This window comes from Sphaeramia orbicularis, chromosome 24 (assembly GCF_902148855.1).
Source record: "Sphaeramia orbicularis chromosome 24, fSphaOr1.1, whole genome shotgun sequence".
In the NCBI taxonomy this organism is placed as follows: Eukaryota; Metazoa; Chordata; class Actinopteri; order Kurtiformes; family Apogonidae; genus Sphaeramia; species Sphaeramia orbicularis.
In genome coordinates this window covers 44,537,864-44,682,042 of record NC_043979.1, presented here as the reverse complement: position 1 = coordinate 44,682,042, position 144,179 = coordinate 44,537,864, and the positions used below count along the sequence as shown (strand labels likewise).

The 144,179-nt window shown below is 36.0% G+C and overlaps 2 protein-coding genes across 2 annotated transcripts; one reads left to right on the top strand and one right to left on the bottom strand.

Moving 5' to 3' along the window:
* Window positions 1-36,626: 36,626 nt before the first annotated feature.
* xrn2 (5'-3' exoribonuclease 2) lies at window positions 36,627-120,890 on the top strand. Its single transcript, XM_030128853.1, has 31 exons — window positions 36,627-36,827; window positions 39,123-39,250; window positions 40,018-40,129; window positions 40,423-40,534; window positions 41,382-41,440; window positions 41,534-41,623; window positions 42,675-42,747; window positions 42,837-42,887; window positions 44,411-44,568; window positions 45,603-45,677; window positions 45,973-46,106; window positions 47,040-47,097; window positions 47,233-47,340; window positions 51,558-51,602; window positions 51,742-51,885; window positions 53,344-53,388; window positions 54,637-54,731; window positions 58,473-58,608; window positions 68,387-68,494; window positions 70,301-70,390; window positions 71,640-71,712; window positions 71,810-71,893; window positions 73,493-73,590; window positions 76,828-76,907; window positions 77,007-77,063; window positions 81,011-81,079; window positions 82,860-82,988; window positions 89,274-89,395; window positions 98,485-98,545; window positions 108,110-108,302; window positions 120,385-120,890. Exons 1-31 carry the CDS (start codon window positions 36,753-36,755, stop codon window positions 120,445-120,447), a joined length of 2,925 nt encoding a protein of 974 aa, XP_029984713.1. The 5' UTR covers window positions 36,627-36,752; the 3' UTR covers window positions 120,448-120,890.
* nkx2.4b (NK2 homeobox 4b) lies at window positions 120,522-124,689 on the bottom strand. The gene is made up of 2 exons (XM_030128854.1): window positions 123,423-124,689; window positions 120,522-122,076 (listed from the first exon to the last, which is right to left on the bottom strand). Exons 1-2 carry the CDS (start codon window positions 123,925-123,927, stop codon window positions 121,430-121,432), a joined length of 1,152 nt encoding a protein of 383 aa, XP_029984714.1. The 5' UTR covers window positions 123,928-124,689; the 3' UTR covers window positions 120,522-121,429.
* Between the last annotated feature and the right edge of the window lie 19,490 nt (window positions 124,690-144,179).

Genomic DNA, 144,179 nt, shown 5'->3' with positions numbered 1-144,179 from the left:
CATGTTATAGACCATCAAAAAAGAAAGTGATGTAAAAGAGACAGCAAAATGAAAATGAAAGATGCAAAAAGGGAAGATTACATAAGACGCGAGAGGATGAAAACAAAGTCAAAGATGCAAAAAGATGGAAAATTATGTAGAAGGCACAATAACAAGAAAACAACATAAAAGATGAAAACAATAGGAATGTTGCAACAAAACAAAAAAGATGAATATAAAAGAAAACGATACAACAGGACGAAAACAATGATGATGAAAAATGCAAATAACGCGTTGTGATGTGAGTAAAAAAGAGGTGTAAAATTAGATAAAGAACACAGGAAGAAGAAAATGACAAAAAAGACAAAATGAAAACAAGATACAAAAAGCTGATGATTATATGAGATGCAAGAAGATGAAAACAAAGTTAAAGATGCGAAAAGATGGAAAATTATGTAAAAGGCACAATAACAAGAAAACAACAATAAGATGAACACAACAAAAAAAAAGTTGCAACAAAAGAAAAAAAGATTCAACAGGATGAAAATTACGATGATGAAAAATGCAGGTAGATGGAAAAAAGGTTGAAAATTACACAAAGCATGCAAGAAGAAAGTGACATGAGAGACAAAATGAAAACAAAAGATTCAGAAAGGAAAAATATAAATAATGTAAAAGATACGAAAAGATGAAAATGATGTGAAAGATACAAAAAAATGAAATGATGCAACATAAAAGTGATGTAAAAGACACAGGAAAAGAACATAAAAGATGAAAATGAAAGAAAAGTTGTGACAAAACAAAAAAGAAAAAAGATGCAACAGATGAAAAAAGAGACAAAAACAAGTAAAAAAGAAAATTACATAAAGTACACAAGGAGGGGATAGTAACATAAGACAAAATGAAAACAAAAGATGCAAAAAATTGACAATTACATGTGACACAAGAAGAAAAATAATATAAAATATATGAAAATATGAAAATGATGTAAAAGATAAAAAAAAAAAAAAAACATGGGATATATGCAACAAGATGAAAATGATGTAAAGGATGTCAATTACATAAAAGACACAACAACAAGAAAACAACAAAAAAAGATGAAATAACAGAAAAGTTGCAACAAAACAAAAAGAAATAAAAGATCCAACAGGATGAAAACAGTGATGATGAAAAATGTAGGTGGATGAAAAGAGACAAAAACGAGTCAAAAAGGATGAAAATTACTTTAAATACGCAGAAGAAAGTGACATAAAAGAGATCAAATGAAAACAAAAGATGCAAAAAGGTGACGATTACATACGACACAAGAAGATGAAAACCAAATTAAAAATGCAAAAACATGAAAAGATATAAATGATACAAGAAAAAAGTATGTAAAAGACACAAGAAAACAACATAAAAGATAAAAATGACAGGAAAGTTGCAACAAAAGCAAAAAAGATGAATATAAAAGAAAAAGATACAACAGGACGAAAACGATGATGAAAAATGCAAATAACGCATTGTAATGTGAGTAAAAAAAGTGTAAAATTAGATGAACACAGGAAGAAGAAAATGACATAAAAAAGACAAAATGAAAACAAGATACAAAAAGGTGACGATTATATGAGATGTAAGAAGATGAAAATAAAGTTAAAGATGCAAAAACAAACAACACCCTGACATCACAGGGTTAAACCTTTTAAATCCTGTTTTTTGTTTTTTAATTTTTTCTCCAATTTCTGTCTTCATTTCATCTCTTTTAGTTGCTGTTGTGACGACTTTATTCTACAATATGTAAAATAAATAAATAAATAAATAAATATTAAATAGTAGGTGACCTGTGCTCTGATTGGCTGCTGTTTCCTTCGTTAGTCATTAAAGTCAGTCAGGTGCAGAAAATGGCGCCTTTTTATTTTGCGTCTGAAAACTTTCCTTTTCTTTAGTTTCCGTGAGTGAAACCGTTGTTATTTTTCTGTTTTTATTTTACCTCTGTTTCTGACAGACTGCAGACGTTCAAACTGTCTCCGGTTTGAGGGAAGTGAGCGTTAAACTGGGCCGTAGCGCCGCGGGATGCTAAAGGCCGTGTGATTTGCTGCTAATGGGATCTGAGCGTGCCCAGTACGGGTGGCTCCTCCCCCCGGTGCAGCGGGCCTTTGTGGGTCGGGGCGGTCGTCCACCCGGACACATTAAAGCCCGTCTACAAAGCGTCCCCACCGCAGCTTTGTGCTTCTGCTTTGTTGCACGGGCGCAGCGTGGCGGCGCGGCGGCGTTGGTGGTCTGGGCCGCCGACGCCCCCCCCCCCCCCCCCCCCCCAACACACACATACACACACACACACCCTCAGGACGCCCATCCCACACACCCATGGTAAAGCTGCTCAGCTCCACGTCCTCACAAATTAGGAGGAAAGCAGATGTTGTAGATTTTCAAGACGGCTTTTGATCTAAACCAGGGATGTCAAACATACGGTCTGTGGACCAAAACTGGACCGCAGAAGGGTCTGATCTGGGCCAGAGGGATGAATGTAGGAAGGACAAAAAGTAGAATAGAATAGAATAGAATAGAATACGTTACATTACATTAGAGTAGATTAGATCAGAATAGATTAGATTATAATAGCATAGAATACAATACAATACAATACAATACATTAAGTTACATTAGAATAGAATAGAATAGAATAGAATAGAATAGAATACGTTACGTTACATTAGAGTAGATTAGAATAGATTAGATTATAATAGAATAGAATAGAATACATTACGCTACATTAGAATAGATTAGATTATAATAGAATAGAATAGAATATATTACAATAGAGAAGATAATAATAGATTGGAATAGAAAAGATTAGAGTAGATTAGATTAGAGTAGAGTAGAAGAGAAGAGATTAGTTTACGTTAGTTTAGAGTAGATTACATTAGATTTTATTGATCCCGCAGTGGGGAAATTCAATGGTCAAGGCAGCCACAGAATAAAATGCAAGAGAAAAATGTGTATGCATACAGATAGTGCAAAAAACAATATAATAATAATAATAATAATAATAATAATAATAATAATAATAATAATAATAATAATATCCATCCATCCATTCTCTTCTGCTTCTTCCGGGGCCGGGTCGCGGGGGTAACAGTCTAACCAGGGATGCCCAGACTTCCCTCTCCCCAGACTCCTCCTCCAGCTCTTCCGGGGGGACCCCGAGGCGTTCCCAGGCCAGCCGAGAGACATAGTCTCTCCAAGGTGTCCTGGGTCTTCCCCGAGGTCTCCTCCCGGTGGGACATGCCCGGAACACCTTCCCAGGGAGGCGTCCAGGAGGCATCTGAAACAGATGTCTGATCCACCTCAGCTGGCCCCTCTGGATGTGGAGGAGCAGCGGCTCTACTCTGAGCTCCTCCCTGGTGACTGAGCTCCTCCCCCTATCCCTAAGGGTGCGCCCAGCCACCCTGCGGAGGAAACTCATTTCGACCGCTTGTATCCGGGATCTTGTTCTTTCGGTCATGACCCAAAGCTCATGACCATAGGTGAGGGTAGGAACGTAGACTGACTGGTAAATCCAGAGCTTCTCCTCTCAGCTCAGCTCCTTCTTCACCACGACAGACCAGTACAGCGACCGCATCACTGCAGACGCTGCACCGATCCGTCTGTCAATCTGACGCTCCATCCTTCCCTCACTCGTGAACAAGACCCCAAGATACTTAAACTCCTCCACTTGGGGCAAAGACTCCCCACCGACCCGGAGAGGGCAAACCACCTTTTTCCGGTTGAGAACCATGGCCTCGGATTTGGAGGTGCTGATCCTCATCCCGCTCGCTTCACACTCGGCTGCAAACCGCCCCAGGGCACGCTGGAGGTCCAGGTTCGATGAGGCCAACAGGACAACGTCATCTGCAGAAAGCAGAGATGAAATCCTGTGGTCCCCAAACCGGACCCCCTCCGGCCCCTGGCTGCGCCTAGAAATTCTGTCCATAAAAATTATGAACAGAACCGGTGACAAAGGGCATAATCATAATAATAATAATACAACTCTACAGTAGTAACAGTCAAGGGTGTTAAATTTCCTTTACTTCAGATTCCACATACAGACTATATACAGAAACATCAGCATAATAACCTATAAATAATGACAATTACACATCTGCTTCTCGGTTTAATGTGAAAAAAATATAGCATATAAACATAGACAGACATGGACAGATCAGTGTTGGATCAATGACAGTGGTGTAATGGTGCTAGTACAAACCCAGAATCCAAATGCAGAACTCAAACGCCAAAAATATAATTCAAAAGATTTATTTATCACACACAGGTGAAAAATAATGAACAGTGACAGAATCTTGAGGATAATGGTGGTTGATATCCTTCTCTGATTCGTTCTCTGGATCGGGGGCGACAGCCCGTCTCCCCGTACGGTGTTCGGGGTTTTTCTCCCGACTAGGGAGAAGCAAAGGGAGGTCAGGGACGGAAACAGGTCATACACAGGCAGGCAAATTCTCAGGCGACAGGACATAAGGACAAGACAAAACTCACGTACCGATAGTCAGGGCGAGAAGGTCAAAACCAGATCAGATGAGGCAGACAAAAACCGACAGGGATCAGGCAGAAGACGAGAAACCGAGGAATCCAAAACAGGTCAAAAACAGGCAGGCAAACGAACAAACGAGGTCAAAAACGCTGGTCTGAACTACAGGAGTTACAAACTGGCAATTGACCTATGGGAGAGACAGGGTTTAAATACACAAAAGGGAGGGAAGACAACTATACACAGGTGAAGCAAATCAGGGTGGAGACAGGTAATCAGGACAGAGGTCAGGATGGATGGGGAACAGGAAGTAAAGACGACAGACAAGACACATGAGGGCAAACTTAACAAAATAAAACAGGAAGTGACAAACAAAACATAAAAGACAGACAAGACCAGACTAGCGTCTGGCAGCAGGTATGACAGTACCCCCCCTCCTAGGGACGGCACCAGACGGACCAGGGACATCAGGATGGTTCCGATGGAACTGTTGGATAAGGTCCGGGTCCAGGATGCGGGATGCTGGCACCCAGGAGCGCTCCTCAGGTCCATAACCCTCCCAGTCCACAAGGTATTGGAACCCTCTCCCCCGGCGCCGAGCTGCCATCAAACGCCGGACCGTGTAGGCTGGATCCCCGTCAATCATCCGAGGAGGGGGAGGAGGTTGGGTGGGCGGGACCAGACGACTTTCCTTCACGGGTTTAATCTGGCTGACGTGAAAGGTGGGATGGATTCTCATGGACCTTGGTAACTTCAGGCGAACAGAAACAGGGTTAATAATTTTCGAGATAGGGAATGGACCAACAAACCTGGGTGCCAACTTGCGACTCTCTATCCGGAGAGGGAGGTGTTTAGCGGATAGCCAAACCCTCTGATCAGGATGGTAAACAGGAGCCTGGGTCCTATGGGCATCCGCCGAGGTCTTGTAACGGCCTGACGCCTTCAATAGGGCTTGTCTAGCTCGAGTCCAGGTCCTCTTGCAACGGTGGATGAGAGCCAGGGCCGAGGGCACGCCCACCTCCTTCTCCAGGGACGGAAACAAGGGCAGCTGATAACCATAAACCACATGAAAAGGTGAAAGCCCAGAGGAAGCACTGGGCAGTGAATTATGGGCGAATTCCACCCATAACAGATGTCGGCTCCAGGAGGCGGGATTCTGGGAGGCCAGCACACGGAGTCCCACTTCCAGGACCTGGTTCAGCCTCTCAGTTTGGCCATTGGACTGCGGATGAAAACCAGAAGACAGACTGACAGAAGCACCAACAAGAGAACAAAAGGCTTTCCAAAAACTGGCAATGAACTGAGGCCCCCTATCGGAGACCACGTCTCTGGGGAAACCATGCAGGTGGAAAACATGAGTCAATAGCGCCTCCGCTGTCTCTTTAGCCGAAGGCAGTTTAGGCAAGGGAATAAAATGCACCATCTTGGAAAACCTATCCACTACGGTGAGAACCACCGTGTTACCATTAGACGGGGGCAAACCAGTCACAAAATCCAGGGCGATGTCCGACCAGGGTCTCTTGGGGACAGGCAAAGGACACAGCTCCCCCATGGGAGCCCTATTAGAGGCCTTACAGGCAGCGCACACAGGACAGGCAGCCACATATTCTGCAACCTCCTTTTCCATTGCCGGCCACCAAAAGCGCTGTTTCATCACAAACAAGGTCCTCTTCACCCCGGGATGGCACGCCATCTTCGACGCATGGCCCCATTGGATCACCTGAGAACGAAGGTGCGGAGGAACAAACAGACGGTCTGGCGGGACGCCATCCGGAACTTCACAGTCATTAAGGGCCTCCATGACCAATTTCTCAACCCCCCACTGAAAAGCCCCTACCACACAGGAGCTAGGCAGAATAGTCTCAGGTTCAGACAGGGGAATGTCAGGAGAGAAGACCCTGGAGAGAGCATCCGGCTTCCCATTTTTAGAGCCAGGACGGTAGGAAAGGGTGAAGTTAAAACGGGTGAAGAAAAGAGCCCACCTGGCCTGACGAGAGTTGAGGCGTTTCGCCGAGCGTAGATACTCCAGGTTCTTGTGGTCCGTCCAGATAAGAAATGGCACGTCCGTCCCCTCCAACCAATGGCGCCACTCCTCCAGCGCCACCTTAATAGCCAGCAGTTCACGATTTCCAATATCATAATTCCTTTCGGCCGGTGACAATCTCTTAGAGAGAAAAGCGCAGGGGTGGAGTCTGTTATCAGTAGGAGAGCGTTGAGAAATAACCGCCCCAACGCCCAAATCGGAGGCGTCGACCTCCACCACAACCTGCAGAGCTGGGTCAGGAACGGACAGGATGGGTGCCGAGGAAAACGCCCTCTTCAGGTGGTTAAAAGCCTTTTCAGCCTCGGGACTCCACCTGAACACAGACTTGGAAGAGGTGAGAGAATGCAGGGGGGCAGCCACACTGCTGAACCCCCGAATAAACTTCCTATAGAAGTTAGCAAAACCCAAAAATCTTTGTACATCCTTTCTGGAAGCTGGAGTCGGCCACTCCCTGACCGCACTAACCTTTTCGGGATCCATCTGGACGCTACCTTCGGCGATGATGAAGCCCAAAAAGGACACCGAGGATTGGTGAAATTCACATTTCTCTGCCTTGACAAACAGTTGATTAGCCAGGAGTCTCTGAAGCACTTGTCGAACATGCTGAATGTGGGTTTCCTCATCTGAAGAAAAAATTAAAATATCGTCCAGGTACACAAATACAAAAACATTAAGCATGTCTCTGAGAACAACATTGACAAACGCCTGGAAGACCGCAGGGGCGTTGGTCAGACCAAAAGGCATCACTAAATACTCGTAATGGCCACTAGGGGTGTTGAACGCCGTCTTCCACTCATCTCCTTCCCTGATGCGAACTAAATGGTAGGCATTACGAAGATCTAGTTTGGTGAAGATTTTAGCGCCATGCAACAGTTCAAAGGCGGAAGACATTAGTGGCAAAGGGTACCTGTTGCCGACAGTAATATCGTTAAGCCCCCTGTAGTCAATACAAGGCCTGAGCGACTTATCCTTCTTGTCAACAAAGAAGAAGCCTGCTCCTGCAGGCGACGATGAGGGCCTAATTAGCCCAGCAGCCAAGGACTCATCAATGTATTTTTTCATAGCCAGATTCTCAGGGCCAGACAGAGAATATAATCTCCCTTTAGGGGGAGAAGTACCAGGGCGCAGATCTATGGCACAATCATAAGGGCGATGAGGTGGCAGGGCTGTAGCCTTAGATTTACTGAAAACCTCTTTTAAATCATGATAACACCGGGGAACCTTGTCAAAATCAGGAAAATCCTTATTTTCCTCCATAGGAACACTAACAGGAGCTACAGCAATAGGTGACATTTTAGGAGGATTATCAGGTAAATTAACAGACTTGCATCGAGTCTCACAATCTTTACACCATGAAAAAACCTCCCCAGTATCCCAATCAATATATGGTTTGTGGATTTGTAACCATGGGTACCCCAAAATGAGTGGCTGAGTATCAGAGTTGTATATGTGAAAGCTAATGCTTTCGGTGTGTCCATCAATAAACTGCACAGTCACTGGCTCGGTACAATGAGTGATGCGACAGATCACATGATCATCCAAAGCTCGGGCTTCCAACGGACGCTGAACCGAGGTCGAGATGAGTCCGAGCTTAGTTACTAGATTCTGGTCCATAAGGTTAGCGTCGGACCCGGAATCGATCAGGACGGGGTGCTGGAGAGACAGAGAATTAGAACACAACAGAACCACAGGAAACGGGCGAGAAACAGTAGACAAACACTGTTCTGCTCAACAGCGACCCCTCACCTGTCTTAGCATCGGGTCTAAGGGTACAGTTGCTGACTCTATGACCACTTTGTCCACAGTATAGGCAGAGCCCCTCCGTCATGCGTCGGCGGCGCTCCTCGGCCGAGATATGAGTCCTTCCCAACTGCATAGGTTCCTCTTTACTCCCTCCTGTCTCAGCTGTCGGAAGTCGAACCGTCTCTTGACTCGGTCCCCTGCTGGTCGAAGAAGTGACCTCTGGTTCCATGAACTGCCAAACTGATTCCTGATCAGCGACCCGGATGGCCTCGGTGATAACATCGTCTAGGGAGGTGAGCTGTTGGCGGAGCACCATCTCCCGGCCGACAGAGCGATTAAGGCCGGACAAAAAGGCAGTGATCAGGGCTTGGTTGTTCCACCCTGATTCCACTGCTAGTGAACGAAAGGCACTCACATATTGCCTGATGGTTCGCTCTCCCTGTCTGAGCCTCATGATCTGATGACCCGCAAACTGGGTCCGAACCGGGTGGTCATAAACCCGCTTAAGTTCGGAAACCAGGGCCGAAAAAGAATGAACAGCAGGAGAACCCTGTTCAAAAAGAGCATTAAAGTAACTGAGAGGAGGCCCTTCCAGCAGACTAGCCAAATAAGCAATCTTTACAGAGTCTTTAGCAAAACGAACAGGTTGGGACTCAAAAATTAACTGAATCTGAGTAAAAAAGTCTCGACAGGTGTCAGTATTACCAGAGTACTTGGAAGGTGCCGGAATGTTCGGCTCAGCCGAGTCTCGAACAGGCGGAGGGTTGGACCTATTCTCGCTTGACACAGCCGCGGCCGCGGCTTGGGTACTAGTGAGCATGGTGACCTGAGTAGTTAGCTGGTTCATCTTGTCGAGTAGGGTGTGGAGAGCCTGATCATGTCCCCCTAGTCTGTGCCCCTGGGACAGAATTGCCTCCTTGACCTGTGAGAGTTCTGCTGGATTCATGCTTTGGCCAGTTTGTACTGTAATGGTGCTAGTACAAACCCAGAATCCAAATGCAGAACTCAAACGCCAAAAATATAATTCAAAAGATTTATTCATCACACACAGGTGAAAAATAATGAACAGTGACAGAATCTTGAGGAATAATGGTTGTTGATATCCTTCTCTGATTCGTTCTCTGGATCGGGGGCGACAGCCCGTCTCCCCGTACGGTGTTCGGGGTTTTTCTCCCGACTAGGGAGAAGCAAAGGGAGGTCAGGGACGGAAACAGGTCATACACAGGCAGGCAAATTCTCAGGCGACAGGACATAAGGACAAGACAAAACTCACGTACCGATAGTCAGGGCGAGAAGGTCAAAACCAGATCAGATGAGGCAGACAAAAACCGACAGGGATCAGGCAGAAGACGAGAAACCGAGGAATCCAAAACAGGTCAAAAACAGGCAGGCAAACGAACAAACGAGGTCAAAAACGCTGGTCTGAACTACAAGAGTTACAAACTGGCAATTGACCTATGGGAGAGACAGGGTTTAAAAACACAAAAGGGAGGGAAGACAACTATACACAGGTGAAGCAAATCAGGGCGGAGACAGGTAATCAGGTCAGAGGTCAGGATGGATGGGGAACAGGAAGTAAAGACGACAGACAAGACACATGAGGGCAAACTTAACAAAATAAAACAGGAAGTGACAAACAAAACATAAAAGACAGACAAGACCAGACTAGCGTCTGGCAGCAGGTATGACAAGTGGATGGACACACTGGGTTTATGTTCAGTTAATGATAGATTTAACTGAAAAAGTCACTTTTTCGTCAGTTTTCTGTGCTTTTGATCTAATATTCCTCAACTTTAATCCAAACCTTTCTGAACATCTGTATGATCAATTGATTAAATATAGGAAAATACCTGATTGTCACTGGAAAAATGAAAAATACAGATTATAATATTTTAATAAATAGTGATAAATCACTTAAGAAAGATAAAAGAATATACAGAAAAAATCATTTGGGAGCTGCTATAAAAGTAGTACTGGGTGTTTATGGGTTAAAATTTCACTTATTTTTCTTATTTTTTTCCCCAAGTTATTCACATCATTTTTTGTACGTGTGAATATTTTCATAATTTAATGTTATTTATTGCACTAAAACACAGAAATAGTTGGAGTTGTCATTCTGTATAGGTTATTCTGTTATTATTTGTACTGGTTTGGTCTGTTTGGGGTCCCACTGGACTGGACCCCCCTGGTTTAACCCTTTCATGCATACTGGTCACCACAGTGGACAGCTGCTCTAGAGCTGTTCTCTTGTATATTCATGGGTTTTGTTGTTCTTTTTGGTTTTTGTGTGTGTGCTTTTTTTTTGTTTTTGTTTTTTTTTTACACATATCTTTATTAAAGTTTTTAGGCACTCCATATCTTTTCTGACATGAATTGATAACATTATGTAGATCTCTCCTGAGCATAAACCCCCAGAATCACAAACCCTCCCCATAGTTTTCACACAGTTTATCAGTAAATACTAATTCTGTTGGGTTTCTGTAAATTGACTTAGAGTCTGGTTTTGACCAACTCTATATATAAAATGTCAAGAGATAACTTTTTTGTGATCTGGCGCTATATAAATAAAATTTTGATTGATTGAGTGATTTCATTGGTTTTCCCCTGTAAGTCGCTTTGGAAAAAAGCGTATGCCAAATGCGTAAACATAAACATAAATACATGTTTCTGTGTCAAAAATGAAATGTGTGGTGTTCAACTGAATGGACATTTTTGCAACTTCATGAAAAATAGGTTCATAAGATTTTTTTATTTTTTTTCATTATTATTTTTTTTAATGTATTTTTTTAAATTTTAAAATTATTTTTATTTTATTTATTTATTTTTTTTTCCAGAAGAAAAAATTCAATCGCATTGTTTTTTTCATGCCGAAAGAGGAATAAAAACACTCAGGAAAAAATTTTGATTAAGGTTCTCATCATTTGTGCATGAAAGGGTTAAACAGCAGATCTGTCCTGGTTCTGCTGTGTGTTTTTTCCACAGAAGTCCTCTGCTGATCATTGTGAAAGCTCCGTGAATAACAACTTGACCAGTGGTGTTTGTTGTTTGTGATGTTTCTGCGGTGGCGGCGTCCTGCTGTGAGCGGCCAATTACATTTTACTGCCTCACTCTTGGTTTGGACAAAGAGTGACTTTAATCTCCGTTTCATCTCCGTCAACGCTCGACTCATTTTTTACACCGAAATCCTTCATTAAAAACATCTGTACCCTTTATCTCAACAGTCCTGAACCCCGTACCAACCACCTCAGAGCTCACAGTCCCCTTATATTTTCTCTCCAAAGTTACATTTTCTCAGTTTTTCGCTTGTTTTCCAGGGATTTCCACCAGTTTCTGCTCCAACTTTGTGTTAGTTTTTGAAAGTATTAACGATGGAACAGGCTGAGACGCTTTAAAGCTGCTTTTTCAGACTCCGTTCGGTCACACGTCGACTCTCGCTCATGAATATTTTCCGTAACAGTTTTCTCAGATTGGGGTTTTTGTTTGTTGTGGTCCATGATATGTTGTTTTTCACTCTGAACTGAAGATCAGCTGTGGGTTTAGAAACATGAATTCACTTTTATTTCATACCCAGATTGATCTTAATTAGGGATGTAATGATTAGCGGTATAATGATAAACTGCGGTAAAATCGCAGATGGTTTGGCTGTCCAGAAGATTCCAACAGATATAGTTCTAACCAATTGGAGGTTATCGCTTTCACCTCATTATTGGCAAGACGCCACCTTCTCCTCCATTGGAAATCCACAGAGTCCTTCCAGTACTCAGTGGATTAAAAGATATTATGTCTTTCTTAAAAATGGAAAAGATTGGGTATTCTTTGAAAGCCATCCCTTCTAAGTTCTATAATAAATGGCAGCCCTTTCTTTGAATCACTTCCTTCCTTTTCTTGTAATTGATGGACCCCCCCCATCAATGTGGGTGTGTCTAGCTTTTTGTTTTTGTTTTTTGGTATTTATATATATGTATATATTCTTTGCATGGAGCCTATCCCAACTGCAGGTTCAGAAAATGAATAAATAAATAAACACATATCCGTTTTACTACAGAATTTTCTTTCCTGTACATATGTGATTTTACTTTTGGTTTTCAGGGTAATTTTTTTTTTTTTTTTTTATTTATTCTTTTTCCTATTTTCATTGTGGGTTTGGTTCTTGTACACCTTGTTAAAAAAAAAAAAGAAAAATGCTAAGTGTGGCTCTGAATTCAGGGTTTGTTTGTTTTTTGTTTTTTTTGACAGGACAGTGACTGTTATATTTTTCTGTCAGATTTGTACTGCCTGAATTGTTGAGTTTGTCTTTGTTGTGCCATACTTTTCAATAAAAATGTAAAAAAAAAAAAAAAAAAAAAAATCGCAAATGGTTAGTATTACCATTTAAATTGTAATTATCATGATGACTGTGTTTGATTACCGCACTTTTCCGGAGAAAACACCTATGTAAAGATATGCTTTTATGTCAAATATTTGAGTATAGTTTTAATTTATTACAATTTTAATTTTCTATACCTAATATTTGGAACCAATATTCACTTTTAAAGTATTTGAAAAGGTTCGTTAAGCATCTTTGTTTTATTTATGCAGTAAATTATATACATTTTTCAAATCGGATTTTATGTATTTTTTGTGTGTTTTCTGCCCTTTTATGTTGATATAGTAGGTTGAAGGGAAAAAAAAATAGGCAGATGATAATAAATGAAGTTGTGCTGAAAAAAAAGATCCCAAACATGGGTATAGTAAACATTTGTTTATATAGTATATAAAGGCAAAATGAAAAGTACTGAAAAAGGACAAAATAAGCTCAGACCACTAAGAGTCAATATTTGAATGTTTCTGCAACAGAAAGTACATTGTGCCAGTTATTGTATTTTATTTGTTTTGTTTTTCTTTTGTTTTGTTTTTTTTTGTTTTTTTAAAATACAACTTGGTTCAATTATTTCAGTACTGGTATTATTATTTTTATTTTATTTTTTATTTATCTATTTTATTTATTTTTATTTTATTATTTTTTTATTATTTCAGTATTAGTACTTTTTGAACATTTTGAGCACAATTTCAATAATACCGCGATAATAATGATAACCATGATAATTTTGGTCGCAATAACCGTGATATGAAATTTTCATATCGTTACATACCTAATCTTAATATTTTACTACAGCCACATTCACTATGTGGACAAAAGTATGTGGACACGTTGAATTCAGGTGTTTCTTTTCTAACAAGGGTCTGGGATACAAAACAATAATGATTAATGTCAGAATATAGATTTATATTGGGATAAATATCATTGCGTTGTTTTAATTGTTATATTTGTTTCCAAAATATCTCAGAAATGGTTTTTATGTAATTTCTCTCAACATTGTTTTTTTTAACCATGTCTGTGATTTTAAATGTTCTACCTCTACATTTCTAAAACATTTTTCATGTTCTGACTGTCAATAATAATTCTCTACCACATCTAACCATCTACTTTCTTCACATCTCACTAAGGAAGAAACATCTCCCATTAAACTTTAAGGAAATATTAATGTTTTTTTTTTATCTCAGATCATCATGAACAGGACATCTTACAGCTGTAGACATGATGTGTCCCAATATTTTTGTCTATATAGTTTAAAAACATTAATATTTCCTAAAGTTTAATGGGAGATTTTTCTTCCTCAGTGAGATATGAAGAAAGTAGATGGTTAGTTGTGGTGGAAAATTATTAATTTCAGAAATTTAGAGGCAGAACATTTAAAATCATAGTCATGGATTTAAAAAAAAAAAGAAAACCTACCGAGATTAATCTGCTGAAAATAAAGAATATAAGAATCTGTAGGATCGATCATGTCTGCATCACTCTCCATTAGGGATGTAACCATATGAAAATTTCATTTTAAGGTTATTGTGACCAAAATTATCACGGTTATCATTATTATCACGGTATTGTTGAAATGTGCTCAAAATGTTCAAAAAGTACTAATACACACACTGAAATAATATAACCAAGTTGTATTTTGAAAAAAACAAAAATCAAATCATATAATAGGCACAGTGTACTTTCTGTTGCAGAAACATTCAAATATTAACATGTAAACATCCATCATACACATGTGTTAAAGATGGCACCTCATGGCCACTGTTTGACCATTTTCCAGATGAAGTTGGAGATGTTTGAGGGTCTGTCTGTGGTTTGAGCCTTTAAAACCGATACGTTTAGTGAAGCCAAGGTTGTGCAGACTGAGTTTGGTCTGGAATCTGAGGAGGAAACGGTTTTTTAGTTCAATTTGAATCTTCATGTGTAGAGGACGTAGGAGAAAAACACACAAATATGATGAAGCAGGGAACAGGACCTGGACCCTGGTCTACGGAGCCCACAGCCCCCCTGTCCTCTAGGAGGAGTCTGCTCCACCCCTCCACCCTTCCACTCTGCTTCCCCACCCCTCCACTTTTGCAGTCTTCCACTCTTCCATTCCTCCACTCCTGCACTCCTCTCTCCACTCCTCCACCCCTCCATTCTTCCACTCCTCTACCCCTCCACTCCTCTGCTCCTCCACCCCTCCACTCCTCCACTTCTCCATTCTTCCACTCCTCTACCCCTCCACTCCTCTGCTCCTCCACCCCTCCACTCCTCCACTCCTCTACCCCCCATTCCTCCACTCCTTTACCCCTCCATTCTTCCACTCCTCCACCCCTCCATTCCTCCACTCCTCTACCCCTTCATTCCTCTACTCCTCCACCCCTCCACTCCTCTACCCCTCCTCTCCTCCCCCCCTCCATTCCTCCACTCCTCTACTCCTCCACCCCTCCACTCCTCTACCCCTCCATTCCTCCACTCCTCTACCCCTTCATTCCTCTACTCCTCCACCCCTCCACTCCTCTACCCCTCCATTCCTCCACTCCTCTACCCCTCCATTCCTCCACTCCTCTACCCCTCCACTCCTCTACTCCTCCACCCCTCCACTCCTCTACCCCTCCATTTCTCCACTCTTCTAATCTTCCAGTTTTCAGTATAATTGTTGCATTTCACAAATCCACCCCACAGGCCAGACTGGACCTTTTGCTGGCCCAGTTTTGGTCCCTGGGCCGTATGTTTGACACCTGTGGTTTAGGTCTGTATGGGTTAATAAAGGGGGGGGGCAGTGATCAGAGCCTCCTCCTGATGTCATGAAGGTGAGTGGGCGGGGCTTTGTGTGTCTGTTTTCAGGTGAGGAGGCTCATAATGTCCGTTTAGTATCTGCTCTGTCTCATTAGTGCTTTCTCCTCCCTGATGCTCCTCATCCTCCTCCCCCCCTCCTCCCCCCCCCTCCTCCTCCCCCTCCTCCTCCTCAGTATCATCAGTAATGAGCCCGGTGACATGTGAAGCCGCCCCCTCTCCGCCTCACTTCTAACGACACCAGCCAGTCATTTGTCGCGTTGTAGAGACAGAAGCAGCAGCGGCGGTGGCGATGTGACGGCGGTCTTGGGCCTCTACCCCGGGGGGCCCCCCCTCCACCTCCCCTTCCTCCGCCAGCGCCGCCGCCGTTTGGCTTTTATGTATGAGCCAAAGACTCGGAGGCTAATGACACAGAGCTGTGTTTGAATGTCTCAGCGTGAGGCGAGTAACACACTGATCAAAACATCACAGACGCTCTCACTGCTGAGCCCACATGACACGGGCTTTCACACCGACTCGGAGCCGGTTTGAGGGATTTTAATACGACACAAACCAACGGGACGCAGCGGTTCTGACCCGACTCTGCTGCTCATTCCTCCGGTTCAACACACGGACCATTAGATGATCACATCCACAGAGGAGTTTCTCCAACAGCAAGGAAAGTTTCAGGGTCACAAAGTGTTGAAGAGTCAGAAAAGATGGTGAGAGTTGGATAAAAAAAAAGAAGAAGAAAAAAGGAAACAAGTCCAGTACATGAAGATTATTATTATTATTATTATTATTATTATTATTATTATTATTATTATGAAGCACATTACAGTTTATTGTTGCACCTTAATGTTTAATTATCCAGATATTGTGTTTGCTCTATCTATCTATCTATCTATCTATCTATCTATCTATCTATCTATCTATCTATCTATCTATCTATCTATCTATCTATCTATCTATCTATCTATCTATCTATCGTTCTATCTATCGTTCTATCTATCGTTCTATCGTTCTATCGTTCTATCTATCGTTCTATCTATCGTTCTATCGTTCTATCTATCGTTCTATCGTTCTATCTATCGTTCTATCGTTCTATCATTCTATCGTTCTATCTATCTATCGTTCTATTGTTCTGTCTATCGTTCTATCTATCGTTCTATCGTTCTATCTATCTATCATTCTATCTATCTATCGTTCTATCGTTCTATCTATCATTCTATCGTTCTATCTATCGTTCTGTCTATCGTTCTATCGTTCTATCTATCGTTCTATCATTCTATCGTTCTATCGTTCTATCTATCGTTCTGTCTATCTATCTATCTATCTATCTATCTATCTATCTATCTATCTATCTATCTATCTATCTATCTATCTATCTATCTATCTATCTATCTATCGTTCTATCGTTCTATCTATCTATCTATCTATCTAACTATTGTTCGTTCGTTCGTTCGTTCGTTCTAGCTATCATTCTATTGTTCTATCGCTCTATCGTTCTATCTATCATTCTATCGTTCTATCTATCGTTCTAACATTCTATCTATCTATCTATCTATCTATCTATCTATCTATCTATCTATCTATCTATCTATCTATCTATCTATCTATCTATCTATCGTTCTATCTATCGTTCTATCTATCGTTCTATCTATCGTTCTATCGTTCTATCTATCATTCTATTTATCTATCGTTCTATCTATCATTCTATAATTCTATCTATCTATCTATCTATCTATCTATCTATCTATCTATCTATCTATCTATCTATCTATCTATCTATCTATCTATCTATCTATCTATCTATCTATCTATCGTTCTATCGTTCTATCGTTCTATCTATCGTTCTATCTATCGTTCTATCGTTCTATCGTTCTATCTATCGTTCTATCGTTCTATCTATCGTTCTATCGTTCTATCATTCTATCGTTCTATCTATCTATCGTTCTATTGTTCTGTCTATCGTTCTATCTATCGTTCTATCGTTCTATCTATCTATCATTCTATCTATCTATCGTTCTATCGTTCTATCTATCGTTCTATCGTTCTATCTATCGTTCTGTCTATCGTTCTATCGTTCTATCTATCGTTCTATCATTCTATCGTTCTATCGTTCTATCTATCGTTCTGTCTATCTATCTATCTATCTATCTATCTATCTATCTATCTATCTATCTATCTATCTATCTATCTATCTATCTATCTATCTATCTATCTATCGTTCTATCGTTCTATCTATCTATCTATCGTTCTATCTATCTATCTATCTATCTATCTATCTATCTATCTATCTATCTATCTATCTATCTATCTATCTAACTATTGTTCGTTCGTTCGTTCGTTCGTTCTAGCTATCATTCTATTGTTCTATCGCTCTATCGTTCTATCTATCATTCTATCGTTCTATCTATCGTTCTAACATTCTATCATTCTATCTATTGTTCTATCGCTCTATCTATTGTTCTATCCTATCTGTCTGTCTGTCTATTTATCATTTTCTTGCCTATTTTGTTCTTTTTTTATTAATTTTGTCTCATTTTGTTCATTTTTCACTCATTTTGCTGCTTATTTTCTTGTCTTTACTCATTTTGATGCTTTTGTTTGTCCATTTTTGGCCACTTTTTTCCTTATTTTGTTAACTTTTTTTTAACCAATCTGACATTTTTTTTCCATCACCTGTCTATTTATAACAACAAAGTGTTAATGTTATCAAGCTGCTGTTACACTGTTATTTCTGTAATCTATCCATCTCTCTCTTCTTTTTGTTCACTGTGGTACTTATTTTTGCACATTTTTGTCCATTTTCTTGCCAATTTTGTCCGGTTTTATCTATCGATCTGATATTTTTTGAGTCTTGTTACATTTTTCTATCATTTTCTTGCGTCTTTTACAATGTTTTCATTTTGTTCCATCTGTTATGACATTTTCGTCCTGTTACGTTTCATTCAACAGTTGCCTCTCATCACATCCTTAACATTTTTTTAAAATTTTATTTGGTCTTTTACAATATTTTCATCTTATCTTCTCATGGTATTTTTTATCTTGTTGCATCCTTTACCTTCTTTTCATCTCATTACTTTTCTATTTGTCTTGTTTTCAAGCCATGATGTTTTTTTTTACATTTTCATCTCATTTTATCCTATTTGTTGCATTTGTCTTATTACATTTCTTATTTCCTTATTTCTATTTCAGCCATATTTATTTCCATTATAATCATAATTGGGCTGTGTTCATCATATACAGTTTCTTGTTATGATCCTGTTACATACATCAGTTGCATACATACAGAACAAAGGTAAATGTGTCAAAATTAGATCATATTTCTGAATTATATTAAATTTTAATCATTTTACATTATAATCCTTAAGTATCTCAATAGAGGTACAGTTCCCTGTTAAATTATGATCATTTTCTGAATACAAACAGGATGGTTTTGGTTCTTTCCTCAAAAAACTATTTTTTTTGGTTGTAAATATACAATATGTATTAATTTCATGGTGCAGGATCCTAAAGAGATAACATTTCACTTTCATAATTTTTATGTATCATGATGCAGCTTCTAAGTGTCATGATGATCCTGATATAGAATAGAATAGAATAGAATAGAATAGAATAGAATAGAATAGAATAGAATAGAATAGCCTTTATTGTCATTATGTGTTCAATACAATTAGAAGTGGTACCTCAGTCAGTGCAATAATAATAATAAAAAACAAAGACATCAGAAAATAAGAATAGAGCAAATATAAAATTACAAAAACTAAAAATTTAAATAAGAAAATAGAAAATAAAATTGAACAAAAAGTAAAATAAGACTAGAACTAAAGTACAATGAAATAAAAACAGCCATAAAATATGAATACACAATATTAACAATATGTATATCTGTGAACGCATCTATGAAAATAATGCATTAATGTTTGGAAAATATTGAATAAATATTGCATTGTTTCCGAGGATTATTAATACACATAATTCACATTATACAGTGTTTTATGCTTTCTGTGCTTTTTTATTCTGCAGCTTTAAATAGTTCCAGTAAGAAAACACTGACACATCCTCTGCTCAGGATCTGGACCCTCTAGGACCCTCTCCACCAGGGGGCAGCATGAGTCCAGAAGTCCACAGTGTGGAAGCAGGCTCAGGTTCAGCTGTTGTCTGTTTCCATGGCCACGTGGTCCATCAGGAGGGGTCTTCAGAGGTTCGATGAAAACCTGATCAATAGGAAAATATCAATGACTAATAATGATCTGATCTCTATTCGTTATGTTCACATTTGGGACCAAGGAACAGGTTTATATTAAGTCTGGTTTTACGTCGTGTCACAAACGTTGATCCAGTTTATGGAAAATGTGCAAAAAAGTGAGAGGTGAGATTCAGATCAGGAGGTAATTTTGTTGATTTCTGTTCATTTTTAGCTTACCGGCCGAGAGGCTGGTAAGCTAAAAATGACACAAACAAATCAGTCTCATTAAACTTTATTTTATTTGGAGGAGAAAATACCACGACAAAATCTTCTAGTGTTTTCAATCAGTGACATTCCATTATAATATGTGTTTAACCCTTTCATGCACAGTGGTCACAACAGTGGACATCTATTCTCCAGCTGTTCTCTTGTACATTCATGGGTTTTGTTGTTTTAGTTCCATATCATTCAACACAGTGGACGCTGCATCATCCCATACACTGACATTCATACCATTACTGTAACTTTGCTGTTCTTGATAAACCTGATCTGCACTAATGTGTTTGACTTTAGATCAATTGCTAATTGTTAGACTGTAATTAACAGTTTTCTTATACAGGGTGGGGAAGCAAAATGTACAATGAACATTTAGTTGTTTTTTCTCAGCAGGCACTACGTCAATTGTTTTGAAACCAAACATATATTGATGTCATAATCATACCTAACACTATTATCCATACCTTTTCACAAACTTTTGCCCATATGAGTAATCAGGAAAGCAAACGTCAAAGAGTGTGTGATTTGCTGAATGTACTCGTCACACCAAAGGAGATTTCAAAAATAGTTGGAGTGTCCATAAAGACTGTTTATAATGGAAAGAAGAGAATGACTATGAGCAAAACTATTACCAGAAAGTCTGGAAGATACTATTAAAGAAGAATGGGAGAAGTTGTCACCCCAATATTTGAGGAACACTTGCACAAGTTTCAGGAAGCGTGTGAAGGCAGTTATTGAGAAAGAAGGAGGACACATAGAATAAAAACATTTTCTATTATGGACATTTTCTTGTGGCAAATAAATTCTCATGACTTTCAATAAACTAATTGGTCATACACTGTCTTTAAATCCCTGCCTCAAAATATTGTAAATTTTGCTTCCCCACCCTGTACAAAAAAAATTGTATATTACCTCTATGAACTGAGTAACAATTAGTATTAGAGTATGATGAAATGTGAGAAAACATTAGATTAGCTGCATTAAAAATGTTTTTATTTCATTGTTTTCACACAGTTTTTCACTTTCTGATATTGCGTATTAAATACATGTTTCTTTGCTTAAAAAACATTAAACACGTGGTGTCCAGCTGAGTGGACATTTTTGTAACTCCATAAAAAATAGGTTCATTAAAAAAACATTAAATCACATTGTTTTTTTTGTTTTTTTTTCATGTCTAAAGAGGAATAAAAACACTCAGGAAAAAAAATCTTTTCTATAGTTCTCCTAATTCATGCATGAAAGGGTTAATGTCTTGTTGCATCATTTACGTCCTTTTCACCTTCTTACATCTTTTACGTCGTCCACGTCTTTCATGTTTTCATCTTGTTTTGTGTCTTTTGCATCAATTTTGTCTCCTTACATTTTTGTCTCAGTATGTCTTTTACATGGTTTTTGTCATATTACACCATTTATGTACTTCCCACTTTTATGTCATTTTTGTCTCCTCACTTATTTGTCTTGATACATCTTTTACGTCATTTCATTACATTTGTTGTTTCATCATGTTCGCTGGTTCGTCTCTCACGTCTTATACGTTGTCTTTGTTTTGTGTCTTTTACATTGTTTTAGTCTCATTGCAGTTTTTTTTTGTTTTTTGTTTTTTTTTTAATGTCTGGTTCCATCTTTTATGTCTGTTTCGTCTTGATTAATCACAGCTGTGGCTAAGAAAGGAGATCAGTCATGACTTTTACATCTTTCTGATGTTTGTGGATATTGTCTAATATCTGGAAAGTAGATTCCAGTTAACCCTTTAAGCACCAAAGTTGCAATATTGTGACAAGCAACATAAGTGAATGAAACAGATTGCTCCAGATAGTTTCCAAATGTTGTTACCACCTCCCACCAACAGATGGCGGACATGTGCTCCTTCAGTCCTAACACCATTTCAGGGCATGTTTCTATTCAAAGTGAAGAAGAAAATCCAGTTTAAAGGCATGGTCCTGAGCTGGTTTGGTAAGAAAGTAAAGCTGATTTAGTTTTAGATTGGATAAATAAGGACAGATGTGGATAAAAAGATATAAAAACTTACTGCATTTTACTTTTTACTAATGTTTAATTACTTTATTTTAAGGATAAGATGAACAAAAAAAAAGAAAAAGAAAACTTCCATGTAAATATGTTCAAAGTTCAATTTTACTAAAATCCAATATGGCCACCCCACTGTGACTTCATAATATGCAAATTAGATGAGTACATTTACTCCAGTCATAAACTTTGGGTCATATCCAATATCTTTCTCAATTACAGTATGACTTTATCTCTAAACACTTCCAAGACACAGCTTTTTTGAAATCTTAACATCAAAATTGTATATTTTTGTGAGAAAAAAAAAAAAAACTCGTGGAATAAATAATCTGTTTTACTGATCGGTACCTTTTTGCTATTTTCCATATTTACCTCCGCCAAGCAGGTTATGTTTTTGCCAGGGTTTGTTTGTTTGTCTGTTTGTTTATTTGTTTGTTTGTTTGTCTGTCCGTTAGTGTGCAACATAACTCAAAAAGTTATGGACAGATTTTGATGAAATTTTCAGGGTTTGTTGGAAATGGGATAAGGAAGAAATGATTTAATTTTGGTGGTGATCGGGGGTGGGGGGGCCCACGGGTGGGGCCACTGATCAGCCTTGGCGGAGGTCTGCGCTCTCCGAGTGCTTCTAGTTTTGTACACTGTAAGCCCGGACTTTGTATTTACTAAAATGCTTTAATTACAATGTACTTAAATTATTTAAGTTTTATTCCATTACTATAAAATCTTAAGTATATTCTACTAATTTGTAGATATAGTCAAAAGTACAAAAAAGTTTAAGTTGAATGGATTTAAATCACTAAGTTTTAGTCATGACCACACCTCTTTATCTCTGCATTGCATTGTGGGTATTGTGCATGTTGTTGAAAATGTGTTCTTTTTCTGTGCAGGGGTTCAGCGGGGTTGTGGTGTTAGTGTTAATTTGGATTTAATGTGTGTATGTCAGTGTTTATTGGCCTTTTTGTGTTTGTTTTTGTATTTTTGTAGAGCTGCACCATGAGTCAGAGCCAGAGGAAGAACTATGGATTTACTGTTCATCTACAATAGAGCTTCTTTTTTACAAATCTTTATGCCATACCAAAATAATAGCACCTCCTGTAGTGATAAATTACACTGTGCTATCTTCCTGCTTAACTTCCATCCACGCTGCAATATATTAAGATGAATAATTTCATACAGCAATTTATACTGCAAAAGATTTTTATTTACATCAACTCAGAATGAGTCCAAAGCACTGATGATATTAACTTAATGATTATCCGAAACAATTGACATTCCAACAAATTTTGAGTTAAATTAACTTGGCATTTAGTATGTTGTACTTAAAATAGCAATTCCATTCAAATCAAGCATTTAAGTTTAATGCACTCAAGTTTTCATTACTTAAATTTTTTTAAGGTAACCGGTTTACTCTAATTTTTTAAGTAAACTCAACTTATCCGGTCTTACAGTGTAGGAGACAGTGGGCATTTTCTGGAGTATGATCATGTACTGGACTCCAAGCCCTCGAACAAGTGAAAAAAATCCACAAGAAAATTCTGCAAAAAGAACGATTCAAGGACATAAAACATGTTCATTCTGTGTTTTCTGTGCAGCAGAAATCAGCTTCTGTTACTGTGTGTTTACTGGTGTTATTTACCGGTTAAAACCATCTTTAATCCCTTTTCTTTGGTGTTCAGGCTGATGTTTTTCCGTCCGTAACTGGATCCATGATAATCCACCGACTGCAGCTAATTGAAAACTCTGAAACACTCAGCGACACTAAAGCGCTTTAATTGAGTTTAATTTGTCTCGATTAAGGCTTCACTTCAAAGTGAGAGACGGCGAGGGGTCCTTACCTGCACATTAGAGGAGGGGGAGGCGTTTTAACAGGGACACCCACCCCCTCTCTTCGGCCTCGCTCTGGAGTGGAACTCAATTATTGTTAATGGTGGTTCAGCCGCTGCAAACACTGCGACCACCTCGAAACGGCGACAAATCCACCAAAGATAAGTCACCTTTTATGCCTTTAGTTTGTCTTCATCATCGTTGTCTTCACCAGAGGGATACGTTAGTGTCAATAATTAAAATACAAACAAATTTTCACTAAACAACTTTTATTCTCAGTCTTTACAGTAACACAGTAGTACATAATACAAAACACCATTATCTAGTGGACATTATTGGTATTACACTTTAGTGTTCTGTGACGTCAGTGCTGATGCAGATTATTACCCCACCCCCCGAAAAGGAGGCAAGGGGTATTGTTTTTTTGTTTTGGTTTTTTTTTTTGGTTCGGTTTGTCTTTTTCTTTCTTTCTTTCTTTCTTTCTTTCTTTCTTTCTTTCTTTCTTTCTTAACACTTTAGCAGTAAAACTATTGTTTGAATTCATACCAAATTGGGTTTATAGATTGCCAGTGACCCAGAATATGTGATTATATTTTGGGAAAAGAGGGTTAATGTTAAAAAATTTTTTATGAATTTAAAAAAAAAAAAAAAATTCCCCCATTTACTTATAATGGGCAAAATTTCAAATGTCTGTAGAAGTAAAACTATTGGTTGAATTCATACCAAATTGGGTTTATAGATTGCCAGTGTCCCAGAATAGATCTGATTATATTTTGGGAAAAGTATGTTAAAGTTGACTTTTTTTTTAAAAAAAATCCTACATTTACTTATAATGAAATGTTTATAAAAACATCAATTTTGTTTCAATTTACTTCAAACCTGGCACATATATAGAGGCAGTTGATAGGCTGGGGGACCTAGTCCAACTTGTATGTGTTTTAACCTGTTTTTCATGGAGTTACAAAAATGTCCACTCAGCTACACCATGAATTTTATTCCTGAAGCAAGTATATAAAACCCAATATCATAAAGTGATATGAAAACAGTGAAATGAAACCATGTTTAATGCAGCTAATCTGATGTTTTCTCACATTTTAACATATTCTAATACTAGTTATTACTCACTTCATGGAGATAATATGCAAAAAATAAATATTAACAATTGATTTCCACTCAAGAACCAATCAAGAACAGCAAAGTTACAATAATGGTATGAATTGCAGTTTATGAGATGATGCATAAGTGTCCACTGTGTTGGTTGATGTGGAACTAAAACAACAAAACCCATGAATATACAAGAGAACAGCTGTAGAGTAACTGTCCGCTGGAGTGACCACTATGCATGAAAGGGTTAATATCAAGATTGAGATTTAAAGAAGTGATAGTTTGCCTTTTCTTAAATGGAATTCTTCATTTTCCCACATTTCCCTGTGGTCTCCATAAACTCTAAATGCTCTGTTTGGGTCTGAATTCTTCATTCATTCAACTCCACAGGTCCATCTTCAACCCTATTTCTGAGTAATGACACCAGAAAGGTGGTTTGGAGCGCTGGCCCTTTAAATGCACATGAGCCACTTCAGGCTCCGCCCCCTCCAGGTTATTGGCTGTGCTGCTCTGTCCTGTTCAACCAACAACTGAACATTTTAGGTAATTGTCTCGAAGTTTGGACATATTTTCAGTTTTATCTACAACCGCTGTTGCTGATAAACAATTATGTCGTACTCTGAGAAATATTCATCGGAATTCTGGAACTTAAATGTGCAAATGCTGTGATGTAACTAGTTATAAAATGTAACAAATTAAGCAGGAATTAAAACAGGTTGTAGAAATCCACTCGATTTTTGCCCAAATGAATATAATGATAGCTTTGCAGCAGCTGGAGGGTTCAAATTCAAACTGTATGAACTATTAGGGTCCAAATACACAAATAAATGAACCACAGACAAATAAACGTGGGTTTAGACAAATATGAGCCCTTTAAGACTTTCATGCATAGGTCACTCCAGTGGACAGTTCTTCTCCAGCTGTTCTCTTGTATATTCATGGGTTTTGTTGTTTTAGTTCCATATCAGCCAACACAGTGGACACTTATGCACCATCCCATACACTGACATTCAGACCATTACTGTAACTTTGCTGTTCTTTATAAACCTGATCTGCACTGACATGTTTAAGTGTAAATCAATTATTTGTTACACAAGAAGTTTTTTTTTTGTATATTATCTCTATGAAGTGAGTAATTACTAGCATTAGAATATGTTAAAATGTGAGAAGACGTCAGATTAGCGGCATTAAAATTGTTTTTATTTCATTGTTTTCATATCACTTTCTGATATTGGGTTTTAAACATATGTTTCTTTACTTCAAAAATTAAATGCATGGATATTTTTGTAACTCCATAGGAAAAAAAAAACTTGATCGCATTGTTTTTTTCATGCCTAAGGAGGAATAAAAACGCTGAAGAAAAAAATCTTGACTAAGGTTCTCACAATTCATGCACGAAAGGGTTAAAAAAAAAAAAAAAACTCCGGCACCTAAAGGGTTAATAAGGCATATGGATGGGTTATGGAATAAGTGATCATATACTGGACTCCAAACCCTTGACAAAGTAAAAAAAAAACAACAAACAAACAAGAAAAGTCTGTAAAAAGAAAGATTCAAAGACAAAAAACATGTTCATTTGTACTTTTGTGTCTAGGACTTGTTACACTTTTTTCACTTTTCTATTATTTCCATATTGTTGGCTGATATTATGTCCATGTGTTGTTTTAGTTAACGTACGTAACTCCAGTTTTCTGAGTTGGTTTCCCTCTAACAAGCTTCACTTTCTTTACGATCATGTGACCGAAGGCGAGTACATCTACAGCCCATGTAAATCTGTGCCTCGGCTAAAGGCTGAAAAGCAGACAAATGTGAAGTTTTCCTCGCTGATGTGTGGATTTGACCTGCTCTTTTGGTCATAAATGAGAATAAAACGGCGCCAATCACTCGGGCCACACATTTCCAAGAACCAGGGTGGCGTTTTTTGTTAAATTCAGCTGGAAAAAAAAAAAAAAAAAAGAACAAATGAGAAGTGTGTGTGTTTTACTGGAGGGATAAAGAGCTGAAACCTGGCGAGTTCTTTATTCCAGCTGCACAATGGGCAGAAAGCGACTCAAAGACGCTCTGGTGTGAAGACATTCTGCGAGCCGCCGAGGACACATCATAACCTTGGAGACACAAATTGCTGTATTACACCATGTGAACTCCCGCTGAGCTTTTCATGTGCAGGCCAAAGGGATCAGCTAATCAAAAGGCACATTTAGTCTTTGTTGAATTAGACTAACGCTGAGGAAAAACGGCCTCTTTTCCCTCCAATCGCTCTTTTATTGCTCTGGTTTTAATCAGATGATTGGTATATCTCAGGTGTGAAATTCTCCCTGGTGTGTGGAAATCAACTCCAGTGAAGGCTTGCGTTACACGTTTTTCAGAGCTTAAATGACGACTGCTGGAAAACATCAATCACATATTTATGATCTGACTACCAGACAGTGGGTTGTCGCAGCAAAGAGGAGGAGAAATACAGTAAAACATCCATTTAATGAAGAATTTAGGAGCGGATTTATGTTTTTATTCATGTAATGAAACCATTAGTTACTGGAAAAACTGTCAGTAAATGGAATGGATGCTGATTTCCAACAGTTAAGCACAAATCAGTTCTGTTTACTATGATTCTTTTATGATCTATTGATGAAAAGAAGCATTTTCTATCCAGTGTTGATGAGCAGTTTATGAGATTTAGTCACTAAACACAAAACCAGCCTTCCTCCATGTTCCATTCTGTTGTAAATATGTATATAATTTAGAGCCGTATTACTTATTATTGTTACCCTCAAGGGTTTGTTTCTTTGTTTGTTAACACTTTAGCAGCAAAACTATTGGTTGAATTCATACCAAATTGGGTTTATAGATTACCAGTGACCCAGAACAGATGTGATTATATTTTGGGAAAAGTAGGTCAAAGTTCACGTCTGTTATGAATTTTTTAAATCGTTTTTTTTCTCCTCCCATTTATTTACAATGGGTGTAATTTCAAATGTGTACAGAAGCCTCAGTTTTGTTTGAATTTACTTCAAATTCGGCACATCTATAGAGGCATTTGATATGCTGACATCAGCACACACATAGTCATGATGACATCAGCTGGATCGATGCCAAAATAAGCTACAATACATGTGAGGGGCGGGGCTTGTTGTGGCTGGAACCACTTGTTAATAATAACTTCAGCTTGTTCCTCATTGGCCGATCTACTCTAACTTATTATTATTATTATTATTATTATTATTATTATTATTATTATTAATAATAATAGATTGTCAATAAATGTAATGTATGCTGCTTTCCAACATTTAAGCACAAATCAGTTCTGTTTGCTGTGATTCTTTTATGATCTAAACATTTTCTATCCAGTGTTGATGAGCAGTTTATGAGATTTATTCACTAAACACAAAATCCGCCTTCCTCCATGTTCCATTCTGTTGTAAATATGTATATAATTTAGAGTTGTATTACTCAGGGCTGTGCACAGAGCTATAAAGGGGCAGGGGCTCAAACTTCCCAAAGGGCACATGAAAACGAATAACCTCCAATTACAAAGTTCACATTTAGCAACAAGCAACATTATTAATCCACAGCAAATCAAAGATTGACCAAATGGTCCAGATCCATGTCCTCAGTACTGGGTGTGTCCTCCTGAGCCCTAACACAGGCTGTGCACCTTCTGCACACACTCTGGATTCACCTCCTGATCCTATCTGGGGGATGCTGTCCCACTCTTCCTGAAGGGCCTGGATGAGCATCTGGCGGTTGCCAGGTGCTGGACGCCGAGCATACACGGATCTACAAGAATATCCCTCAGATGTTCAATGGGATTGAGATCTTTGACTTGCTGTGGATTAATAATGTTGCTTGTTGCTAAAAGTGAACTTTGTTGAACTCCCCTTTGTCATATTTTCCATTCTCCTCTGGATACTCATCCACTGTTTTGTTGTTTGTTGTATTTTGTTTGTTAATTAAATGTTTTTTTAAGAATAAGAAAGAATTTGTTTTCATATTTAATAAAATGGTGTGAAATGGCATCACATAGAATATGTGATAAGTTTCTTTTGATGTTCAGTTTTTATAGAAGTGGAAATAAAGATGTAATGTGGAGACGTTTTTGTGTGTTAATACACTGCAAAAATCTAAATCTTACCAAATGTATTTTTCTCATTTCTAGTCAAAATATCTCATCACACTTAAAATAAGACAAAATCACCTAAAGAGTAACTTTTCAGTGAGATATAAGAGCTTGGTTTTAGACAATAGATCTGGAAAATCTTAGTTCAAGAAATCTTAGTAAGATAATTTTCACTTGTTCCATTGGTAGATTTTTTTGCTTAATTCAAGATTTATTTATTTTTTTGCTCAATTCACCAAAAAAAATCTGCCAATGGAACAAGTGATAGAAATTTTTGTTAAATTTTTAAATCTTTTTTTCCCCCCATTTACTTATACTGGGTGAAATTTCAAATCTTTATAAAAACATCAATTTTGTTTCAAGTTACTTTAAATTTGACACATATATAATTTTTTATATTTAACAAATATTGAATACAGATGAAAGAGTTGATTGGTGTCAAAATAAGCTACAATACGTGCGAGGGGCGGGGTTTGTTGTGTCTGGTACCAGTTGTTTTAGTAGTTGTAGCTGCAAACAGAATATAAAAGCAAAGTTTATTGCACTGTACAATGGTATTTTGCAATGACAATAAAGCTTATTCTATTCTATTCTATTCTATTCTATTCTATTCTATTCTATTCTATTCTATTCTATTCTATTCTAAATCCCTCGGGTAAACACAAGCAAAAACAGACAGTTTTAGTTTTCTTTTCTTCCAACTTCCTTTACCTAAGTTTATTTTGGTGTATGATACTTTTACGTCTTCTTGTAAATGTCTTGTTTCGTATTCTTAGCCTGTATTTTCATGTTGTCTTATCTGTGGTGTTTCGTGTTCTTTGCGTTTTACTTTTGCAGCTGTAATGTGACACTATACTCCCTTGCTGGGACAGTAAAGCATCTATTGCATCTAAAAACGGTCCAGCTCTTTCTGGACTCACTTCACTGCAGACTTTCCTCAGACCAGGTTTAATGATGCTCATCCACCAGCTCAGGGCGCTGTCCCCCCATCAGTCACCAGCACTGAACGGAAATAAAGTCTGAAGATAAATCTGGTTTCTATAAAAATTTCAGAGCTGAATATGAGCAGGTACAGAGGGAAAAAAGAAATTTAATTATTCAAAATGAGCTTTGTAAAGACATTATTTAGAATCCTATTAATATATTATTCTATTCAGAGCCTTAATACATGATATATTATAGTATTGTTGCACATATCCTTAACCTCATAGCATAAGTCAGGGGTCGGCAACCTTTACAACCTAAAGAGCCATTTTTGTTTAGAAAAAAAGAAACAAATCTGACTAGAGCCATGAAAAAAATAATTAAATCCATTAACATTTTACCATGAGGCTGCTCTGCTGTAGCCTATTTGTGATTAGTTTGCTATTTAACTTTGTATTTCCATTACAACAATACAATGTCTGGTGCATTTATGAAATTATACAACTACAAGAAAGAAAACATTCAAGATTTGCGAATTTTTTTTTTTTTAATGATAGACACAATTTCCAAAATATAACTACGTTGTGTAATGCAGAAGAAGTGCAACTTTCACGTATTGTGGCTTACCTATACAAACTACAAACAAATGCAAATTGAGCATTTTGTATTGAATTTGGCAAGAAAATAATCCATTTTTGTTTTTCTGCTGTCAAAAAATTATTTTATTCTGTGTAAAACCTGCGCATTTTTGCAGATGGACAAAGTTAGAATAGATTTAGGCCTAAAACAATGTTAAAAAGGAATGAGTCTTTCAGGTCATTTCAAAATGTTCCTCATATTTTTTGACCAGAGGAGCCATCCACTATATGGACAAAAGTATGTGGACACGTTAAATTCAGGTGTTTATTATAATAATACAATAATGACTAATGCCAGAGTATAGTTTATATTGGGATAAATGTCATTGCATTGGTTTGTTTGGTTTAAATTGTTATCTTTGCTTCTAAAATGACTCAGAGATGATTTGTACTTAACCCATAAAGACCCAGTGCTACTTTTGTGGTTGTTCTCAAATGAATTTTCCTCTAGATTTAACCTTTCTTAAATGATTTATCACCATTTATGACAATATTATCCTCTGTATTTTATATTTTTCCAGTGAAAATCATGTACTGTCCTGTGTTTAATTTGCTCATCTTGTAGATGTTCATGGAAGCTCAGATTAAAGTTGAGGACTATGTTAAAAAAACAGAGAAAACTGAAAAAAAGTGACTTTTTAAGCAAAGATATCAATAAATGAATATTTTTTAAAAATCATCTCCATCCACTGTCACTGATCCAACTCCATGGGTTTTGCTGGTGAATCAATGTTGTAGAAGATGACGGTGTTTCCATGGTAACTACAGAGCCTCTGAACGTCCAAATGGGTCATATCTGATGACCATGAAAAGATGAAGAACTGTATTTTACACCAGTTATTTAGATGGATTGATAGAATTAGTGGATCAGAAGTTATTAAACATTTTAGACCAGTAGATGATTTTGGTCACAAATTGCTGTTTGGCTCTTTATGAGTTAATTTTTCTCTACATAATTTTTTTTTTTAAATCCATGACTATGATTTTAAAGGTTCTTTCTCTAAATTTCTAAAATATTTTTTTTTGCTCTGACTGTAAATTATAAGGGTTTATTTAGAATCCTATTAATATATTATTCTGTTCAGAGCCTTAATACATGCGTGATATATTCTAATATTGTTACACATGTAGTTGCCCTCATAGCATTAAGTCAACTAAAGTATGTGGACACGTTGAATTCAGGTGTTTTTTTTCTAACAGGGGTCTGGGATACAGAACAATAATGACTAATGTCAGAATATAGTTTATATTGGGATAAATGTCATTGCATTGGTTAGTTTGGTTTAAATTGTTATCTTTGCTTCTAAAATGCCTCAAAAATGGTTTCTACTTCATTTCTTAACATTGATTTTGGGTTTTTTTTTTGGTTTTTTATCCATGACTATGATTTTAGATGGTCTGCCTCTAAATTTCTAAAATATCTTTCTTGATGTGACTGTAAATTATAATTTTCAACCACAACTAACCATCTGCTTTCTTCACATCTCACTGAAGAAGAAAAACCTCCCATTAAACGTTAAGGAAATATTGATGTTTATAAATTATATGGACAAAAATATTGGGACACATCTTGTCTGCAGCTGCAAGATGTCCTGTTCATGATATTAACATCAATATTAATCACACTGGTCTACAATTTTTTAGAAATGATTTGCTTCAGAGATTAAATGTGCTAAATGTTACGTATTTTAATAAGATTAATTGGAAAATAAATGACAAAAGTGCCGGTTTGCTGATGTTTTCAAGGTATATGATTAAGTGTTATTACACATATATATTGGTTTATGTACATTTATATAATAGTTTTATAAATCTTCCACTAAATAGAACCTGTAAAGTGAATGTATTCTAATGTGCAGACAGTGTTTTGAAGTAGATCTTGTAGCTCTGAGACAAATATTCCTTTTGAGTCAAACCCATTCTCTCGTTAATTCTTGAATTTCACATTTTGACCCAAGGCTGTATCTTGGAAAGTTCAGCCAACCAGCATTTTTGACTGGATTTTTCTTTATCAGTGACTCTCATGTGGTAAAATTTCATTACTTTTATTCTGGAAGCATTTTCCTTGTAGACCAGTGTAATCAATATGACATTTATCCCAGTATAAAACCATAGTAAGACATTTGTCATAATTGTTTTGTATCCCAGATCCCTGTTAGAAAAGAAACACCTGAATTCAACTCAGCTGATCAATGACAGACCTGGAGCTGATTGAACTCACCTTTCCTTCTGTTCAGTCACAACAACAGCAGAACCTCATGTCCTGTGGTGTCGAGATGAAAAGGACTGTTTTTTTTTTTGTTTTTTTTTAACCCTTTCATGCACGAATTATGAGAACCTTAATCAAATTTTTTTTTTTTTCCTGAGTGTTTTTAATTCCTCTTTAGGCATGAAAAAAACAATGTGATAGAAAATTTTCTTCTGAAAAATAAAGAAAAAAATAAATAAAACTAGAAAAGCACTTGGAGAGCGCAGACCTCCGCCAAGGCTGATCAGTGGACCCCCCTGTGGGCCCCCCCACGCCAAGGAGGTTATGTTTTTGCCGGGGTTTGTTTGTTTGTTTGTCTGTCTGTTTGTTTGTCTGTCCGTTAGTGTGCAACATAACTCAAAAAGTTATGGACAGATTTGGATGAAATTTTCAGGGTTTGTTGGAAATGGGCCCCCCGTGGGCCCCCCCCACCCCCGATCACCACCAAAATTTAATCATTTCTTCCTTATCCCATTTCCAACAAACCCTGAAAATTTCATCAAAATCTGTCCATAACTTTTTGAGTTATGTTGCACACTAACGGACAGACAAACAGACAGACAAACAAACAAACCCTGGCAAAAACATAACCTCCTTGGCGAAGGTAATAAAATAAAAACAATTTAAAAAAAAAAAAAATTAAAAATACATTAAAAAAAAGTAACAATGACAAAAAAATTCTTATGAACCTATTTTTCATGAAGTTGCAAAAATATCCACTCAGCTGGACACCACACGTTTAATTTGTGATGCACAGAAACATGTATTTACTGATAAATTGTGTGAAAACTATGGGGAGGGCTTGTGATTCTGGGGGTTTATCCTCAGGAGAGATCTACATAATGTTACCAACTCATGTCAGAAAAGATATGGAGTGTCTTAAAACTTTAATAAAGATATGTGTAAAAAAAAACAAAACGAAAAGAACAACAAAATCCATGAATATACAAGAGAACAGCTGTAGAATAGCTGTCCACTGTAGTGACCACTATGCATGAAAGGGTTAATGGTCTGAGTTCTCGCTGACTGGAATAAACCTGTCAGTGATTTACTCTGGATGGAATAAAGTCATACAGCCCGGCACAACCTTAAATGTGTGTGCACTAGTTCATCTGAATGCATCCTGTGTCACTGTCAGAATGTGTTATCCTATCACATTTCCAGCTCATGATCACACATCTGTGATTTGCATCCCCCTCGTCTCGCCCGTTTCCCTCCACAAACAGCCAGATGATGGCTCGCTGCTATTACCTGCAGCTCCAGTGTAAATGTTTATGGAAATGGCCCGTTGGAGCAGGCCAAGTGTTTTCCATCAGCGGCTCTTTGCAGTAATAATACTGCAGTGTGGATGTCAGACCCGCCCTGACTGAAGAGGGGAAGCTAATGGTTCCCCCAAGCACCCCCCCCCCCCCCCCCCCCCCAAACATGAACCAGAGAGGAGAGGAAAGGAGACGAGAGCAGCAAAAAACACTAATTCAGCTTAAATGTGGAGCTGCAGAGGGCACATGTTCAGAGAGTCCCATTAAAGGAGCATTATGTCAGATCAGAACGTCCACCGTGGACAATTACAGTCCAGTGTGTAGAGCTGACACTGCACACGACACAAATACTATATGTCTGGAGATGCACAACATCATCTAAAAGGAGGCTTTACTGTTATCAGATCAACGCCAAGGTTGATCTGGTCGAGGACAGACACTATACTGACAGAGGAATATGTTAAATCTAAATATGTCATACAAAGGCAGGGTGACCAGGCCCAACAAACTATTATTTTGTTCATTTTGTTGACTTTTTCAGCATTTTTTGGGGCACATTTTTATGGTGTATGTTTTATTTTTGTACTTGTGCATAAATAACGCACTTCAGATTCATGCAATTTGTCCAAGTGTGTTCTGATCTACAGGGGCATCTATCTTTTTATTACTCTTATTCATGTAATATTTCATTGTTTTTTTTTTTTTTTTTTTTTACCTTGTTACTGTCTTCAATGTACCTTTAGGCTGAGCTCTTGCTATTCATTTCCAATGCAGTTTTTCTGCAAATGGCAAATAAATGGATTCTAATACTGATTCTGAGTCTGATTTTTTGGGGCAATTTTTTAGTTCATTTTGTGAACATTTTCTTTGTTTCTTCATTTTGTTCTCTAATGTGCTCATTTTTGGTAGTTTTGTGTACTAAATTATATATATATTTTTTTTCGATAATTTCTTGTTAATTTTGTTAGAATGAAGTACTTTGTTCATGTTTGGAATATCTGTTGCTTATTTTGTTTATTTTGCTGAAGATTTTGTTCATTTCCAATAATTTTGATGATTGTGTGTTTATTTTTCTTCATTTTGTCGAATGATTTGTTTTTTTGGATTTTTTTTTTGTACTTTAGTTAATTTTGACATTTATTTAATTGATTTTGTTGACCTTTTTTTTCATTTTAGTCGAGTTATTTATAATCGATGAGCAAATTATTCACATAAAAAATTTGATTTTTAATAGCACAAAGTATTCAAAACGAGTTAAAGGACAAAAGACATACGAAAAATGGAATGATAATAATAATCAGAAGTGACAGTTACATACTCTCATCTACAAACACAACTTTTCACCACATAACTACTTAATTTGGAACAACAAAGACATTTTATATAAGCACAAATCTCTCTTTATGGAATACTGTTTTCAAAATAACATCAAATGGGTAGATCAGTTGTTTAATGAAGAGGGACTCTTACTTACATATGAAGAATTTCTTGTAAAATATAACATCCCTGTGACTCCTGGAGACTATGCAAAGGTTTTTGGAGCCATCCCTTCTGGAGTGTGTATGCTTTTTAAAAGCCAACAGAGGCTCGTTATTAACAATATGACTCCTTTATCTCCACATGAAACACCAGCAGGAAAGATTTGTCTCTAGTTATCCTGTCAATAACAACAAATTTATACGAGCGTTTATTCCAAAAAGATAGCACAACATTGCCCTGTGTTATACCTCATTGGAATAGATTGGTAGATGATATACCATGGAAAAAGGTCTGGCTTCTCCATAACAAATATCTGATTACCAATAAAGTTAAAGAAATATCCTTTAAACTCATACATAAATTCTATCCAGCTAAATCTTATATTAAAAATAGATTTAAGAAAGATATTGATATAAAATGTAGCTTTTGTAATGTATGTCCTGAAACTGTTGTTCATTTATTTTGGCACTGCCCTACTGTCAAAACTTTTTGGCAAAAACTTTGTGATTTTATTCATAATAACGTTGAAAGACATTTAATGTTGTATTGGAGGAATGTATTGTTTGGTGTATTTGAAAATAGCTTGCTCAAAAGTGAACCATTATACCTGATAAATCTTTTAATTTTACTATCAAAATTCCATATTCACTGTTGTAAATACTCAGCAAAAAAAACATGCTTTACTGCATTTTATAATAACTTTAAACAATACATTCTCTCTATTAAGCACTCTGAAAAGCAAAAGGCAATAAGGATTGTTGAAGTCTGTGCTTCCCTTGGTGTATTCATCTGAACTTTGAACTTTAACACCCCTGGTATGAGTTGGCATGCTCTTTTCTTTTTTTTTTTCCCCTATCTTTCCTGTCCTCTTTTTCTTCTCTCCTTTCTTTCTATATATGATTATAAGTAAGCACTTATAAAATATTGTTTATTGCTAATATTTTTCATATGTACATCTGATATGTAGAGAATAAGCTATTTTTGTAACAAATGTGCAGTTCTAAATAAAATAAAATAATTAAAAAAAAAAAAAGACAGTTACAGACGGTATTTAGTAGATACTCCACATTGACCAGTGGTGTCGCTGTGGGAACTGTCCACTCCTCGGAAAATACCGGAAACTGTCGATGGTGACCCGGAAACAATATACGATCGCCAAGGCCAAGAGCATGTAACGGAGTTGCCGGATTGTGGACAATAGTGGTGTTTTTACTGCGCTGTTTTAAACCTTTCGTAACAGTTCTTTTTTTATTGTCACTTAAGAACAGACTCGTTGCCGGAGATGGGAGTCCCGGCGTTTTTCCGATGGCTGAGCCGCAAATATCCGTCAATTATTGTACACTGTGTGGAGGAGAAGGTAAGATTAGCATGTTAGCTAACAAACATGAACCAAATAGCGGGACGATTTAAACTCAGCTGGAAATGCGTTGTGTTTTAATGACTGTCCCTACGGAGTCTCCTTTGGCTGATGAAGAGTTTACGTGCTGGTTTCACCGTTTGTTTGGCAGTTTTTGATTACTGGGTCGTAAACAAACATCTCCAATATGAGCTCGTTGTGTAAATATTCCCTGAGATGATAAATACCGTCATGTAGTCATGCAAAAACACAGACAAGGTAACAGTTGCGCTAAATATGTGACCGATAGTGTTGTTGAATTCAAGAATACAAACGAGCATTTAAAAGTGTATCCCAAAAAATCAAAGCTAAAACTGAAAATTGTGAAGTTAACTTCTTATTCAAGACAATAGCCATATGAGACTCTTATGTTTCCACCTTTAAAGGGCGCGTTAAACTTTTTAGAGAAAGCCTTTGTGAAACCTACCGACACCTTTATTCTGTTTGTAAAATAAACAAAAGGCGATTCACAGTTTCTTCCACATTTAGACTAGGAGGAAGGTTTTAATAACCTCTCTGGGTTAAGTGGGACTAGCCATGAGTTTACTTTGCATCTACACATCTAAACCCAGCCTATGCCATGCTTTAGACTGGTCAGTGTTTCTCTGTTTTACCTCAAAGAGATTAAGGGTTGTTTAAAATGTGGCTTTAGATTTCAGAAACCTTACTCAATCCACAAAAAGGGGAAGTTTGAATAATTAATTGTTTTCCAGTGATGATTCCCTGAATCAGACTGAGAATGGGTCACAAAAACTGAAAACATCACCCAGATAACTTTTTTCATTCATGCATTCATTCATTCATTCATTCATATTCTGAACTGTTTAATCCTCAAGAGAGTTGCGGGGTGCTTGAGCCTATCCCAGCTACCTATGGGTGAAGGTGGCGTACTTAACTTATTGTCTATGGATGGTGGGAGAAAGCCAGAGTACTCAGAGTGTATCCATGTAAACACGGGTAGAACATGCAAATTCCACACAGAAAGCCCCCCCCCCCCCCATTAGCTGGTGTTGGAATCGAACCTAGGACCTTCTTGCTGCGAGGTGACAGTGCTATCCACTTTAATTTATTTCTATGAAACCTACTAAGCCTGTTTTGTTAATTCATACTGACAACTAGAAAAGGACTCAGAGAACGCAGACCTCCGCCAAGGCAGATCTGCCCCCCCCCCCCCCCCCCCCATCACCACCAAAATTTAATCATTTGTTCCTTGTGCTAGTATCAACATTTCCTGAAAATTTCCTGAAAATCTGTCCATAACTTTTTGAGTTATCTTGCAAACTAACCAACAAACAAACAAATCCCGATGAAAACATAACCTCTGCCGTTCCTTGGCAGAGGCAACAAACCCTGGCAAAAACTTAACCTCCTTGGCAGAGGTAATTACATATTTGTGATGTTCTGAACTGTTTTACTGCAGCTATGAGCAGTTTTTGAAGGTGAGAAATGTCTTAATGTAGCCAGACTTAGAAAAACAAAATAGTCTAAATGCATTTTGAGTCATTTTGAGATTCTTTCTTTTAATATTATCTATATTAGAAGCGGACTGATATCGAATTTTTAAAGCCTGATATAATATAGAAAATGTTGATATTAGTTCAAACAGCCATCGTCATCCTTTGTAGGTGTTGTAGAAATTTCTTATGGCACCAGTGGAGAGAAGAAATTAAATTGCTAAGACAAGAAGTTGTCTTTGTGTGAATTTTATTCTGTGCAGAAGGAAGCAATCTGACAGAGTACAGTGACAGTCTGATGGAGTGCTTCCCCGAAGAGAAGTTTTTGGATGTATTTATTCAGTCTTTGTAGCTTAGTTGAACAGTGTGCTCGTCCAATACAGAACAAAGGAACGCTTCAAAGTAGCTTCAAGGACATGCGGGAGTACAGCATTGATGGTTACCAGACAGGGAGGCCAGGTCAAACTGACCTAGTTTTGCAGGGCAAAAGTTTAAGTGGCCATATATGGGCACAAGGAATACATCAAATATAATAATGAGGGCAAGTGATTTTCCATTGCATAGGCCATAGTTATTTGAATAAACCTCAATAAATGATTATGTTGCTGAACATCAAACTCTGTGTTTTAGTGGGAGCGACTTTTTGAGCTCCAGTTTTTGCTCAGGTTACAGTGCAGTTACAATCCATGGCACGGTTTATAGTTTAAACGGCAGAAATGAGCTGATGCCAGTAGTGTGAATTGTCAATCTGTGTCTAGTTTTTTTTTGTTGTTAAACGAGGTGATGTGTTTTGTTTTCTCAGGGGAAAGAATGTAACGGTGTTCGTATCCCTGTCGACACAACCAAACCGAACCCCAATGAGGTGGAATTTGACAATTTATATCTGGACATGAATGGGATCATTCACCCCTGTACACATCCAGAAGACAAGTAAGACTCTTTTTCTATGACTGTTGTTTTCCCCTGTGTGTGTGTGTGTGTGTGTGTGTGTGTGTTTGTGTTGCCTTCATGCAAAGAGCATGATATGTTGTGTGGATGTTGGATGTGGAAGACACTGCTCACCTTTGTGCTCTTCTTGCCGGTTATGACTTTATATTAATAGTTATTACATTTAAAAGAATTTTAAACTTTTTTTAATGACACAGTTTCAACAAAGACATCCAGCACAAAGTTTTACAGACCAGACTTAACTCTTGAACTACAACTGTTTTTGCAGCAATTTCCAAATATTTTTTTTCTACATTTAACCTTTCTTTAATGATTTATCTCCATTTATTCTAATGTTTTCTTCTGCATTTTGCATTTTTTCAGTGAAAATCAGGTATTTTTCTGTGTTAAATTCTCTGATCATGTAGATGTTCATAAAAGCTTAGAGTAAATTCAAAGGTTATTAAATCAAAACTGAGAGAACTAATGAAAAGCATTTGCAACTGTGGGTTTTATAGGTGAATGAACATTTCAGAAGATGACAGTGTTTCTACATTCACTGCGGAGCCTCTGATCATCCAAATGGGTCATATCTGATAACTATGAGAAACTGTATTTTACCTGAATTATGTAATGTATTGGCAGGATAGTAGTTCAAAAGTTATTTTAAATTTGTAATTACTTGGCCTGTGCTCTTTGTGGATTAACGAGATTGAATTTATAATCCAGAGTGTTAATGCAGCCGATGAATGTAACTTGTGCTTCCACAGACCAGCCCCCAAAAATGAAGATGAGATGATGGTCGCCATCTTTGAGTACATCGACCGGCTGTTCAACATTGTACGGCCAAGGCGAGTCCTGTACATGGCCATTGATGGAGTGGTACGACGCTTTACTGTCCTTTCAGTCTGTTGAAGCATGAAGGAATAACGCAAATAAAGCTGAACTGAGAAGCTGCTCAATGAGGAAATCTTGTCATGTGTATATAGTCTATTACTCATCTTAGAAATAAAAATAAATATTTGTGTAAATAGATGAGACAAATTAAACCAGACTTTAACATATAAGTCTAGTTTTATCATTTTGTATAGGTTTAATGTCTGCTGTCTGTGTGTGGAACAGATTAATGACTGTGATGCTGAACATCTGATCTGATTTCCTAAAAATGTGTTCAGGCTCCACGGGCTAAAATGAATCAGCAGCGTTCTCGACGGTTTCGTGCTTCCAAAGAGGGAGTGGAACTGGCCGAGGAAAAGCACCGTATGAGGGAGGAGATCATCCAGAGAGGTGAGGTCTGGTTTAGGCGTTACACCAGAGAAGTAACATAAAAAAATATCTAAAATATCTATATGCTGACAAAAACATCATGATAATTAAGTTGGATATAAGTTTTATAATACTGTATCAATGTTTAATTAACGGTTTACATGGATAGATTTGTGTTTATTTTGTGTTCTGTTTATAAAACAAAAATTTATACCATGGTCAGGACTGTCTGATGTTTGGTTTTCAGTTTGGATTAAAACCTGGAGCTGCATGATTTGGTTAAAAAAGCATTATGACTATTTTATAATACATCCGGCATTTTACTTGCTTTATTATAAAGGAGAATATTTCTAAAGATGTGTCGATGTGTCTCAAGTGAAAACCTGCAAACTTCAACTAGCCTGAAAAATTCCTCAACTGAAAAAATGTACTGTGTCATTTTCAAAATAACTTCAAATTGAACAAATATCAACAACAAATGTGTTCTAAAAATGGAAACATTTCTTCACATTGGATTTTCTCAGTTGTATGTTAATAAAATAATGGATAAGATAAGCCACATAAAAAAAAAAATTAAACAAAAGAACATTTAAACAGGGTAGAACAGAAAAATAAAACATTAAAATATAGTTATTATTCAGTTTAGACTCAAATGTTGTATATCAGTTGTGTTTTTGTGATTAAAAATGAGCAAACTCGGATATGTTGGAAAACACCAAAGTATTAAATCTTCTGGTTTTAGAGAAAACTGAGCTGAATAAACCTGTTTGATTTATACTTGTAGATTTTTTATTAAATAAGACATTTTACTTATGTAGTTGCATTTGAAGACACTCACAGATTCATTTGTTTCTTGTCTCTTTTCCAGGTGGGTATCTTCCACCAGAGGAGATTAAGGAGAGGTTTGACAGTAACTGCATCACTCCAGTGAGTCAGATGGGGCACGTTTTCAATATGATATCTGTGTCGCTGTGTTTGTCCCTGAGTTTCATCCATCTGTGTTTGTGTAAATGTCCTCAGGGCACAGAGTTCATGGACAACCTGGCACATTGTCTCCGTTACTACATCGCAGACAGACTGAGCAACGACCCGGGATGGAAGAACGTCACAGTGAGTCCTGTTTCCTAATATATGACTAGTATAATGAATAATGGATCAATAATGTAAAGCGCTTTGGATGCCTTGAAAAGCCTTGTAGAAGTCCAATCTATTATTATCATTATTAGTAGTAGTAGATATTTCAAAGAGATGAATAAATGTAGCATAATGACTGATGGCAGTGACTGAAATTTAGGTTTTGTGTTATAATTGGGGTTGATTCATACAATTGTGGAAAAAATGATTAGACCATCCTTGTTTTCTTCAATTTCTTGTTCATTTTAATGCCTGGTACAGCAAAAATTAATCATAGTAGTTTAATTTCAGAGCTGAAATCTATTCATTTTCCATGTTTTCTTGATAATAACCAAAATCACTTCAGTTCTTCCATCAATATCTGTCATTGTACTGACAAAAACAGTGCTTTTAGACATTCCATGTTTTCTTTTCTCTCTGTTTTAGTCACGATACACACAGGAGTTAGTACTGGATTGTTGCCATTTTTTTTGGATGACTTTTGATGGTTTAATAATTTTTTCCGTGACTGTACATTGATGTGATCCAATTCAAAGACAGCGCGGAGAAAAACTACTAAAAAAGGATTTAATAGTTGTACAATTAGGATTTGTTTACCCCAGCACAAAATGGGACATAAATAACGACAAAACACGAAATCACATCAGCTCAGTTGTTCCTTTTTATTCCTCAGTGCTGGCCCAGAAAATGCAAAGTTCCTACAGTCATGACAAACCTGGAAAATCCATTTACGTATAACATCTCATATTCCAGGCCTGGAAAAGTCACAAAGTTTAGTTTATTTAAACGGAAACGTTTCAGTGCAATAAATTATGTCATATTCTGTTTTAAAATGTATATTACTGTAATTCCATGGTGGGTGTTTCTGTTTAACTAAAAAATGAGCAGAAAACCCCAATTTTAAAGCCTCTTGTTACTGCGTTGTCTCTTCATAAGTTAAAAAAGAAATCACAAATAATAACCTCTTAAAATTTATTGTTCATTTGTGTTTCCTCACTCTGTTCCATCTCGTCTGTGTTCGTTGCAGGTTTTCCTCTCAGACGCCAGCGTTCCAGGTGAAGGTGAACACAAGATCATGGACTTCATCAGGAGACAGAGAGGTACAGCTGGATTTTTTTAAAATTATAACACACACACACACACAGAGAACAGAATTTTTTTAACTGAATGTTGTCTCTGACTGCGACAGCTCAGCCGAACCACGACCCCAACACACACCACTGTCTGTGTGGAGCTGATGGTGAGTCTGAACACACACTGCACTGGTGTAGAGTCGCTCGTACTTGACAAAACATGTTTTCAGCATAACACTTCTGGTTCAGCTGGTCATGAAGAACCAGCAAAAGTTAAGGAAGTAAGTGAGATTGTCACTAAAGTTGTGAAGATTTGGAAAAGTTGTTGAAAGATTTTAGGCTAATGAATTGTTCTTATGAGCTGTTTTTTTTTTTTTTTTTTTTTTTTTTCATTTTCTGAAATTTAGGCCAGGGGTGTCAAACTCATTTTAGTTCAGGTTCCACATTCAGCAAAGTATAATCTCAAGTGGGCCGGACCAGAAAAATAATGACAATGAAAGATTAAAATTACACGCTGAAAATGTTTACATCTACAAACTATCCTTAAAAATGTGAATACATGAACAATTTGAAAGGGGAGGGGGAGCGATCTGTGCCTCTCTCTCTCTCTCTCTCTCTCTCTCTGTCGCTGTGTCTCTGTCGCTATGTGTCTCTGTCTCAGTCTCTCTCTTTGTCTCTCTGTTGCTATATCTCTCTGTCTCTCTCTCTCTCTGTCGCTATGTCTCTCTCTTTCTCTGTCGCTGTCTCTCTCTCTGTTGTTATGTCTCTCTGTCTCTCTCTCTCTGTCTCTCTCTCTCTCTGTCGCTGTCTCTCTGTTGTTATGTCTCTCTCTCTGTCGTTATGTCTCTCTGTCTGTCTCTCTCTCTCTCTCTCTCTCTGTCGCTATGTCTCTCTGTCTCTTTGTCTCTCTGTCTCTCTCTCTCTGTCGCTATGTCGCTCTGTCTTCACTAACTTACGAGTAACGGAAAATTAAAACTTGGCAAAAATAGCGATTTGATTTATATTGTGATACATATCGCTATCATCTGATAGGAAAAAAATGGTCATGATATAATTTTTATTCCACATTGCCGAGCCCTACTCTTAATCAAATGATACTTGTGCAGAAGAAACGCTGCCATTTCAGCCTCAAACTCAGTTCTTTACATTTACAGCTTTGTCCCGTGTTTTTATCACTTCTTTTCTTTGACTCTAAAAATTGTTTCATAGTGATTCTTATCTCATCTGGTCATTTTCTGATGCTTTGGTCAAAGGCTTCGTGGTGTTAGTTTTCCTCAGAGTGACTCACTACTCCCATTAGTGGTCGCATAAACCCTCCGGCCTGTCGCTATATAATAATAAATAAATTCCATTCTTATCTCTACAATCCGATACATTTGTATCTTTGGCACAACTTCACAGCTTTGTATTATAAACACTGATGATGATTTTAGGGGTTTTTTGATGTTTGAAAGTAGAGTTAGTAAATGCAGACTGTTTTAAAAACAGCAGATTCTAGAATTTTAGGAGCTTTAACAAGTGAATGTTAACTGGAAAAAGGTTGTTGTAATATTAGATTTACTAGCTATGTAAGAACACTGGTACAATCTCTTAAACTGCTTCCTTTGTCTTCCACTTAAAATCTGCCTCTAATGAAAACTGTTTATCACTGGACTTTACAATCTCTTCTTTCTTCCTGCTTGTTGATCAGCTGATCTCATCATGCTGGGTCTGGCCACCCATGAGCCAAACTTCACCATCATCCGAGAAGAGTTCAAACCCAACAAACCCCGACCCTGCGCTCTGTGTGGACAGATGGGCCATGAAATCAAAGAGTGCCAGGGGACGGCCCGAGAGAAGAAGGGGGAGGTGAGGACGGGGTTCAGGGGGGTTTCGGAGGTTACAGGAAGTGTTGTCTGGGGGACAGAGACCCCAGATACACTATATGGACAAAAGTATGTGGACACGTTGAATTCAGGTGTTTGTTTTCTAACGGGTCTGGGATACAAAACAATAATGATAAATGACATAATTTAGTTTTATATTGGGATAAACATCATTGCACAGGTTAGTAAGGTTTAAATTGTTATATTTGTTTCTAAAATGCCTCAGAGATGGTTTTTACTTAATTTCTCTCAACACTGATTTTTTTTTTTTTGTCCATGACTATCATTTAAAACATTCTACCTTTAAATTTCTAACATAATTTTCATGCTCTTACTGTAAATAATAATTTTCTACCACAACTAATCATCTACTTTCTTCACACTGAGGAAGAAAAATCTCCCATTAAACTTTAAGGAAATATTAATGTTTATATGTAAAATCCTCATGAACAGGACATCTTACAGCTGTAGACATGATGTGTCCCAATATTTTTGTCCATATAGTTTATAAACATCAACATTAAATTATTATTTGCAGTCAGAGCATGAAAAACATTTTAGAAATTTAGTGGCAGAACATTTAAAATCAATCATGGTTTATTAAAAAAAATCAGTATTGAGAGGAAATTAAGTTAAAAACCATCTCCGAGGCATTTTGGAAATAAAGATAATATAATAATAATAATAATAATAATAATAATAATAGCAATACATCAGTTTTATATAGCACTTTTCTAGGCACTCAAAGATGCTTAAGCGAACCATTTAAATCAAACTAACCAATGCAATATTTATCCCAATATAAAACTATATTCTGACATTTGTCATGATTGTTTTGTATCCCAGACCCCTGTTAGAAAAGAAACACCTGAATTCAACCTGTCCCAATACTTTTGTCCATATAGTGTAAAAGCACAGCATCTTGGCCAACAGTAGATTTTTTTGTTTTTGTCATATTTGCTGATGTTTTCTGTGTCTCACATGTGTCATGTGTCTGTTTAATCTGGTCTCTTTCAGCATGATGAGTTTGCCGAAACAATGCCAGTGTCTGAGCAGGAGTTCATCTTCATCAGGCTGTGTGTGCTGCGGGAGGTTCGTCATTTCATCTATTTTTACTGTCACTGAACAGCTGTCAAAACCAGCCTCCACTTGTGATAAAAGGGAAAGACTGACGCTTTCAAATCTCACATAGAACCAGGTTTATTCAGACAAGACAGTGGAGCAAATGTCTCATATCACATTCTCTATATTATCCTCCACACTGGTTATTTTCTTGATGTGAGGAAAGTAGCTGTAAAATAAATGGCCTATTACACATAAGTATCAGTGGGAGGAGGAACAGCCGTCTGTCGCCTCTGTTAACCCCCGGCTCATCTTCTGTTTTCAGTATCTGGCCAGAGAGCTGACCATGGCCAGTCTGCCGTTCCCCTTCGACTTCGAGAGGAGCGTCGACGACTGGGTCTTCATGTGCTTCTTTGTAGGAAATGACTTCCTGCCGCATCTGCCGTCACTAGAAATCAGGTTGGGTTTGGTCATTTCCACTATGTGCTTTTACTATTTGGTGAAAATGTGGCAAGTTTTTTTTTTTTTTTTTTTACTTTTTACTAACATGAAATGTGAAAATTCATATTAAATGTGTTCATGGAAATGCACCTGCCGAGTTTTTGCAAGACAAACGGGAAGAAAGTAGAACAGATATGCACGTTTTAGAGGCAAATTTTTGCTATTTTTACTGATGAAACACTTAGATTAGATTACATTAGATATTTTTAATGGAAAAATTAACACAGACTGAGACTGCAAGAACCACAATTGGATAAAAAGTGGAATAAATGGACTATATTTACACAAAATCACTAGACTGACTGTTGCTACCCGGGCTCGTTGTTTTCTTTTGTACTTATTTGTGCTCTCGTTTGTTCTTTTTTATTATTTTTTTTTAGTTGGGGTCTTTTTTATTTGTCTTTGTCTTTTTTTGGTTACTGTTACAATTCTACATGAAACTTAATAAAGATTTAAGTTACAAAAAAAGATAAGATTAGATTAGATATTTCTAATAGAAAAATTAACAGAGTGAGACTGGAAGAACCACAATTGGATAAAAAGTGGAACACATGGAATATATTTACACAGAATCAATAGACTGACTGTTGCTACCTGGGCTCATTATTTTCTTTTGTACTTATTTGTGCTCTCGTTTGTCTGTTCATTTTTTTTTTTGGGGGGGGGGGGGGGGGGGGGGCTTTTTTATTTTTTCTTTGTCTTTTTTTGGTTACTGTTAAAATTTTACATAAAACATACAGTTTGTAAACATAAAGTTACAAAAAAAGATTAGATTAGACTTCATTAATCCCACATGGGGAAATTCAGTTATCAGACAGCAACAGAATAAAGTGCAAGATAAAATGCACACGCATAAAGATAAGCCACTCATCACTCACTGGTTTCTTTCAGAGAGGGGGCCATAGATCGACTCGTCAACATCTACAAAACGGTTGTGCACAAAACTGGGGTGAGTATCATCACTCGTCAGAGCAGTAAAGTCACACTGGCATTCTGGGAAATGTCACTGACTAGAGCAGCTTCATTAAAGTCTTATATCTGTCATGGATGTTGATCGGTGTTATGACCTGGGTTTTGTTTTCAGGGTTACCTGACGCAGAACGGATACGTCAACCTGGAGCGAGTGGAGATGATCATGCAGGCGGTGGGCGTGGCAGAGGATAACATCTTCAAGAAGCGCAAAGAGGATGACGTAAGAGTTCCCACTGATCCCAACAAACCTCTAAAACAGTTCTTTTCCCCAAAGATAGATGTGTTTTCATGGAGTATGGAGCAGGTCTTACTGTTAAAATCTTACTCTTGTTTTACTGGAGATTAGACCATTTTCACAGCAGATGTTTTGTTTTGGAAAAGTAGAAAAAATGCCGGTTACAGGTTAAATATACCGTGAGAGGAAAGGTTTTTGAGAGTTATCAGGAATGAAACTCAAGCCTCGGAATGAAATCCAGCCAGTGTTTTGTGCTTTTTACCTCCGCCAAGGAGGTTATGTTTTTGCCAGGGTTTGTTTGTTTGTCTGTCTGTCTGTTTGTCTGTCCGTTAGTGTGCAACATAACTCAAAAAGTTATGGACAGATTTTGATGAAATTTTCAGGGTTTGTTGGAAATGGGATAAGGAAGAAATGATTAAATTTTGGTGGTGATCGGGGGTGGGGGGGCCCACGGGGGGGCCCATTTCTAACAAACCCTGAAAATTTCATCAAAATCTGTCCATAACTTTTTGAGTTATGTTGCACACTAACGGACAGACAAACAGACAGACAGACAAACAAACAAACCCTGGCAAAAACATAACCTCCTTGGCGTGGGGGGGCCCACAGGGGGGGGCCACTGATCAGCCTTGGCGGAGGTCCGCGCTCTCCGAGTGCTTCTAGTTTTTTTATTCTAATTTTTATTCAGAACAGTCTCATAACATAAAACGTAGGACATCCTTGGAACAAAGTAAACCTTTTCTTCTCCTTTTTTTTTTTTTGTAAAAGAAAAAAAAAGGTGTCAATATTGCTCACTGAAAGGAGACAAAAAAATATTTGTGAATCTTTGTTACATGAATAATGTCATATATACTTAGACTTTGCAGTGCAAAACATAACAGAAGAGTGATTTGTGAAGATCAGTGCTTTTCATGGTCATCCTACTTTGTGGAACAATAACATGAATAGTAATAATGATTATATGTGTAAACACACAAACATATTTACACTTACTTACACAGACTCACATTTATCTATATGTATAAATGATTGTGGACGTGTCCATGGAGCACACACGTAAAAAACAAAACAAAAAAAAAAAAAAAGGCGTACATCTAACCAACCACACTTCTAGGAAATAAGGCAAAGAAAATCATATATATGTATACATAAATAGTAGCGTTAATAATTTTGTGCTTTTTTTTTTTATACTTTTTTTTTTTTACAAGTCTGTTGTTGAAAAGAATTGATGTTATCAGTCTTTATGTCTGTTTAGTTTAACGTCCCCTTCTGTTTTCTGAACCAGAAATATGATCCAGTTTGACTCTTAACAAGGTTCATTGTGTAATGGTTTTCAGACTCAGTATTTCTCAGCAGCACAGTGAGATAAATCAGGTTACAGATAATATTATAGTTTAGTTGGTTTTTATCTCAAGGGACAGAAAATCAGTGGAATGAACCTCTAAGATCAGCTGAATTTTTTACGTTTTTGTCACAGATCCCCCACCCCACCCGCCACTCACTCATATCCGTGTTATTACTGGGATTTCCCATAATTTTTGGAGGTTCAGGTCCTGTTTGTTCCTGTAGAGTCCAGCAGCTTTTCACCAAATATATTTTGCTAGAGTGTTGATCTTTGGGGAACCACGGGTCATATTAATGCCGATATCTAGGTGCTGAAGTTTGTAAATGTGTGGTTCCTGTTTTTAACCTCATTTCCCATCATGCAGCGTGGTCCTGCGCCTCCCATCAACCGTCATCTACATAGCAATGTGATTGTAAGGCTATTGTTTTCCAAAATTACTAATATCTTCCAAAATATTGGTCCTATCAACTTGCCGAGGTATTTAATATAGAGATGGGACTGTTCCTCAACTGTAAGTACCAAATTGGCCAGTTAAAAACGTCTCAGTTTCTCAGAGCTGTGCAGATACACACACACACACACACACACACACACACACACACACACACTCTGAGACCTTCCAGTATTATGATATAGATGTTGTATGTAATTTAGCATCCTTCTGGGGCCATTTTTATCATTATATACAAGCACAGAAAATTGGAAAAATGTCCAAAACACTTAACTTGCTCAAGTCCACCGTGGACCAACTGAACCATTAGAAGTCATTTTGGTCTCCACACTGATGTTACATGTATTTTGGCAAAATGGCTTCGGTGCTGCACCCGAAGTGAGCTGTTCACCTGGTGACTTGTCAAGTGATCTCAGTATAACAATTTAATTTCTCTGTCAAAATTAAAGTTTGGATGGTGTTGATGCTCCGTCTGAGTGTTATAAACAACCTTGTAAATGGTCTAATCTGACAATTTTTTATTTTTATTTTTTATTTTTTTTAAATACTATCATGTTTTTAGTTATGTGAATTTTGTCTCCAACCAACTGCTGCCTCTCTCCAGCTCCAAACAGGAAGGAGCAAACATCAGGAATGAAAGCCCTGATCTATATTTGGTTTAATCATCATAAATCTACAACTGAATCCAGTTCAGTGTGTGTGTTTTGTCTGGGGAGAAGTGATGTTAGTGCAGACGATCATGAACAGTCAGATGAGTTTACCCGCCCCGTTTCTTTTCCTCCTAGTAATTTTAGCACCCCTACAGGCGGGACTGTTCATTGAAGTACCTCTAATATAATATCCCCAGGATGTTAGACTTTTCTGCTCTGGAGTCTAAAGCCCAAACCACACACGAATATGCTATAAACCAGAGGTGCCAAACATGCGGCTCGGGGGCCTAACTTAGCCCACCAACGGGTCCAATCCGGCCCGTGGGATGAATTTCTAAAATGCAAAAATTACTCTGAAGATATTAACTATTAAGGATGTTAAAATCATTTCAGTTCAGGTTCAACATACAGACCAGTACGATCTAAAGTGGATCAGACCAGTGAAATACTATCATAATAACCTATAAATAATGTCAACTCTAAATTTTCTCTTAGTTTTTAGTGTAAAAAAGAAAAATTACATGAAAATATTTACAAACCATTCATTCATTATCTGAACCCGCTTTATCCTCACTAGAGTCACTGGAGCCTATCCCAGTTACCCTGGACATGTCACCAGTTCATCGCAGGGCTGACATATAAACACAAACAATCACTCTCACATTCACACCTATGGGCAATTTAGATTAACCCGGAGAGAACCCACGCAGACACAGGGAGAACATGCAAACTCCACACAGAGAAGTCCCACCCCCATCGACTGGTGTGGCTCAAAAATCAGTTTTCTTTTACATATTTGAAAGCTTTTCAAAAAGTTTTAAGCAATAATTACTTTCCCTGGTAACGAATGACATTTATGAAAGGGAAGTTCTGTTACTAATTCAATTACTTTTTTGGGAAAGTAACTAGTAACCATCACTAATTACGTTTCAGAAGAAATTTGCCCAACACTGGAGACAAACAGTCACACTTATGGGCAATTTACATTAACCAATCAATGCATGTCTTTGGGAGGAAGCTGGAGAACCCACACAGAAAACATGCAAACTCCACACAGAAAGGTTCCACCCCCCATCGACTGGTGTTGGAATCGAACCCAGGACCTTCTTGCTGTGAGGCACGAGTGCTAACCACTGCACCACTGTGTCACCCACATTTATAAACTATTCTTTCACAAATATTGTGAATAACCTGAGCAAATATGAACAACCTGAAATTTCTTACAAAAAATAAGTGGAATTTTTAGTCTTTTGCCTGTAACAAAATGTTTTGTGTATTTGTAGATTCACTGTGATCTGTAAATTGTGATGTGCATGTGTAAATGATAAACTGAGGCAGAATATTGTCAAAATTCCACTTATAGTTCTTAATATTCACATTATTTTAAAGGATATTTTGTAGATGTACACATTTTCATAAGGTAATTTTACTTTTTTCACTTTAAAACAGAGAGAAAAGTCAGGAGTTGACATTTTTTATAGGTTATTATGTTATTATTTTGCTGGTCCGGCCCATTCAAGATCATATTGAACTGAATGTGGCCCCTGAACTAAAATGAGTTTGACACCCCCGCCGTAAACTCAAGAAACAGTCGTATCATTAGTGACCCTGTAAGATTCACAGTATGTACAAAATCAGTTGTGTGGTCATATAAGCCATACAGCAGCAGTGACATTTTAGTATTATCCATGTCATACTGAGACGCAGACAAAATAACTCGATTGTTACTGAATTCTGTTTGAAATTTGTTTTTCAGGAAAGCTTCAAAAGACGACAGAAAGAGAAAAAGAAGAGAATGAAGGTGAGTAAAGCAACAATTATTCAAGAAAAAAGGACTTTAAACTCAGCCTCGTAAACACATGTAAAGAAATCAAAATATATGCATGTTTAATCTTCTTTCAAACAAATTGGACTTAAATGCTGTGTTTTCCATCATTGAGTTGGAGCAGCAGGGCCCCGCCTACCTGACCACAGGCCAGTTCGCCCCCCACGCCCTGGGGAGGAGGGGCCAACCAGAACCCGTCCACAACGCCCGACACCAGGCCTTCAACATGCGAATGCAGAACATGGAGCAACACAACAGGGTACAAACACAGTGAATCAGTCTGACGTCTTTTTGTAGTGAAATCTGTTATGATCTGAACAGAATAGAAGAGAGTAGAGTAGAGTAGAGTAGAGTAGAATAGAATAGAATAGAATAGAGTTGAATAGAATAGTCTTTGTTGTCATTGTGTGTACCATGAAATTAGGTGTGCTACTCCAGTCAGTGCAACAATATTAATAAAAAATGAATACTTCAGAAAATAAGAATAGAGCAAATCTAAAATTACATAAACTAAAAATAAGATGAAGTAGAATATAAAATTTTCTCAGAAGTAAAATATCAATAGAGCTAAAGTTATGGAAGGAAATGTGTGCCATCAGATATTGAATAGTTGTATTTCACAAGAAATTTTTTTTAATAGATGTATTTTGTAATTTGAATATTTTATAGTTGAATATTTTTTTTTAATAGATGTATTTCATAATTTGAATTTCTTTTTTTATAGTTGAATGTTTTTTTTCATAGTTGTCTTTCACAGTTTGAATTTTTTATAGTTGAATTTTTTTTTTTGAATAGTTGAATTTTTACACGTAGTTTCATAATCTGAATTTAATTATTAAAAAAATAATAATTCAGTATTCTCAAATACAATAAGTTTCAAATTCAGTATAAAAAATTCAATACATCCCGGACATCTTGGCCAGGTAAAACCAGTGTAGTACCAAGCCACTTGATCCAACTTTCACCCAGTCATGTGTCACGCCAGATATCATGTGACAATAAAATAAAAAAGTACTCATAAAATATGAATAGATACAATATTAACAGTATTCATTTCCTATGAAAACAGTATGAAGCTCTATAAACTCAAGTCTACATAAAAACACGTGGCATGAGGCACAACAAACCCTGCCCCTCATACATATTTTGCCCATTATAAGTAAATGGGAAGAATTTTAAAATCCATAAAAATGTGAACGTTGACCTACTGTTCCTAAAATGTAATTAGATCCATTTAGGGTCACTAGCAATCTATGAAGTCAATTTTTTATGAATTTAACCAATAGTTTTGTTGCTACAGATATGTGAAATTTCACCCAATATAAGTACATGGGGAAAAAAAGATTTAAAAATGTTCTAAAAATGTCAAACTTTGACCTACTGTTCCCAAAATGTAATGGCATTTATTCTGGGTCACTTGCAATCCATACACCAAATTTGGTATGAATTCAACCAATAGTTTTGCAGCTGGAGTGTTAACAAACAAACAAACCGAACCAAAAACAATACCCCTTGCCTCCCCTTCAAGGAACAGGATTGTAAAAAATAGACATAAAATATGAATAAACACAATATTAACAGTATACATTACTTATGAAAACAGTATGTATATCTATAAACTCAAGTCTATATAAAGATAACTTGTGTTGGATGATGTCGAGATGTAACAAGGTGATCATTTCTGTTTTAATGCTGCTTGGTTTTTTTTTGCTTCCAGGATGCTGCTCAGTCTCTGAAGGCCATGATGAGGAACAGTGGAAATGTAAGTGTACTTCTTTATAAATATGACAATAAATGCTGACGGTTTTTCCTGTGCGGAATTGTTGTGTATGGCTTTTGTTACAGTGACATCAGAACTTAAGGTGAGATACAGAGCCACTGGTCCTGTTTTTCTTAATTAAATTTAATCTTAACAAAGTCTAATCACTGACACACCAATCATGGCCTGTCAGTCATTACACAGCCATTTTATGGGAATTATTTGAACTGCAATTATTTTGCATATTCCAGTGTAATCCCAGTAATCCCCCAAAACACCTCTCCTATATCCTGATGGGGCTGATATCATGAATCAGTCCTTATCCTCAGACTCTGTGCTGAATACGTCCACTTACTGATCTGTTACCTTGTACAGAACCTGCGTCAGAGCCACTTAGGTGTTCATTCTGCGTTACCATGGTGATTTCCCGCCACCATGATGCTGAAAATCCAGGGTTAAATCTGAAGTTACTGTAGTAACCCCCAGGCTGTCCTCATGATACCGGCCTCTGTAGCATTAATCATTCAGTCCAAGGATAAAGAGTTGGTGTGTCCTTGTAAATATCCATGTTTGTTTAAAATTCATGCTCTCCAACTGTCATTTCATGAAGAACTATAAAACAGCGTTCATGGTCACCTGTCTATTTAAGCTCTTAAATTTCATGCTGGTGTACAGCTTTAAACATACTGACCGACAACGGGTGGCCACGTATTAACATATGAATGAGACGAGTACAAAGAGTTTAGAGAAAAGAGAAGGATAAGTATCCAAGCGGACTGCAGACACTGAGAACTCCCCTGCTGTTGTACTGTACAATGCCGAAGTTTACTGTAGCAAATAATGTCATAAAAGGTCCAATTCTCTTAATAACACAACTCTATCAAACAGAATCTTTGATGAAATGTCACAAAGTTCAAGAAATGCAGTGTGACATATTCATGAAAGCATTGCAGCCAATCAAATTTAGCTTATTTATCGACTAATAGATAAGTAACAGAAACTGAAATGGAAAACTGTGGTATTTGTGCCATTGTTTTGTCTGTAAAGAAAAAAAGCCAAGGTTTTTTTAATTACTATTATTATTACAACCACATTTCAGGTTTTTTTTTTTTTTTTTATTAATCTGAGCTGTTTTTGCTCTTTTTGCACCAACAAACCTCTGAAAACAGTCATAAATGTCCCAATATTCTCTTAACTTGACTGTTATTTGTGTTTGTTTTGTTTTTTTTTTTTTTTTTTTTTGCCTTCCAGTCATCTGCAGGACCCAGTAACAGCTCAGAAAGCAGAGGGGTGAAAAGACCAGCAGATGACAGTGACAGCGAACCAGAACCTGAAGACAACGTCAGGTAAAAACATCCGACTCAGTTTTAAGGGGGTGGGGCTACTGTGTTTGGATGTCATAGGTGTCTAGACTTCTTAGTTAATGTTTATTTGATTATATGAGTGTGCTGGACCTTCCTGATGCCATGTTTAGTGGTTTTACAAGATGCCTCACTATAATCTAGATAACCACATCATAAATCATGCCATCAACACAAATGCTGCCTTGAATTGGAAATATGTCACCTGTTATGCATTAAATGGACAAAAGTATTTTGGAGGAGCCTATTTTTTCAGAAAAATCTCCCATTAAATGTTTAAAGGTTTTCTGCGGGTCATTAAAAAGCATTAAAAGTCATTCATTAGATTTTGTGAAAATTAAGGCCTTAAATGGCATTAAAAAGCATTAAATTTGATGTCCAGAGGCATTAAAAAATTAAATACACTTAATGGAAAAAAAAAGCATTGTTATTCACGATTTATTTTGATTAGGTAAACATTTAATAATTTTCATCGGAAGTATAGTGTGATGATTGACAGGCGGAACCCTTTCATTGGCTATTGTTTATGACCGATACACAAAGTCACAACACCAGATGCTTGGAATGCAACATGCTGTGAGCGTGCTCACGCTGTGGTGAAAGAACGGAGCGAATATTAACAAATGTCGGAAAAATGGGAAAATGCAAGTTTCAGTAAAAGTGATATGATGAGGAACTATTCAGAAGCTGGTTAAAGCCTGTCGATGATAAACTGTAAAAACTATGTATAAAATTGTATCTGGAGTTGGACATGGGCATTAAATTTTTTTAAAGTGGCATTAAAAAGGGCATTAAATTACATTTGCTGATACCTGTAGAAACCCTGTTAAAAGAAATATTGATGTTTATATCTCAGATCAGCATGAACAGGTGAAGACATGATGTGTCCCAATATTTTTGTCCATATAGGGTACTTTATAAACATCAATATTTCCTTAAAGTTTAATGGGAGATTTTTCGTCCTTAGTGAGATGTGAAGAAAGTAGATGGTTTGTTGTGGTAGAAAATTATTTTTTACAGTCAGAGCATGAAAAATATTTTAGAAATTTAGAGGTAGAACATTTAAAATCATAGTCATGAAAAAAAAACAAAACAAAATCAATGTTGACAGAAATTCAGTAAAAAACATCTCTGGGGCATTTTGAAAGCAAAGATAATAACTCAAACAGAACCAGCCAATGCAATGATGCTATATTCAACATGTCCCAATACTTTTGTTGTTGTTAGTTTACATTATATTAACTCTTAATCAGCCCTGAGTATTGTAAAGAGGAGTTGATAACATTGTTTATCTTGTTGTGTTTTTTTGGTTTGTTTTTGGGGGTTTTTTTTCTTCTTTTTTGGGGGGTTTAATAGGTTTGTAGGTTTGTTGTATAATTTGTTTGTATATATTGTGTCAGTGTGGTTCCTTATGTATAAGTACATGTTGATGTAAATGTATAATTTGAAATAATAATTAAAAAAAAAAGAAATTTAGAGATAGAACATTTAAAATCATAGTCATGGATAAAAAAAAAAACAAAATCAGTGTTGAGAGAAATTAAGTAAAAACCATCTTTGAGGCATTTTAGCAAAGATAAGTATATATGTAATTCGTATTCATCCACGTGGACCGAAGTGGAACCTTTGGCGGGCCGGTTTTGGCCCATGGGCCGCATGTTAGACACCCCTGGTCTATACCTGTTTGTTTCCATTGATGTGTTCATATTAGTGGTGGGTGCTGGTTGTCAAATATGTCTCCGCTGAATTCTTTGGAAGCTGCTCAGATTTGAATGAAGCGACAAAACTTGTCAGACTTGCAGCGGTTTTTGGTTAATTTTGTAGCCAGGTACATGTGTGGCTCTGGGTCTGTGGAGGCGCTTCAGAGCTGGAGGGGGACTTAACAAACACAACCAGAGACATGAGCTCATTAATGCCACAGTACGGCAGCACAAGCTGTTAAACTCTCTGACACACACATGCACACTTGAAACCCCCCGCCCCCCCCCCTCCGCACGTGATTAATATGGAAAGCAGGAATATTCGAGTAAATTCCTTGGTGACATGCTCGCCAAAGCTACTAAATCTGTGGGGCTAAATTGGTATTCATGGAAGCTTTCCTCTCAGGAGTCGGCGCTCCCCGCGGGCCGCTCTGAGAATCCAACACGCAGATGCTGGACGCCGTTCATTATGTGTGCAGAGCGCCATCGTTGCCCCAAACCTACCAAGGAGTCAAAGCCATTAAACTGTTCCAGCAGCAGCGAGGAAGTCGATGCAGTTTATTTCAGCATATAGATGAAGTGACAGTACCAATTCTAGAGACGAAAGGCAGGTTATTGTCAAAAGACACAAATAAATGTGCATATGCATCAGGGTCAGCAGCAGTAGTCAGACAGTAGTTAAAGACTAGCATCAGCAGGCTAAAAGTCAAAGTATCAGTGCAAGCGTTCATCAGGAGAAAAGCTCCTCATTGTCACATACACTATATGGACAAAAGTATTGGGACACGTTGAATCCAGGCGTTTCTTTTCTAACAGGGGTCTGGGATACAAAACAATAATGACATAAACATCTCCCATTAAACTATTGATGTTTATATCTCAGATCAGCATGAACAGGACATCTTACAGCTGTAGACATGATGTGTCCCTATATTTTTGTCCACATAGTTTATAAACATCAATATTTTCTTAAAGTTTAATGGAACGTTTTTCCTCCTAAAATGAGATGTGAAGAAAGTAGATGTTATTTGTTGTAGAAAATTGTTATTTACAGTCAGAGCCCGAAAAATATTGTAGAAATTTAGAGTTAGAACATTTAAAATGATAGTTATGGGTAAAAAAAAAAAAATCAATGCTGAGAGAAATGAAGTTAAAACCATCACTGAGGCAACAATTTAAACCAAACTAACCAATGCAATGATATTTATCTCAAAATAAAACTATATTATGACATTAACTTGTCATTATTGTTTTGTATCCCAGGCCCCTGTTAGAGAAGGAACTCCTGAATTCAACGTGTCCACATACTTTTGTCCATATAATGTATTCTGTGATGCATCACTCAGTCAAATCTCAGCAGTCATTTGACAGTGTGACACAGAATATGGAACAAATGTTCATTTTGATTTGACATTGAAAGTTGGGTGATGTGGGCAAATAATTTAATCAATCTATTACTTTTTTCCACAAATGTGATGGATGATTGTAATCCACAGTTTTTTTTGCTGACAAAACACAAAGACAAAACATGATGTGGCCTTTATTTAACCAGGTGAAATACTCCTTGTTTGTTGTTACACTATATGGACAAAAGTATTGGGACACATTGAATATAGTATCATTGCATTGGTTGGTTTTGTTTAAATTGTTATCTTTGCTTTCAAAAGGCCCCAGATATGGTTTTTACTAAATTTCTCTCAACATTGATTTTGTTTTTTTGTTTTTTTTATCCATGACTATGATTTTAAATGTTCTACTTGTAAATTTCAAAAATATTTTTTGTGCTCTGACTATAAATAATGATTTTCTACCACAACTAACCATCTACTTTCTTCACATCCCACTTCAGAAGAATAATCTTCCATTAAACTTTAAGGAAATATTGATGTTTTTATCTCATATCGTCATGAATAGGACACCTTACAGCTGTAGACGTGATGTGTCTCGATACTTTTGTCCATATAGTTTAGAAACATCCATTTATTTCTGTAAGAATGTCTGTCTAAGGTATGTACTTGTGCTGCAGGTTGTGGGAGGAGGGTTGGAAACAGAGATACTACAAGACCAAGTTTGATGTGGACGTGTCGGACGATGGCTTCAGGAAGAAGGTGGTCCAGTCGTATGTGGAGGGTCTCTGCTGGGTCCTGCGCTATTATTACCAGGTGACACAAACCCACCACACCGCTAACCGGTAGACCGGTCAGGGGGAATGCCAGAGAGAGGGTATTTTTGCATCTCTGGGTTGGTCCAGAGTGATCTGGGGCGTTTAATATAATATATTGATTCTCTTAAACCTAAGATGCATAAGTCGGTCAAAAAAGACCTGGTGAGGTTGTTGTTTTTTTTTGCAATACCTTTGCAATGAAAAGCTATTATTTAATATTCCAAGTATTAGTCAAAAAAACATGTTACTAACTTAAATTTTTAAATTACCTTTTTATAGATTTTATGCACTAATTCCATAAGGTGAGTCAAAATAACCCACACTCATCTTCAGTTGAATTTCTTCTGAACCTTTGATTCATTCAACAGCCAAACCAAAGGACTCACTCACTAAATGGATGTTGACATTGTTCTATTGCTGTCATATACTATAACAGGGGTTCTGCGGGTCATTAAAAAGCATTAAAAATCATTAAATAGATTTTGTGAAAATTAAGGCCTTAAATGGGATCAAAAAGCATTAAATTCCATGTCCAGAGGCATTAAACAATGTAATACACTTGATGGGGAAAAAAAGCATTATTGTTCACGATTTATTTTGATTATATAAACATTTAATAATTTTGTATATTATAGTAGTATAATGTGATGATTGAGAGGCGGAACATTTTAATCGGCTATTGTTTATGGCCGATAAATGAAGTCACAACACCGAATGCTTGGAATGCAGTGTGCTGCGAGTGTCCTCATGCTGTGGTGAAAGAGCAGAGGAAATATTAGCAAATGTCGGAAAAATGGGAAAATGCGAGTTTCAGTTGAAGTGACTGGAGGAGGAACTATTTCCAACATGAAATCATTCTTTTGTGGACCAAAATATAATACAAATGGTTAATTTTGACATGACAAAATAATAAAATCAGCATAAAAACTCATTGATTTTAACAGGGGTCATTTTGACCCATTTATGGAGGAGTGGAGGGTCCAGACACTGGTGCATCTGAGGGTTAAGGCTCATTTATGCTCGCTTCACGTATGTAAATAGGTATGTCAGTTTCTAACATTACCATACCATTTGGCTTAGAGTCTAGATTTGACCAACTCGATATGTAAAGTGTCATGAGGTTACTTTTGTTATGATTTGGTGCTATATAAATAAAATTTGATTGATTGATTGAATTTGATGGATCACTGCCTTCATATTCCGTCCATCCAGTGCGTTGGAATGAGTGTTTCTCAGTCAATCCACCAGAGGGTGCCGCTCTTAATTACCCATACTTTACAAATATCACAAAAAAGAGTAAAAAAAAGTTTTTTGAAGAAGAAAGTCGATACCAAACATGGCAACTACAGAGGTTTTACTAATGTGGATACTAATGTTGATATTCATGAGGGCAGTTGTCATAAATATGTCAATTAGGCCTGTAACGGCACACGAAATTTTCGGTTCGGTACGTTTTCGGTTTTCAAAGCCACGGTTCGTTTTTTTCGGTTCGGTACGGGAAGAAAGAAAACCCCTCAAAATGTCTTAATACATTTATGAATTTTTGAACATTTTTCCCCCAATTTTTGGACACAATAGAATATAGAAAAACAGGAATAATATAATTCTGCTGCTATAAATCAAATAGAAAATAAAATAAATTATTAATATTACTAAATGTATTTTAAACATTAGTATTGCACTTTTCCCTGACAGGTAGTTTTGAACAAACAACAAAAATCTAATCACAGTTCTGTCAGTTCACATTCTGCATAAAAATATCAACAAAAAAATTCTGCATGAAGTGCAACATTAACAGGAGGGTAAACTGGTATTCTGTTTTAACAAACTGAAGAGAAACATTAACAACAAAATTAACCTAATTATTTATTTTAGGACAGAGAACAAACTGTTTAGGCCACTTTGTGTACTTGTGTGTGTTTGTGTGTGCGTGCGCAAGGTGCGATTTGTCTGGGGGATGGTTTGTTTGTTGTTTTTTTTTGGTTGGAGCTGGGGGTGGGGGGGTTGCGGTCCGGTCCATAACTAACGTAACTAACGCTGGCGTGAAACGAAAGTGAAACTTTATTTTTATATACTTTCAACGTTCAACTCCGAGTTCTATTCCTCTGTTATACAGCGTGCATGAGAGAGAGACACAGACAGAACTAGTGTGTTTTAGAACTACCGTAGTTCCTAGGGGCCAAACAACGTCTGTCTTATCTCCGTCTCTTTCCTCGTTGTTGTCTTTCACCTGAACCTGAACTGATCCAAACTGGACTGGACTGATGGTGGAGGGTCTTCAGTCTCTTCCTTCCAGGTTCACATCATATTTGTTGTTTTTTTGTTTTTACCTTATATCAGCTGCTATTTCATATTTCGGGTCAATGTGTGCATCCTTCAATATGTCCGTGTGAAACTTGCGTGTATTTAAAGTTCCGCATCAAACAATGTCTTTCATTCCTTTTTCTTTTTCTCAACATACTGTGCCGTTTCGGTACAGCTGTGTACTGAACCGAACAGGTGTGTACCCAAACAGTTCGGTTCGGTACGTGTACCGTTACAGGCCTAACGTCAATAGTTTTTCACTCACTCACACAGTCGCACTTCGAAAAGTTCTGCCATTTATGGAAATAATTTTCTTCAAATCTCAACACTGCCTCCATGGTTCCTGGTGGTACTGCTCCATATTTTCCATCTGGGTACACATCTGCAAGCTCCTGGAAAATGGACAGAATTACGTATTTATTTATTTACCTTTATTTAACCAGGAAAACCTCATTGAGATTAAAAGTCTCTTTTACAAGTGTGTCCTGGCCAAGATGGGCAGCAATACATTAAATAGTTACAGACACAAACTTTCACACATAAAAACGAAAACAAGTACGTATGTACGCAGTATGTAATGTACGCCGAGGATGGACAGAATGCTCCGTCTGTATCCATCTGTGACTTTAATGTAGAGCATAAATGAGCCCTTAAGGTGTTTGAAGGATTGAAAGAAGAGCATCTGTGTCCACATGGTCCAACATGTGGAATATACCCTGGAGTTTTCCTTTTCATTAACCATATGAAGAGCTGCACAGGAACATTGTCTGTTTTTGTCATAAGGGAAGAAACATCAGTGTTAACACAACAAGGACTGTAAAGAGCTGCTGTGTATTTAGGTTGAGAACCTGTGTCCAGACTTTAATCATTTACATAATGTTCTCCAGTTAAAGAGAAAAAAACAGACTTTCTGCTACAAGTAATCATGTGCAACAACCGGTGACTTTTCTGTATAGATTTAACCTAACAGTTGTTCAGATGATTGAAAGCAAATGTGATGTGTTGAAACGGCCTTTTTTAAATGTATATTTAACCAGGACATAAATAAACGGGGTTATGAGCAAAGATGACAAAGAAAAGCATCATATCTTCCATCCTCTGAGGACCATTTAGTTTTTCAGACTGTAAAACAGACCTTTTCCTTCATGGACATTGAGTCTTTTACCACGAGTAGAAACAATACAAATTTTTAAAAGTGTTTTCCCCCATCCTGTGATTTGTTTAATCATTGCATAAGGTATTCACGTGTTCAGGGAAAACAGGGAGGTTATTATAAAGGATGCCGTAACTCTCCATTTTGCTCATGTCTATTATTGCTTTTAGTAAGGAAGCTGCACCTCAAACATCCAGGTGTATAAATCAGAAGTGATTTTTAACATTTTTTTATTGGTGTTACTTTATTAATTCACACGATAAAGGAGCGTTTTTTTTTTTTTTTTTTTGGGGGGGGGGGGGGGGGGGTAAAATTTTTGTTAAGACCAACAATGACAGTTTCCTAGGTGTTTATACTGATGTTAATAAAACTACTATTATGTCTTGATGAACCTGTTTTCAAGGACTTAAGGTTAAATAAGACTTTATTGATCCCACCATGGAGAAATTATACAGTTGACAGCAGCAAATACAAAAATAAAGTGCGGGGAAGACAGAAAAACAGAAAATATACACTTGTGAAACATAAAATTGCAAGAGAAAAAGAAATCTGCAAATTATATAAGTATTTAAATAGATTTATATAAGTATATACATATTTACAGTGTATTTGGACCTGATGTGATATGGGGTTACTGGGAACTGTTATAGAGAATAAACTATTGTCTTTAAAAGGACAAACAAAGACACTTGAAAAAGGAAGAGTTTTCATATTAAAGTGTCATGTTTTTCTCTTTAAAGTGGATGATTCAGTGGAGTATCATCTCTCGTCTCCGCTCTCTGTTTGCCATGTGTTGATTCACTAAATTATTCTTATTGTTGTGAAATATTGATCTTTATCTTGAAATGAAATAATCAGCCGCGGGCCCTCTCCAGAGCCGCCCGGGGGGATTTGTCCGGGCTGACGGTGGCTCGCCGCGGTCCGCCAATCCAAAGCGTGTCCCAGGGGGCCGTCCTGGATGAATTCATTACCGGGCCCCTGGCGAACGGAGACGTGTCTGCTCCGTCCCGCCTCACATTCACGCTTCCTCCGAGCTGTGATCACGCACACGTCGACGGGCGATCAGGGACCAGAGCAGGGCTTATCTGAAACACAAAAGAGCGGATTCAGGCCCACTTTTACACACTGACCAGCGTGAAGATGGCAATACCCACTTATTCTGCACGTTCAGCTGCATTTCATTAGCAAAAATAGGATCCACTGGTGATTTTAACCAGTGAAGCTCAAGTAGAAGCATATATGTTTAATTTAACCCTCCTTCTGCCAACAGTTTTAACTATTCCAAAGTACAAACAACCTTTTAAACGAAAAATAAACCGATATCTTCCCAAAACCTTATTGTTTAACGCCTGTAAAAATCTAAGCTGGTAAAAAATTTATTATTTTAGGAAACTCTCCGTTTGTAGTACTTTGTAATAAATATAGGATTTGATTTTCCTTCCGTACAATTTGATAATAATAAACAATAAAATGTCAAGAGATAACTTTTTTGTGATCTGGCGCTATATAAATAAAATTTGATTGATTGAGTGATTTAATTGGTTTTCCCCTGTAAGTCGCTTTGGAAAAAAGCGTCTGCCAAATGCGTAAACATAAACATAAACAATTTGCACATTTTTAAGCATTTTTTTTTCTTTTACAGTCCTTTGGTTCTGATAATCATCATCATTTTGCCAACTAAAAATTATTGGCGTATTTTGCTAAATGTGAATTTATTAATGGATTATGTAAAATAGAAAAGCACTATATAAATGTTATCCATTATATTATTAAAATAGTTCCATATGTATAAAAGTGGAGAGGTGGAATTGGCTTCTTTTGACTGAATATAAGTGTATTTTTCTTATTCGAAAAAGCACTAAAAAGCCTTGAAGAACAGATTAAAGTAGTAATTTCAGGGTCTGTGGGTGGCGGATTAAATAAATATTTTGGAGGTAAAATGTGTTTAAGTATCAGGCAACGACTACAAGTTACTTTGTCTTATTAATCTAACAATTACGCCAAACAATTAATGAGTTGTTGCATTAATGGTGAAAAAAAGCCAGGTCTTTCCTAAGCCTTACAGTCAAATTTGACTTAAATGTATTTTACTTGTCAAACCCAAGTTTCATAGATGATTTGTGATTCTCATTTTCTTTAAATTTATTATTTCTTGTTCCTCTGAGTGTTTATTAGCGCTGAATATGAGCCTTAAACCTAGTTTTTAATTATACTTTAATGGAATTCCTCCTTTATGGAATAAAAGTTAATTTCATCATTAGTCTTGTTGGAATAATCTGGTGATAAATTAGATGATTATTTTAAATCTTTCCAGTTTTTCTACATGCGTCTGTCTGTCTTTCTGTCTGTCTCTTGTTCACTTTATAAACTTGTATTTGACAAAAATATAAAGATAAAGCAGAATTCAGTAAAACCAGAAAACATTTAAGACTGAATGACAATGAATAACTGCATTAATACTGGCTTTAAAACTGGATTAAAACAAATGATAAATAAAATAGAGGTTAAAAACTCGACTACATTTTTCCATTTTAAGAAAAGTTTTAAATGCATAAAATATTCTACATATATTCCTGTGTGTGCAGACACTTGAAACATTCTAAAAGCATCATTTGTCTTTTTTTTTTTTTTTTTTTTTTGTGATTTCCTCTCGTAGTATCACGGGATACAACCATCTGGACATGACAGATGTTGTAAAAACTCAATCTAAATCTTTTAAAAATAATTTGCTTTCTGTATTTATGTATAGTATGTGCTCAAAGTGTATTTTTTATTTTATTTTTTAATCTGTTTTATACGATTTAGAGGAAAATGGGCCCACATTTAAGAAACTGACTGATTTTATTGCAAAGAATAAGAAATGTGACCAGTTTTTCTGAAAACTGCACATGACTATTTTAAGGAAATTAAATCATTATAAGATGAATCAGTTGCAGCATATAACATGTTATAAGTAAAAAAATAAAAAACAAGTCACTCACTGTATTGTTTTATCATGATTCATATATTTTGTTGCTTAATTAATAATATATCAATCAGTAACATTTCTTGTAATTTTTAAAATTTTGCTGCTGTTGAAATAAATCACATTTGATGACTTTGACCTGGATTTTGGTGAAACTGATGTTAAAAAAAAAACAAATAACCCTCATCTGGTGCTCACATAAATTCATATGAAGCAGCTTTGGATTAATATTCATCTTTGCTTTACTGTTATTTTTCCTTCAATATAAAACGGAGGTAGTTTCTTTTGTGTTTTTCTCGCAACCCACTGTGTTTTTTTATTTTCCCGTGGTGAACTCTGACCCCGCAGCCTCGTATACAAATGATTTTTTCCCTCCTCGAGACGAAGCGTGTCGTGGCATTACCATAAACGATGCGTACAGTTACATGAGCGAGGAGATGGGTTCCTCTGTCTTTTATCATGTTAAAGTCCTGTATTATCATCTGAATGAGAGTGGTTAATAGAACGGTAGGTTTAACTGGACGCGTGGCCGTCCACTGGTTTATCAGGCCCACTCATTGTCTCCAAGGTGGATTATGGGAAGTGAAGGCCGAGCCTTGGTGTGAGGCGTTTGAGTTTGTACCATTTGTCCTTCATGAACAGAGTCTGTACTGCTTTTTCAGTACAACATAACAATAATAATAATTATTATTATCATGGTCATGATAATAATAATGGTAGTAATGATGATATTAATGATGATGATGATGATAATAATTATATTAATAATGATGATGATGACATAATAATAATAATAATAATAATAATAATAATAATAATAATAATAATAATAATAATAATAATAGTATTGTTAATAATGATGATAATGCTAATAATGGTAGTGATGATGATGATGACAATAATAATAGTAATGATAATGATGATGATAATAATAACAATAATAATAATGATAATGGTAATAATGATACTACTACTACTAATAATAATAATGATCATAATAATGATGATAATGATTGAATGATGGCAATAATAATATTAATAATGATGATGATGATAATGATAATAATAATAATAATAATAATAATAATAATAATAATAATGATAATGATAATAATAATGATGACAATAATAACAATAATGATAATAATGATAATGATTGTAATAATGATGATAATGCTAATAATGATAGTAATAATAATAATAATGATAATGTTAATAATGGTCATAATAACGGTAATAATGATTATAATGACAATGATGATGATACTAAGAATAATATAAAAGAAATTAATCTCCCAGTGTAGGTGTTTGAGGATGTTTTGTCTCCAGACTGGACTTTCTTTTTTTTTTTTTTACGTGTATTTACTTTTCAGTTTATTATAATGTGAAAATGCAGACATGTTTAAGTGTAGAGTCACATACAGCAGGTTTATGTTAAAACCGTCTCAGTCTGATCAGGATTCAGACGCCTGAAGGTTTTTAAATGTCAGCTGATCAGGGCGGATTTGAAGCTTTGTACGACGGAACAACTTTAAGGAAAAAGGGCAAAGAAAACCTTAGTCTTCCCTCATCTCTCAGACGCTTTTCTCTTATCTTTACAGTCAGGACGTCGCTTCAGATCTAACATTTAAGATCAAAATAGCGACAGCGTGAAGGGAAACGAGAAAGGACATGTGTCTCATTAATGGCAGAAAATTCTAATCTCTTTTCAGTCTGTTTTTTAAATACTGTTGATGTGTTAAGCAGGAAGTTAAGATTTTTTTGGTTCACCTCTAAAACCCTTTAAATAGCAAATTGTCACAACAAATAATAAATATGTATATCGTGATTCAGTTATAAGCACTTTTAAATCATCATCGATATCCATATTTAACAATAAAAAGCTACCAGTAAAATGAATGTCACCTGTTTTAAATATTAATATTGTTATTGTTTTATTTTTTTCTTGATATGAATTAAATAATGATATACTCTGTAATTGTTTAAACTTTCAGTCATGTCACGTGACACAAAATGGTGCAAAACACTTCATTACTCGTCTAAATTTGTCGCTCTGATTGATTATCTTCAGACATTTCGATGATTTGAAGAGGTAATCTTACATTTGGGATGGTTGAGTTGAAACACAAGCTGTCCTCTTCTTTTTTTCAACATTTAATTTGGGCTTTTTGTGCCATTTTTTTTGGACAGTGAAGGGGATGTGGGAGGAGCATATGGACGTTACATACAGCCAATGGCCTCAGGTCAGAGTCCAACCCAAGCCTCGTGGTAAATGGGCCGACCCGACCTTTAACCAGACCCAGATAAACCAAATGCCGCAAAGGGCAGGTTATGATGCTGAGACTGGTAATGATAGACGGACAGACAGACTTTATTAACCCTTTAGGTGGTGGAGGATTTTCTAAAAATATTACATTTTTATGTCAAGATTTCAAAAAGTTCTATCTTGGAAATGTTTAGAGATAAAGTCATACTGTTAAAGACAAAAATATTGGGTATCTTGGCCAATGCAAAACAAACTGGGCATAGTGCAATATAATGTATGTGTATATGTGTACATGTACTTGTGTATATGTATGTATATGCATGAGTGTGCGTGTGTATGTATATATATATATGAACTCGTTGTAGACTGATTACCTCCTTGCGGTGTGGTTATTTATTTATTTATTTTTATTGTCTCCTGGGTCGGTTGTAATGCACTTTTATCGGTTCTTATGCACTATTATTGGTTTTTATGCACTTTTAAAAAAATATATATATGGACTTTTATATGTGGACTTATACATGGGCTTTTTTACAGAACTATGTGATTTTTTTTCTAGTATCCTTTATCTGACTCCCTGAATGACCGCACAAAAGTGTAAATCATCTAATTTGCATATTGTGATGTCACAGGGTGGTGACCATATTGGATTGTGTAACTTTTAGTAAAATTGAACTTTGCACATAGTTACATGGAAGTTTTCTTTGTGTTTTTGGTTTTTTGTCATTGTATCCTTAAAATGAATGAACTTAAACATTAGTAGAAAGTAAAATGCAGTAAGTTTTAGTATCTTTTTATTCAAACTGCAGAGTAGCCAAATTTGTTCTTATTTACTCAAATGATCAGACTGAACAGACAGCATTATATGATAGTGTGGATGCATATATGTGTGTTTTAGAACATAACCACTCTTAAAATATAAGTAAACAATGCTCTCTTTTTTGTCATTAAAGGTGCTCTTCCATTAAGTTGAAGGGTGATCTTTGCAATCACAGGAGAAATGTCGGCGTTCACCTTTTTAAATCGTGTTTTTGGTTCAATGCACATGTTTAATGTGTGTTTTTCTTGTGTTTTGTGTCCACCGACAGGGCTGTGCTTCTTGGAAATGGTACTTTCCGTTCCACTATGCTCCGTTCGCTTCTGACTTTAAAGACATCAGCGAGATGTTCAAGGAGTTTGAAAAGGAGACCAAACCGGTGAGTCCACACTGAAATCTAGTCTATTATAACACTGGTCTAGATGTTTTTGTTTTTTTTTAAAGTTATCTGCTTCGACGGTAGATGAAGTGCTGATTTCATTTATTTACTTTTAAATTCTGTAAGGAATAAAATTAAACTGACAGAATTATGCTCAGCTATAAGAATATGGATTTTCTGATTATTCTTGCCAACAATGTTTTACAAATTAGCTGCCACAATAATTCTAGCAAATTACGCTACTGGTATTATTAAATATTTTTGTATTATTACAACAATTATTATTTTCCCCCTCACTCCCCCCTCTCTCTTTCTCACTTTCATTTACACCCCCCCCTTCCCCTTTTCCCTATCACCCCTAACCAAGCTATATGGTTTAGTTGGTATTTACATTTATGATCTTTTTCTTTGTAATATGACATTGTTGTTGTTGTTTGTCAATACTCTGTCATTGTTGTTGTTTTTGGTTTGTTTGTTTATTTGTTTGAGTTTCCCTTTGTTTATGTGTTGTTGTTGTTTTTCTGTCCACATTGTCTTGTTAACTATCACTAATAATAAAACAAACAAACAAAAAAAAAACAAACAAATTAGCTGCCTCAGAGATTAAATGTGCTAAATCATGCGTACTTTAATAAAATGAATTAGAAAACAAATGGCAAAAGTGTTGGTTATCTTTTGTTTTCAATGTATTTGATAAAGTTTTCTTACACATATATTGGTTTATGTCCATTTATACAGTAGATTTATCAATTTTCCAGTGTAAATAACCTGTAAAGTGAATGTATTGTAATGTGTAGACAGTTTTGAAGTAGATCTGGTCGCTCTGACACAAACATTCCTTTGGAGTTAAACCTATTCTGTCATTAATTCTCAGAATTTTGACCAAAGACTGTGCCTTGGAAACTACAGTCGACCAACATTTGTGACTTTTCAGGGTTCTGCATTGTTTTTCCATTCACCTGGATGAGCATCCAGGTCAGAGATCTGTTCACCCAAAGTGGTCTGTTGGTCAGTGTGCTAGATTTGGCGATTAAAGAGAATCCAATTCATTTATTAACGTTTATTTAATCAGGAAAAAAATCCCGTTGAGATTAAGAAACTCTTTTACAAAGGAGCCCTGGCCAAGATAGGCAGCAGCAAACACAACACACAGTTACAAGATTACACAAAAAATACAAATAATGCATACATTTAACAATAAATAGTTTGTAGAAATAACATTTAGGTGCAGATTAAGAAAAACAAGTTATGGAGTTGGCCTCAAGAACTCATTTTGGATTTAAAGCTGCTCAATGAAATTATCTCAGTTTCCAGACTTTCAGCAGCTGATTCCATACATAAAGTGCAGAGGAAACAAAAGCCCTTTGACCCAGTCCTGTATGGGCAAATGAACGAAAAACAATACACGATCATTTAAATGAAGAGAATAAATGTCAGAATTTTTCTTCACAGTTAATGTGCAAATGTAGAAAAGGCAAGAGTATTGCCTTGTATATAAACATGTACCAATGGCTGATCCTCCTGGTGGCCAGAACAGGACATTCTACCTGAGAAAATAATGCTGTGGTGTGTCGATAATGAACGTCAGAAGCATCATGAAAAATGGTGTCAACCATTTGAAGACATTCATTTACAAAACATCTCTATAATCTGAGATCCTAATGCCCGTTGTATGTGTCTGAGGTTGTCATTATTAACCTAATCTGGTTTTGTCATTTTTCCTCAGATTCACCTTTTTGACAATCTGAACTAAATCTTCATGTCTTATATTGATCAGTTTCCTCTTTGTGTCTGTTTGTTTCCCAGTTTAAGCCTCTGGAACAGCTGATGGGAGTGTTTCCTGCTGCCAGTGGCAACTTCCTGCCTCCAACATGGAGGAACCTCATGAGCAGTCCAGTAAGTGTTCAGAGACATTTAGGATGAGAAAACATAGAAATTAAAGAGATTTTATTTTATTTTCATTTTCTTAATCTTTATTTATCCAGGTAAAGATTAATTTTCCAGTATTCCATAGTAGAGTATTTGTATTGTTGAAAATGTTTAAAAATATTCAGGAATACAACATCCATATCCTGCTGAAGTTTGTTTTGAGTGAGTGAAACTGTTCCTTTTCACAATTTTGAAGTACTGAAAATACATGGATATACAGGTGTGTATTATTAGTTGTTTTTTTTTTTTCATATACAGGATTGTTCCATTTCATAATTTTTGAAACACTGTTAAAATATCTAAGAATACAGCAGGCAAATGCTTGTTTTGTTTTATTTTATATTCTCAATAAAAATCAGTTTCACGTAAGCACTTTTTAATATTGTAAATGTTAAAGTAAATACTTAAGAATACAATGTTACAGCGTTATTATACACATTATGTGTATGTATGGAAATAAGCTATGTAAATAAATGCTGCTATATTTGAGTACCTCTCTAGCAAACTTCATTATGGAAAAGTAGCTCACAAAAGATAAAAGGTTGGAGACCCCTGGTATAAGGCATAGTGGCTGTTGTCTTTTTTTAGAAAACGGCCTAAATAAGACAGAACCAGGCCACGAGCTTTATAAATAAGCATCATTTAATGGGTATTGCTTTGTGTATTCAAAGAAGGACACTCAGCTTTGGCATACAATTCAGTGATAAATGAGGCAACTACAGCCCGTAACAAACCTCAAACCAAAGATAGGATAGGATAAAATAGAATAGAATTGTCATTACACAGGTTGTGCAACAAAATTGCAGGTGGTCTCTGCAAGTGACAGTGCACTATACGAGTAGTATACAAAGACATATGTTTTAAAAAAATATATAAAGTAATGTGCAATAGAAATATGTGCAAATTAGAGATATATAACACCGTAAAATAAAAAAAATTATATAAAAGTAGTATAAAAATGTGCAAATATAACAATGTAAACATATAGGTGCCAGTAATGAGGCACATGTCTTATTAGTAGTTTACTACACATTACATTGCGTGTGTTTACAGTCCAGACGGCCCAGGTGAAGGAGTTAGCAAATGTGGTGGTTTGGGATGTAATTGACCTAAAACAGGTGACGGACAGGGTGGGAGGGATCTCCTGTGGCGGGTTGTTTACATTCAGTGCTGGTTCAGAATGAATATCAAACTGAAAATGGTTTCTTTCACACAGGATTCCTCCATCATCGATTTCTACCCCGACGACTTTGCCATCGATCTGAACGGAAAAAAATATGCCTGGCAGGGTGAGTCACCATCCTGAAAAAATGGCAGACTTAAAGGACTGAACTAAATATCGTTCAAGTCAGCGAAATGTGCTGTTTTTTTTGTTTTGTTTTGAAGGTGTGGCTTTGTTGCCTTTTGTGGATGAGCGTCGGCTGAGAGCAGCTCTGGCTGACGTCTACGGTGACCTCACACCTGAAGAAAGTGAGTCTGGGTTTCGTCGCATTAGTTTGTTGTTGTTTAACCCATAAAGACCCAAACAGCTACTGGCGAACAAAACCATCTACTGATCTAAAATGTTTAATTATTGCTCCAATTTCATTGTATCGCGTACATAGTATGTTGGTGCAACGACAGTAAAGATTTACCTTATCTTAATATTCTTATCAATACATGTAAATATCCATCCATCCATCCATCCATTATCTGCTGCTTATCCGGGGCTGGGTCGCAGGGGCAACAGTCTAAGCAGGGATGCCCAGACTTCCCTCTCCCCAGACACTTCCTCCAGCTCTTTCGGGGGGACCCTGAGGCGTTCCCAGGCCAGCCGAGAGACATTGTCTCTCCAACGTGTCCTAGGTCTTCCCTGAGGCCTCCTCCCGGTGGGACATGCCCAGAACACCTCCCCAGGGAGGCGTCCAGGAGACATCCGAAACAGATGCCCGAGCCACCTCAGCTGGCCCCTCTCAGTGTGGAGGAGCAGCAGCTCTACTCCGAATTTCTCCCTGCTGACTGAGCTCCTTACCCTATCCCTAAGGGTGCGCCCAGCCACCCTACGGAGGAAACTCATTTCGACCGCTTGTATCTGACTAAGAGCAGTTCAGAAGCCCCTGTGAAGAAGAAAGACCCAAGGATCATGATGTTGCCCGGGGCAGCCGGGGCCCCACCCTGGAGCCAGGCCCAGGGTTGGGGCTCGTAAGCGAGCGCCTGGTGGTCGGGCCCAGCCCGAAACAGCGACGTGGACCCACCCTCCAGTGGACTCACCACCCACTGAGGGAACTGTAGAGGCCGGGTGCAATGTGGATTAGGTGGCAGTCGACGTCAGGGGCCTCGAAGACCCGATCCCCGGACAGAGAGTCTAGCTCTTGGGACATGTAAATAATTGGTGTAAAATACAGTTTGTTACGATCAGAGGTTATTAATTAATTTAAACTACATCAGAGAAACATTTCTAATTGTGTTTCTTAGAAGCACAATGGTATTTTTAACCCATAAAGATCCAAACATTCACTGACAAACAAAAGAATCTACTGATCTAAAATGTTTAATACCTGTTAATCCACTAATCTGGTCAATGCATGTTAATAATTGGTGTACAATGCAGTTTCATGGTCATCAAATATGATTCATTTGGACATTCAGAGGCTCTGTAGTTACCGTGGAAACACCGTCATCTTCTACAACATTGATTCACCAGTAAAACCCATGGAGTTGGATCAATGACAGTGGATGGACACACTTGTTTACATTCAGTTAATGATATCTTTGCTGAAGGAGTCACTTTTTCTTGAGTTTTCTTTGTTTCTGATATAAAAACCTTTGAATTTACTCTGAGCTATTATGAACATCTAAATGATCAGTAAATTAAATATGGGAAAATACATGATATTAACTGGAAAAATGCAAAATACAGAGGATTATATCATAATAAATGGTGATAAATCACTTAAGAAAGGTTGAATATAGAGAATAATTCATTCGGGAACTGCCTAAAAATAGCACTGGGTCTTTGTGTGTTAGTTATAAACAGTGAGGCTGTGATTTTCCTGCCTGATTATTTCCTTATGTCTATTTCTGCTGCAGCAAAGAGAAACAGTCTGGGCAGCGACGTGTTGTTTCTCTCAAAGTCCCACCCACTCTTCGACTTCATCCACGAACTTTACCGCACAGAGTCCCACGAGGTAACGCCACTTCATTCAAATAAACTGATGTACTACAGAGAATGGTGCAAAGTAGGGCCATTAGAAGTGTCAGTCTTGATTTTACACTGTCATAAAGTAAAATAAAATCATCAGTGGTTTTGGAAAAGTTACACAATTTTGCAGTTATAGATCAAAATTCAACTATGAATGAATGAATGAATAATTTATTTGTTTTTAAAATGGGACATTTAATATTAATGTACTTTTACATGTAAATATGAGAGATTATAGTTATATGGCTAATTTCCATCTCAAGTCCCATTGGCAGGTTAAAAAAAAAAAAGACAGCTTACAAATAACATAATACCATAACTGAAGTAAGACATAAAAAAGAAAAACAAGCAACACATAGTGCAGTAAATCATTTCTAGATGTTAAAAGTCGTGGTTAAATTAGCAGTCGGAGTGTGTGTGTGTGTGTGTGTGTGTGGGGGGGGATTCTTATCCCAATTCCATAAGTATCTGTAATTCTGCATTTTAAAGCTGATAATTAAATTTATTTATTTATTTTTTTGATCTGCAAATCCTAAAAGTTTTCATCTCATTTCCATCATTTCATCTCAACAATTTTTACCCCAAGGGTGTCAGAATAGAATAGAAACTACTGCCTCAGAAAATAAGAACAAATATAAAACTGCAAAAACTAAAAACAAGATGAGAAAATATAATATAAAATTTTACAAAAAGTAAAATAGTATGAAACTAAAAGTAGAATAAAATTAAAAATGGACATAAAATATGATTAGACACAATATTAACAGTATGTATATCTATGAACTCGAGTCTCTTAATAATGCATATATATTTGGATAAATAATGCATTGTTATTGCAAGGAAGATTATTGCATGACTTATTGCACATAATTCACATTATAGAACGAATCTACCTTTTGGATATGTGAAACTAAAGCTCCAACCAAAAACAACCTATATAATGAGTCATCTTTACTCCTGAGCTTCAGTACCAGTGTTTCCAGCACCGTCCTCCTTCGTTCATTATGTCTTTACATTTACATTAGTATCGTGTCATGTGTCTTGCAGCTGACTGCTGCCTTTACGTTCACACACAGCTGTTGAGTCACTAATAACAGTCTTCTTCTGTGGATCGAACTCTGACGTCCACTGCAGAATCTGCTGTGTCATGGCAGATGTTTGTGCAGCTGTGCAGGTGTTGCCTGAGCTCCACGTGGTCGAGTTTTGACTCATGTCTGAGCAGCGTTTATCCTTCATCATGAACGTGACTCAACACAGAGAATAAGGCAACATTAAAGGAGTGATATTTTGCTTTTTTAAATGGAATTATACATTTTCAAACATTTCCCTGTGGTCTACATAAACTGTAAATGCTCTGCTTGGGTCTGAATTCTTCATTAATTCAACTCCACAGGTCCATCTTCAGCCCTATTTCTGAGTAATGACATGAGAAAGGTTGTTTTGAGCGCTGGCCCTTTAAATGCACATGAGCCACTTCAGGCCCCACCCCCTGCAGGTTGTTGGTAATCAGCTCGAAGTTTGGACATATTTTCAGTTTTTACCACAACCACTGCTGCTGACAAACAATTATGTCATAGTTGGAGAAATGTTCATCAGAAGTCTGGACCTTGTATGTGCAAATGTCGTGATGTGAATAGTTATAAAATGTAACGAATTAAACAGGAATTAAAATAGGTTGTAGAAATCTACTCAATTTTTGCCGAAATGAATATAAAGATAGCTTTGCAGCCCAGTTTGGTCTCAAGTAGGTCAGACCAGTAAAATAATAGCATAAATAAAACTATAAATAATGACAATTCAGATTTTTTAGCTTACTGGCCAATAGACCGTAAGCTATTGTCGTCATGTGGCGTCCGGCGGCGTCATCTGTTGTCTGTTGTCCATTACAAAACTTTCAGTCGTCTTCTTCTCCGAAACTACAATTCTGATTGACTTCAAACTTGGTATACAGCTTCTTTGTGATGATGTCAAAAAAAGTTAGTGAAATTATTTGGATCCGGATCTGATTCTGGATTTGGTGCCACTTTGAAAAATTTCCCCATTATAAGAGATAGGGAGTGGATCGATCCAATAACTCAGTAAATATAAATGATCTCCAGTGTAAATTTCTCCAGTCCAGCCCTGATGGGGAGATGACCAAAACATAATGTCCACATGCTGATCAGGATCTTCCTCTGGATCTGGAACTGACGGAAAATTTAACATGGGCTCTTATGGGGAAAAAAATTCAATCGTCTTCTTCTCTGAAACTCCAGTTCCGATTGACTTCAAACTTGGTATACAGCTTCTTTATGATGATGTCAACACAAGGTATTGAAATTATTTCAATCCAGATTTGATTCTGGATTTGGTGCGACTTTGAAAAATTTTCCCATTATAACAGATAGGAAGTGGATTGATCCAATAAATCACTAAGTATCAATGATATCAAGTTGGAATTTGAGTTTTTTACAGATCTGATTGGAATATGACCAAAACATGGGCTATTTCTGTAATATAATAAATACACAGAACTGGGTGAGAATAAATGGCATCTGGATACATTTCCCAAAGCTTTTAATTTGGCCGGTAAGCTACAGGGCCATTGGTCCTATTTTTATCTCTTGGTTTTAATGAAATAAAGTAAAATTACATTACGAAGATGTTTATATTCACAACTGTCCGTTCACAAAAGACATGAGTAACCTGACCAACATGAAATTTCTCATAAAAATATGTTTCTTTTAACAATACTGTGTCTCAGTTTATCTTTTACACATATGCGTTACAACTCACAGATCACAGTACATCTACAAATACACAAATAATTCAGAAACAGGCAGAATATTTATAAAATTTAACTTATTTTTCATAAGAATTTTCAGGTTGTTCATATATGTTCAGGTTAGTTTGTAAATGTAAATGTCATTTTTAGTTTTGCTTTTTTACACTAAAGCAAAGAAGAATTTGCAGACGTTATTCATAAGTTTATATGCGATTATATGCTCCTGAGCTAAAATAAGTTTGTCGTTATCTTCAGTGTCATATTTGCACTTGGCAAATTCATGCCACTGGATGGATTGAACCTTTTGGCAGCACGGTTTTGGCCCAGGGGCCGTATGTTTGAGGTTTTGGTGCAGATCTGTTGCCTTTGTGTGAATGAGAGAATCTTGTTTGTTGACTGAATACTTTCTGGACTGTTGTGTAAACTGTGCAGAGTTAAAAAGCAGCTCTTTCTCCTCAGGACACTGAGATTCCTCCTGAGCTGTGCCATGGAATCCAAGGAATATTAAATCTTGACGACAACCCCATCCTGCCAGATAAGTAAGAAGCCACTTGGGTCTCATTTTGCGTCATGTTTATGAGTCAGACGTGCATGAGAAGAGAGTTATTTATTCAGTAATGTTTGTTCTTCTTCTTCAGGACGGTGCAGTCGCCAATTCCAATGCTAAGAGACATCACTCAGAACTCCTCCATCGGGTAAGAAACAGCATCAAGAGTTGGACATAAAAACTTAGTAGAACATACTTTATACTGTTTAAAGTAAAGAAGGAGCTGTAAAGGTGTTACAGGACTGACACTGATTACCTGTAATCAAGGAGGTCAATAATTGGCATTTATAACTGATAGAAATTTGCAGTAAATATTAAAAGCCATGTTCAGTTTAGATCCAAGGGCATGACTTTGACATAAGAGTATTTTTTTTCAGGACAGTCCATGACACAAACTGGTTAATGCTGAAACTTGTGGGTGCACTTCATACACTGATGTATGAGTAAAAAGACCACCAGAGTAAAAGTAGTGAAAGTACCAATTTTGAGTCACTAATAAAGAAAAATTAGCAACAAAAAAAAAGCTGGTTGGGTGTAGTGTCCAACAGTCTTGAGTCAAATTATGAAATGGTGAGAATTAATGATAGAATTTATCCTTAAATAAATAAGTAAATAAATAAATGGGTTTACTCCAAAGGAATGTTTGTGTCAGATCTACTTTAAAACACTGTCTGTACATTACAATACATTCACTTGAAAGATTCTATTTACTGGAACTTTTATAAATCTGTTGGATAAATGGACATAAACCAATATGTATGTGTACTAAAACTATCTTATACATTGAAAACTTCAGCTAACCAGCACTTTGGTCATTTATTTTCCAGTTCATCTTATTAAAGTATTTAATATTTGGCACATTTAATATCAGAGACAGATCATTTTTTTAAATATATATACCAGTGAAATGTAAGTATTTCAATAGTTTCATAGAGTTTATTGGTAAATAAAGTGCATAAACAAAACCAGATGAACAAAAATGAACAAAATAATTGAGACGATGAAAAGAATAATCAAGAAGGTTAATGAAATAATAATAAAATGGGGAGAATAATTATTAAAATGAGCAAAAATGAAGAAACTAATGAGGAAAATAAACAATGAAATGAACACAATGGAGAGTAATCAACAAAATTTTTTAAAAAAAAGTGAATAAAATAATGAACAAAAGTGAAGAGAATAATGAAGGAAATCAAAAAATATTTTAAAAATGGGGAAAATAATCATCAAAATGAGCAAAAAATACCCCAATATATGTGTAAAACCACTTTATCATATACATTTAAAACAGTTACTAACAAGCACTTTTGCCATTTGTTTTCCAGTTTATCTTATTAAAGTATGTAAGATGTAGCACATTTAATCTAATTTATAAAAGATCATGGGCCAGAATAATCAGAAAATGTATATTCTTATATCTGAGCATAATTCTGTCAGTTTTATTTCTGACTGAATTTAAAAGAAAATCTACTGTTGTTTCTCTAACCAGAGCTGTGTGTACCCAGCTCATGAAATGACTAAAAATCTGTTTCTTTAATTTGTGCAGACCCACAAAGTAACTGTACCCAAAGCTTCAGACCGTTTTAAAGTTGAGTTTGAGTAAATATTTGTGCAACGTAAATACAGCAGCTGTGCAACAAGTCCTTCTGTTTGCAGGAGGGAAATTATGGCTGCACCAAATGATGATCACTCTAAGTTTATCTATCAGTTATTTAGCTGATGAATCAATCAGCTCCGGGGTGCTGGATTTAGCGGAGCCACAGCTGAAGATCGAGCTGCAGCTTGTGCTGGATGTTAATTTAAAGTCTGCGGCTTTAAAATGCTAAACATTACCACAGTAAAATGATTACATTAGAGAGGATTCTGTCCTCTGTTGATTTGTCTGACAGTTTGTTTGTGAGTTAATCAGTTCGTACTTCGCTCTGTAAAACATCAGAAACAAAAAACGCTACAACCGCTTTCCCAGAAGCCAACAGGATGTGTTCACGTTTACAGATTTTCAGCTCACGATCAGTTAGAGGAGAGAACAAACAGCTTGGCCTTCTCCTTTGATAGTTGATTTTATGAATACAGTTGTAGTTTGAGTATAAAAAGAAAAGGTAATGCAGAGGCCATGAGCTGTTGTCTTTGTTAAACGTCTTTTTTGACAAAACTACATGGGACCATTCGAAGAATATGTACAAAGTAGGGATGCAAATTATCGATTCATCCATTAATCATTAGTTGGTTGACTTTATCAATCGATTAATGATTAATTGATAAGTGGTGATTTTCCTGAGACCCTGAATTTCTCTTTCGATAGGTTCTATAAGAATAAAAGCTAAATATTGTTTATATACTTCATGAAAAAAACATGTCATATTCCTTAATGATTGATTTATTGTACCATTGGATACAGTACAGGCAATGACATTTATGGAGTAGAACTAAATAAATTCTGAAGAGAAATTCAATAAAGTAACTGGATCTGAAGAGGGGCACTTTAGAAGAAATGGGCATTTCTGACTGTGACCAGCTATTCCTGCCGCAGCGTCACAGCGCAGACACACTGGCAGCCTTTGGACAGGTGGACAGGGTGACTTCCCCGTCATTCAACTTCAGCGATGAAGCCTAGTTTGGGCAGTGGCGCCCCCCACTGTCGACACCACAAATCCAGCCGTGGAAAAGTGCAGTTAACTGACAATTAATAATTTAATCAAGCAAATTCTTATCAACAATTAATTGATTGTCGATTAATTGTTTACATCCCTGTTACAAAGTTTATTCACAGTTTTGAGATTGTGATTTTTAATTTTTGATTTTTTTTTTTTTTTTTTTACAACAAATTTTTGAATTATTAAATATTAGCCTTTACTTATAATGATCTATATTTTAATGACTTATATCATGTAAATGGTTACAGATATCAATATAGTTCCTATTGATCACTGATAGAAGTCATATTTGGACTTTGACTGAATTAGTTCAGTTCTCCTCCAGTGAAAGTACCACCCACTTCTATTGAGAGGTTGATCTTCTGCATCCAGACCTCAGGACTGGAACATAGAACAGAACCTGACAACCTCACAAATTCAACTTGTTGTTGATGCTTGACAGAGCATGATGCTGAGATACAGGGACATTGGAGCTATTTTTACAGACATGTCAAAGTGAAAAAGCTTATTACTTGCAGAAATGATGTAGTGCAAACATGGCCTGAGTTAAATATGGATGAAAAAAAGAACACTCATCAAAAAGGGGCTGATATGTTAAAACTGAAATGTCATTTACAACTGAAACACACCTGTTAAATGAGAACTTCACAAAATGTTGAATGCTCTCTGCTTCAACTGGGACTGATTTAACAAATTATTACTGTTTCAGAAATCTCCACCTATTCTACATTCATAAAAGAACTAAAAAAAAAAAGGTTAAAATCTAATCAAACCTTGAACACCTGTTATATCTGGTCAGCATTTCATTTCCATTTCAATAGTTATTCTCCTTGGCAGTTTTATAGTGATTTTATTGTATTAACAATGTATTCTATTACACTTGTATATAGTAATGTGTTGTATAAACTGTATTGTTCAGTTTGTCTTTAAATGTTGAGGACTACAGATGGAAAGAAGCTTTCACCTAAATCCAACATATTTACACAAAGTAATGTTTTTTGTACTGACTGATCGTTAATATACATTGTCCTCATCAAATAAACAAATAAAAGAAAGAAAAAAGAAAGGAATCAACCGAAAAAGCAGCAGCACAATCACAGCGCAGACTTTAACACGTGAATGGAAACGGTGTTTTTGTTCGTCTGTAGCTGCATATTCTGATCTTCACACACTGCAGGATGTTCTTCTCCACATTCTTCCATCCGGTTGGAATAATGAGCGTGCAGCCGTTGTCTGGCGCTGAATAAATATTAAGGAAAATGTAGAAAATGACAGAGTGAAGTAGACGAGTCAGGTTGAGAAGAAAATGACAACCCTGGATAACACATGCTTCCAGGTCTTTTGGAGCAGAGACTTTCCCTTTTTTCGAGCATCTCCTTTTTAAAACGTGTGAGCTAATGGGAGCCTCTCTATTGAAAATGGTTTGTCTTGTGTTTTGCAGAGTGAAGTTCAAGGACCCGCAGTACGCAGATGGTTTTGTGTTTAAGGCCGCCCTGCTTCCTGCAGCCAAGTGAGAGAATTTTCCTTCTTTTCTAAGTCTTTGTTGTCACTGAAAGGTTTGACTAAACATTCGGGCGCTTTCCGCTTGGGTGTGGACTGATTTTTTTTTTTTTGTTTACACCTGACTCTGGAGATGTGACAATGAGAGAATAGAATAAAGTCACTGTTCATAGAGCGGCAAAAAACTGACAATAGACCTCGAGGCAATTATACTCAGCATAGATGTGAAAGTAGATTCTCACAGTCTAAGCCTGTGTTGAAGTATGTGGATGTAAAAATATTTAAAAGGATGCATATTAGACTAACCCATGTATTTAGTTTAATTTTATTTAATAATAATAATGGATTCGATTTCTATAGCACTTTTCAACGCACCCTTGAAAAGGCTTTAGTGATCCATTATTCATTCGCTCACACATTCTCACTCTGGTGGTGGTAAACTAGATTTGGCGGAAGCATGGCTGCCAATTCACACTAAACGGCCCCTCCCACCACCACCGAACATTTATACGCATTCATACACCAGTGTGAGTGACGTGCCGTGCTCAAGGACACAACAGCACATGACTAACACAGAGCGGGATTTGAACCACCAACTCTTCGGTTATTGGACGACCCGCTCTATCTCCCATTTAACCTTTATTTAACCAGGTTAGTCCTATTGAGATAGAGGATCTCTTTTTCAAGGGAGACCTGGCTAAGACAGCAGTGTTACAGTCACATAATTACAGTTTTACAACAGTAAAAGCATTTGGAAATACAGAAAAACATATACCGTACTTCCCAGACTATTAGCTATAAGCCACACCCACCCCGTCTCCAATGTCTCACCGTCAATTCAATGATGCCAAGCTTAGGTGCAGCAGCTCTATTTCTAGCCGGATCAATCATTAGCCCAGAAAACATAAATTAGCCGCATCATTTTTGAACTACATGTTCACAGCATGTGGAAAAAAGTAGCAGCTTATAGACCAGAAATTACTGTAAAATCAGTAGAAACGTTTACAGAACAAAAGCCTTGATTCCAGAGATTTAAAGCTCTCTTTAACCCTTTTAAGACTGCCATTATAGAGGTGGCCGAGATGTCTTCATGTTTTCTTTGCAATGAAGTGTCAGAAAATGTCTTTTTTTACCAATTTTTTTGCACCTTTGTTTTCAAGAAGAACTTAACTTTCAATATCTGGTCTTTAATTTTCATCATTATAAATAATAAATGCTTAACACAGTGTGTTTTAGTGAAAAAGAAAAAACGGACATGAAGTTTTTAGCATATTTATTTTCAGAAACAACTGTAAATGTCCATAATGAAACTTTTTTACATTGCAGAAATACATTTTCAACTATTTTGCATTCAGTATCCATATTGCAGCTTCATATTTTTTGTTATTTCCAGGCTTTTTTTTAGCCTCTGTGGAATTCTCTGAAACAGTTCCTTTCTACTACATTGCTGCTGCAAAGTGTTATGTAGTTTCGGAAAGTTCAGGATCTCAGCTTTCTGATGTCGTTTGGATTTCATGGATAGCACAAACTGTTCAGGAGTTAATTTTTTGCTGTAAAATGCTAAATGCAGCACCGAAGAGATTGCTGCTGTTAAAGGGTTAAAATCAGTCAAAGGAGTCAGTGTTTGTAGATGGAGCTCAGACTGAAGCTTTTTCCATTCGTCAGGAGTTGAAAACCTAAAAGATTACTTTCCTAATTCAGTCCTTATCTTTGGAACAAACATGTCAATATAATGGAGGTATTTGAGTGTGTAAAGCCTTCACTGATACTGAGCTTGTATTTGTTTTCAGGATACCCAATAAGGTCCTGAAACCTGGAGACTGGGAGAAGTCCAACAGGGAGCCATGGAGACCCCAGCTGGGCTTCAACCCCAACCGACAGCAGGCGCACCTGGACCAGTCGGCCTTCAGAGCACTGGAGTAAGCACCACAAAACACCAAATACACCATTTAGTTCATGGATGTCAAACGCATTCAGCCGCATTTGACCTCAAACGGGCTAGATCAGTAAGCTAATAGTATTATAGCCTATAAATAATGTCAACTCCAAATTTTTGTCTTTGTTTTAGTGCAAAAACATGAAAAAACTGAAATTGTATAAGAATAATAAGTGCAATTTTAACAACATTATGCCTCAACTTATCATTTATGCAGGTGCATTACACACAGTGCTACACTAGCATTTCGTAACAGGTAGAATATTGGTCAAATTTTGGAATATGGAAATAAAATAAGAACAGTTTCACCAAATACATGATTTAATTCATGAGTGTCAAACTCATTATTTTTCAGGTTATACATTCAGCCCAATTCGATCTCAAATGTGCGAGATCAGTAAAATAATAGCATAACAGTCTTTGAATAATATCAACTCCAAATTTTTCTCTTTGTTTTAGTGCAAAACACATTTAATTATGAAATTATGAATCACTGATGTGAATAATAGGAAAATACTGAAATTTTAGAAGAATAATAAGTGCAATTTTAACAATAATATGGCTCAACTTATCATTTATACATGTGCATTACACACAGTGTTACACAAAAATTTAGTAACAGGCAGAATATTGGTCAAATTTTGGAATGTGGAACAAAAAGAAGAACAATTTCTCTGAATTTAATTCATGGGTGTCAAATTCATTTTATTTCTGGGGCCACAGATTTGATCTCAAGCAGGCCAGATCATTAAGATAATTTCATAATGACCTATAAATATTGATAACTCCAAGGTTTTCTCTTAGTTTTTAGTGCAAAAATGCTAAAATTACAGTGTGGCAATGTTGATGTTTACAAACTATCCTCTCATACATAGTGTGAATAAAATGAACAACCTGAAATTTCATAAGAAAATAAGTGGATTTTAATAGTAACCTATTATTTACACATGTACTTTACAACTTACAGATGAGAGTGGATCCTCAAATAGACAAAATATTTAGTTACAGGCATCTGGAACTGAAAAATGTATTATTTATTATATATTCTGTGTCATTTTTGCACTTCAAGTTCATCTACCGCATGCACTTTAGGTAAATAGATATGATCTGGAAAGTGACAGTGGAATAAATCTCCTGTTGTACCCTTGACTCAGATTTGATCAGAAGTGCTGAATAAATTCCAATGGCAGTGGTTTCTACTGAGTTTAAGGGCTTTCCAGGCTTTTGACCGACTTTAGTGCCCAGGCAGGGTTAGAAAATGACCTGTCTGTCCACTAAAAAAAATGGCACATCTTTTGTAACCATACATATGCACTAAGAAGTCAGAGCAGATAAAAGCACCCAGAAAGCTGAAAAACCAAACTGTTGAAGACCATCACTGGGGACCAAATTACAGCTCAGATGGGGTCCAAAATGGCTCCGGTGCTGCACGTGAGTCTTATAATGGTAGGGAACAGTCTACATAGTATTGCAGATCTGCAGAAGAACCCAAAGGTCCCCTCTGACCACAGCTGCTACCGCTGAAGTTAATCCTACATTAACACAGTCGATGGTCAGCTGAAATGGAAAAGGATGGTCCCTTTCAACTAGAGCTGCACAATATATCGTTTGAGTATCGTCATCGCGACACACTGTGCGTAACAATCCACCAATCACAATCGTTCTTTATCAGTTTGGAGTGAGTCACTGGTAACAACATTGAAAAATGAGCAACAAATAAGAGAAAATCACCGTAAACGAAGACTTGGTGTGTTGGGCGCATGTGCACGCAGCGACCGGCAGTGAGCGAGAGTTTGCTGCAAAACAAATAAGATAAGATATTCCTTTATTGATCCCACAATGGGGAAATTCAGTGTTGTCAGCAGCAAACATATACATAAACATACACATACACGTAAAACAAACAGTCATATAAATTTGAATTAAGAAAAAGTGTTTAAAAGGAGAGTGCAAATACGGTTTGATATGAATGTAGTGCAAATGGTTATAAATATAAAAAAAAAATAAAAATCTACCCACGGGTACAAATAAAGTCACCTTGAACCTTGGTGCAAAAAAGTCAGTTATTTGGAATTATTTCGGCTACAAGAAGGATGATACTGAAACACATGTTCTGTGTCGACAGTGCCTTCCAGCTGTCTCCACAACCAGAGGTAACATAACTAATTTGTTGGACTGTTTACGTCGGCACCACAGCTGTTATATCCTCAGGAGTATTTTTTTCATATTGCAGTGTCAAACAAAATCGCAATGTCAGTTTTTTCCAATATCGTGCAGCCCCACTTTCAACTACAAATCATCAAGTGGATTCATTCATTTATTCATATTCCAAACTGCTTTATCCTCTGGAGGGTCATGGGGATGCTGGAGTGAAGGCGGGATACAATAAGGATGTTGGTTCTTATTACACTTTTATATCAGGTACAGCTAACTACAGACGAGAGAAGAACCTGAAGCTGAGTTAAATTGATTGACCTCTCGATCGGACACTTGACTATCTATATCTGATCTCCTTGTTGGGTTAGAGTCAGAGCAATATCTCATAACACAATCGGATCACTTTTGTACACTCCAGTTTTAGGGTGTTAATGCTAATTATGAAGTTAGCGCTTGGTAGGATATCCAATGAATTTCATGAAATGCCTAAATTGAGAGTGAGTTATCCATCTTGTTCTTAAAAGAAACAACAACCTGTTTGCTTGTAATATATCCACAGTGAATCTATTTCTATACAGTTTTTTTTCTTTTTTTTCTTTTTTTTTTTTTTTTCACAAATTATGCACATTGACACCCTCAGAAGCCTTACTTTTTTGCTGCACGTGTACAATTTAATACAGAATCTGTTTTTTTTGTTGACGTGAACTCGAGATCAAACGTGACTCGAAAATATCTTTAAGTGGTTTTAGTTCAGGTTCCAAAGGTAGCAACAGAATAACACTAGTGACTTTCGAATAAAGTTACTCAAAGGCAGTGTAACCTTGTACCTTGTGAAGTGTAGTTTTTCTCATTTTCTAATATTTGAAAACCAGAGATAATGTATTAGACAAAACACACACCTGCCTGTGAACGACGTGACGCTGAATGATGTTGTGTGACAGTGTGAAGCAGCGTTCAGTATTTTTAAAATGTGTTTAAATGTTTGTGCCCCCCACACCCCCTCCCCCCAGCGCTCCCCATTAACCAGCCATGCTTGATTATGATCTAAGCTCTCTCCTCCACACATTGATATTATCATTAAGGAAATGTGAATAATTGAACATCTGGCTCAGTCCGACTGTAGCGTGTTTGAGAATTAATTATGCGGCAATGCGAAGAAACACAATGCATTCGGGTTTTTGTGGTTAATTCCAGCAGTTATGTGCCTTGATGGGGCCAAAGAGGCAGGTGCTCAAAGGAGGGTGAGCATGGAGGAAAAGCAGTCTGTTTGGAAAATGTAGACACAGGAGGCCCCATATTAGTCTCAAATCTGCAGAAAAACAACCATCGGACATTTGAGACTTTAACTCAGTGGTTTTCAACCTTGGGGTCGCCTGGAATTCTAATGGGGTCGCCTGAAATTTCTAGTGATTTATTGAAAAACATTTTTTTAATTACTAATAAAAAACATATGTTGAGTTGACAGAGACAATCCCAAAACATAAAAGACATGACAGACTCTGAAGCTGAAGCTGAAGCACTGTGGTTCTGTTTGTCTTTCAAATGTTCATTGTGGTCAGTTTCAGATGCTGCAGCTCGTTCATAATACTGGGTTACAAAAAAAGTTTTTTGCAAGTTGTCTAGGTTTTTTCAACGGAATTAGGACCATTTTGCACCGCTAAATCCAAAAATGACATCTGTTTTTCTCAATCAGGTCAGGTTTTTTTGCTAATTTGATTTAGAAAAATTTGATCTTCTCACAAAATTGATTACATTTTTGTGACTTTATCAGTTGATTTTTTTATATAGTTCTCACCCAAAATAGGTTTTAAGAGAAAAAAAATCATTTTCTAACAGGATTCCTGTTAGGTACAATGGTGTATTCACCGCAGATGTAGCAGAATACGTCAGGCTTATTTTTGCAAGATCTTCTAGTCGAAGCCATTTCATTCACCTGTAATATTAAAAAAAACATTAATCATAAATTGACAAAAGTAAAATCTTCACAACTCGTTTATTGTAAGAAATATGAAAGAATTTTGTATCATATGATGTGAAAATGCCCATAAATGTAAGCAAAAATGTTAAAAAGCCAATATGTAGCATAGTTCAGAAAGTTGACCTGATTGAGCAAAATGAATGTGATTTTTGGATTCAGCACACCAAAATTATCCTAAATCAGCTCAAAAAACTGAAACAATAAATTTGTTGTTGACCAGTGTAATTCATAGTTTGAGTTCTTGTTTGTTCAGTATTAATTGTCAGCCTTGTAAATCACAGCTGGACTGACTGTACATATCCTGACCAAGGAAAATCAAATTCTCCCTTTGTGCAGTAATCTACACCTGGCTTTTCTGCCTCCGTCCGTAATAGTATACATTATATAGACTAAATGTCCTCTAAAATTAACATTTATTTGCAACATAGTATAGCCAACTATTACATGAACAAAAACAAATTAATTTTAGCAAAAAAAAAGGGTCCGTTTTGAATGTCTGGGGTCGACAGAAATTTGTGATATTAACCCTTAGTGGTCCACAGTCACAACCCCGTGACTGAATCACATAACATGTCCAACACATTGTAGCATCGGAAGTCGGTCTCGTAGACCACTGGAGACATTTCCATTTGAAAGGAAGGATGTGAAACACTCGCCCACTTTTTTATTTGATGTTAATAGAGCAAATACAAAATGAGAAAATTGGAAAAAACCCCAATGTAAAGATATGCTTTTATGTCAAATATTTGAGAATAGTTTTAATTTATTACAATTTTGATTTTATATACCTAATATTTTAAACCAATATTCACTTTTAAAGTCTTTGAAAAGGTTCATTAAGCATCTTTGTGTTATTTGTGCAATAAATTATATACATTTTTCAAATCGGATTTTATATTTTTTGTGTGTTTTTTGTCCTTTTGTGTTGATATAGTCGGTTAAAGTGAAAAAAATAATAGGCAGATGAGATAGATGAAGTTTTGCTGAAAAAGAAGATACCAAACATAGGTTTAGTAAGCAAGTCCTTATATAGTATATAAAGACAAAATCAAAAGTACTCAAAAACGGACAAAATAGGCTGAGACCCCTAAGTGTTAAAATGGGGTCACAAGCCAAAAATGGTTGGGAACCACTGCTTTAACTGTTAAATATAGACTTTTCCCAGCGTTATTTGATTTTCTTGTCCGCTGTGAATCTGCTTATAATTCTGGCAAGTATGTTCAGAAGAGAAGAGTGAGCTTGTTCTTTGAGAAAATACTCAAATCACTGGGAAACTGAAAAGGAAACTATTTTTTTCATATTCTTCATGGCCTATTTAATGACTTGTTTAATTCATCAACAGAATTGGATTTGAAAGTTTTTTTTTTCCCTTTGATTTTTTTTTTTCAACTTGTTTAGTTTGTTTTCATTTCATTTTTAACCCATAAAGACCCAAACAGCCACCATCTACCAAAACCACCTACTGATCTAAACTATTTAATACCTGTTGATCCACTAATCCTATCAATCCATGTAAATAATTGGTGTAAAATGCAGTTTCACAGTCATTTTATATTTTAACTTAGTGTTCTTACAGTTTACGGACCATTAAAACAGTGAAAAAAGTACAATTATATTATGAAAATCCTTACATTTACAAAGTAATAATAATAAAAATAATAATAAAGTATCTTTTAAAAAATGTGAACAACCTGAAATGTCTTATTTTAACATTTACACATATACATTTCAACTTACAGATCACAGTGGATCTACAAATACACGAAAGATTTAGTAACAGGCAGAATATTGGTAAAATTGCACCTACTTCCCTGAAGATATTTCAAGTTGTTTATATTTGTTCAGGTTTTTCACATTTGTTGTGAAAAGATAATCTATAAGTGTAAGCATTTTCATGTAATTTTACTTTTGTACGCTAAAACTAAGACAAAAATTTGGATTTGTCATTATTTCTAGGTTATTGTAATAGTATTTTACTTGTCTGACCCACTTGAGATTGAATTGGGCTGCATGTGGAACCCTTTGACGGACTGGTTTTGGCCCACGAGCCGTATATTTGACACCCCTGCTTCAGAGGATTAAGTACTCATGGAAAATGAAAGTAACATGTCTTTATTTTGTCTTTTCTTTCAGTCACAACATGAACAGAAACCAGCACGGTGGGGGACAGTACAGCAACACCCCCCCTCCAGGAAGCTACCACCGAGGAAACTACCGTTCTCATCACGGCGGCGGACACCAGCCTGCGTACCAACGTAAGAGACACACACACACACACACACACGTTATCTGTCTATACCTGTGTGACGTCTTTTTGGGTTCACGATGATGGAACTAGAAACTGCTTCAAATTAATAACATGGGAAAAATGACCAAAACTTTACCTTTCTTTAAAGTTAAACATGCTACTTCTGTTCTTGTGTCCATATCTACAGTTACTGATGGAAACTGATTTTTTTTTTTTCGTAACTTAAATCTTTATTGAGTTTTATATAGAATTGTAACAGTATCCCAAAAGACAAAGACAAACAAAACAGACCCCACAAAACAAGAGAAGAAAAAAAAAAACAATAAAAAGAACAGACAAACAAGGGCACAAATAAGTACAAATAAATACATTGTGCCCAGGTAGCAACAGATGGAAACTGAATTTTGTTTTGCAGATGTCCTTGTTAAAGGGATAAATAACAAGAAACACAAAAAGATGCAGAAAGGAACATTTGTATCAGCATCAGCTAACAATTTTCCAATGGGTGCATCCCTATTTTAAAGTGGATATTGAAAATAAACTAAACTTTTTTTTTTTTGTTTTTTTTTTAACCCCTGATAGGTTCAATTCCCTGAATTTTGGGGGAAACTACCACTTAAGTTCTGTTGATCTAATGCAGTGGCTCACACACTCACCTTATCATGACCCTCCTAGTGCCTGTACAGTACAAGCCTGTGGGGGCAGTGTTATGATCTGGGGTTGGTTAAAGGTAGGGTAGGAGATGTTTTCCTGGAGCATTTTTTTTACTATATTATGTAGAATCCTCTTCACACCCCGACTGCAACCAATTAATTAATTAAAAGCTCTAACACAAAAATAAGAAATTGTAGTCACCTGTGGAACGGACAGGATTGAAGAAACACCGTCCAATCATTTTAACCGGCCCATTGTAGTGATTGAATGATGATATATCTATCAAACTCAACTGCCATTAGTCCCTCCCCCCTCTGCGCGTACCCGTCTTTGTGCATGAATCGCTCGGGAACCCTCAGGAACAAGTATTGTGCGTTCTGGTATTCTGGAGGCGTGGCTTTGGGAGGAAGTCTGAAGAAAGGGGTTTGGACTTTTGAATTGTGTATTTTCAAAATGTAGCTTGCTTGAATCGTTTTTCCAGGATCTCCTACCTTACCTTTAAGTTGGTCAGGTCTGGGTTTACAACATAATGTGTCCATCAAATGAAGTCAGATGAACCTGAATATACCGAATGACCAGGTCAGTGGATTTCATTCTATGCCAACGACACCTTCGTTTTCCCAAAATGATCAGGATCGGATTGTGTGACTATGAAAGAGTGCTACATGTGTTTTTATTTTGCCTGAGCTGTGTATTAGTCATGTGACCAGTCACCTATGACCTCCTAATGATCCCTCAGCCCCCGGTATCTGATCCCGGCCTCTGCCAGCTCGCCTCCAGTTTGGCTTTGTCCTCAGTTTGCAGGTAGATGAATAAACTCATCTGCTGATGATGGCGTGTGGGGGAGTCGTGGTTATTCTTGTGGCTCTTGATGCAAATGTTGGGGGAGGGGGAGGGGGTCTTCTCCAGATCACAGCAGCTCCTCTGGCCTCTCACTCGCTCTCAGTGTTAAACCTTCCAATTAACAATCCAGGAGGCTGTGTTTTAATTAAACCACTTCTGTAGCTTCATCATCATCACCATCATCTGAGGGAAGGGAGTCAGCTGACTAATGTGGAGCAGTGGTAGACCGTTTCATGTTCTCCTCTGAACGTTATATTTCCTTTTCAGCATAAGAAACTAAGAGAAACATGTCACTAAAGGTGGTATTTCTGGTTATTCTGCTTCAAATCTAACTTGTATTTAATTATATTTGTATCCCCAAAACTCGACTCTTGGGATATAATGGTTTTACCCCAACCACCGCCGGATATCCTTTATGTGAACGCGATAACTAGGACAGATTTGGTTGGATTTCTTCTCCCTTGATCACCAACATAGGGGACCCCTAGTGGAAGAAACCTGTCGATTTCAGCGTCTCTATGAGAATTATAAGTCATCCACTTGGGGGCGCTTTAGTTGAAAATCTGTTAAAGACAGTTTGAACAGCACAAATCTGATTTTTTTTTTTTTTTTCAAATCCAACCTAGGCCACTTTCATGTGTGGTCTTAAATCTGATATCTGATATTTTGCATTGCATTATATTGCATGTGACTTCAGTTTAAATGGCCTGGTCGCATTTATCCAACCTTTGCGTCATTGAAATGCGACAAATGTCACAATTCTCCATCCCAGGAGGAGAAGCGGCTGGAAAACCATACTTACTTCCGTAAACACAGTGCATGTCTGTGTGGTCACGTATTACAGCAGGACCTCTTTTGTGCATTCGGGTCACTTCAGGGTTGCATTCAATTCATACTCAAAACTGATAGAAGTCGCATTTAATGTGTAATATGCCAAAAATATACCAAAAATTCAGGAATCGATACAGATACCACACGATTCTTGATACCAAAGTCGATACCGCGGTTAAAAAAAAAAAAGAATCATAAAAACCCATGAACTTAAACAAGAAATACTTAAGTATTTGCATATAAATGAATATTGATTTTGCCTCTAACTCTCTCATCTGTCTGCACTGTCAGTCACTGTTTACGTACCATAGTATCAAATGGTGTAGTGAGTTTCGGTTCTCATGACATCCCTAATGAGCACACAAAAAAATTGGATTTCACCAAAAAATCTGAATTGTGCATTAAGACCTGTTGTCTGAACGTAACTTTAGAAACTGAAAAATGGCTGCTGTTGAGTTCTGGTCCGCTTCTTTTTGTGTTCTTAAATCATAGAAATTATAAGATCAGCCTTCGAAAAGTAGTAGATTTCCGTCTGTAAAACCATGTTGAAGCCTCTGTTATGAAACGTCAGTGTTGCAGTGATTTAATTTTATTTAATATGGAGGTTTCAGGAATGTGATTATCCAAACGAGCCGGACCAGAGACTTGCCTTTGTCCAGATAACTCTTTCTCAGGACAATCCTCCTCAGGCTTTTACTGCTGCTGTGGGCTTTTGTAAAGGGGGTGGGGGGGTGACTGATTAGGGATGTGGAGACCAGGGGCCGGTAATGAGGCCGTCGAGTGGCTCCGCTGGACTTGGTGGCCCTCCCTGTGATAAAAGCATGTGTTTGATTGGCCGTGTGATGCGCTGTGAAAAGGCTTGAAACCAAAGTTAACTTCCCCCTTTGACGCGGCCGCTGCCTCCTGCGGGGATGTGTCAACACGCCGCCGCGGAAACAGGCTGCGAGGCTTTGAGACCAGCTGGGCTTTAATAAGCCACCGGGAAGGCTCTGCTGGTGGCCATTATTATCCCAACAACAAACTTTAACCAGGGCAGGCAGTGACTGTTTGATCAGACCGCCACAGTCACCGATCAGTAACAATTGCACATACAGACGTCCAGGTTACAAGGTCTGAGTTCACGATGATTGAGTACTAGGTGCTTTATTGGATCAAGAACACAAAATGTTCATCAGGGGTGTCAAACATTTTATTTCAGGGACCATATTCAGCCCAATTTGAACTCAAGTGGGCCATACCATCAAAATAATAAGCATAATAACCTATAAATTACTGTTTTAGTGTGGAAAAAGTAGAATTACATTATGAAAGCGTGAATAATCTGAAAAATCATGTACAACCTGAAAATTCTTAAGAAATATAAGAGCAATTTCATCAATATCATGTCTCAGCTTATTATTAACACAACTTGGAGATCATGAAGGATCTACAAATGCTCAAAACAAGGCTGAATATTGTTAAAATTCCACTTATTTTTCTTTAGAGACTTCAAGTTGTTCATATTTGCTGAGGTTATTCACATTTTGTTGTGAAAAATTTAAATATTTTCCGAAGGTAATTTTTTATTTTTTCCACTTAGGTTAAATAAAGTATTCTGATTAAACCATGGACAACATTTGGAGTTGCCATTACTACAAAGTTATTATGCTAGTATTTCTCTTATAATCACATCCAGCCCCTGAATTGAACTAAAATGAGTTTGACACCCTTCATGTTTAATGACGTCAGAGTTTTTTGTACAAATTCATCTCACGGGCCAGATTCGATCATTTGGGGGGCCAGTTTTGGCCCACGGGCCGAACGTTTGACACTCCTAATGTGGATGTTTTTAAAGACATCAGGTGTGCATCAAAAAGAAATGTGTATCAGTTGAAAATACTGTTGTCTTTAATTAGTGATAACCTGTGTGAGAAGAAAAACAGTAGCCCATCTCTATTGACAACACATAACTTAACAAAATGTGCTAATACGGTACATTTCTACTTAAATTTTTTTTCTCTTCCAGGACCTAATATATTATCATGATTAGAAATGTTCATATCAGTCAACATCAATAACTATAATGACATATATCATTGTGTAAAGGCTGAATTTTTATATATTTGAACAAATGAGGTGGTTATTTGTGGTTTAAAAGCCTTTTTTTTTCCTTTTGGAACATGACAAACATTCAACATTTGGGATAAAATATTAGTTTAAGGTTAAAATGAAGCAAGACAACAAAACATTAAACATTTTAAAAGTGAGTTAACATCATTATAAATAACTTTAGTCATATATTATGTTTTAGTGTGAACATGATTAACATTTATTAACAAAATATGTACAGATCTATCATATACAGATCCACCACTTCTATTAGGACCTTTCACAATAAAAGCCCTAATGAATACACTGTGATTAAACTTAAAACCATGTATATAATGATGAAATAACTATTTGTATCATTTTTAGTCATGTACATTCATTGATGCAATAATTATCGGATTTTGAGCTCTGCTGTTCAACACCATACTTGATTTATTTCAGTTTAAACCCTTTTGTTTTGTTGTGCTCTGCTACTTTATTTGTTCATCGAACTCTCAGATGTGTAAAGTGCTGCTTGTCTTGGTCTTAAATGCTTCAACAGATGAATGTTTTTGCATTTTTTTCTGTAACGTTATGTGAGGATTGTTCTTTATGGACGCCGTTACTGTCCTGTAGAAGAACTGATGATGAAGGAAACTATTAAGAAAAGATTATAAGTGAATCAAAGTATTATTGATCTGAAATCCACTCGTCAGTCATCTTATTCGGTCCTGTTTGCTCGGAGATGTTACTGTTCCTCTCCGTTACCATCCGTGAGTCAAATAGTCGCTGAACTAATTGAAAGGAGGCGGAGAGAGACGTTTAGTTGTTTAGCGCCGTTGTAATCCTGCCTTAATACAGTGCACACAGTGCGTTTTAAGGATTTACAGCGTAATCCTTTGTTGGCTTTTGTCCGCCGTAGACTGCAGGCCTTTACACTTTCAGATCATTGTTAATTAAGGAGATTGACAGGTGTCCACTTGTAATTCTGTCTTTTGAGTCATCGCCGGCCACAAGGAAAAGAAGACCACGGTTATAATTGGAGCCTTACTGGGTGGTCCACTTAAAGTTTGTTGGCAGAGGAGATAATCAAACATAAAAACTGAATGACAAAAACAAAATGATAATGTGGCGACAGCAGTCTGCCTGCTGGCTGCTAATTGTGTGTTTTTACTGGTGTTTGCAGCGGTCAGCAGAGAACTGGGCCAATATTTCCCTCATGACCCCCTTCTTTTTTTTTTCCCACTTTCTTTTATGTCATGGTTTCAATCCACAGGACAGAGGGTTTCACAGTTGGTTAGTCTTTCTTTATCATTAAGTGTGTAGGAAAAACATGGATAGGCTAAAAAAAAAAAAGAGGTTTCATTGTCATTTTATATTTTTAAAGAAATAATATTCAACATTTGTTAAATTCATTTTTATGAGCTGAGGCTGCTATTAGAAACCAAAACTGAGAACTGATTTAAATGTTATCAAACCATAAAGAACCAGTGCTACTTTTATGGCAGTTCCCTAATGAATTTTTCTCTCTATTTAACCTTTCTTAAATGATTTCACTATTTATTCTAATATTATCCTATGTATTTTGCATTTTTTTCAGTGAAAGTCAGGTATTTTCCTGTGTTTAATTTACTAATCATGTAGATGTTCATAAAAGCTCAGATTAAAGCTGAAGGTTATTTTATTAGAAACAGAGAAAACTGAAGAAAATGTGAGTCTTCTCGCTAAGATATCATTAACTAAACGTAAAACCAAGTGTGTCCATCCCCTGTCATTGATCCAACTCCATGGGTTTTTCTGGTGAATCAATGTTGTAGAAGATGACGGTGTTTCCACGTTGACTATGGAGCCTCTGAACGACCAAATGAGTCATATCTGATGACGATTTTAAAGCTAAAAAACTGTATTTTACCTGAATTATTTGAACGTATTGATAAGTTTAATGGTTCAGAAGTTATTAAACATTTTAGATCAGTAGATGATTTTTGTTACTACTAGCTGTTTGGGTCTTTGAAGGTTAAGAGAGTCAGATGTTTGAACTATGCAGACATTATAAGTGATTTTAGAATGATTTTTTTTAGGTGGTTATGTTTTCATCGGGGTTTGGTCGTTTGTTTGTCTTTTAGCGAGATAACTCAAAAAGTTATGGAAGGATTTTGATGAAATTTTCATGAAATGTTGATACTAGCACAAGGAACAAATGATAAAATTTTGGTGGTGATGGGGTGGGTTGGGGGGGGTGGGCTGTGCTCTGAGTGCTTTTCTAGTTGAATTACATTTCAGTGTTAATACCAGAATTTGATCCTTTAATAATCACTTAACATGGCAGATTTATACTTGACTGTTTTCAGGATGGTATTAGTGCTAACACTCTCTGCTACATGGACTGAAACCAGAGAAGTCGTGGCTGATATGGGAGTAAAATGTGTTATAATCACACTTCAGATCCATCTTCTAGAGGCAGTGCCGTTTATGAACTGTTTGAAAAAGAATACAGTTCTGGATTGGTCTCGGTCACTCGGCTGACTCTTTGTCATTGCTTTTGCCAAAACTTTTTGAGCTGTGGATTCTTCTTTCATTGTGCTCCTCATAACAGTAATCATCTCATCTCTTAAACCATATCAAACCATAACATACTTGAAATACCTGCAGTAACATCAGTACTGTGTGTCTAGTCTAGTCTCGGTTTGGTTTTGGCTCAGCCTTGATGTACTCTGGACTTAGTCGTGATTTGGTCTTGGTTTAGAGCTGCACAATATATCGTTTGAGCATCATCGTGATGTTCGTGTGCTGAATAGTCACATCGCAGGTCCTGCAATGTAGGAGGCAAATGAACGCGACGTTTTCTCATCTAAGTTCAACCTGGGTACCTGACACACACTGGGTGCAGCGATCCACCAATCACAATCGTTCTTCATCAGTTTGGTGAAGCAGATGGAGTGAGTCACTGGTAACAACATCAAAAAATATGAGCAACGAACAAGAGAAAATCACTGAAAATGAAGACTTGGTGCCAAAAAGAAATGCAACATCAGTTATCTGAAGTTATTTCGGCTACAAGTAGGATGAAACTGAAACGTGTGTTCTGTGTCGACAGTGCCTTGTACCTGTTGCCACAACGAGAGGAAACACAACTAATTTCTTTGGCCATTTACGTCGGTTCATGTTCTGTTGTTGGTTGTATTAACAAACACAAGTGGTTGAACGGGACAGAGCAGCACAGCCAACAACCTGGAGGGGGCGGGGCCTGATGTGGCTCATTTGCATTTAAAGGGCCAGCGCTCCAAACCACCTTTCTGGTGTCATTACTCAGAAATAGGGTTGAAGATGGACCTGTGGAGTTGAATGAATGAAGAATTCAGACCCAAGCAGAGCATTTACAGTTTATGGAGACCACAGGGAAATGTTGGAAAATGCATAAATCCATTTTTAAAAAAAAGCAAAATATCGCTCCTTTAAATAAAGATGAAAGTGCTCTGAAACCAACACCAAATCCATGATATATAAATCTAACCCACAGATACCACTGTAGCCCATGAAGCTTTTAATACATTACTAATGTTTATCAATACATGCTATACTTACTACAAATAGTACATATCACAAATGTATTATTGTCATCTAGTTACATCTGAATGAATGTGAGGTCTGAAATTTGAAAGACGCCTTAAAAATGTCTTTTAAAAAGTCATAAATTCAGCTTCTTTTCATCCTTTCCTTTCATTGGTGTGCAGTGTGAACCCACTTTAGCGACATTGTGTCTTCATGTTAATACACATACGACACTGGACAACAACAGAGACTGGACTTAGATCAGTTTATTATCGGTTTGTGACCCTCGTCATTAAACGATAGTATCGATTCTCTTTCTTCCAGCAGCTTTAATCGCTTTCCGTGAACTGTTTTTTTTTTTTTTTTTTTTTCCTCATTTCCACCGGCTCTCTCCCAGGTTTGTAAAATTGAGCCTCTGGGTCCTTTTCACGGCACCCTTCACCCACTCGGAGCTGATCCACTCAACAGGCCTGCCCCTATAAACAAACACATCCACGGCTCGCAGCTGGTCATCGCCTTGGCAACGGTGAATCTGGAAGAAGCCGTTCGCTCCACTTTTTTTTTTTTTTTTTTTTTTTTTTTAAGTGTGTCTTTGTGAAGGGCCTTCAGCGATGGAGCCAGGGTACTTGAGTCGTCCACAATGCTGCTGGCTGAATGCTTATTTCATTTTCTGAACAAAAATGCAAATACACCTTCCTCCTCCTCCTCCTCCTCCTCCTCCTCCTGTTGTCCCCCCTCCCGCCTCCAGAGCCCAGTGCAATTCGCCATTTGAAAGAGCTTAATTTTATCATGACTGCTGATTCGTTGTGTATCCATGACAGAAATGAAATAGTCGGTGTTTTCTGTGCTCTAATCTGCGGGGGTTAAAGCCGACATGAATTGGGTTAATTAGCGTCTGCGCTTCGTGTCAAATCTTTTTAGTTTCAGCTTCCAAACAATCAACCTGGAGCGTTTTTCCAGCTTTAACTGTTTGTGTGAATTATTTCCACGAAAACAAACGTTAAAGTTGAAGGTAAGACACTGAAACTCACTCAGAGTTGTAAGTTGTTAATAACCACCCCCCCACCCACGCCCAGCCTCTGTTCTTAAAAAAGCTGGATTTGGCTCGATAGAACCTCCTCTGAAAATGCTGTCTTTTGTTCTCCACAGATTCCAGGCAGACCGGTTTGCTGGGAGCGCCTCCCTCCTTCCACCCGTCCCATAATCCAAGGTGAGTCGGCCACTTTGGTCTGTTCTGCTGGACCAGAATTTCCTGGAACGTAAAGTTCACCGTAAACACTTTTCTCTGCGTTAACATCCTCACTATATCCAAGTCTCTCCCCCTTACACCAATGCTTCTCAGCTGGTGACATGGAAAATCAAAGTTGATATTTCCATTTTGGTTGGTGGATTTTGATGTCGTAAAAGTGTATTAAACAAAAAAACAGAACAACCATAATCCACTTGCTTTTTAATACTGTTCAAAAAGATGCACAGACTCAGACTCATATCATAAGACGTCCCCATAATATAAGCAACAATGAAGAAATTTACATCTATTATTCAGTCATTGATTTCCAAGGAGTAAACACATTGTAACATACATTATAAAATGAGGGATATGAGATCTGATCTTATATTTTACTAGAAAATTCGTAGGAGAATTTAACCATTAGGGTTTTTTTTAAAGGTTAATTTAATAGCAATAGGTTAGAGGAAATTTCATCACCTCAGTCTGGTCAAAAACTGGATAATTGTTAAACTGCATATGTAAGTAAAATATTAAACACCTTAACTAAACTATTTTATATAAACTGGATCAGTGAACGTTAACCCTACAAAGCCTGAACCATTAAATCATTGAAAATTCCAGTTCTTTGAAACTGGAACCTCTGAACAACCAAAACAATTATTTTTCAAATGTCAATATCTGTGTATGACTTTCAATTTTGTATCATATTTGATACATCTGGTCTCAGTGCTCAAATATGACTACTTTTGAACAAACAAAAACAGAATGTAAGACAAACATGTCTAACAAATTGGTAATTCCTTTTCAATATTATCATAGTTCTGCCTCCTTCCTCATTAATGACAGTCTTGTAGTGTCACTGGAAAGGCCTCTGGTGAATGAATTCCTCCCCCCTGGTGAGTTATCTGTGTGTTGTATGTATGTAATTGTATACATCAGGTTTTTTTTTTTTTTTTTTTTTAAATCACACTGATTATATAGAGGGCTTCAAAACTCATGTATAAAATATGATACATTTGGTGTTACAGAGTTAAATCACTACAGTTCCCAGCAGAGAGCAGACTCCAACATACGCCTCAACAGGATCCTGCAGTTCACATAACGGCCACAGGTGGCAGTAACACACACACAGAACCTTCAAATGTTCAATTGTTTACATACATGAAGGTTGTGTTGAAGTCTGAGTTGTGCTCGGAGCTGGTTGTTCCTGCATTTTTAGTTCAACCGATTGTTTTTTTTCTACATTGTATTCACTGACGCCCTCATAGTGGCATCAGCTCAGATCATCCATTAAAATCCTTACTTTTTTCTCAGATGCTGCGTACTGTTAGCTAAGGGATGGAGTCGGTTAACGTCAAAAACAAAGCACAAAACAAACTCCAGCACAAACTCCATCTAAGCACAGGAGCGTAGTTTACATAATGCTTCATAACCACATTAAACGTGATTTATCTGGAAAATCCTCTGTCCAGAATATCGGAATTATCTTGCATGAGAAAAAAGCTGGTTGAGTGTAGGTTCAGTTCGGTGTTTTGTTTTGGGTTTTTTCTTTACGTAAAATCTTTTGGCCACACAACTACATTCCTTTTTCCAGGACAATTGGCATGCCCACTTGAGCTCAGAAGTGTCTTAACCCTCCACTGTTTTCTCAACAAAAGAACCTACTGAAATGTTTGTTGTAATTTATTCTTTTTTTGGGGGGAAGGGGAGTGGTTTACTTGTTGTTGTTACACTTTTAAAAAGATAATGTGTCCATAATTCAGCCTTAAAATGGACTAAAGTGATCTCAAACTGCATAAAGTCTAAGTGTCTGATACCTGTAGACACTTAGTGTTATATGTTGTAGTTTTAAGTCCTTATTTATATCTGACACATGTACGTTTTGTGTATGAAGCCTCAGAGAAAAACACAAATCATGAGATTCATAGCATGATTTCCTAAGTCATATTTTTGGTCAATTTATATTTGCGTATAATGAAGCAACAGTGTTAGAGTAAAGTTATGCCAATATCACAATTTGGCTAAAAATTAGACTTAGGCAATTATGCTATGAAGCTAATGATATTATAGATTCTTATTTATGTCTGTTGTGTACTTTTTGTGTACAAAGCCTTAAGGGCAAACACAAATTGTTAGCTGCATAGCATAATTTCCAACATCATATTTTTGGTCAAATTGGGATATTTGCATAAAATGAAGCAACAGTGTTAAGAGAGTAAAGTAATATATCACAGTTTCGCCATAAATACAACTTGAGCAATTATGCAATGAGGTTAATGATGTTATAGTTTCTTATATTTGTCGTGTACTTTTTGTGTATGAAGCCTTAAGGACAAACACAAATCATTAGCCTCATAGCATGATTTCCTAAGTCATATTTATGGTCGATTTTTGATATTTGCATAAAATGACAGCAGTGGTAGGAGAGTAAAGTTTTGCCAGTATCACAATTTGGTCAAAAATATGACTTTGGCAATTATGCTATGAAGCTAATGATATTATAGTTTCTTATTTATATCTGTTGTGTACTTTTTGTTTACAAAGCCTTAAGGGCAAATTGTTAGCCGTGTAGCATAATTTCCAAGTCATATTTTTGGTGAAATTGGGATATTTGCATAAAATAAAGCTGCAGTGTTAAGAGAGTAAAGTTTTATATCGTAATTTGGCCATAAATGTGACTTGGGCAATTATGCTATGAAGCTAATGAAATGCTAGTAAAAGGCTCTTCCGTATAAGGTGGAAGTGTATTACCAGCTTTACACTGCAGTACTTGTATAAAATGAAAAGAAAAGGACAAATCTTTGATGACATTTATTTGTAAGAACTAATCATGGTCTAAGATCCCCTGTTTGGCCTCCTGCACATTTCCAGTCTTCCCACACCAGTGCTCTGCCTTCCTTCCTCCCATCGGGCGCCTCCGCTGCTGCTGAATTAAGACTTTTCCCCGTCACTCTAAAACAAATTTCTCTCGAGGAGGTTTGTGCAACTTAATGAGGCTTCACTAATGCAGCCGGAGGCGACGGCGGCGTTCCCTGCTCCGCGGCCGCTCGGTCCGCACAGACCGCCTATTGATTGTGGCTGCAGACCTCTCCAAGTCCTAATCAGGTTCAACTTTTCAGGCCCATTGTGGCTCGCCGTCACCTCGGGTCAGTAGTTATTAGCAGCGACTGAAAACAGTTTCTTTAACTACTCGGGACCGGACCAAATGAAATACGGCAGGAACTCGAAGAGAGGGGATTACGGATTCCAGCGCTCGGTTAAGTCCGCCGCTAGTCTGTGTGTGACATGGTTCAGTAATGAGGGATGGGGCTGCCGCTCTTAGTTTCCTCTGTCTCTATTGTTCCCGAGAAGAGACTTTAATATCTCTGCAGGGTGGAAACACACTCACACAATCCTCCCTCGTCGTCTCAGGGATGAAGGCGATCCAGAGCCATATGTGAATATACCTCATTTCATAGCGCTGTGTCCTTTATGTGCATCCATGTTAAGTCATCTGAGAGAGGCCGATTCATCCCTTCGAGGGCTCGGTAAACGCCAGTCGATGGGGACTTTAGGGAGGTCACTTCAAAGCAAAATCTCACACTGAATCCCTTTAAAATGAATCAACTCTGGAGGTGCTGACATTTGACCTGTAAATAGAGGCAGAATAAGAAGAGCACAAATGGAAAAAGTAGCAAATGTTGGCATCTCGACCATGTTTGCGACTGAATATTAAACCCCAGGGCTGATTATAAGAACAGAAAACAGTTTTATTTATTTATTTATTTAACCTTTATTTAACCAGGAAGAAAATCCCATTGAGATTAAGAACCTCTTTTCCAAGGGAGTCCTGGCCAAGAGGCAGCACAACACATAGTTACAACATATAGTTACATCATACAGTTACAACATAACAGTAAGTTACAGGACTAATCAACCTATGTAAAACACATGCAAGTCATTGAGATATTCTCTAACACTCTGAGTTTGGATTTAAAAGCATTCAGAGAGATCAGTTCAGTCAGTTTCCAGTCTCTTAGCAGCATATTCCATGAGCAAGGAGCAGAGTACACAAATGCCCTTTTACCCAGCTCTGTTCGGGCAAGTGGCACAAAGAGGAACAAAGGCTCGTTTGATCTCAGACAATAAGATTCAATATTTCTTCTTGTTATTAAACTACAGATGTAGGGAGGCAGTAGCCCAAGTATGGCTTTGTAAATAAAAGTGTAGCAGTTTTTGGTTATTTACATAGTTTTTTGAGTTTATATATGTTTATGGAATTTTCAAAATGCAGAATAATGAAAATATACACAGATATTCACACACATTTAAAAAAAAAAAAAAAAAGAGAGAGAGAGAGAAAATCAAACAAAACCCACTTAACCCTCCCAAACCCTTTACTGTCACCAGATATTTTTATGCGTATACAATATGGCACTGTAGAAATAAATAAAACTGCATATTTAGTTTAGTTTAGTTGATTTCAAATATGCAACAAAACAAAATAATCCTACTTTCTACATATCATAGAGTATTACATACAAACATACATCTTAACTCGTTGGACCTTGTACATGTGTTGTAGGATTGTCAATAAAGGTTAAGAAAGATTTCCACACTTTATGAAACTTCTGCTCAGATCCACATAATGTATATCGGATTTTTTTGCGTTTAAGACTGGAGATCACTTCTCTGACCCAATGTCCAACAGAAGGTGGGACAGGTTCCTTCTACCTAGTAAGAATAAGTGCCAAAAGAGTACTAAAGTCAATTACCTTGTGCCCACCTGTAGGTAGCCGTGGCCTTCTAGGAGCGATGCCAAACAATGCAGAAAGAGGGTCAAGGGTGATCCTAACTCCTAGTACAGTAGTGAGTGCTTCAAAAGTACTCCAGTAATGTTCAAGACTGGAGCAGGAACAAAACATTTTTACCTAATTTTTAGAGGTTTACTTGTATTTGGATTTATGTATTTAGTTACAGGACAGTGTGTATTGGCATTAGTTACAAAAACACCAGATGCATGCACCAGATTTAGCAGAGAAGCTCATTTCCATCTGTATTCCTGGACGAACGACCAACATTACAAACATCACTTACATTACAAATTCCTTATCTACTGGAAGAAAACCATTAAACATGACAGGTACGGGAAAGCCTGCTCAGCTTGAATGGCCTCAGCCAAATACAGAAATCGGGGCTTACGTTCTAAAAATACACTAACTTTCCAAGAGCAAGAATAAGATATAAAAGATAGAAGGAGAGAAGAAGAGAAAAAAATGGAGCAAGAAGAATAAATAAATAAATAAATAAATAGGCTAATTGTGCAGTTGCAAACCAGACATAGAAAAAAGTACAAGTAAAAACTTTTCAGCCAAAAACTTCAATAGAACTACTTCAAGGTTTTTTTTTAATGAGGCTTAGGTTTTACCTGCTTCATCTCACTTAAAACTGGTTCAAACAACTCATTTTAAGATTATGGTTATATCTGGTAAAAGGTTTTACTGTTACTTAAACATTTGATGAATAAGGTAAATGAATGAGTACAGAGAAGCCCTTTTACTGATTTTCTTACCTATTGTATTTAACCCTTTCATGCATACTGGTCACTACAGTGGACAGTTCTTCTCCAGCTGTTCTCTTGTATATTCACAGGTTTTGTTGTTTTGGTTCCATTTCTGCCAACACAGTGGACGCTTATGCACCATCCCATACACTGACATTCATACCATTACTGTAATTTAGCTGTTTTTGATAAACCTGATCTGCAATAACATGTTTTAGTGTAAATCATTTGCTAATTGCAATTAGACTATAAGGAAAACAGTTTTCTTAAAGTTTTTTTTTTTTTTTTTTGCATATTATCTCCATGAAGTGAGTAACAACTAGTCATATAAGATTAGCTGCACTGAAAATGTCTTATTTTATAACTGTCACACAGTACATCACTTTCTGATATACATGTTTCTTTGTTTCATGGTTTTTCTAACTCTACGAAAAATACGTTCATTAAAAAATTTCAATCGCATTGTTTTTTTTTTTTTCATGCCTAAAGAGGAATAAAAACAATCAGATAAAAAAATCTTGACTAAGGTTCTCATAATTCGTGCATGAAAGGGTTAACTACTGGTTTGGTGCAAATCCTCCTTCCTAGACTTGTACTCATCAGAGTTTTGTTGATAGCTAGGTTAAGCCCCCACATCAAAACCAAAACCCTGTCGTACTTTTGGCTCACACTGTGATGGATCGGAACTTCTATATAAGCACAGATGCTGTCGTAACAACACCTTATGGAACAGACATCTTCTTTTTTTTTTTTAAACATTAATTTTATTGAACATTTTCAAAATTATAATAGTCTATCTCAGCACATATACAGGTTTGTATTAAATACGTAGCAAATCCAAAGTACGTCCACAGCAATAATCTCAAAAGTCTTTATTAGGTCCATTTCAGGCGGTTGCAGTCTGAATTCCGAGATACTCCAACACTTTGCCAAACTTTGCTATAAAGACATCCTTCTGATCGTTAATATAAAATCTCAGTCTTCCCAGAGAAATATCGTCTGATATGAAAGACTTCCACAGATGTATTGAAGGAGGTTCTTCTTCTACCCATTTGGTCATAACACAGATATCTTCATTTTATTACATATTAACACCTTCATTTCTCTATCCGTCCATCTGTCCCATTACATTACAGAAGAGTTTAGCAGAAGGTCTATTATTTACATGGACCTGAGAATAAACTGAGAGGATTTGGATTGGAAAAGGTCAAAGGTCACTGTGATCCATCAAAGGTCACTGTGATCCCCATTTCCGTTGTAATGAATGGATTTCTCAGGAACATCTTTAGGTTTTACATTAACAGACTTCAGGAGGAGCTCAACAGATGGTAGTTACAACAACCAAAGGTCAAAGGTCACCAATTGAATAAGCCTGTTTTAGTAAACTAAAGAGTCAGTTACTAATAGTTATTGTTACCTCCGCCAAGGAGGTTATGTTTTTGCCAGGGTTTGTTTGTCTGTTTGTTTGTTTGTTTGTTTGTTTGTCTGTCCGTTAGTGTGCAACATAACTCAAAAAGTTATGGACAGATTTGGATGAAATTTTCAGGGTTTGTTGGAAATGGGATAAGGAAGAAATGATTAAATTTTGGTGGTGATCGGGGGTGGGGAGGCCCACCGGGGGGGCCACTGATCAGCCTTGGCTGAGGTCTGCGCTCTCCGAGTGCTTCTAGTTATTAATAGTTGCTACGTCCGATTGAAATGACAGTTTTCTCATAATAAGTAAAATGCCTCCAGAATAAAAGTAGTGAAACTTTACACATTCTTAGTCACTAATAAAGAAAAAATCAGTCCAAATGCTGGTTTTCTGTAGTTTCACACATATAGTCTTGGGTCAAAATGTGAAATAGTGAAAATTAATGATAACCTGCCTTTTACTCTTTACTCTGTTTTATTGCTTGTTTTATACTCTCCTGTTTTACTGTCCAGTGTCCTTGAGTGCCAAGAAAGGCGCCTATAAATAAAATGTATTATTATTATTATACTGGGTTACAAAAAAATGTTTTTTTTTTAAGTTGTCTAGGTTTTTTCAGATGAATTAGGACCATTTTGCAGCGCTAAATCCAAAAATGACATCTGTTTTTCTCAATCAGGTCAGGTTTTTTTGCTAATTTGATTTTGAAAAATTTGATCTTCTCACAAAATTGATTACATTTTTGTGACTTTATCAGTTGATTTTTTATATAGTTCTCACCCAAAATAGGTTTTAAGAGAAAAAAAATCATTTTCTAACAGGATTCCTGTTAGGTACAATGGTGTATTCACCGCAGATGTAGCAGAATACGTCAGGCTTATTTTTGCAAGATCTTCTAGTCGAAGCCATTTCATTCACCTGTAATATTAAAAAAACCATTAATCATAAATTGGCAAAAGTCAAATCTTCAGAACTCGTTTATTGCAAGAAATATGAAAGAATTTTGTATCATATGATGTGAAAATGCCCATAAATGTAAGCAAAAATGTTAAAAAGCCAATATGTAGCATAGTTGAGAAAGTTGACCTGATTGAGCAAAATTAATGTGATTTTTGGATTCAGCACACCAAAATTATCCTAAATCAGCTCAAAAAACTTAAACAATAAATTTATTGTCATCCAGTGTTGTTGTTATTGTTATTATTATTATTATTATTATAGAATGGGTTTTACATCAAAGTATTGTTTGTCTCAGAGCTACCAGATCTACTTATAATACATTCACTTTACAGGTTCTTTATACTGGAACATTTATAAATCTAATGGATAAATGGACATAAACCAATATATGTGTAAAAACTCTGTCATATACATTAAAGACATCAAATAAACAGTACTCTGGTCATTTGTTTTCTAATTCATCTTATTTAAATATGCAAGATTCAACACATTTAATCTCTGAGGCACATAATTTATTTAAAAAAAAAAAAAAAAAAAGAAATTTAAAACTGTAAAGCTGTGTAAAGAACTAAACACCGATATCACAACTACATCATCACAAGGAAACGTTTCCAATTCTAACAAGGTGGTGGATATGATCTAAATCTGATTGTCCAGGTATTTATTACTTCAACCCAGATGTTTCTTTTTAGGGGTTTAAAGGCTGTACCCTGTCAAATATTGTGCCTGCACTTGTGTGATTATTTCAATGTTCAGTGTTAATGTCAATTGTATTTTTATACTGACTTTTTCTGCATCTGCACACAGTGTTCAAGACGTTTGGCTTCTTTTATCAGAAGGTGTAAAGTACCCAATAGTATTTATTTATATGACCCGGGTTCCAGATTCTTTTCTTACTTAATAACTGATTCAGAGAGATTTGACAGGTTTGAATACAACACGATAAAACATGTTTGAGTTCCGCTTTGTTTCCTGCTCGAGTCAAAGTCTTGAAAGAATGCTCTAAGATTCTGTTTTTAAAGTCGTCACTGTTCGTTTAATTAACCCATAAAGACCTAGTGCTACTTTTGTGGCAGTTCCTGAATGAATTTTTCCCTCTGTGTAACCTTTCTTAAGTGATATGTCACCATTTATTATAATAATATCATCTGTATTTTGCATTTTACTATTAAAATCAGGTACTTTTCCTACATTTAATTCACTGATCATGTAGATGTTCATAAAAGATCAGAGCAAAATTGAGAGTTATTATATCAGAAACAGAGAAAACTGAAAGAAAAAGTGACTTTTTCAGCAAAAAATATGTAAAAACAACTATCTACAAGCACTGTCATTGATCCATCCGACCATTAAAAGCTGACAAACTGTATTTTACACCAATTATTTACATATATTGATAGGATTAATGGATCAACAGGTATTAAACAGTTTAGATCAGTTGATGGTATTGATCGATAGCGGATGTTTGGGTCTTTATGGGTTAAACCTGTCGCTAAACGCTCAAATTAATACTAAACGGTAATAGCTCATTTATTGTCATTTTCGATTAGCTGCACCGAAACAATCTTGAGTCCATTTCTGTAGTTGTGATCAGAGACTCATGTGGTTGGATGTTTGTTGGCGTCTCCAGGCAGCAGTCATATGGTGGCGGTGGCGGCGGTGGCGGTCACGGCTGGGACCGGGCCATGCAGCAGCAGCAGTCGGCCTATCAGCAGAACATGAACCGTGGAGGAGGGGCGGGGCCAGGCAACTACCAGCAGCGTTACGACAACCGCCGTGACGACTGGCAAGACCGCAGAGACAACCGAGGACAACACCATCAGGTAGAGTTCACACGGGGACGCGGGGCTGTCGTCGATGGCGCCTCGTTGAGCCGCATTATGTAATAAATTCCCATTATGTAATAAAAGTTCAAAATGTAATAAGAATGTCACGTCATCTTGTAATAAAGCCACATTATGTAATAAAACTGACGCATTTTGTGATTAACTACCTCAATGCATTATGTAGTAAGTTTTTTCACATTATGTAGTAAGTTATTACAATTTGAGAAATTTATTACAAAATGCACTTGAAACATTTTTATTTTCAGGAAAATGTAATGTGCTAAATTAATCTTTAAACTGTGTGGTTAAAGTTCTGATTACATTACCTGTAGCTCCTGTGACTAATTTCTTCTAAATTGCTCTGAAATTATATTAATTCGGATTGTTATTACATAATGAACCATGTTATTACATTTTTTTTTTTTTAAATTAAAATGTGTCAAGTGCATTTTGTAATAAATTTCTCAAATTGTAATAACTTACTACATAATGTGAAAAAATTTACTACATAATGCGTTGACATAGTTTATTACAAAATGTGTCAGTTTATTACATAATGCAGCTTTATTACCAGATGACGTGACATTCTTATTACATTTTGAACTTTTATTACATAATGCGGCTCAACACGCCTCGTTTGAGTTTCCACCGCACATTCCATGAAGTCCCTTTACAATTTAACTCATTTATTACAAAAGCAAATGAATAGAAAGAGCTATTGAAATTATTACACAACTAAAAGTTGATATTGAAGTTATTTTTGCCTCATTTAAAGGGGTCATTTTTAGCTAAATCCACTTTTATTAGTCTTTGGTTCATTTATTTGTGTATTTAGACCCTAATAGTTCATACAGTTTGAATTTGAACCCTCCAGGTGCTGCAAAGCTATCTTTATATTCATTTTGATTTCTACAACCCGTTTTACTTCCTGCTTAATTTGTTACATCTATAACTTGTTACGTCATGACATTTGCACATATAAGGTCAAGACTTCCGACAAACATTTCTCAGAGTACGACATAATTGTTTTTCAGCAGCAGTGATTGTAGTAAAAACTGAAAATATGTCCAAACTTTGAGTTGATTACCTAAAATGTTCAGTTGTTGGTTGAACGGGACAGAGCAGCACAGCCAACAACCTGGAGGGGGCGGGGCCTGAAGTGGCTCATGTGCATTTAAAGGGCCAGCGCTCCAAACCACCTTTCTGGTGTCATTACTCAGAAATAGTGTTGAAGATGGACCTGTGGAGTTGAATGAATGAAGAATTCAGACCCAAGCAGAGCATTTACAGTTTATGGAGACCATAGAGAAATGTTGGAAAATGAAGAATTCCATTTAAAAAAACAAAACGCAAAATATCCCTCCTTTAATGCACCTCTACATGGACACCATTAGTTGTACTGAATTTGTTTCCATGTTGGCTGTATCATAGACTCATCAGTGGTGTCAGTGGCAACAGGGATCTTTCCCTTCAGGTCATTGATGTCCCATATCTTTGTTCGATACATGATGTCTTTAACCCTTTCATGCATAGTGGTCACTACAGTGGACAGTTATTCAAAGCAGTTATCTTATATATTCATGGATTTTATTGTTTTAGTTCCATATCAGCCAATAAAGCGGGCGTACCATTGCTGAAACTTTGCTGTTCTTGATAAACCTCATCTACAGTGACATGTTTGAGTGTAATTCAATTCCTTGTTATTGTTATTAGATTGTAATTAACTTTTTTTTAAACAAAAAGTTTTTTTTTTTTCTTACATATTATCTCCATAAAGTAATAACTAATATTAGACTATGTTAAAATGTGACAAAACATCAGATTAGCAGCATTAAAATAATTTGTTTCATAGTTTTCACACGGAATATTAGTAAATACATGTTTCTTTGCTTCAAAAATTTAACTCATGGTGTCCAACTGAGTGGATATTTTTGCAATTCCATGAAAAATAGGTTCATAAAAAAATTCAATCGGTGGTTTTTTTTGTTTTTTTTCATGCCTAAAGAGGAATAAAAACACGCAGGAAAAAAATCTTAATTAAGATTTTCATAATTCATGCATGAAAGGGTTACAATAACCCCATAGAAAGAAATCCATTGAAGTGATATCTGGTTAATGAGGTGTCCAGGGAATTGGACCATCCGCTCCAATCCACCAGTGTGTAAATGTGTGATTTAGGAACCCACCAACATGCAGAACCCAATGTGATGTTGCACCATCTACCTGGAAAATGATGGTTGGTTGAACAGCACAAATCAGATTTTTTCAAGTTTTGACCCAGACCACTTTCATATGTGGTCCTAAATCCGATACCTATCTGATATTTTGCAATACAACTTCAGTCTGAAAGGCCAGGTCACATTTATCTGACCTTTACATCATTGAAATGCGACAAACGTCACAATTTTGCGCCGAGACGAGATGCCTCCGTATTTACTTCTGTAAACACAGAGCATGTCTGTGTGGTCACATATTATTTCAGGACCTAGAATCAACACCAAAATGAGCAAAGACGGCCAAATGAATCAATAAAATGGACAAAAATTAACAATAAATCAACAAAATAATAAGAAACATGAAGAAAATAAGCCACAAACTACAAAAATGAGGGAAAAACAATAAAATAATAAGTTTAGTTAATGATATATTTTACTGATTCTAACATAATAACCATCAACTTTAATCTGAGCTTTTATGAACATCTGCGTGATCAGTAAATTAAATATAGGAAAATAAATTATTTACACTGAAAAAATATAAAATACAGAGGATAATGGTATAATAAATGGTGATAAGTCACTTAATAAAGGAGAAATATAGAGAAAAATTCATCTGGGAAGTGACAGAAAAGTAGCACGGTGTCTTTATGGGTGAAAGTGTTTCATTAAAAACTAGAGTTTCTTTGTTTTCTGAGGAAGAGCCATGTGTTTTGTTTTTTTTTTTAGTCGAGTCTTTTTGGTCGTGCAGCCGCAGGAAACCACTCGAAAGAGTTTGAACCGAAGCCCTCGAACTCATCTTCAGTTTTTCATTAGTTGCTGATCTTATTTGTTCCAGCGGGTTTTGATCTTACATTTTCTAGATGGTTCAGTTGTAATTCTCCTCTTCTTTTTTTTTTCTTTTTTTTAACCCGTCTATATTTTAACCTTCAGACTCCAACCCTCCACCGAGCGTCTATTCATGCAGACTGTGTTCTGATTGGCTGAACTCTCTCTGCACTCAAACCAATTCTGCCTCTCTTTCTTCCTCGCAGACGTTTTTTAAAGCAACGTATGCATGAATTATTAATCGCATCATGAGTAGAGCAGTTCACGTGTAATGTCCACAGTGGAATTTCATAATTTAACTTAATGCTCTTAAAGTTTATCTTAACATCCTTTTACAGTCATTCGTCGTAAGAGGTTTCTCATGTTATCATTTTTTTTTTTTTTTTTTACAAAAACCTGCAGGAAAATGGCTCATATCATCACATGCACTTAAAGACCACATACACTCATGGTGCAATGAATCCTACGGTGTATTTGTTACCATCAGAGGTTATTAATTAACAAAAACTCTACATCAGAGAATCATTTCTGGTTGCGTTTATGAGAAGCACAGTGGGATTTTTAACGCATAAAGACCCAAACATCCACTGGCAAACAAAAGAATCTACTGATCTAAAATGTTGAAGAACTTCTGAATTGCTAATCCTATTATTAAATTGAAATAATTGGTGTAAAATGCAGTTTATCAACTTTTCATGGTCATCAGATATGACCCATTTGGATGTTCAGAGGCTCCATAGTTACCGTGTAAACACTGTCATCTTCTACAGCATTGATTCACCAGTAAAACCCATGGAGTTGGATCAATGACAGTGGATGGACACACTTGTTTTTACGTTCTGTTATCGATATCTTTGCTGAAGGAGTCACTTTTTCTTGAGTTTTCTGTTTGTAACATAAGAACACTCAAATTTAATCTGAAATTTTATGAGCATTGGTAGATTAAATATGCGAAAATACCTTATTTTCACTGAAAAAAATACAAAATATAGAGGATAGTTTTGGAATAAATGGTGATTAGTCACTTAAAGGTTAAATAGAGGGAAAACTTTTTTGGGAATTGCCATAAAAGTAGTATTGGTTCTTTATGGGGATGTTCAGAGGCTCTGTCATCTTCTACAGCATTGATTCACCAGTAAAACCCATGGACTTGGGTCAATGACAGTGGATGGACACACTGGGTTTATGTTCAGTTAATGATATATTTTACTGAAAAAGTCACTTTTTCTTCAGTTTTGATATAATAACCCTCAAATTTAATGTGAGATTTTATGAACATCTACATGATCAGTGAATTAAATATAGGAAAATACATAATTTCACTTAAAAATGCAAAGCACAGAGGATAATAGTATAGTAAAATAGTGATAAATCATGTGTTATAGTTAAATGTAGAGGAAAGTTTCACTTCAAAAGTATATGTAGGACTTTAACGGTTAAATACAACATTCACTTAACTAAATAAAAGTATGAATTCTAGCATAAACATTAAGCCACAGTTGTTAAAGTTTAAAAAGGCAGGTAAAATATGTTACATTTTCCATCAAATGTGTTTTTATGCATATTATCCACTACTGTGACATTGATTCATCGGTAAAATCTATGGAGCTGGATCAATGACAGTGGCTTTTACTGAAAAAGTCACTTTTTCTTCAGTTTTCTCTGTTTCTGATATAATAACCTTCAACTTTAACCTGAGCTTTTATGAACACCTACATGATCAGTGAATTAAATTTAATAGAATACCTGATATTCACTTAAAAATCCAAAATACAGAAGATAATATTACAATAAATGGTGATACATCTCTTCAGAAAGGTTAAATAGAGAGAGAAATTCACACAAAAGTATCACTGGATCTTTATGGTTTAAACAACTCTTAAGAGGCCATTTATGATCTTATTACCTGCATTTCCATGAGAGATAGTAAAGAAACTAAAGACATAGAAACTAAACCTAGAATTATGTACCCAGAATGACTTCATTTATGTTTTATTTAAGAGAAGAATCAGTTCAGTTAAACTATAGTGACAGACCTTGGCTTTAATGGATCAGGTTAACCTGGACTAGAAATAATGATTTTATTCATTGTTGATGTTCAGTGATTCAGGTTTATAGATTCAAGTATTAATTATATTAAATCAGACACTCAGTTCAACAGTTTGATTCAAAAGTGAAAGATTAATTTCAGACGTAGTGCATTTTCAGTGTCATCAGGGCTGTAATAATTTCAGTTTTATCGTCTTTTTCATTCTCCAAACTACCATTATTTTATCTAAAATCCACTAATGGTCAAACTTCTGCACTGTAAGCCTGAATAAGTTGAGTTTACTGTAAAAAAAAAAAAAAAAATTGAAAAAAATTTTAAAAAAGTGGTTGCCTTTAAAATAAAAAGTAATGAATAATGAATGATTAATGCATTTTTAAAGTACATGTAAGTTAAAATCTTAATATTTTTAGTTAAATAAACTTGGAATTGAGTGCTTTGAACTTAATTATTAAAGTGTAATAACTATGCAAAGCAGTTGATATTACAAAAGATTTAAAGTTAAATGTACTAAAAAAAGTTCATTAATCATTAGTTGCTTTTTTAAAGTAACCTTTTTTCTCAATTTTTTTTAAGTACTCGACTTATCTGGGTTTACAGTGAGTATTTAACATGAATAATGGATGTTCTACCTCTGCAAATTAAAGTCATGATAAATATATTTGTAAAGCTTTACACCTTTTACGATCTAAAAGTTGTTGTTTTGTTTTTGTTTTTTACTTCCGAATGATTTTTTTTTTCTAAATTTAAGTTTTCCAAAGGGATATATTTCCTTTTTTTTTTAAAAAACATTTCCCTTTGCATTTTGCATTTTTCATTTTTTACTGATAAATATATTTTTTTCCTATTTTTAATATATTACGTTAAAGTTCATAAAAGCTCAGAATTTGAAGGTTTTTGTATCAAAACAGAGAAAACTGCAGAAAAAGTGGCTTTTTCATAACTGAATATAAACCAAGTGTCTCCATCCACTGTCATTGATCAAACTAAATGAGTTTAAACATCAGTGGTTCAATAGTTATTCAGTATTTTAGGTCAGTAGATGCTTTTGGTCGTTGCCTGTATGTTTAGAGCATCAAGGGTTAACAGTCATCAATGGGTTAAAAACTTGTAACAGATTCTTACCTGAGTTTTTCTTTTTTCTTTTTTTTTTATTTTTTAACAGTTGAGTGTTTTGTACAAAAACTGGAAAAGAATAGTCTCTTGTGGCTAAAATCTACAGAAACATTGAGAAATAATTCAGTAAGATTCTTGGTTCCGTCGGATTCAACCTTGATCTAATGGAAATACCTTCGACTGTTAATATTTTCAGTGTAATTTTTTCACTTTCATTTTTGATTAAATGTGTTTCTATATTGAGTAAATTTGTTTCTATATTGAGTAAATTTGGCTTTGTAGTGAGTAAATTTGGCTTTGTATTGAGTAAATTTGGCTCTGTATTGAGTAAATTTGGCTCTGTATTGAGTAAATTTGTGTATTGAGTAAATTTGGCTCTGTATTGAGTAAATTTGGCTTTGTAGTAAGTAAATTTGGCTCTGTATTGAGTAAATTTGGCTTTGTATTGAGTAAATTTGGCTCTGTATTGAGTAAATTTGTCTGTGTATTGAGCAAATTTGACTCTGTATTGAGTAAATTTGTCTGTGTATTGAGTAAATTTGGCTGTGTATTGAGTAAATTTGGCTTTGTAGTAAGTAAATTTGGCTCTATATTGAGTAAATTTGGCTGTGTATTGAGTAAATTTGGCTTTGTAGTAAGTAAATTTGGCTCTGTATTGAGTAAATTTGGCTTTGTATTGAGTAAATTTGGCTCTGTATTGAGTAAATTTGTCTGTGTATTGAGCAAATTTGACTCTGTATTGAGTAAATTTGTCTGTGTATTGAGTAAATTTGGCTGTGTATTGAGTAAATTTGGCTTTGTAGTAAGTAAATTTGGCTCTGTATTGAGTAAATTTGACTTTGTAGTGAGTAAATTTGGCTCTGTATTGAGTAAATTTGGCTTTGTATTGAGTAAATTTGGCTCTGTATTGAGTAAATTTGGCTCTGTATTGAGTAAATTTGGCTCTGTATTGAGTAAATTTGGCTTTGTAGTGAGTAAATTTGCCTGTGTATTGAGTAAATTTGGCTTTGTAGTGAGTAAATTTGGCTCTATATTGAGTAAATTTGGCTTTGTAGTGAGTAAATTTGGCTCTGTATTGAGTAAATTTGGCTCTGTATTGAGTAAATTTGGCTTTGTAGTGAGTAAATTTGCCTGTGTATTGAGTAAATTTGGCTTTGTAGTAAGTAAATTTGGCTCTGTATTGAGTAAATTTGACTTTGTAGTGAGTAAATTTGGCTCTGTATTGAGTAAATTTGGCTTTGTATTGAGTAAATTTGGCTCTGTATTGAGTAAATTTGGCTCTGTATTGAGTAAATTTGGCTCTGTATTGAGTAAATTTGGCTTTGTAGTGAGTAAATTTGCCTGTGTATTGAGTAAATTTGGCTTTGTAGTGAGTAAATTTGGCTCTATATTGAGTAAATTTGGCTTTGTAGTGAGTAAATTTGGCTCTGTATTGAGTAAATTTGGCTCTGTATTGAGTAAATTTGGCTGTGTATTGAGCAAATTTGGCTGTGTATTGAGTAAATTTGGCTGTGTATTGAGTAAATTTGGCTGTGTATTGAGTAAATTTGGCTCTGTATTGAGCAAATTTGGCTCTGTATTGAGTAAATTTGGCTCTATATTGAGTAAATTTGGCTGTGTATTGAGTAAATTTGGCTGTGTATTGAGTAAATTTGGCTCTGTATTGAGTAAATTTGGCTGTGTACTGAGTTTGGAGAGCTCCATAAAAAGAGTAACTTTTATTCTTTTTAGAGAGGGACCAAATGTTTTCTGAGTAGTGTAAAATTTTCTTCAATTTGAGTAAATTTTACTCAGATTGAATGGAGTCACATATCGGGTCATATTTTATATCATCTAGAAAATCTTGAAAATCTGTTGTTAAAAACTTTAATGTTTGCAGAAGTGACTGAAAAATATCCGGAAAACCCAAAGACGAACTGTTTTCTGGTATAAGGCACGTTTTTTCCATTAACTGTCGATTATCTCAGAGCTTGAAACATGTTGAGTGACTTTTATTGAGTGTAAATTGAAGTCAGGCTGATTTTTTTGGCGCTGATCCTGAACGTTTTCCTTCCCCGCAGCCAAGTTCAACAGAGCTGAAGGGTTATTTCTACTTTGTGCAGATGAATCTGTTTTAAAGGTTTGTTTTACTGAACTGGTGTGAACTGTTACAAAACCAACAACATGTGAAAAGCACCACTATCAACCCTGGAATTTATGCTGAAATAGACACTGAAATGCTTAAATATGTTAGATTTTAGAAGGACCTTTTACAGGTTTCATATTTTCTTTGTAAAACTTATAAATTAATAAAACACATGAGTATCAGCGCCAGAAAATGGACGTTTGACCTTTTAGTTGTGACATGAAAATGACATAAACATTGTTCAGTATTTGTACTTGTATCTATACGTACCAGTACTTCACTTTCTCAGTATTAATCTTTCCTTAATATCACAGCTCTTTGTTAGTTACTTCATTAATTAGATTTAATACTTAAATAATCCATTATGACTCCTTAATTTTGAGGTTTTAATGCAGAAAATGTAGTTTTACTTTGTCAAAATGTCAAATTCTGTGTTAAATAAACACAAAGAACATCTGAGAACGATCAGAAACTGAAACTAGAAAAAAACATTTCAGATGTATTTTAGTATTTGTTTGGATTTCTGTAGATCTTTAAAAAAAAATCTGAGGAAACACCCACAGTTTGTTTAGTTTTGGGACGTCAGTCTTTAACATATTTCCTGTTTTGTCCATGAATTGGTTTTTCAATCATTAACTCAGTCTTTCAGTTAGATATAAATACTTTCCAGTGTTTTTTTTTTTTCCTAAAATCTGTCAGGTTTCAGAATAAACAATATGTTAAAGGTCATCATTTTAAATCAAACAACTAATCAATTAATCGAGTGACTGTTTCATCCATTTTTAACCCATAAAGACCCAAATATCCACCGTCGACCAAATCCATCCACTGATCTAAACTGTTTAACCCTTAAAGACCCAGTGTTACTTTTGTGGCAGTTCCCAAATAAATTTTTCTCTATATTAAACCTTCCTGAAGTGATTTATCACCATTTATTGTAATATTATCCTCTGTATTCTGTGTTTTCCAGGTGAAAATCAGGTATTTTTCTATATTTAATTCACTGATCATACAGATGTTTATAAAAACTCAGATTGAAGTTGGGGGTTATATTAGAAACAGAAAACTGAAGAAAAACTGACTTTTACAGGAAAATATGAATTTTTCTCTGAACTTAACCTTATCTAACTGATTAATCACAATTGATTGCAATATTAGCCTCTGTATTTTTCATTTTTCAGTGAAAGTCAAGTATTTTTTATATATTTTACTTAATTATCACATAGATGTTCAGAGGTTATTTTATCAAAAACAAAGAAAACGGAAGAAAAAAATTACTTTTTCAGCAAAATCTATCAATAACTGAATATAAACCCAGTGTCTCCATTCATTGTCTTTGTCATTTGTGGCATCTTCCAAATGAATTTTTTTTTAACCCATTTGACCTTATTTAACTGATTTATCACAATTTATTGCAATATTAGCCTCTGTATTTTTCATTTTTCAGTGAAAGTCAAGTATTTTTATATATTTTACTTAACCTCTGAACATCTATGTGATAATTATTTTATCAAAAACAAAGAAAACGGAAGAAAAAAAAATTACTTTTTCAGCAAAATCTATCAATAACTGAACATAAACCCAGTGTGTCCATCCACTGTCATTGATCAAACTCCATGGGTTTTACTGGTGAATCAATGTTGTAGAAGATGACTGTGTTTCCATGGTAACTACGGGGCCTCTGAACGTCCAAATGGGCCATATCTGATGACCATGAAAAGATGAACAACTGTATTTTACACCAATTATTTACATGTATTGATAGGATTAATGGATCAACAGGTAATAAACAGTTTAGATCAGTAGATGCATTTATAGATCTTCGGGTCTTTATGAGTGAATACCTGTTGACCCGCTAATTTTATCAATACATGTAAATAATTGGTGTAAAATGCAGTTTGTCCTTTTAGGCTCTGTTGTTAAGGTGGAAACACCGTCATCTTCTACAACATTGATTCACCAGTAAAACCTATGGAGTTGGATCAACGACAGTGGATGGACACACTAGGGAAATGTTTGCTGAAAAACTCCCTTTTTCTTCAGTTTTCTCTTTTTTGGTAAAATAACCTTTGAGTTGTCATGAATATCTAAATTAAAAATATAGGAAAATACTTGATTTACAGCAAAACATGCAAAATACAGAGAATATTATTACAATAAGTGGTGATATATTACTAAAGAAAGATTAAATATGGAGAAAAATGCATTTAGAACTGCCACAAAACTAGCACTGGGTCTTTATGGGTGAAATATTTCTGAGTAAACTGGATTTAACAGATGCTTTACTGAAGCTCCAGACGACACATTACATTTCTGTGAATCAGTGGATTATTTTTCCTTCAACTTGCTTTATTTATTGTCTAATTTTAGATCCGTTCATCCTGTTTTCTTTCCTCTGACACAGTAGAATATTTCTTTAATTTACATCTTTGATTCGAATTTAAAATAACTTGAAGTAACATGTGAATTGTGCTTTAACCCATAAAGACCCAAACCTCCACTGGCAACCAAAACCATCTACTGATCTAAAATGTTTAATAACATCTGAACCATTAAACTTTTTCATACGCTGAAATAATCGGTGTGAAATGCAGTTTGTCATCTTTTCATGGTCATCAGATATGACCCATTTGGACGTTCAGTGGCTCTGTAGTTACCATGGAAACACCGTCATCTTCTACAACATTGATTCACCAGTAAAACACATGGAGTTGGATCAATGACAGTGGATGGACACATTTGTTTATAGATTCTGTTGCTGAAAAAGTCACTTTTTCTTCAGTTTTCTCTGTTTTGATATAATATCCCTCAACTTTAAACTGAGCTTTAATGAACATCTACATCACAGGTGTCAAACATGCGGCCCAAGGGCCAAATCCGGGTCCAATTTGGCCTGTAGGATGAAATACACTGAAGATATTAACAATCAATGGTGTAAAAAATCATTTTAATTCAGGTTCCACATACAGAACAATTAGATCTCAATTGGGTCAGACTAGTAAAATATTATCATAATAACCTATAAGTAATGAAAACTGCAGATTTTATCTTTGTTTTAGTGGGAAAAAAAAGGTAAAATTACATGAAAATGTTTACATTAATAAACTGTCCTTTTGCAAAAAATGTGAATAACCTCAACAAATATGAACAACCTGAAATGTCTTAAGAAAAGTACATGCAATTTTACCAATATTATACCTGTTGCTAAATGTTTTGTGCATTTGTAATTGTAATGTAAGTTGTAATGCACATCTGTAAATGATAAACTGATAAACCGAGGCAGAATATTGTTAAAATTGCACTTGTTTTTCTTAAGACATTTCAAGTTGTTCATGTTATTCAGATTTTTTAGGAAACGTTGTAGATGTAAACATTATCATAATGTAACTTAAATTTTTTCAGTGTTATTATTTTACTGGTCCAGACCACTCGAGATCATATTGGGGTGAATGTGGCCCCTGAACTAAAATGAGTTTGACAGCCCTGATCTACATGATGAGTAAATTTAATACAGGAAAACATGATTTTCACTGATAAAAACACATAATGACAATAAAATAATATTAGAATAAATGGTGATAAATCACTTAAGAAATGTTAAATACAGAGAAAAATTAATGTGGGACGTGCCACAAAAGTAGATCTGGGTCTTTTTGGGTTACAGCATTAAAAGTACATATAAACAGTGATACTTTTGTTTATTTGATGGAGTTGTTTGTAAAATGGGGCTGTTTTCTGGTCTTTCAGGGCTACAACTCGGGCAGAGGTTTCCCTCTTCCTCCTCCTTCCAGAAGATACAACTGGAACTAAACTGAACTCCAAGTAAACCTGGACTTTGGGACCGTAAAAGGGGCAAGGGATTGTTTTTTTTTTGTTTTTTTTATAGAGAGACCAGCTGTTTTTGTTTTGTTTTGGGGTTTTTTGTTTTCTTTTTATCGTCTTGTACAATGTTTTTTTCCCTTTGTATTGTACACAACAACAAAGATAAAGTAATCTGTGGTTTTTAAAATGTAAAACTCCAAGTGAGTCGCTTTGTTTAATTTTTGAGAGAAGTCTCCAAAGTGTTCCAAGTGTTTAAGAAAAAAATAAAATAAAATAGTAGCTGTGAAATTTGGATCTGATTTGTCTGAAAGAAAGTAATTTTTTATCAACAAACGAAAAGAAAAAAAAATGATGTTGAATGTAATTTTTTTGCGATTCGTGTTGGTTTGATTCAAAGTTTCCAGTTTAACACAAAGAATCTAAAATCTATTTTTAAAAAAATGTTTGTTTTGGGGAAATAAAAATTGGCGTCGAAATGAATCGATCATTTATTAATAATGGAAAACAAATGAAACCATCTGTAGCTTTACTCTCAGTTTAATGTCTTACTTCGCCGTTTAAACCTGCAAATGAAATAATGTCTCAGTTCATTCCGACTGAAAAGCGTCTTTTCCTTCCTTTTCTTTCTTTTTTTCTCCAAACGGCTCCACTTTTCAGCTCCTAAAATCAGCCTGTGGTGTCTTTAATGTGAGCAGAGCAGCGATCATTTACAAAAAAAGATTAAGAAATATGTCGATCTGATGGGAGAAAATACATTATTATTATTTTTTATTATTATTAACAGTGAGTCCAGTTCGAGGCTCAGATCCAGTCCAGGTCCGTGTCTCCGGTCCCGCTGTGCGTAAAACAACCACAACTTTACGCACGGAAACCAACGCGCTCTTTATTTTCCAGCGGGTTCTCAGAGCAAATCCAAGCCGGCAGAGGCACCCCGCGGGCCGGATCCCGCCTGTCCCTCCTCCCGGTGTCTCTACCAAGTCCTCCCGTACAGTAAATTGGAGCCGATCATGCTGTTGGTGTACTCGATGAGCGCCGCGTCCGTCTGCGTCATGTTGATCTGGCCGTGGAGCTCCATGGGCGGACTGGGGCTCAGCTCGTCCAGCTCCTCCGTGGATGACAGCTGGTTCACCTGCTGCTGCTGCCCGGAGGCCCCGAGCGGCTCCGCGGGGCCGCTCTGCTGCCGCGTCCCGCTCTGGTTGGAGCCGCCGGTGGTCTTTCCGTTCTTGGAGAGCACCGGGGACGCGGACGAGGAGCGGCGGGTGCACAGTCCGCCGCCGCCGCCCCCTCCTCCGCCGGTTCCGTCCTGCAGCTGCTGCGTGGCCTTGTCCTTGGCCTGGCGCTTCAGCTTGTAGCGGTGGTTCTGGAACCAGATCTTGACCTGGTTCGGGGTGAGGTGGATGAGGCCGGCCAGGTGCTCGCGCTCCGGTGCGGACAGGTACTTCTGCTGCTTGAACCGCCGCTCCAGCTCATACACCTGCGCCTGAGAAAATAGAACCCTCCGCTTCCTCCGCGGCGCGTGGAGCGTCACCATGGACTTGGCGGCGGAGTCCATCCCGGTGAGGCTGCCCACCATCCCGGACATGTTCATCCCGGCGGAGGGGCCCATGAACCTGGAGACTGAGGGGACAAGGAGGAAGAAAAACTGAAACTCATGCGTTAAAATCTGTCAAAGCTCAACCTGCAGCTTAGAATTATTACAAAACATGCCTTCAATTAGAAAAAAAAAAAAAAAGGAAACTGCAGAAGAGTAAAACAAACTGAAGCTCTGCGGATATTAGCTGCTCTGTCCAATCTGCGTAGAAGTCTTTCAAAACTGATCATAAAACTAAAACATTAATAATAATAATATTAATAATAATGATAATAATAATAATGATAATAATAATAATAATAATAATAATAACGATTAAGGCCTTCATTTAAAAAAAAAAAGAAAAGACATGCAAAGATAAAAACATAATGAAATCACGATAAACTGAGGAAACATGTAGTTTCATTTACAAAACAATATGAGTGCATTTAAACTGTTCCAAAACTCATGAAAAGACATGAAAAGATGAATTAAAACGAAAAAGATTTTTAAACGTACGATCATTTAAAAAATCATTTTGTAGAAATTCATTTTTAAATCGATGACAAATGATTAATTCGATTTCATTAAAACAAACAAAAAAATAAATAAATACACTGAATCTCTAAAGCTCATCATATCGTTTTCCAGTTTATAAACTTTAAAGCCGCAGTAACAAAAAAAAAAAAACAAACAACGAAGTTAATTTAGAAATTTCTGATCAGAGTCATGATCACACTGGGACATTTTGTTTAAATTTAGCAGCTTTCTTTTAAGATTCGTTAGAAATATCGATATCCTTTCAAAGAAATAAATATAAAGGCTTAAAAAACATTTTAGAAACTCGTAAACTCAGATTTATGATTAAACGCAACGGTTAAAAAAAAAACAAAAACTCGACTAAATTTAGCAACTTTGTGCTAAAATTCTACATAAGTTAATCGAAAACATTGCTTGCAATATAATGAAATAAAGTTTATTCTTTCAATATTAAAGTAATAATTAGACTCGTGATAAATTGCGAGAACATTTGGTTTTAAGGAGCAAAACAAACGGGATTCTCTGGAACTGATATTTAAAAACAAACAAACACCAGAACTCATCAGAAACATGATTCTTCATTTAATTAGAAAAAAAATATAAAGTCAAATTTATTAATTAAGAGACTTGTGATTTTTTTTTTCTTTTTTTCTTTGATGGTCCAGGAGTTTCTAAATTGTTGAGAATCAAAATAGAGAAAAAAAAATCACTTCAGTGTAAAGGCTTTAAAAGAATAAAAACAAGCTAAAGTTTTTTAATCAAAACCTCTGAACATAAGTGTTTAAAGTGAACTTCGATGAGGACCTGAAAACCTGAACCTCTTTAAACCATTTTGGGTCTGGGGGGCTCTTACTGCTCGGGTACCGGGGCTCCGGGCTGCTGTACCAGGCCGCCGCTCCGCCGCTCCTCACCGTCTCCTGGTAGGACGGCAGCTCGCCCACGTTCCCGATGCCTCCGTTGCAGAACCCGCCCACGGCCCCGGAGAACTGCGGCACGGCGTGGGGCAGGTGGTGGTGGTGATGGTGGTGGTGGTAGGGGTTCCCGGGGCCCAGGGCCGCCGCCGAGGTGGTGGAGGAGGAGGAGGAGGATGAAGATGAGGAGGAGGAGGAGGAGGGGGTCAGGTGGTGGTGGTGGTGGTGGTGGTGGTGCAGGTGAGGCGGCTCCTGCTGGGGCTGCACCCCGGCCTGGGGGACCTGGGGCTGCCGGTATGCGCCCAGAGGGCCCCCCAGGCTCCCGTCCATGGCTCCGAACCGGCGGTAGGTGTCCTCCATGGGGCTGAGGATGTCCGTGACTGAGAAGGGGGTGGAGTGGTGCGGATGCTGCGGATGCGGATGCTGCTGCTTCGGGCTCAGGGACATGGTGCGACCCCGGCTTTGGCTGCGGACGTCCCGGCTGCTACTCTGCCTGCTTCCCCCTCCCTCCCTCCGGCTGCGTCTCTGCGTCCGTCTCCCAGGGAAGAGTCCGGCTGATCGGGCGGGAGGCGGCGGACGAGGAGCCCTTATCCCGGAGGACTCGGGCTCCGACACATGGAGGGGCGGAGCGACTGCGGGCGGACTCAGCAACAATGACACGGACCGAGGTGAGTGGAGGAGGAGGAGGTTTGGACCGGGTTTATCTGCAGCTGGACTTGGATTAGACCAGGACTGGAGGACTCATTAGGGTTCAGGGGCCACATTCAGACCAGTGTGATCTGGACCACACCAGGAAAATAATAGAAGAACAACTTATAAAGGATGTCCACTCTAAACTTTTCTGTGTTTTAGAGTGAAAAAAGGAACATTACATGATGAAAATGATTATATTTTATAGATTATCCTTAAAAACAATGAATAACAGGACATTTCTTGAGATAAATAAGTGCAACTTTTTTGATTGATTAAAATCTTTTTTTTTTTTTTAACATGTAGTGTCAAACATGTGGCCCAGGGGCCAAATCCGGCCCACCAAAAGGTCCAGTCCGGCCCTGTGGATGAATGTGTGAAATGCAAAAATTACACTAAAATGTTAATAATCATTTTAGTTCAGTTTCCACATTCAGACCAGTGTGATCTGGACCAGACCAGGAAAATGATAGAATAACAACTTATAGAGGATGTCAACTCTGAACTTTTGTCTGTGTTTTAGAGTGAAAAAAGTAAAATTACATAATGAAAATATTATATTTTATAGACAATCCTTAAAAACAATGTGAATAACAAGACTTTTTTTTTTTTTGAGAAAAATGAGTGCAACTTTTTTGATTCATTGATTTTTTTTTTTTTTTTTTTTTTTTTTTTTAAACATGTAGACCACAGGTGTCAAACATGTGGCCCAGGGGCCAAATCCGGCCCACCAAAAGGTCCAGTCCGGCCCTGTGGATGAATGTGTGAAATGCAAAAATTACACTAAGATGTTAACTATCCTGTTAGTTCAGTTTCCACATTCAGACCAGTGTGATCTGGACCAGACCAGGAAAATAATAGAAGAACAACTTAAACTTCTTCCCACCCCTTTTCGGGCATGTAAATGGAATTATTGTGCTTTTCTTCTGACTAAGATTGTTAGGATTCTTGATATTTGTATTATTATGTATGTTTGCAAGTGCATATACGTTAAATTTCATTGCATGTTCAGGATAAATCACTAAATCACTAAATCAAATCAATGAACTTATAAAGGATGTCAACTCTAAACTTTTCTGTGTTTTAGAGTGAAAAAAGTAAAATTACATGATGAAAAATGATTATATTTTATAGACTATCCTTAAAAACAATATGAATAACAGGACATTTTTTGACAAAAAAATAAGTGCAACTTTTTTGATTGATTAAAATCTTTTTTTTTTTTTTTTTAACATGTAGACCACAGGTGTCAAACATGCGGCCCAGGGGCCAAATCCGGCCCACCAAAAGGTCCAGTCCGGCCCTGTGGATGAATGTGTGAAATGCAAAAATTACACTAAGATGTTAACTATCCTGTTAGTTCAGTTTCCACATTCAGACCAGTGTGATCTGGACCAGACCAGGAAAATAATAGAAGAACAACTTATAAATATTGTAAACTCTAAACTTTTGTCTGTGTTTTAGAGTGAAAAAAGTAAAATTACATAATGAAAATATTATATTTTATAGACTATCCTTAAAAACAAAGTGAATAACAAGACTTTTTTTTTTTTTTTGAGAAAAATAAGTGCAACTTTTTTGATTCATTGATTTTTTTTTTTTTTTTGAACATGTAGTGTCAAACATGCGGCCCAGGGGCCAAATCTGGCCCACCAAAAGGTCCAGTCCGGCCCTGTGGATGAATGTGTGAAATACAAAAATTACACTAAGATGTTAACAATCCTTTTAGTTCAATTTCCACATTCAGACCAATATGATCTAAAATGAGTCAGATCAGTAAAATTCTATTGTAATAACTTATAAATACTCCTAACTCCAATTTTTTCTCTTTGTAAATGTAAACATTTTCATGTATTTACACTAAAACGAAGTATAATTTTGCAAAAACCTGTGAATAACCTGAACAAATATGAACAACCTGAACTATCTTGAGAGAAGTAAGTACAATTTTAACAAAATTATGTCTGTAAATGATAAACTGAAGCATAATATTGTTAAAACTGCACTTATTTTTCCAGTTTGTTCATGTTATTCACATTGTTTGAAAGTATAGTTTGTAGATATAAAAAATTTCATGATGTAATTTTACTTTTTTCACACTAAAACATAGAGAAAAGTTTAGAGTTGATATTATTTATATATTATTATGTTATTATTTTACTGGTTCGGCCCACTGCAGATCAAATTTAGCTGAATGTGGAACTGAACTAAAATGAGTTTGACAGCCCAGATATAGACAGTGACATCAAAAAAAAATTAACCAACAAAATATCAGTTATGATACGCAAAATGTTGATAAGTAAACAAACAAAAAATACATGTTGTTATGTCTTGGGCTCATTTTTGGTATTCTTGCTCTGAGAATCCATTCCAGTAATGTTGTAAAACCCGAAATACCTCTGTTCGATTTAATTTGTCAAATGAAAATGAGCAGAAAAAGAAAAATTTGATCGCTATAAATAAATAAAATAAAAATGAATGAAATTAAACATGTTCGAAAAGGAGTCGGAAGAAGTCATTAATAATAATATGCCTCAGTTTTATTTTATTTGCATTATAACTTAGAGATCATAGTGGATCTACATATACATAAAACATTTAGTTATTTTGAGAAATTTGAAAAACACGAACTCAAGTAACAGAAAAAATACCAAAAAAGCAATACGAACAAAATTAAGAATAACAAGAACAAAAATGTGAGAAACATGAACAAATGAATAGAAATAAACCAAAAAGAAATAAAAAAAAGCCAACAAATATGATTAAATTAAACAATTACAAGCATAAAAATGAACAAAAATGTAAGAAACATTAACAAAACGATGTTGTTCTCTTAAGACAACATTAGCGTGTTCATATTTTTTTGTGAAAGGATAGTTTGTAAATGTAAACATTGTCAAATAACTTTCTTTTTTTACACTAAAACAAAGAGGAATAATTATATTTGTCATTATTTCTAGGTTCTTATGATAGTATTTCACTGCTCTGACCCACTTTAGATCATATTTGTCGGTATGTCCTGAACTAAAATAACTTAAACATCCTTGATTGTTAATATCTTTAGTGTAATTGTTTTTCATAAATTCCTCCCATGGACCGGACCCTTTGGTGGGCCGGTTTTGGCCCGCGGGCCGTATGTTTGACACCCCTGGTTTAGATCCACAAGAAGATTCTTGTGAATGAAGAGGCCGAACAATGAACAGCAGGAATAAAAAGTACAAGAGTTTATCATGTGACAATAGAAGAGACGTGTGAAGGTTACACATGAATGATTAGTAATAAAGTCTTACATTTAACTATAACGAGTATTTAATGAAACTGAACAGACCCAGAAACATCCAATAAACCTCAGAACTGACCTGATCACTGTCACACACTGAGTCTAAGAAACATGAAAACAAACAGACAAGAAAAGAAATGATTATCTATTCTACACAGACGCCTTTTACCAATAATAATATTCAGTAAACCATAGCATTTTAAGAGGAACAGCACTTTATTTATCTACAGATTTAAGTCTTATCAATTATATTATCATTCAATTACACAGAAAGCAAACTTTGTCCACAAAACTGTAAATAAAACAAGGAAAACATACATGTATAAAGTTAAATAACCTATGACCTGTAATTTAATTTCCTATTTGTCCTAAAGCAGCACAAGTTGCATTGATTGATTGATTGATTGATTTATAGTCACAAAAAATAAAGGAAAGATTATAAAACTAATTTCAACTCAATCAACATTAGAAACAAAGAGTTATAAAGTTCACAAAATAAACACAATGGAGTGAAAAGTCAAATAAAATAATCATCAACTAATTTTTCACATTAGTTTTTAGCCTTTTTTTTTTTTTTTTTTTTAACTATTTGTTGTATATTTTTTACTCTGATGCAGTTTATTTTTGCTCCTCTGTGGATTTGTTTGACGTATTTATTGAAGCTCTAAAAGCAGACTTTTTTTTTTTTTTTATACCGTTTAAATTCTTTTTTCAGAGTAAAAAAAACAACAACAAAGTTTTCTGCAGGATGTTTGATTTGTTTTTCAGTAAATCTTCAGCCTCCAGAGAAGCAGAAACGTCCCCTCCTTGTTTTTCAGATTTTAATCCTTCAGCTCTTTAAACCTCATCAGGACAAAAGACGATTAGTTCAGATTCTTTTTTTTATTTAGAACTTTAAGGATCCAGATTTATGTCAGAGTTTCACTTCTAATAAAACTAATGAACCCAAAGTTTTTAGCTCCATTTAACTTATAACTGTCTTTAAAGTTTAGTTTTTGAATAAAACACAAGGGTTTCATTTAAATTAAGGATTAACTTTTAGTCACCGGAATAATGACTTTATCTTTAATTAGCCTATTCTTATTCATTAAACTTAAGCTGCCTTTTTCATAAATTTAAATATATATTTAAAAAAAAAAAAATCTTAATTTTAAGTAAATAGATGACAGACTCCAACATACAGACCTTTACTGTTTATTTGTAGTGTGTCATTCTTATTATTCTGTATAGTTTACAGTTTCATGTAATTATCTTTATTTATTTATTTATTTTAAAGTATTTTCCCATCAGAATGAGAAGAGAGAGAGAAAAAAAACAACTTTAAACACAATGAAAAATGAACAATCAGTTAAACTATAATGGAACTGAACTGGAACAATTATTATTATTATTATTATTATTATTATTATTATTATTATTATTATTATTATTAACAATGAGTTACAAGTTCAACTAGAATTAAAATGAATACTTTGGGGGTTTTGTGCTTTATTGAAATTTACTAAAAACATCTGAACCTTCTTTTTGTTAATATTCTATGAAAATATAAATAAATAGGCCTATGTAGACTCAAATATCAAAAAAAAAAAAAAAAAAGAAAGAAAAAGAAAGAAAAAAGAAATTATCAAAATTAATATTATAATTCGAATGAAAAAAGGGGAAAAGTAAAGTGTCACCAAACAATATTGTATATATTTGTTAGTTTTATTGAAAAGAAAAAAAAATGTAATTACGATATATATTTGTGACTTTTCCCTCATCTGATTATTTCCTATAGTTATTATTTTCTTAGTTTTATATAAATCTTCCGACTCTTTTTGGTGTCCGTAAACACAACAGACAGCCAATCAGCTTCCGACCTGCCCTCACGTGACCTCACCTCCTCCCGGTTAAAAACCAACCGATCCCGCCTCTGTCCACCGGTCTGGCATCAGTCCCGGTCCCGGTCCCTGTACTGGCCTTGCTCCCGGTGCAGGACGCTCCGGACGGTCGGGACTCCACCGGGACCCAGCGGATCCCCATGCCGGATGAGAGGCCCTGAAGACGGCGAAATGCCACAGGAAACACCGGGGAGAAAACCTGGAGCTCATTAAGTTTGACTGTGAGTTTGACTGTGATGTTCAGGAGTTCACAGGGACTTTATTGATCAGTTATTGACATTTAATGATTAGTTTTTAATTGAACGACCATCATGTACTGGTAACTTATGTAACAATGAACAAAAATAAAATGATTAAAACCCACAAGAAGCAGAATTAACCAGTCTGTTCATTCTGATATTAACTACAGGCCGAATAATGAATAGTATCCTAGACTCCTGGAAAAAACAAAGTTCATATTTACAGACAAAACTTCTCATATTAAATACAGTGTTGAGTCAATGTGCAGCTGAAATGAAGCTGAAAAATATTGTAAATATTAGTACAATTTATGAAGAATCAGGACTTTCACTTTCACTTTAGCAGTTATGTTTTCCATCTTAAGTTTCTCTAAATAATAATAATAATAATAATAATAATAATAATAATAACAATAATAATAATAATAATAATAATAATAATAATAATAATAATAATAATAATAATGATCTTAATTTGTGCATTTATTAACCCTCCGGTATCCCGTCCAGCTAGGCCCTTACTAAGCACCAAGTGTGCCTTTTTGGCACACTTGTGGGATAATGTCAAAAAAAATTTCATACAGTTTGTTTTTAATTCTTTTACACTTTTTTTCTATTTCATCAACTTGAGCCGTTAATAAAAATACCAAATACTCAATAACTGTCACATTTTTTAACCCTTTAAATGCTGTGTTTGTAATGTAAACAAACCAATTTTTTTGGATGCAAAAAACAAAAAAAAATAAATCAAAATTTTCAATATACTACATAAAAAGTGGATCACATATTATTTGATTTTTTCATCCTGGCATATGTCAATGATTAACCCCAACATCGGTTAATTTGCATTATTATTATTATTTTTGGCGCTAGGTCAAATGTTCAAAAATACTAGCATCTGTCACCAAGTGTGCGTAAAATGCACACCTATAAATCCAACTATTAAATATTATATATTGGTTAATTTTTCTGCTCTAATTTGATTTTATTTTTGTAAATCAAGGTCAGCCCTAATCACACAGATCAAATGGAAGAAATAGTGCGTTTTAGGCACACTTGGCAGACAGATGCTAGTCTGGTCATTTTCTTTTGTTTACAATGTGCACATTTTAGTTGGTGGACAGAATTTTAAAGATCATGCAAAAATGAACAACTTTTGAATTCTAACCTTATTTAAATTGTGAAAAATAATAAGAAGTTTTTTAACACGAAGTGCAAAGTGTGCCTAAAAGGCGCACCTGGATACCAGAGGGTTAAATTGACCTTACAAAGTGTTGTATGACAAAAACATAATAAAATCATAACATACACTTATATAAAAAGAAGAAATGATAATCTGAATTAAAACGTTAATTCTCCAAAACAAACATATCTGTCAACAAGAAAAAACATGCAAACCTCCAGTTACTTCTCTCTTATCATTTTATCATTTCTTTTCATTTTCTCTTCTCATCAGTTTTTTAATTACATACAGTCTATGGCAGGCGTGTCCAGTCCTGGTCCTCCACATCTACTGTCCTGCATGTTTTAGTTCAGGGCTGTCAAACTCAGTTTCTTTCAGGGGCCATTTTCAGCCCAGTTTGATCTCCAGTGGGCCGGACCAGTAAAATAATAGCATAACAGTAGGGATGTCCGAAATTGGCTTTTTTGCCAAAAACCGATATGCCGATATTGTCCAACGCTTAATTTCCGATTCCGATATCTACCGATACCGCTGCCGATATATGTGGGATATTAAACTAATTTTCGGTAACATCACATATCTCCTGTCATGGAATTAACACATCATGCCTAATTTTATTGTGATGCCCCAGTGGATGCATTCTCAAATGCAACAAGGCTTTTAAAATGTAAACACTGTCTGTGCAAAGAATACATACTTCAACTTAAGTTGTGGAAAAAATGCCATATTTATTTATTTTCTCCATGAGTCTATTACAGTGTGGCAACTCTACTGTACAATTTTGAAAACTGCACATTTCTTTCAGCTACAAACAATGCTTCATTTACGCGTCGGTAAATGCCGGCGAAATCAAGGCATTATTTTATCGGTTTTAATGATAGGCAAAAAACCCAATAACGATATTCACCGATATTACATTTTTATGCCAATATCGGGCCGATATTATTGGACATCCCTACATAATAGCCTATAAATAATGACAACAAGTGCAAAAAATAACATTAAATGATGAAACTATTTCTATCCAAAACAAAAAACATGTGAATAACTGGAAAAAAACTGAAATATCTGAAGAAAAATAAGTACAAGCCTCAACTTCTGATCCTTACATGTGTGTTACAGTTCAGATCTACCGAGACACAAAACAGGCAGAAGATTGTTGACACTGCACTTATTTAACTTTAGACATTCCAGGTTGTTCATATTTGTTCAGGTTATTGACATTTTATTATTAAGGCAGATCGGAATTGAATGTTTTTTGCAATAAATCAAAGAGAAAAAATTGCTGTTGCCGTTATTTAGAGACATAATATCATATTATTTTTGTCACATTAAACCAAGAAGAACATCTGGAGTCAGTATTTCTAGGTTATTGTGCTGTTATTTTTTACTTTGATGCCCTTGACTGTTGTTATCTTCAGGGTCATTTTTGCATTTTGCACTTTGTAAATTCATCTCGCGGGCCAGATTGGAACTTTTGGCAGGCCGGTTTTGGCCCCCGGGCCGCATGTTTGACACCTGTGTGTTAGATGTTTCCCTCTTCCAACACACCTGATTGAAATGATCATCCTTTCATCCAGCTCTGCAGAAGCCTGGTAATGAGCGTCAGGTGTGTTTGGAGGACGGACACAACTAAAACATGCAGGACCAGGACTGGGCAGCCCTGGTCTATGGAACTAGACCAGGTGTGGAGCCTCAAGTGGACATTTGAGGAACTGCAGGGCTTGGTTTTTATTTGTCAGCCTCAGAGGTTCATCTTTTACTATAAATTGGGTTCAAACTTTTTGTAATTAATGACAAATTGTTTACAAAATACAGAATTCATGTTACATTCACTATTAAACCTCACATCTCATTGGTTACTCAACTTCCTTTTTTAAATATTTGTTTGTTTTGGGTTTTGTTTTTGTTTTTTTTCATCTGATTTTTTTATTTGTAAAGTTCTGGACTGTATCCTTCATCGACAGTCTCGACCATGAAATTAACCGAACAAATGTGTCACTTTTATCTGTTAGAGATGATGCAAACTCATTATAAAACAGTTTAAGTTTAGTCAGTGTACGATAACGCCACAATACGTTGCCCGTGACGACGATGCAGATATGTCCGATATACTGGACGACTCTGATCTATGATACACATGTCTGAGTAACTGAACTCTGTTTGTAAACGCCTGGACTTGAACACCATTTTCACCGAATTTGGCCTCAAATAACTGACTTTAAAGTACATGAGCTTTTTTTTTTTTTTTCACGATTTTTTGTTAATTTCTTTGACTTTTCATTTCCTGTTTATTCTAAAGTTTATTTTCTTCATTTTGTCAGTTATTTGTTCCAGTTTTGTTCAACTTTTTATTCATTTCTTTTGTTTTTGTTGATCTTGAGGTTTTTTTTCCATTTTGTCCTTTTTTGTCCATTTTGTTGCTTCTTTTTGTTTATTTTTTTCATTTTTTTGTTTATTTTTCCCATTTTATTTTCTTTCTTTTTTGTTCATTTCATTCACTCTTTTTTTTTATATATATAATTTTTGTTTATTTTGGTGCTTATTTTGTTATGTTTTTTTTTTTTTTTTTTTTTTTAAATATTGTTCTCAATTTTTTTTTTTTAATTTTCATTTAATTTTTTAAAATTTCTTTCACTTTTGATTTTGTTGCCTCTTTTTGTTTATTTCAAAATTTATTTTCTTCATTTTGTTAATTATTTAATCCATTTTCATTCAACTTTTTCTTCGTTTCTTTTGTTTTTGTTGATCTTGAGGTTTTTTTTTTTAATTTTGTTGCACATTTTGCTCTTTTTTGTCCATTTTGTTGCTTCTTTTTGTTTTGTTTTTTTTTTTTTTTCATTTTTGTTTATTTTTTCCACTGTATTTTCCATTCTCTTTTGTTCATTTTAGTCATTCAGTCATTTTTTTTGTAATTTTGTTTATTTTGTTGCTCATTTTGTTATTTTTTTGTCCATTGGGTTGCTTCTTTTTGTTAATTTTCTAGTAAAATTTGTTCCACTTTATTTTCATTTTCTTTTGTTCATTTCTTTCACTCTCCATTTTGTTGCCTGTTTTTTTTTTTTTTTTTTTTTTTTTTTTAATTATTGTTTATTTTGATGCTAATTTTTTGTTTTGTTTTTTTTTTTTTTTTAACCTCCTAAGACCCAGGGAATGTCAGCAAAGTACAAGCTTTTTTTGGTTTTATTAAATAAGTGCCTATACTGGAAACATCCTGATGCAACAGTTTTTTCAGATGCAGATGCAATTTTTTATGGAATGTCCTTTGTGGTGGACAGTTTTCTTTTCTCTCTTTTTTTTTTTTTTGTGTATAAAGTTGTCAAACTCTTGTGCACAAATGTTGACAGAAAACCCATAGCTGGCTCTGAGGAGGTTAAATATTGTTCTCAGTTTGTTCCTTTTCATTTCTTTTTTGTTCATTTCTTTCACATACCATTTTGCTGCCTCTTTTTTTTTTTTTTTTTAATTTTCCTTTATTGTGGTACTTATTTATTTTTTTTCATTTGTTCACAATTCTGTTCATTTTCATTCCTTTTTTTGCTAATTGCTTTCATTTTCATTGGTTTTTGTGTGTTATTTTGTCCATTTTTATCGCTGATATTCCGATAACTTTGTCCTTAAACCACTGCCACTACACTGTCTGCCATAACATTCAATCATAATCAGTCCCTCAAACATTATGGACATGAAGAGACAAAACATCCTGGTTTCAGTTCATTTCCGTCCTTGTACGTCGACATCTCGTTGCTTCTACATTTACTTTATCGTCGCATTGATCCAGACTCCTCGTTTCCATTTTCGTCGTTTATTGTGCTGTTTTCTCTCCGTCCTCCTCTTGTCCACAGAATCCACCTGTGGGTCGCCTGGAGGTGGGGGACACACTTTAGTCCGGCCTCTATTTGTCTGGATGTGGTTCTCCTGGTCCCCCCCCCCCCCTTCCCTCCATCTCTGTGTTTTCTATTTTCCGTGCAGCTCTGCCTTTCCTTTCATTTCCCCTCTGCAGACTGCGTTTAATCCTCTGCTCTCTGGAGGAGCATTAGGCCAAGCAGCTGGGGCCCCTGAACGCCTCTTGAAAAGGCAGCCCACTCCAACCAGGAGGCCGAGGGGGGGTGGGGTGGGTGGGGTGGGGGGTCCATCCAGACCACCTGGCTCCTGAAATGTAGAGACATCCACGGCCCACTGCTCCGCACTGAGACGATTACACAACCGTGGATTTTATTCACAGAAACATGAGAAAATCAGCTGAAGGTTGTTTCCTGTTGGACTGTTGTGCTTTATTTCACCTGTAGAGGGCAGCACCAGGACACGAGCAGCACATGTAAGCAGGAACGACCAAATGTTTAAGCCGGTGTTTTTCAACCTGTGGGGTCGCCTGGAATTCAAATGGGGTCGCCTGAAATTTCTAGTAATTGATATAAATAAATAAATAAATAAATAAATGGGAAAAACCAAAATAAAATAATAAAATATAAGAATACATTAAAGACATAAAGCAGCTGTTCAATTAAAAACAGTGAAATAAAAAATACCAAGTAAAGCAACAGAATAACAATAATAATAATAATAATAATAATAATAATAATAATAATAATAATAATAATAATAATAATAATACATAAAAGACAAACTGTGAAGCTGAAACTGAAGCACTGTGGTTCTGTTTATCTGTCAAATGTTAATTTTTTTGGCGATAAATATTATCTTACCTTACCTTACCTAACCTAATTACCTTTCCTTTCCTTTCCTTTCCTTTCCTTTCCTTTCCTTTCCTTTCCTTTCCTTTCCTTTCCTTTCCTTTCCTTTCCTTTCCTTTCCTTATTACCTTACCTCACCTTACTACCTTACCTTATTACCTTACCTTATTACCTTACCTTACCTTATTACCTTACCTTATCTAACTTTATTACCTTACCTTAAATCCTCTGTTTTCCTCTGTTCTGATGTGACCTTTGTGTGAATTGTGTCACATGTTTTCTCCTCCTTTCCTTTCCTTTCCTTTCCTTTCCTTTCCTTTCCTTTCCTTTCCTTTCCTTTCCTTTCCTTTCCTTTCCTTTCCTTTCCTTTCCTTATCTTACCTTAAATCCTCTGTTTTCCTCTGTTGTGCTGTGACCTTTGTGTGTATGGTATCACATGTTTTCTCCTCTTCTTCTTCTTCTTCTTCTTCTTCTTCTTCTTCTTCTTCTTCTTCTTCTTCTTCTTCTTCTTCTTCTTCTTCTTCTTCTTCTTCTTCTTCTTCTTCTTCTTCTTCTTCTTCTTCTTCTTCTTTCTTCTTCTTCTTCTTTTCTTTCCTCTGATGTGAAAACACTCATTTCTTCGAATTGCTTCGGCTCAGTTCATTTTCTCTTCCCGCTCTGTGTCATTTTCTTCAGGTATGTTTTTCATGGCTCTCACATGTTTCACCCTGCAGCCAGCTTTAAAAGGCCGCTCATTGACCCAGTTCCGTGGAGGGGTCAAAGGTCACGGGTTCTGAAGTGGTCTTCAGAGCTCCTTCAGCGAGCGGGTGAACAGGGTCAAGGCGGTGTTTCTGCTCCACTCTGCAGCTGAAGGAACATTAACAAACATGGAAACGCTGCTGTGAACTGGAGCTGCACAGCGCCACCATGAGGCCAACACCTGTAACTACAGTTCACAAACATCAGATTTATTCACTGTTCAAACATCAAACTAAACGCTTTTATTATGTTGGTTATTTTCTAGTCTTTCAACATTTTAGCACCGTCTTATTTAACCCTTTCATGCATACTGGTCACTCCAGTGGACAGCTATTCAAAACTGTTCTCTTGTATATGCATGGATTTTATTGTTTCAGTTCCATATCAGCAAACACAGTGGACACCTGTGCATCCTCCCATACACTGCAATTCATACCATTACTGTAACTTTGCTGTTCTTGATAAATCTGATCTGCAGTAACATGTTTCAGTGTAAATCAGTTGCTTGTTATTGTTATTAGACTGTCGTTTTTTTTTTTTTTTTTTTTTTTTTTTGCATATTATCTCCTTAAAGTGAGTAATAACTAATATCAGAGTACATTAAAATGTGACAAAACATCAGATTAGCTGCATGCAAAAAATTCTTTCATAGTTTTCATTCAGTATATCAGTAAATGCATGTTTCTTTGCTTCAAAAATGAACCCCTTCATGTATACTGGTCACTACAGTGGACAGCTATTCTACAGCTGTTCTCTTATATATGCATGGATTTTTTTTGTTTGTTTGTTTTTGCACATATCTTTATTAAAGTTTTAAGACACTACATATCTTTTCTGACATGAATTGGTAACATTGTGTAGATCTCCCCTGAGCATACTCTCACCCCCAGAACTACAAGCCCCCCCCCCCGCCCCAGTTTTCACACAATTTATCTGTAAATATGTTTCTTCGTTTCAAAAATTAAATGTAAGGTGTCCAGCTGAGTGGACATTTTTGCAACTTCATGTAAAGTAGATTCATAAGATCATTTTTATTATTGTTAGTAGTAGTAGTATGTCTTTTTTTTAACTTTAATTTTTGTTTTTATATAGTTTTTATTTATTTATTTATTTATTTTTTCATAAGAAAATTTTCAATTGCATTGTTTTTTTCATGCCTAAAGAGGAATAAAAACACTCAGGAAAAAAATCTTGATTAAGGTTCTCATAATTCGTGCATGAAAGGGTTAATTTATATGTGCAATATTATTTATTTATTTACTGTTTTATTGCTGTTATTGCACCATAAAGAAAACTGCAATTTTATATTTAATTGTACAATTAAAATAAACATATAATTGGATTATTTTTTAACATTAAACCGGCTATAACAGTAAAAGAGAGAAAATCCATGAGTTAATGAGTTTTACCATCATTAGTGTTTGAACTGAAAGTGTGAGTGAAAACATCTGAAATTTATTTATAGAGTATTTAGTTTATTATAACTGATGAAAACAAGGAAACTAAAGACTTTATTTTTTTTTTTACTGTATTTTTATTGAGTTTTTTTTTTTTTTTTTTTGCATCTTAGTGGGTTTTTTTTGTTACCCAGTTCAATTTCATGTCATGTTTCTGCCTTTTTTATGCCCTGTTTTTGCATTTTTTTCATCACATCGTCTTGTTCAATTTTATATTTTCTTGTTATCTATGCAGTGTTTTATTGCATTTCTTCTAATTACAACATATTTAACCCTTTCATGCATAGTGGTCACTCCAGTGGACAGTTATTCTACAGCTGTTCTCTTGTATATTCATGGATTTTTGTTATTCTTTTCGTTTTTGTTTTTTTTTGTTATTGTTTTTTTTTTACACATATTTTTACTAAAGTTTTAAGACACTCCATATCTTTTCTGACATGAATTGGTAACATTATATAGATCTCTCCTGAGCATAAACCCCCAGAATCACAAACCCTCCCCATAGTTTTCACACAATTTATCAGTAAATACATGTTTCTGTGCGTCAAAAATTAAACGTGTGGTGTCCAGCTGAGTGGACATTTTTGCCACTTTATGAAAAATAGGTTCATAAGAAATTTTTTTCATTATTATTTTTTTAATGTATTTTTTACATTTTTAAAATTATTTTTATTTTATTTATTTATTTATTTATTTATTTATTTATTTATTTTATTTTTTTTTTTTAATTTTCAGAAGAAAATTTTCAGTCACATTGTTTTTTTTCATGCCTAAAGAGGAATAAAAACACTCAGGAAAAAATTTTGATTGAGGTTCTCATAATTCGTGCATGAAAGGGTTAAACATCAGTTTATTTCTCATCACAACTGATCAATAATTAATTTAATGAATGACGATGAAAACATCTGATCTCAGCTGGACTCAATGCATTTTTACATCATCGTTTCACATTTTTTTTGTCTTCTTGTTACTTTCCTTTTTCATCTTGTGTTTTCATCAGTATTTTGTTGCATATTTTATATTCTGTTGTCACATTGTATTTCAACTTGTCATATTTCTCACCACATTTTTTTTTTTTTTTGTTTACATCATCTTGTTTGTTTTATATGTGATTTAGTTGTATTTTTTATATATTGTCTTGTGTTTTTTTTTAATGTTATCCATACATTTTTACATTAACTTGTGTTTTTCTCCATCTCGTTGCATCTTTTTGCATGATTTTTTAAATGTCAACTTAAAACTTTCCATAATCTCATTAGATTTTTTTTTCATAGTCTTGTTACACATTTTTATTTCTAAATGAAGGAAAAAATTAACAAAATTATCTGTTCAGAATCTTTTGGTTCATTTTACTTTGAAATAACTGACCTTTTGCTCATATTTTCTCAAATTTCATCTCAAATGTGCAGCACATTTTGATGCAAAGCTCACAAGTTTCTGTTGATCTTTTTTTTTTTTTTTTTTTTTTTCAATATTTTCACCTATGATATTTAGGATGAACATTGTACTGATTGTTGTAACTATGTTTGCTGATTATATTTATGCATGCGAAGGTGGGTGTGAGGAGCAGAGCTGCAGAATGAATGAGTTTTATATGAATGTGCTTCATGGTTTCATGGTTTCATTCATCCTCCGTCCAGAAGGGGGCGGTAACAGCTTAACTTCACTTCCCCACTTGTGTCTAATGGATGGTTCTGTCAGAGATCAGCAGCTGCAGGTGAGTGTTTAAGAAAATATGAGATAAAATAAGACTTTATTGATCCCACCATGGGGAAATTTAACAGGTTACAGCAGCAATATGCAACACACCAGTGCAAAAGAAAGAAACCTTCTTAAAATGATAAAAAATTAAGTATAACATTTAAAGATATTATAGTTTATAGTTTAGTTTATTTGAAAGGGGACAGTGCAGTTTCATAAAACACATGGTTACACATGGTTTAAAAAAAGCCAGAATTAGTCAGAAGGCTAGTTTTCAGCTGTAGTCCCCTGGCCAAGTTTTAAAAAGGCAGTAAAAAAAAAAAAAAAAAAACATTTACAGGAGAAAGACATGGTTAGACACTTGATAGGGCACTAATGTAACAAATAACATATTGTGGCATGTTTGCCGCAGTGCATTAAGGCTAGTGGGTATTTTGTTGTAAATATGTTGTTTGTATGTGCCGGAATTCAGCGGGGTTGTTCTGTTAGTACTAGTTTGGATTTAGTATGTGTATGACAATGTTCATTGGCCTTTTTGTGTATTTTTTTTTGTAATTTGTAAAGTTGCACCCTGAGTGAGAGCCGTAGGCAAAGCAATGGCTATCCTGTTGTGATTATTCTGAGTTATTTTCACATGCTAATCAAATTAAAGGCACAACTTGAGCTCATGCTTGACATAAAGCTAACTTCCTGCCAAACTTCCCCTTATGCTACATTGGTGTCAGAAGTGGGATTCTAACACGGCAGAGACCATCAAAGAAATTGAGAATTTCTTGGCCCAGCTGGGAATAGCTGGAGGAGCACACCTAAAGATGTATTGAAGGACGCAGAGAGACAATGCGGACAGCCAGACGGGTCCAGTGGTGTCCACCCGAAGGAGAAGCCTTGTCAGTGGATGGGCCCACAGTTAGCTGAACCAAAGGCCAATAAACATTATCATACACATACTAAATCAAAACTAGTACTAACAGAACAACCCCGCTGAATTCCTGCACATAAAAACAACACATTTACAACAAAATACCCACTACCCATAATGCACTGCGGCAAACATGCCACAATATACATAACAGACTGTTAAGGGAGCACAAAACACACAATACCTGTACAATATAATACAAGATACATATTCGAACACTTACTATACAATTAAAAGAGAATAAGACATCACAAGGGTCAGTGACTTCAGATTCCTGGGTACATACATTTCTCAGGACGTCACATGGGGCAGAAACACCAGTGCCCTTGTGAAAAAAGCACGGCAACGCCTGTACTTTTTAAGGTCACTGAGAAGGGTGAACCTGTCCCAGGAACTGCTGCTGTCCTTCTGTAGATGTTCTGTGGAGAGCATCCTTACCCACAACATCTTAGTGTGGTATAGGAGCAGCTCTCAGGCTGACAAGAAGGTTCTGGAAAGAGTCAGGAAGTCAGCTCAGAACATCATAGGAGTCCAGCTGTCCTCTGTGTCAGACATCTATAACAGCAGGTGTCTGCGCAGGGCCAGAAGCATCACCTTCCCGCACCTCCAGATTTAGCAGTACGTTTTATCCAAGTGCCATATGGGTACTGAACACACTGCAATGACAGTACTTCACAAAGGACCTATACTTAACATAAGTCATAGTGTTCAGCCAGGGTCAAAGTGCAATATATACTTAGCTCTACTGTTTTTCTCAGTTGGTGACATGCCTGTTTTTATACTGTATATATATTTACACTTCCTTTCTTTAAACTTTTTGCACTACGCACCACCAGAGAGTTGTCTCTTACAATTTTGTTGTACATACAGGGTGGGGAAGCAAAATTTACAATATTTTGAGGCAGGGATTGAAAGACAGTGTATGACCAATTAGTTTACTGAAAGTCATGAGAATTTATTTGCCACAAGAAAATGTCCATAATAGAAAATGTTTTTATTCTATGTGTCCTCCTTCTTTCTCAATAACTGCCTTCACACGCTTCCTGAAACTTGCGCAAGTGTTCCTCAAATATTGGGGTGACAACTTCTCCCATTCTTCTTTAATAGTATCTTCCAGACTTTCTGGTAATAGTTTTGCTCACAGTCATTCTCTTCTTTCCATTATAAACAGTCTTTATGGACACTCCAACTATTTTTGAAATCTCCTTTGGTGTGACGAGTGCATTCAGCAAATCACACACTCTTTGACGTTTGCTTTCCTGATTACTCATATGGGCAAAAGTTTCTGAAAAGGTATGGATAATAGTGTTAGGTATGATTATGACATCAATATATGTTTGGTTTCAAAACAACTGACGTAGTGTCTGCTGAGAAAAAACAACTAAATGTTCATTGTAAATTTTGCTTCCCCACCCTGTATATATAATGACAATAAAGGCATTCTATTCTATTCTATTCTATTCTATTCTATTCTATTCTATTCTATTCTATTCAACATATCGTGACAACATTTGATCACAACATCAAAACATCACAACAGGCTTGTCTTTTAGTGTTGGCAGCTGTAGGTGTTGATAAGCCACAGTTTCCATTTTTTTGTATGTTGTCAGCACTCCTCACTGACCAGGCCGACTGACTGAAAGTGCTCCTACGCAGAGGAAGAACACAGTCCCCTCTGCCAGAGCCTCCAGTGACACGCTCACAGCTGATGAACTCTGCCAGAGGATCTGCAGTTCTTTATAAACCAAACTGAAATCTGCAAATGTAAGGAGACTGTCCCAGTTTAAAAGACTGTGTTTTTTTAAAAGTGCACAATGATGATAGTGCTGCGGTTTTATATCCATAACTTTAATTGTTTGTTTATACAAAACTTCCAGTGTTTTTTTTTTTGCACTGGGACCAGCTGGTTAGGCAATAGTTGAAGTGACTGAGAATCATTGAATGTAGGTACAGTTTTGCTGCTTCAGTTGACATTTCATTTTGAATTGCACAAAAATGTCACTGTAAGCCTGGGTAAGTAGAGTTTACTCCAAAAATTTAAGGCAAGTGGTTGCACTTAAATGATCTGAGTAATGATCGACTAATCAGTTGGTTTAAGTAGGTTCAACTTTAATGCTAAAAGTATTGAACTTAAACTATTAAGTAGAAAACACTAAAAGACAAGTTATTTGTACTTTAAATTTGTTGTAAAATCAACCCCACTATCCAACCATTCAACTCAGCATTTTAGCTTACACTGACTAATTTTCTCAATTGCAGCCAGATTAATTTATCATTGATTAAACAATTTTTTTAAATTAATCAAACTCAAAATACTATTCCTGACTAAAATAGTTATGAAATTATTCAGCTTAATATATTCAAGCATGAATGGAAATAGGCTCAATGTCTTTAATAAGTGTAGAAAGTACTTTTAATTTGACAAGACATTAAGATTTCCATTGTACAATAACTATTTTCAGATGAACAGTAAATCCATAGTTCTTCCTCTGGCTCTGACTCATGGTGCAGCTCTACAAAAATACAAAAACAAACACAAAAAGGTCAATAAACATACTGCCATACACACATTAAATCCAAATGAACACTAACATCACAACCCCGCTGAACCCCTGCACAGAAAAAGAACACATTTTCAACAACATGCCCAATAGGCAAGGCAAGGCAAGTTTATTTGTATAGCACATTTCAGCAACAAGGCAATTCAAGGTGCTTCACACAGGACATTGAAATAAAAGAAACAAAAAGAAACACATTTAAAACATTATAAAAGAAACATAAAAGGTGATTAAAAACAGCAAGTAAGAAAACAACACATAAAATAAAAAATAAAAAAATAAAATAAAATAAAAATAAAAACACACATACTAAAGTAAAAGTTGCAGTGCAGAGTTTCAAAGAGAATATAAAATTTAAAAAGTCAAATCCTTTTAGTCAAAGGCAGCAGTGAACAGGTGAGTCTTTAACCTGGACTTAAAAGAACTCAGACTCTCAGCAGACCTGATATTTTCTGGTAGTTTGTTCCAGATATACGGAGCACAGAAACTGAACGCTGATTCTCCATGTTTAGTTCTGACTTTGGGAACACAGAGCAGACCTGCACCACATGACCTGAGTGGTCTGGATGGTTCATACTGGACTAGAAGGTCTCTGATGTATTTTGGGCCTAAACCATTCAGTGCTTTATATGCTAGTAAGAGAATTTTGAAGTCTATTCTCTGAGAGACAGGGAGCCAGTGTAGAGACCTCAGAACTGGGCTGATGTGGTCCACTCTCTTGGTCTTAGTGAGGACTCGAGCAGCAGCATTCTGGATCAGTTGCAGTCGTCGAATAGACTTTTTAGGCAGACCACAGAAGATACTGTTACAACAGTCAACTCGACTAAAGATGAAGGCATGGACCAGTTTTTCAAGGTCCTGCTGCGACATCAGTCCTTTAATCCTAGAAATGTTCTTGAGGTGATAGTAAGCTGACTTTGGAATTGTTTGTATGTGGTTTTTAAAATTCAGATCTGAATCCATGACAACACCCAAATTCCTGGCCTGGTCTGAAGTTTTTAACTGAAGTGACTGGAGCTGCATGCTGATTTTAAGATGTTCCTCCTTGGGTCCAAAAACGACTACCTCAGTTTTTTCTCTGTTTAACTGAAGAAAGTTATGGCCCATCCATTCAGATATCTGCTCCATGCATTTACCCAGTGCTTGTATGGGACTATGGTCACCTAGGGACATTGAAATGTAGAGCTGTGTGTCATCTGCATAGTTATGGTAATCTATTTTGTTTTTTTCTATGATCTGAGCCAGTGGAAGCATGTAGATGTTGAACAGAAGGGGCCCCAGGATGGAGCCTTGGGGGACTCCACATGTAATTTTGGTCTGCTCAGATTTAAAGTTACCTATTGACACAAAGTAATCCCTG

Excerpts from the sequence above, each read along its gene's own strand:
- nkx2.4b (XM_030128854.1), bottom strand. The coding sequence starts at position 123,927 with ATGTCCCTGAGCCCGAAGCAGCAGCATCCGCATCCGCAGCATCCGCAC. Across the intron at positions 122,077-123,422 it reads GGAGCCCCGGTACCCGAGCA|TCTCCAGGTTCATGGGCCCC; the intron begins GTAAGAGCCCCC and ends TTGTCCCCTCAG.
- xrn2 (XM_030128853.1), top strand. The coding sequence starts at position 36,753 with ATGGGAGTCCCGGCGTTTTTCCGATGGCTGAGCCGCAAATATCCGTCA. Across the intron at positions 40,535-41,381 it reads GGAGGAGATCATCCAGAGAG|GTGGGTATCTTCCACCAGAG; the intron begins GTGAGGTCTGGT and ends TCTCTTTTCCAG. Across the intron at positions 51,886-53,343 it reads ACATGGAGCAACACAACAGG|GATGCTGCTCAGTCTCTGAA; the intron begins GTACAAACACAG and ends TTTTGCTTCCAG.